General features: G+C 42.8%; 2 protein-coding genes and 1 long non-coding RNA gene across 4 annotated transcripts; 1 reads left to right on the plus strand and 2 right to left on the minus strand.

Annotated features, from left to right (window-relative positions):
- Nucleotides 1-7421: 7421 nt before the first annotated feature.
- Exoc1 (exocyst complex component 1) lies at nucleotides 7422-51260 on the minus strand. Of its 2 annotated transcripts, XM_052198496.1 has the most exons (19): nucleotides 51116-51260; nucleotides 49156-49289; nucleotides 45934-46064; nucleotides 42347-42506; nucleotides 37707-37894; nucleotides 36440-36667; nucleotides 36106-36238; nucleotides 34771-34880; nucleotides 30387-30536; nucleotides 24422-24527; nucleotides 20833-20877; nucleotides 19512-19675; nucleotides 18859-18966; nucleotides 18445-18521; nucleotides 17168-17396; nucleotides 14525-14708; nucleotides 11035-11234; nucleotides 9615-9809; nucleotides 7422-8084 (listed from the first exon to the last, which is right to left on the minus strand). In XM_052198496.1, the coding sequence occupies exons 2-19, from the start codon at nucleotides 49277-49279 to the stop codon at nucleotides 7932-7934; spliced, it is 2685 nt and encodes an 894-aa protein (XP_052054456.1). In that variant the 5' UTR covers nucleotides 49280-49289; nucleotides 51116-51260; the 3' UTR covers nucleotides 7422-7931. The 2 variants fall into 2 exon arrangements, with proteins under 2 accessions (XP_052054456.1, XP_052054457.1); XM_052198497.1 differs by lacking the exon at nucleotides 20833-20877 and having other exon boundaries at nucleotides 51116-51259.
- Nucleotides 51261-56864: 5604 nt separating this feature from the next.
- LOC127696105 (uncharacterized) lies at nucleotides 56865-73034 on the plus strand. Its single transcript, XR_007980169.1, has 5 exons — nucleotides 56865-57083; nucleotides 67387-67505; nucleotides 68013-68045; nucleotides 68998-69048; nucleotides 71913-73034. It is a non-coding gene; the product is annotated as an uncharacterized LOC127696105 (long non-coding RNA).
- On the minus strand, nucleotides 64553-84934 carry Exoc1l (exocyst complex component 1 like). Its single transcript, XM_052198602.1, has 3 exons — nucleotides 84814-84934; nucleotides 70047-70177; nucleotides 64553-64819 (listed from the first exon to the last, which is right to left on the minus strand). The coding sequence occupies exons 1-3, from the start codon at nucleotides 84932-84934 to the stop codon at nucleotides 64553-64555; spliced, it is 519 nt and encodes a 172-aa protein (XP_052054562.1).
- Nucleotides 84935-144179: the final 59245 nt, after the last annotated feature.

Below are 144179 nucleotides of genomic sequence, written 5' to 3' on the forward strand. Positions count from 1 at the left end.
GACATAGCAACTTCATTTTTTGTCCACAAAGTCATAGGGCATTTTCATTTCAAGTGCCAGTGTGAAGAATCAGCCTTTCTTCACCTTTTGGACTGAGAAGAAATAGAGGTAGGTGTGGAGGATCTGAGGGAGTGAAAAACTCAATAAATACTACTGAATTTAAAACCCGAGCATACAGCAGGCCTTCTCCATGTCACACATTCCATGCCAATGACAGCGAACAAGCAGAAAAATATTTACAACTAACACCAGAAACCTAAAAATATTTCATTTTTGCAAATTGATAGTAAAATGAATGACAGCAGAATTCAGTAGAAAAATAAATTTAATATAAATTTAATATAGGCAAGAGTATGGAAATATATTCAACCCCTAAAAATGATAGGCATGCATGTCTGTCACTTTTCACCAGTGTGACAGATTCTTGAGAGGAACAATTTGGGGGAGGGGTGCAGAGATGGGTTTTTGACTTGAAGTTTCAGAAGTCTCAGACTGGATGGCAGTAGACACATGCACAGAAGAGGATGCTCACACGTGGCATCCAGAAACCAAATGAGGAGCCCAGGACAAGCAGGAGCCCCCAAGAAACAGCTCAGGAGCCAGCTTCCTCCAGCAAAGCTCTGTTGGGGAAGGTTCCCATCTCATCTCGGTGATGCCATCACATTCTGAGTCCATAGGGACTAGTTCAGCACCCTCACGACACCATAACCTCCTGAGAGCCCATCACCTGGACAGTAAACCTTTAAGAACTGAGCTTCTGAAGGGATGCTTCATGTCTAAATCAGATCAGCACACAAATGAAACCTAGGTGTGGAGGACGGGCAGCCACCCGGAGAAAGACATATGAGACAACTTGCTACAAGGCCAACAAAGCAACTGTAGTTGCTGTAGTGTGCTAATGCATGTGAGGTTCTGTCTGAGTGCTGGCTTACACAGCTGCATGCTTAGCAAGGGCAGCCCCATCAACATTTTACACCAGACTTCATGACTTGCCAGAAGTCATTAAACACACACCAACACCTTGAACTCCAAGGATTAAAGCAGCTGTGAATTGGGAAGACCACCATGAAAGTGAGCCCTGGAGCACAAGGGCACACAGATGCTATTCAGAGAAAGATCAACTCAACTGCATGAGGAAAGAAATTCTAGGGTCCTTAAAGGTCAATTAGATCAACCTTCTAAATAGGGTACAGATGTCCTCTCTCCCATCATGCCCATGGTAGTTGCCATAGGAATATATCCATGGCAACAACTCTGCTTTGCACTGCGGATCGTCTTTGGTCAAGTGAGTTTCCTTTGTGTGGCTGATGTAGGCTTTCCCCTAAGCATGTGGAATTTGTTCTGAGCACTCGTGAGAAAGTAAAGCATTTCCCTCACGAGCATGATGGCCTGTCAGAATAATATCCTAATCCTTGGGGTTTTTTTTCCTCACAGACTCTAAAACTATTATTTGTCTGACTATATCCTCTAGAGATACTCCAGTTTCTTAGTCTTCTTATTCAAATGATTTGAGCTGAAGACCTGGATATATTTATTTCCTTTGATACATCTTCACAGTGTTCTCCGTGTGTATAACACAGACTAGTATTAGACTGCTCCGGTCCTCTTTCTGTGTCTCACAGGCTATCTACAGTTGTTGCCATCATGCCTGACACCAGAGATCTGAGTGTGGCAGGACTTTTCATGGCCCAGCTGTGCATGACCCAAAGGCCTAGGGTGCTAAACAGTCATGGCCACCAAAGATCACTCTAAGACAGTGGCTCTAGGTTTGCAATCTGATTGTGAAGATTGTGTGATATGGACTCTCAAGGACATATTCAAAGCAGAAACAAGCTTTATTAAGAATTATAGAAATGTGAAAAATTAAAGAAAAAACAGAAATAAAGAAAACAAGACTGGAAGGGATGGAACCTCCTTGTCTAAGATTTCGTGGGATTTTGGCAGACATGGGACAAAAATTGATGTAACTACAATGTGATTGGTTGGCTCTCTGGCCTATTGTGGCCAAGCCAACAAGGACTCTCTTTTTCTTATCACAGGTGTAGACACCATGACTAAAGCAACTCTTACGAAGAACAGTTAATTGGGGCTAATTTACAGGTTCAAAGGTTCAGTGGATTATCAAGGCAGGAACATGGCAGCGTTTGGCAGGCCTAGTGCAGGAGGAGCTGAGAGTTCTATGTCTTTATCTGGAGGCTGCTAGCAGAATACTAACTTCCAGGCAGCTAGGATGAGAGTCTTAAAGCTCATACCCACAATTAAATACTTACTCCAACAGGGCCACACCTTCTAATAGTGCCACTTTCTGGGCCAAGCATATACAATACAAAACAAAGCAAAACATTCCACTCCCTGGGCCCCATAGGCTTGTTCAAACATGAGTCTATGGGGGACATACCCAAACATAGCATAATAAAAGATACATTCAGTCCAACTTCCAAAGTCCCCATAGTCTATAGCAGTGTCAACAATGTTGAAAGTCCAAAGTTCAAAGTCTCTTCTGAGATTCATCCTATCACTTAACTGTAATCCCTAAAGCAAGCCAGTAAGAAACATCCCTCCACGGCCTCTGTATCAGCTCCTGCTTCCTGACCTGCTTGAGTTCCAGTCCTGACTTCCTTTGGTGATGAACAGCAATGTAGAAGTGTAAGCTGAATAAACCCTTTCCTCCCCAACTTGCTTCATGGTCATGATGTTTTGTGCAGGGATAGGAATCCTGACTAAGACAACAGGTTGCAAGGACTCTATGTAAATATTGGTCAAAATGTGTTTGCGTCTCACAAAGGCATAGTCATTAGTTAAGTAACAAAAGCACTTCATGCCCCATCTCCAGCACACACCTTACAAAATACCCCACAGCCACAGGCCTTAAATTGAGTAGTTCATGGTTCAATCAAGGACACTTGTCATTCTCTTTCTTCAATGAAGAAACTTTATCTTTGGGCCCTTTGTCTCATGGTCCCAGAATGGTCATCACAGCCCTCAAGAAGCTGGTTTGCATGCAAGGCTACCCAAAAATGGAGTGATGAAGAGACAGCGATCACTTGACAAAAACAAAAAACAAAAACAAAAAAACAAAAACAAACACATATTATAGACCACTCCATTCTCAGCAGGGAGGAAGACATCTCTCAGCATACTCTGGCTGAGTTCTCTTTATTGGCCAGAACAACATGGAATTTATTTTTAAAGCAATCACTGGCAAAGAAACTAGGTTCTCCTAAGGTTTACTACTAGACACAATTAGGTGTGTATAAGCAAGTATGACAAAATATTATAATCGGCGTGTTTGAGAAAGTTCCCTTCTTCATCTCAAATCAAAGGAGAAGGGAGTTGAGGAATATCACTCAATAAATATTCCTTGAGTGGGGGGAAGTCTTAGCTGAGAACACTCATTCAGGGCTTGTCAGAATAAAATGTATTTTTTTCCCTTAACCACATGCCATGACAGCTGGTTTTGGTCAGGGAGCTTCAGTGGCTCCCAGGAACAGCAGGCATGGTCTGCAACTTTTGGGAGCTGTTTCTAGGAGTGTCTACCTAGAGTCTAATCTACTAGCCTTTCCCAACCATTTTGTAAGCTCCTTTCAATCTAGTCGGAAGACTCATTCTAAAAGGTCTTGAGTGTCTACTGTCTGCTGCTGGATCCTGATAGAAAAAGATCTGGAAAGGTCTCCAGGGAAGATGAGGTGATTTTCTGCTTAGAGAAGTGGAGACTCTGCCAGTTCCAGGGGCTAAGGAATCAGTAATGGGACCAATGAGAATAAAGAGGCATTTACCCCCAGGGAGGGGCTGCAGGAAGAGACTGTCAGGGGAGATGGTTCTCCACAGAACACACTACAAAAAAAGAGTAAGGACAGGTTTAAACACTTGGCAGAGGGCAGAGTGCTGAGGTCACATTTCGGTCAGTACAGTGCAAGCATGAGGGCCTCAGTTTGGGTCCCCAGTACCCATGTGATGGTTTACAAACACCCATAACTCTAGTTCTGGGAGGCCGGACACCCTCTTCTAATCTCCATAAACATCAGGCATACATCCTGGCATGAAAAACACTCATACACATGAAATAATTAAAACTTATTTAAATTTAAAAATAAGATAAAATAATTCTAAGCACCTAGCAGAGCCGCCTAGAGTAGCCAGCCCATCTGAGAGTGCGAACACAAGGTAACTATCAAATCGGGGCTTACAACACCTAGCAGAATAGACTAGGGAAGTCCCACTGAGGCAACCAGCTGGAGCTCAGGACCAAGTGTCCCAGGAGGAGCAGTATCTCCTCTCAAAATGAGGCTGTCAGGGAAGAGAACAAGAATAAGAAAGCATCTTCAAGTGCTTACATCATCCCAGAGAAACGGACATGGGGAGACGCTGCTCAGTCATGCTGGAGTCCAGAGTCACAGCTCTGGGCAGAGCACCGCACTGAGCAGGGCTGAGCTCCTGGCTTCCTGATTCCGATTCCACTGTAGGCATCTTCCTATCACAGCCACTGTGCTGTGCTGAAGAGCGTAGGGCTTGAACTATCCATAGCTGCTTGCTGCTTTTCCTGTTCCTGTCCCATTCCTTGGGGGTTAGGGGGATACTTAAAAATGGGTGAGTTTCTGCTTGTCAGGGCTTGAACAAGAAACAACCTAAGAATTGTTGGCCCCAGGAAAACCTTTAAAAGAAAGCAAATATCAGGTATGCCATGTCCTAAAGAAGCCAAACAAAATTTTTTGCCCAAACTCCTTAAACCCTCCTGCACATTGTAGACACAATGTTATTGCACCTGGTGTGAAGATTATCCTTGTATTACTCAAATGCTGATTTCTGTGCCCGTCCCCACCCCCCATATCTGGTTGCGGTCCTTATACTAAGATTCTCCAGTCTCAATGTTGTGAAAACACTGATCCCTAATTATTCTGAATGGTTAGTAAAGCTAGCTGATCAGCCAGTGACTGAGCAGGGATGGACTTCCTCCCAGCTAGGGGAGGGGAGAGAGAGGAAGTGGGGATTAGCCAAGGGGACACCTTGAGAAAGCACCTGGAGCCCAGAGAGCCAGACCAGTGCTAAAGTGTAAGTACCACTGGGATTCTGAATGGGAGGCGGCCAGATTATTTTAGAAGATTAAAATGGAGTAATGCTGCTCAGTTATTGTGCCCTTAAAACTTGTTAAATAAATATAATAATCAAGTCTCAAGTATCTGGGAGCTAACTGGGTTAAGAGGAAAACTTATAAATTGCCACTAACAGCAAGTCTTAAATCATGTATCAACAAGGAACAAAAGGACTGATCACGTGTCACAGAACCCTAAACTGGATCTTTTCACCTCTTCTCTCCTATTCCATGTTTCTTCTTGTTGGAAAAAATTTGATATTCAGGTTGTAATTTCAGGTTGTACTTACCTTTTGTAAGGTAGTTTAGGGGAGAACTTTTAGAATATTAACTCTTCATTTAATAAAACAAAGAAGTCAATTCACTCAGATTACCCAGCAACAAAGATGAAGGTTTAGGCAAGATAGACAAAGGGATTGATGAACAGAACACTACCAGTTCCACCATAACTAGGAAAAGGATCTATATGCACATTATGGAAAAGCCAATGCCCTCTGGGGGAAACAGTAAAGACTATGGATAGTCTCCCACGAGAGGCAAGGCTAGGCAGACTTGTGCCCTGACCCTCAGGCTCTTCACGAGCAGAGCTGCCACAGCTCTGACTAGATCCCCATCCCTCCACATCGAAAAAGGAAAAGCAGGCAAGGCTAAAGGTCTCACATGCCCTAAGGACCTCCACTTTCTTTTCAGAGTGGTCTCTTTTCTAGCACCTCCTATTCTCTTGCATTTCAAGGATTCATACAATGCACAAACACAGAGAAAGGGAGAGCTGGGTTGCTATGGCTGGTTCAGGCTGCCCAATAGAGCCACCCATGGAATCTGTGAACCATCTGAGTTCCTTCCATCTTCAGACATTATTTTGTTGGTTGGGCTCTGGTTCATAAATCAGTATGTTTAATATTTGCCCATGATTTTAACATATAACAGGTTGAAAAGTCAATGGCTTGTGCCAATTGTGCTTGTTAGACTTGTTGGGCCTTTCTCTCTCAGCCAAAGGAGAGGTCTGTTAGTGAGGAGGCTGAGCAGCCCCACACCACTCTATACACAGACAGCCCTTCCCCTGAAGAGCACATATCTGAATTTTATAGGAGACATGATTCACCTGGGAGGTTCCTCCATGAATTCAATTCATCCCACAGGCTTTGAGGAAACCGAACCTGCACTGGTTGCTCAATAGGGTGAGAACTATGTCCACATTTCTTCTTCCTTGAGGGTCAATGTCTAAGAATTCCCAGTCCTATAGTTCTCAGCCTTCCTCATGCTGTGACCCTCTGAATCAGTTCCTTAACTGTAAGATTGTAATTTTGCTACTGTTATGAATTGTAATGCCAGTATTTTTCAGAGATAGAGGTTTGCCAAAGGGGTGGCAACTCCCAGGTTCAGAACCTCTGCGTGTGCCACCGGCCACAATGCTCAGAGCACACGTAGAGTGCTGGATTTTCGGCAGGGCAGGCTGGCCTCCAGCCACCTGGAACCTTGGCCTGGTTTGTGTCTGACACCGCAGGCACGCTAAGCTTCCCTCCTGTGAACTAGCCTGTTTCTACTGTGTAAGTCAGGACTTACTTAATAAACAGTTGAGTGCGATGGACAATGAGTTAACAGGCAGCCTTGACCTTAGCTGCCAAGCTGATTGCAGAGACAACAGGTAAACCAAGCAAAAGCCCCAAATCAGCAATCCTCCTGCCTTAGCCTCTTAAGTGCTGGAATGACACCACATGACTTTTTAATCCTCTATGCTCCTGCCTTATTTTACCAGAATTTTGCAATTAACTCCCACTTTTCCACTTGTAACCCTAAGCCACAATGGCTTAATTTGTTTTTAAAGTTTTATATTCAAAGAAACCCAGCACATACATGTGTTCCCTGGCACTCATCTCCATTTCCATTCTGATGTCATTCTTGATGGGATGAACAGTTGTATTCATCCATTCCACTGCTGATGGACATTTAGGTTGTTCAGTCTAGAGTACAAGTTTCAGTATAGTCCTAATATTAAAATTTTTTTTCGTTTTTTTTGAGACAGGGTTTCTCTGTGTAGCCCTGGCTGTCCTGGAACTCACTCTGTAGACCAGGCTGGCCTCGAACTCAGAAATCCACCTGCCTCTGCCTCCCAAGTGCTAGGATTAAAGGCGTGCACCACCACTGCCCGGCAATATATTAAATATTTTTGATGCTGTTATATCTTAATCTTAATATTCTATTATCTTTCTTATCGTTAAAATTCTAAGTGTTCTGTGGTATGAGGCCTAACAATTAATTCAGATATACAGATTCTGTAAGAATTTGCTTTTATATATAAGATTTATAAAACCTAACAATATTATCAAATATCAACTTTTAATGATGTCCTTTATTTAATATACAGAGTCACATAATCCTTAAAATCCAGGCTGGTAGCTGATTCCCACATCAGCTCCCTTACCCAAATGCACACTTGTTAGACACGGGGACAAAGCAATCCTGTGCAGTGTTTTCAGAGTTCCATGATTTGTGAGTAACCGGCCGATAGTGAGGGCTGACGAACTCCCACTGTTCCGCCGGGGACAGCCACTCGCAAACACAAGAAGCTGGCAGTAAAGCAAAGTGTCCTGCCCCGTCACTGGAAAGTGCTGAAGGCTTTTCATGATGAGATAAATGCTTAAGTGCATCACTTGGAGGTCAAATAAAAACCGAGTCGCAGGCTGCTGCTTTGCACTTAAATATCTGGAGCAGAGCACCACACAGTTATCTGACATTTGTAACAGAAACGTTTGAGTCTGGCTTCTCAAAGCGCTCGCTCACTTTTAACATAGTGTTTGTGGACGAGGACGCATGCTCACTTCTGTGTTCCCTTTCCTAAGGCTTAGTGGGACTGTGCGATGCTGGAGCAGTAATCCAGAATGTCCTGAATAGTGAATTCCATTGTAACTCCAGATCCAGGGTAACAGCGCGCTATCAACCCCTCGAAGTGCTTGTACTGGCGAATAAATTCATCTTGCATGGAGTGCCACACCACCTATTGCAAAACAAAGTGAAAGCAGACGGTGAGGGGATGATTGCATAATCACACACGGAGAAGAAGAGGTTTTGAGACAGACTCTAAGACTGTCTGTCGTGGCAGTTAGGAACATGCGCTCCGACGCCACGCCCTCGTCCCTCCACTTGTCATCTCTGTATGTGCCATCGGTCCTGTGGGCCACAGATTCCTCTCTGTAAACACGGTGTGGACAGTAACACTCCTCCCTCCTGAGTTCTGCAAGCGGGTAATCCAGAGCACGGTGAGGCCAGGGCTGGCATGAGCAAGCGCGTACTGTGCTCTCGCTGTTACCACATAAACTCTACCATCCACACCAGAGGCAGCTCTGCAGTTACGTGTGGGAGCAGGACCATCATTCAGGAAGTGTAACACTTAACATTTAAGTTCCATTTTAGTCATGGTTCAACTGTTTATCTAGAATTGATGGCATAGGGCGTGGCTTGGTACTGTGGAGGGAGCCAAGATGATCCAGGGTCTCCACCTGCAACTATGATAATACACCTAGCCATGCGACAGACATGTGGATGATTTCAAGACAGAATTCCATCCACAACGATGTCAGGGCTTAAATTCACTGAGCTTTGCCCTGTGTCGGCACAGTGTAATTTAGTCTCCTGAGGGCCTGGGGAAGGGGGTGTCTATGATCGCACCCCAGAATGCACTCTTCCAGGGCTTTTCAACTGAACCTTCCCAGTCCTCCATTCCTGTCAATGTAACACAGTCACTTCCCCACACCTTCTGCTTTGTGTCACCATTTCAGCTCATGCCATTTCTTCCCCTGAGCATCACACCTGCCACTCGTGAGCAGGGCTTTTCTCTGGGAAGGGAACACTAACATAGCACCGTGGGTGAGCGCTTCTACAAGGCGGAAATCACAAATTATTCTCCATCTCTGGGCCAAGTTTATAAAGAACACAGCTTTGTTCTGTCAAATCTGCCCCACTGCACACGAGTCAGGCCTGCTGCCATGTTAGGTCCACCTCTCTAAAGTCACTTCTCTAATCTAAGAACCGAAGCAACAGTACTGCCCACCAGGGGCTTCAACTTGAAGCTCAGAACTCAAGAAACTTGGCCCAAATCACACAGCTGAATGTGACCCTGGACCCAGGTCCATTTCTAGCCCCACCCCTGCCCAGAGCCCTCCATACTAGCAACACTGAGCTTACTCAAAAAAAAAAAAAAAAAAAGGCACAAAACCGCAGCCACCAGAGCAGCCACGCCGCACCCTAGGGAAATACAACCATCAAAGCAGGGACTCACAGTTACATACGGAATCCCTTCCTACATCCGGCCCGTCTGTGCTAACGGCATGCTCATCTCTTCATTTTACTTTTGTTTGGCTTCTCTGTATGTAGCCCAGGTTGGCCGTGAGCTCACTACGTAGCCTAGGATGATCTGATCCTGGGCCTCAGCCTCTCAGGGCTTTTCTCAGGCACCACGACTGGGGCACGTGTGGGGTCTGTGACAGCAGCGGCAGCCTGCAGGGCCAGGAGCCCTGGGGACGCCCACCTGAAGTAAGTTCTCCTCTTCACATAAATGCTTGTCAACCTTCTTGTAGAGGTTGTCCAGACCCTTCTTCACTTCCTTGCCAGGATACTCTTTAATGACTTTGCGAAGCTCTTGCTTGTTGAATGCTAGCTGGTAGCTCACCTCCTCCTCCCGAATGCCCTGGGCTACTCGGGCTTCAACACCTTCAAAGAAATGCTTCAAGGGAACAGAAAGGAAGAATGGATAAGAACCACTTTATTGTCACCTGAACTTCTGAAAAGCCACTTTCAATGCATGTAAGCACATGAACGTTAGTCATGTATCTCCATGCTACAAGTGACAACTGCTGCGAACATTTGGACTACCTTCTGTTTCTTTAATGTGGGCACACAAAACTATAATCTCATATGCTACACTTGCTATTTAATGTTAAAGACTCAGGGTTTCTCTCTATCTCAGCCTCCTGTGTGTTGGAATTACAAACACAGACCCTTATACCAGCAAAACCATCATTTCTTAATTTTGTAATTTATCATTTACACAGGGAGATGACCCAAGACATGAAAGAAAATGTGCAACACACACACACACACACACACACACACGCACACACACGCACACTAGTATATATGTTTGTGTGTGTGTGTGTGTGTAATGTGGGTGGGCAGGTGTGGAGGCCAGAGGTTGACAGGAAACCTTCCTCAATTGTTTCTCTACCTTATTTACTGAAGCAAGCTCTCACCGAGCCTGGGACTCACTTTTCAGACTACACTTGCTGCCAGCGAGCACTTGAGATCTGCCTAGCTACACCCCTGCCTTGCTACACCCTTGCCTAGCTACACCCCTGCCTAGCTACACCCCTGAACTAGGGTTAGGGCGTGCTTTTCTGAGGGCATTAGAAACTCAGCAAGCACCTTACCCCCAAACCATTTCCAGTCCTCTTCTTTTATCTTTACAAAGCTTTTAAAATTGTCCCATCAACTACATAAAAGTGGGCCATTTATGAGGAAAAAATTGGGAAGATCTCAGTCAAAGTTCACCCTCAAGTTTCTGTATTTGTAAAATGGAATAATAGTATCTTAGTTCTTAACATTGTTCAATTGTAAATTATTTATTTACTTTGAGACAAAGAGTTCTCCTAAGCTGCCCACACAGGCACTGAACATAGGTTATAATCCTCTTGCTTCAGCCTTCCAGGCAGTGAGGATTATAGGAGTGTCTGCTGCAAATTTACAAATTAAAAGGAACTACGTAATGTCATCTATCTACTAAATATATCTAGTTACAAATCAGGTTTTGGATTTGTAAGGCCTGGATGCTGGCAGCTTCCCCAGCCACGTCCTTCAGTGCTCATTCCTGTGTCAGTACACAGAAGATTTATTCTGCTGTAAACTGATGCAGGATTCAAAATCAGGAAAACATGGAATAAAAATATATTTACGTTCAGTTTTTCCAGGGGCTGCCCTAAAGAGTAAATGACGTAAGACTGAAGGTGATCTGTGTACTTCTGCTTGGCTTCCTTTTTCTCAGCTTCAAGACATGAGATTTTCAGACGAGAAAGCGTTGCGAAAATATGGTGGAAGTTCTCCATCATGACCACGTCCCTGGGCGTCTTCTGGCTGTCGTTTGCTACTTTCTCCACTGAAATCAGTGCAGAAAAGGAAGAAAATGTCTCTGAGGCGAGCTAAATAACTCAGGATAAACACAGCATTTTGCATTACAAGGTCCTCACAGCCTCCTGAAACAGTGGGCCATCTTCAAACAATACCATGCACATATGGAAATTCAGGGTGGAGTAAAGGTGACTTTTCAAGTCAGTGGAGGAACTGTGAATTCTAACTCTATGTTAGGACAGATGATTCACGTCATGGGTAGATTCTAAAGTGCTCAGGTACTTAAATAAGAAGCATCAACAGGATCATAAACATCCAGAAAAATATATCTAGTTACAAATCAGGTTTTGTGAAAGCATGGCATTCTAAAGAATAACTCAAACACAGGGGTTGAGGCAAAGTGACACAAACCCTGAAAACTCCTACAAGGACACCGTGAACAAGCCACGAAGCGCAATGAACAGAGCGAGTGCATCGAGACTGTGCTGGCCGGCAAGGGGCACAAAGACCCCTGGTAGCAATATCCAGCACTGCAGAGACACAGAGCAATTCAACCTCCACCCAATGCTCAAAGCACTAAACTGGCACGAGCTCTCTACACTAGCACCGTAATTTATAAAGCCTTGATATATACATCAACCTTTGAACAACCAATTGTATTTCTGTCTGGAAACAAACTAAACCATTCTAATGGCATATTCAGAAAGAAAACAGTGATATACAGAAACCTCATGGTCATTAAAATGATCACAGGCACCGTGATGGTCAGTATTGTCAGCTTGGCAGAATCTAGAATGATGTGAGATGGGCCTCGGAGCACTGCGGCGAGTGGGTGATCACATTAACAGAGGCGGGCAGAGCTGCCCACTGTAGGTGGTGCCATCCCCTAGGCAGGGGCTCTATATAAGCATCGAGAAGGGGAACTGAACACTAACACCTCGCATTCAGTGTTACCTTCTTCCGACTGTAGAGGTACTGTGACAGCCCTTTCCAGCTTCTCATGATCTAACTTCCCCGCCATGACAGTACCTTGAACTGTGAGCTAAAATTAAATCTTTCTCTCTTAAGTTGCTTTTTTATCTGACTAGTTTAACAAAGCAACGGGGAAAAGGGGGAAAAAAACAAAGACAGCATCTGTGTCAACTGACAAAAATGAATCGATTATGGCGTTTAGCAGTTCTAGTGTATGGAAAATTACACTAAAAAATTTAGATTACAAAACCATACACATAAAATGTGACTATATATGAGAGGGACATGGAAAAAATATTTAAGTAGAAACATTAAGTGTTACAAATAATCTTTCTCCCTTAACTTAAAAAGGCCTGTTTTCTGTGAGTGTATATTAGCATATTTTATTTTTAGAACCAAATAAGACAATTAAAATTATTTTTCCTAGGCATATGTATGTGTCTGTTGCATAGTTTTCTATGGGTATGTGTAGTACCTATATAGGCCAGAAGAGGGCAGATCCCGAGTCAGAGCTACAAGCAGTTGTAAGCCACCTGATGTGGGTTCTGGAAACTGCAAGGCAGTAGATGCTCTGACTCTGCTGCGCAGTCTTGCCACTCCCCCAACTAAACTATTTAACACGTAAACACCAAGCACCCAATCCTAAGATTTAGGCTTGCTTTCACAAAAAAAAGTTATGTGCGATATGACATGATTCAACTTCCTGTTCATTTTTGCTATTGAAATCATTAAGTGTAATCAGATAGTTTCAAATTAAAGAACGTCTTTCTGTCCCAATACCATGCCGTTTTTATCATATTGCTCTGTAGTACAGCTGGAGGCCAGGGATGGCAACTCGTCCCCAAGTTCTTCTATTGTTCAGGATTATTTTGGCTATCTGGTGTTTTCCATATAAAGTTGAGAATTGTTCTTTCAAGATCTATAAAAAATTGTGATGGAATTTTAATGGTGATTGTATTGAATCTGTAGATTGTCTTTGGTACGATGGCCACTTTCACTATGTTAATCCCATTGATCCAAGAGCATGGGAGGTCTTTCCATCGTCTGAGATCTGATTCAATTTCAGGGACTTGAAGTTCTTGTCATACAGATCTTTTACTTGTTTGGTTAGAGTTATACCAAGATATTTTATATTATTCATGGCTATTTTGAAGGGTGTTGTTTCCCTAATTATTTTCTTGGCCTGTTTATTATTTGTATAAAGGAGGGCTACTGATTTCTTTGAGTTAATTTTGTATCCCACTACTTTGCTGAAGGTGTTTATTAGCTGTAGGAGTTCTCTGGCAAAATTTTTGGGGTTACTTACGAATACTATTATAACATCCACAAATAGTGATACTTTAACTTATTTTCCAGTTTGTATCCCCTTGATCTCCTTTCAAAATGTTCCTGAGTAGACTCTCACACAGTTCTGTCCATAGTACTAATCACCCTGTGGAACCTAACAGATAAAAACCTGAGGCTTAAGTGAACTGACCTCTACGGAATGCCGACATCCCTATCACCTTCAGAAGATCCTTGTTAAAATGCATATGTATCCCAGGAGGTCATTTTGTCCATTTAAAAAATGGTCTTCAATTCTGCATAGTAATAAGGCCCTAATATGTCAGTCAGGGTAGGAGCTGCATAGTTTTCACATTTAAGAGATGCTCAATTTCATACAGCCTAAAAAGATACAATGTTGGGGGCTGATTCTGGTGCTGCTATGTATTCAAATGCTAAATACCGGTCCCCAAGATCCGGCTGGAGATCCTCAATTATACCAAGTGATGCTAAGTAAACCTTGCTCCCCAATTTAAAGCTATTGGTTAAATAAAAATAGCTACAGCCAATTACTGGGGAAAACAGAAAGAGGTGCAGTTTCAGTTACTGGACTGGGCATCCCAGGTGGGGACCAGGAGGAGAGAGGGGGAAGGAGAGGGGGGAAGAAGGAGAGAAGAGGAAGAAGAAGGGAGAGAACAAGAGGTTTCCATTAGACTTGATAGACCAGGAGCACATGCCCGAGTGAAACGCCCCAGGACAGACTGATGGAGCAGAAATAATCCCAGCAAGACCCAAGCAGCGTGTACTCAGGGAGCAAAGCCCGGGAATTAACAGTCTAGCGTTAGAATGATAAATCAGGGGGACTTCCCAATAATTGTGCTAAAGCCAATTAAATGAATCCATAGGACTCTGCCTTGATTACTGGGGCTGGCTAGGTTACTATTAATAACTAATAGAGTTTATTAAGATCCATCTGCACTACAGACTCCTGAAAATAGTTAGCATGTCTATACCCAGCTTCAGTTGTCCAGAAACAATGAAAAGAGACACAACATTCCTTAGAACAAAACCATAAAAACTCACCATTAATAAACACTCCTCTGATTAATTTGGTGTATGCTTTGTCCAGATCACCACGGCGTTCAGCATTTTTGAAAATTGATTCTGCTAGTCCAGCAAATTCTTCAAATTCAGCAACAAATGGAAGAATTCCTACTTTACTTTTCTTTGAGATCTTTACTTCTTCCATTTGTCTTATTTGGTTACTCTAAAGTTAGGCAGAGAGCAAGGGGAGAGAAAAAAGCCAAGCAACTTAGAAAACAGATGGGACCACATGCACACACCAGTGCCCAGGGCATTCTAGAGGCCTGCTCAGAACTGTAACTGGCGAGGATCCTGAAGCAAACCAATCCTCCAGAATAGAAACACTCGGGAGTATTTTATTTAGAAAAGAAAAGGAGAAAAATTAAATTTATTTAAAATATGATTCAATCAAGGATTTTAAACTTCAAGTCTGTGTTCCGACAAGAAGCAGTTTATATCCCTATCATTCGTGAAAGGCAGGGACAGGGCAGGTGTGCACTAAGGCTGGAGCAGAGCCAAGGCCTGGGCCCCGCGGAGGACGTCCCTAGTTTATCTTTTTGGTGGCCCTGTGGTTAAGTTGGGAAAGTGTAACCATTTCCAATTCCTGCTCATCTAGAACTCTGAGTAAGACAACAAATTTTCTATGGGGTGTGGTGTGGTGTGGTGGGTGTGTACCAAGACCAGGAGGAGGACACAGATTTCTATTATAGAGTTGTGTTTCATCATTCTGAGACTCCAGCCATCAGGGTCCAGAAAGATCTACAGAATCAAGTTACAATTCTATGTACTTCTCAAGGGAGTCTAGGTCCTCTCACATAATTACTTGGTCAAATCACTTCCGATCCTACCTAAAATTTCAGTTTTGAGGTTTGGGAAAAATAAGCAGAAAAGCCACATGCTGTCTGGACCAAAGGATCAGACAGTAATTTCTAGATAGCATGTGTTGGGGTAAAAAGCTCTGTGAGCTCTGTCAATGACCCTGGCTTCTCCTAAATGCTCCATCTCATCAGTATAACCAAGCATGCAATGTTAGGTCAGACTGAGGAGGCGTAGGGGGCTGCAGTGTTGCCACCGGGCCTCGTGGTCTGCCTGGCAGCTTGGCCACTTTCTAACTGCTGACTCGGCAAAGTAACTTTGCCTCTTCCACATGCCCCGCCCCAGGTGTGTGGCTCAGAAGGACAGTACAAACTGCTCAGGCCTGGGCCAGACTGCTGTGAATTACACAGGCTAACAGCACAAAGCACTTATCCTCAGCCAGGCTGACAGAGATGGACAGTCCGTAATGACTTTCAACTGTGTTGCTCACTCTGTCATCCAACCTTTCTTTTTTAAAAGATTTTATTTATTTATTATATATAAGCACACTGTAGCTGTCTTCAGGCACACCAGAAGAGGGCATCAGATCTCATGTAGATGGTTGTGAGCCACCGTGTGGTTACTGGGATTTGAACTCAGGACCTCTGGAAGAGCAGTCAGTGAGTGCTCTTAACCGCTGAGCCATCTCTCCAGTCCCATCCAACCTTTCTTAGCTCTTCTTTCTCCTTCAAATAGCTTCCTAGAGTAAGAAGCTCCCAGTTACCAAGAGGGTGTGTGGAGGGGTGCTGGGGTGTTGCCCAGAGCCTCACACATGCTAGGCAAGCTATTACTACTGAAATACACTCCCAATTCAGAGAGTGCTATTTTCTTTTTTATTTTCTTCTTAAAAAGTATTATTTATTTTATGCATGTGAGTACACTAGACCTGTCTTCAGACACACCAGAAGAGGGCATCTGACTCCATTACAGATGGTTGCGAGCCACCATGTGGTTGCTGGGAATTGAACTCAGAACCTCTGGAAGAGCAGTCAGCGTTCTTAACCACTGAGCCATCTTTCCAGCCCTGAGTGCTACTTTCTTAAGTGTAAAAAAATGGCATAGGTTTTGATTGCCCTTAATATTTCACCTGCCATTATACTATGAATATTTAAGAGTAGATATAACTTATAGGCTATATGAGAGAAACAGTCAAATGATAAAAATCCAAATATACATGAATAAAATGAAAGTGTTTTAAAGAGCTGGGCTTAGCCCAATTAATTCCTATAACTGCCAAAGTCTAACAGGAACAAGAAAGCTTTTTATGCTGTTTCTTATGAGGAGAAGACCCCATGACTGGAAGAAGTTATTAGCAACGTGTCTCTCTGTGTAGTTCTGGCTGTCCTGGAACTCTACAGGTAGACTAGGCTGACATGAACTCAGGAGATGCGCCTGCCTCGGCCTTGGGGTGCTGGGACTGAAGCCATGCACCATCATGCACAGCAACTGGCTTTTAGAAGAAAGAAGTATGATTATTGGACCTTGTATACTATTAAATAAAATTAAAATAATGTAAAGTCATCATTTAAAATAAGTTAATTTTAATTTTACTAGAACGTATTAAAATAGAAATAAATCCAAATGTCTTTCAACTGCTTCATTAGATCACAAGTCACAGATGAGTATCCTGTGTCATGAGGAGCCCAGAGGGTCACTCAGGCAGCAGCTGTCATCAGACTCTGAGTCTTAGTCTGTTCCAGCGGGCAAGTGCCAACTCCCAGGTTCACAGCTCTGCGGTCATAAACATTAGCCATTTTGCATTACTTATTTTTAATTTTTTTAACTTACGATGCATTTGTCAAAGTTCCTCTTCACAGTCACCAAAACATTTCCTAATGTAGTACTTAGAAAAGATGCTGGGTCCACGTTCTGTGCAGTCCACACGTGGTGACTCATTTTGACCAGCATGTACAGGGAATTGAAGCTATCTACTTTGTCTCCTAATGCAATTAGGTTGTTCAGTTCTGGTTCAATGCAACGGAATATTTTGATCATCATCTGGCGAATCATATCTTTCCTGTTCAGAAAGCATGAAAAAACATGTAGTTAGTATAAACTTTGGATGAGTTCACCTTTAACTGTGACTGTAATGTACTATATAAAAACACAGCTAAACATTGGTACTGCAAGTAAAAGTATCAAACTGTAACAAACCATTCTATAGCAGTTTTGAATATCATTCTGATTAGCTTTGCTTCAATTTGCAAAGCTGGGCACTGAACCAGGCTTTTCTACGGCTAAGAAGTCCACTACAGTGTGAAGGCTTCTTTCTGGCAGCAAACACTAGCACTGGCTAATCCACCTATGATGACCAGACACAGTGCAGGACCAATATCATTTCCTAATAAGACAGTGAGCGCATGTGGTGATTAGTGCTCATTGTCGGTTTTTTGTTTGTTTGTTTGTTTGTTTGTTTTCGAGACAGGGTTTCTCTGTGTAGCCCTGGCTGTCCTGGAACTCACTCTGTAGACCAAGCTGGCCTCAAACTCAGAAATTCGCCTGCCTCTGCCTCCCAAGTGCTGGGATTAAAGGCGTGCCGCCACCACTGCCGGCCATTAGTGCTCATTGTCAACCCTACAAGATCTAGAATCACCCAGGAGACAAGCCTCCAAGTCTATCTGTGAAAGATTATCTATGCTACATCACTTCTGGACTGCCTGGGGGTAGGGGTGGGGGTGGGGGTGGGCGTTATCTTGATTCTGTTAGTTGAGGTAGGAAGATCTGCCTACTAAGGGTGGCACCATTGCCTGGGCTAGATGTTGGACTATACAAAGGAGAAAGTGAGCTAAACACAGGCATTCATTGCTCTGCTCTTCCTGACAAGTGATGGAATACGACCACATGCTTCAAGTTCCTGCCACCTTGATTTCCCCACCTGAGCTGCAGGCCAAAATAAACTCTTGGCTTCCCTCAGGGATTTCCCTCAGCATAGCAACAGAGGCATAACCAGTATAGCACACAGGTCTGTGTAGGTCAGCAGGCTACTGAGAGTCAATGAGACATACTTCCTTATGCCTCAATTTAAGTCTATGTTTTCCAGAATATACACAGTAATAAATACATACTCAGAGGACACAGGCAGCAGGGTGCCAGAGCTGTGCTGGCGAGACAATGAGCCCCCATCCAGGTCTTCTGCTTCAGTCTGAAAAAATATTTGCATGCAATGAAAGACCAACATAGTAACACATCCTGATTAAAATTGCCTTTTGAATGATGTTCTCTACAGAAGAAATGCAGACATTTTCTATCTTATTAATTTAGAGGCTGTCAGCTTTAGAATTCTGGAATACTAGAAATCTAACATCAACTACTTTCCTGTTTTCCATATTTTGTGAATAACAAAATACTTCAAGATTGATTCACTGCAAATCCTTCCCTTTTCTGTTAGGATACTGGAATTGTGAACCAAGACCACAAAAGTAACTAACTAGGTTAATTACATTACAGACTAGATACTGTCCAAAGAAAGTAAGGCATACCACTGATGCAGACATGTTTTGATGTTGCTGGAGTTTGAAAAATTTACTTATGAAGTCCTGTTCTGCCAGACACAGTGGCTCCAGCTCACTCAGCACCTGTTCAAAGATCTGCAGGAAACCAAGCAACCAAAGATGATAGAACTGTATGGACTCTTGAACAACACTCCACATTTAGTTCACTCTTCGGCAAGGACACAGGTCATTGAATAAATAATCTCCTAGGTCTAGGATCCCACAATGTGCCAAAGACAAACTCTCCCAAGACTGACAGAGTAATAAATATCAGAGTGGAACAGACCAGAAGGAAACTCAGTCATTCACTTCACATCTGGAAGGAGGAAGACACACTGAAACTTACTTGAGGCTTGGCAGCTGGCAGCGAAGCTGTTTCTTCAAATTCTGGATTCTGTCATTCCTCAAACAACTTAGTTGTGATTTTATTTGCACATCATATTTCTAACAAGCACATGCCAATGAATCTTTTATGTTACTGAATTGATATTCATATTTAGTTGCTCTTTTGACTGGGATTTTTATTTTCACATTCAAATCAGAATCGGAAGGACACTTATAAAGTGTCTCAGAGCCTGCATCTCTGAAAACACACTTGAGGCACTCACAATCTTAATGTGCACAATTGCCTGTTATTTCACCTTATCAAACTTGGTTCTGTCAGCCACGTCGAGGTCTGAGGCGGACATGTTCCCCATGTCCAGCAGGGAGGACGACTGTGACCTGCGACTGCCCGAGCTCTGAACGCTGAGTTTATTCAGACTAGAAGTTGATCCAGTGAGTTTCCCAGAGCTTCCATGGAGACCTAAGAAACAATATTACTTTGAAAGCTGTGTTTCATGAATAAAGACCTACAACCGCCCCAGGGCCACCTTCTAGTCTTGGTCTTCCAGGGCTCAGAGTCTACTACACGTTTTGCAGTGTACTGCAGTACACTGGTTCCTACTGTAGGGAATACTGTAAATGGAAGGAAAACTACAAGTAGCTATGGACTAGGATGGGAAGGACCTGACTGACTGCACAGTCTACACCCATCCCATCCTAAAGGAAGAGCTATGGTGCTAAGCTAAAGCAGATGGGGCAGGAACACAGATGAGGGTCACTGAGTGCTGTGCTAACACTAAGGCTGACACAACCCTGTGATAGTCCTAAAGAAAACCTATAGCTAAGTATCAATCATCTCTATCCTAAATGCCAAGGTTAAGGGGAGCCACATATTACTCCTTGAAAAATTTCCTCAAGAAGTCCATCATTTATGATTAAATTTACTATGATCCTTACTCTAGAAACCCACACTATGGAATTAATTAATGGCTCATTCTTAGAAGAACATATAATGTTTAGATTCAGAATCAAGGAAACACCTGAAAAACCCCACAGTTCTTGACTACTGCTCAGTTAATTTGTACTAGTTACTAATGGGCAGAATGGAAAAATAGTTATAATAGGGGCAATTCAAGCTTTGGTCTCAGTATACAAACCACTGCCAGACTGCTAAGATTTTTTTTCAAGAATATAGCTATATTATTACTTTGAATTGTGTGTGTGTGTGTGTGTGTGTGCGCGCGCGCGCGCGCGCGCCAGCGGTATGGGATCCCATGGAGCTAGAGTTACAGGTGGCTAGGAGCCACCTGAGGTGAGTGCTCTCAGAGAGCAGTGAGTGCTCCTAACTGCTGAGCCCTCCCTCCAGTGCCCCTAGAGTAACTTACAGTTCTTCTAAACATAGCCTGTAACACAAATGCTTTTCTGACAGCAACGCTTTCCCTCCTTGCTATGTAACTGTAACCACGCCACTTATTTCTTGGATGTACAGACAACCACCATGCTGGGTTTCTTTTCTCCAATACCTGGCCATTCGGTGCAATCAACATATCTGCTATTAATGTTTTTCAAGACAAAGAGCTACCAGCTAGACAGTAACCACATGCACTGAGTGCCTACTAGCCCAGTAAGCATACTCACTCTCTGTTTCCTGTTTGACAGCACTTTCTTTTCGAGGCAGTGTAGCTGTGATGGATTAGGTTGCAAGCATCAAAGACAAAGACAAGTTAATAAACTGCAGTTTGCACAAATCATGCACAAGAGGCAGTTAAAGCTCTAGTTTAAAAGACACATGCAAAGAACTGTGAGCACCAACTAAGGACAAGTGCACACACGTGTAGTCACTCAGCAACTATCGAGAACATACAACAAGTTTACAGACTTTTAATGTAGGACTTCTACTCACGTTACTTAAGAATATCAATGTTTAAACCCTCTCCCCCAACCTTTTATATGTATGGGATTATTGTTTTAGTTGGTACACTTATGTTTAAAAGAATAAGGTCATAAGGCTGTGTTTCCAGAGAAAAATGAAGCTCAAGTAATTTAATACAGTAAGGAATAACGGGGTAGCTTTAGATACTGGGAATCTTACTGTGAAAGCCCCTGAAAGGAACCTTCAGCACACTAAGCTTTTACTTTATTTACTAAAGATTATATAAGTAGGGCTTTAAAACTAAAATCAAATATACACTGAATTTCCTGGTAAGCAGCCTGTACACAGAAGACTGAAAGGTGGGAACACAGGCATCAGGAGCTGTGTACAAGAGTGAGGCTGAGGACAGAAGCGCTAGGGAAGCTGGGACTCCATTATGGTCATCTGGCATTACTTTTATTCTCAAACTATTCTGCACAGTATCTATAGATCAACTTCAGAGCTTATGCTGTGAAATGTTCTGAACTCACTCAGAAGATAAGGTGAAAGGTGAGAAATAAATCACATAATATGATTAAAGAATAAACCGTCACCTAAGACCATCTTAAACAGAGCCCGGTGTGTCAGCTGGCAGGGGCCAGGCCACAGGAGGCAAAAGCCCTGAGATGGCTTTATTCCCACCTTCCTTCCCTGCAGCCGAGACATTAGCATGGCACACCACAGTGCCGCTGGCATCCACTGAAGTGAGTGCCACTGCCCGCGCCCTCTTGTGTCTCTGTATGCTCGCCTGCACACGGCAGACTAATGGTTTTTGTTTCCAAGCAGACGATCATGACTAGTTACCAGTACTGCTTATTAGTTACAACATTCTAGACTCTTCCTGAGCATCATATGCTCCTGTCATGTCCTAAGTATCGTTAAGTCATCTCCAGTAGGTGACAAACACAGTAGCAGCAGTGGGTGGGGCCTGCGCTCACTGCTGCAGTTTCAGTACAGAATCCAGTCTTGCATTCAACTACGTTGGGAATCAAAAGCTCACTTAGCTAGAGTGAGGAGCAGTGATAAGATGATTTTAGGCACTTCTTTAAAGATTTTACAATATTAAATGGGAACATTATAATTATGTAATTATATATACAAGGGAACTAAAGCCTCCTGTATCTTTACAGATAACTCAGTTGTTTTGTTATAGTTAAGATATATACGCCAAACCAAGGCTGGAGACCAAGTATAAGCACTTGCTACCCCAGTGATACATCTGTCTTTAAGGTACCCATCTTAAGTGAGGAAAAAACAAACACACCAGTAAAAGTAGTAATTGTAAAAATAATCACTCAGTTTCCTTTGCCTCCATCACGTTGAGTGCATTTGGAGAAGAGGACAGGAGATTCCATCAAAGTACCAACCCAGGAGGAAAAGCCTAGCCCTTGAATATATCAAGGTGAAACTATTAATCAAAAGAGGGAATAACTTATATAGAGATCCTTCACAAAGAAGAGATAGCCTCTTGGCATCTTTAACCTATTTTGACTTTCTTGAAGTAAGTGATGTTAAAGATAAAATCAAGTTTTCAAAAAGCAAGAGCCCCCCTGCCCCTGATGATGTCCATTACATCATGTTTGTCCTTTTGTGGGATTTCCAGAGCAAGTTCAAAGCAGACGCTTATATTTAGAATCATTAACTCTGAGTCACTGAAAAGCTAACTTTCCAAATGTGTGGGTTTCAGTTTTAATTATAATTACTATTCAAATTCATTTAAGCAATCTGGATCATTGAAAAAGAACTCTTGGGAAAAATCTCCAGCCTCCTAAATTCAGAATTTCTGAAGTCACATGTGTTTAATCTGAATGTAACTTTAAAATGTTAATGAGTCAGATCTCAAGAGACGAACAGTCTGCTGTTGCTCTCTGTAATTTTTCTTCTCTTGTATTTGATAACAAAATAACTGATACTATAATTTTATGATGAAATATCAAAATTACTCTTATCCAACAATATTTAATAGAATATTGAAAATTTATCATTTTGTTATAACATTGTTTTAAAATTATAAAATGCATTCTAAACCTTATTATGTAAATTAAAATATTTTAACAAGATAATTTAAGAATTTAGGGTAGGAAAAGAAAAGGCTTAGCTCTAAGATAACATGATGATAATATAAAGATACTGTTGTAGTTTTAGTTCATTTATCTTTATGTGTATCCAACTTGTTTTCACATACAGAAGAGATTTGTCAGCATTAAATGGCACACTAACAAGTGATGACAAATATACTTCATGAAAACATTAAACATGTAACTGCATTATATTATGTATGCTCTTTCTCCCGAACGGCACAGCATATCCACAGTGAAACATCAACAAGGATATGAACACACTGCTGTCTAAGAACAGTTAGCCTTTAGGGTGAGTTAGCATTTCTGTTTTCAAAAGCCTGCTGTCCAAGACAGTGTTTTACAAAGGATAGCACGTTAACAGAGAAACCCAAACCACTTCAATGTCTAGGTCACAATAATTAATACAGTGAGTCCCAAATGAGGACATCTAAGGACAGCAATGCTCAGCGCGGCTGCCTGCTTCCCGCAGGTGCTTAGGGCACAGGCTCCTTTCAACAGTCAATGCTAAACTCAGTGTTCTAAAGGGAGTCTGCAGACACACCGAGGAGTGCACGATGGAGCCCGTAAAGGCCAGGTTTGGACTTGACTAGGCACAGAACTCCATCCAAAGAGAACTCCAGAGATGCGTACATGCAAGAGCAGAACGTGGCCTCAGCACGTCCTTTCCTAGCCTGATACTCTCACTGGCTCCTCTCTCAAATACTGCTCTTAGCCCTTTAAGTGTTAGGGAATAGAAAGCAAGAGGCCCCAAATATTTTGCTTTAGAAAAATCAGGCACAATTACAAGGGAGAATTTTTTTTTGATATTTTTACACACCCTTGGCAGAGAGAGAGAGAGAGAAAAAAAAACACTTTTCTAAAATTCAGAGCAGCCAGTGAGAAGCAGGAAGGCAGGAATGACCTAGTTCTTTCTCTGTAGAGAGCAATGACTGGTACCACCTGCAACAGGCTTCTGGCTCAGAAGCCACACCCTCAGCAGTCTCTGGTCTAACCCTTGTCTAACCCTCTCTACCAGGCTGCCTGCGCGGAGTCACCTCTGCTTTCCCTATGCACAGTGGTCAAGTCACAGCATGTGCCCAGCTCCTGCTACAGAATCGTAGCTCGTGAAGAACACACGGACGGGTGCCCGCCTAGTCAGCTCTACGTGTTTTCCCCACCTTGTTTAAAAGCCCCAGAGTTACATCTCAGTAAGATGACTCTCAATAGGAGATACTGAGCCCAAGGCCAGGCTTACCAAACTTCTTGCTTTCTTTAGAGGTTCCAGTCATCTTCATCTTTGCAACTTCAAAAAAATCTTTGATTTCTCTTTCATAGAGTCGGGATAAATAATCCATGTAATTCTGAAAATAAATGGAACAAGCAATTACCGGCAAACTACTTTTAACAATTTTCTTTATAGTGTTCACCTTAAATCCGTCATGCTTATAAAACCTTCGTGTATTTCAGAGAATATAAAAAGTTAGACTATTTTCTCTTTGAAAAGAAGCAAAGCAAAACAAATAGGCAGCATGTCATCACAATGTACATCACCATCAAGTCAAACAGTCACACTTAGGTGTTGCCTCGGTACATTCTAACTATGGTTACAAGCACAATCGCTAGGCTGTGTGAGCCACAGCGGCAGCATGGTGTTCTAGTGTGGGGCGTAGCAGAATCCATTGACCGACTTCCCTATTAAAGGACACTCAGGTCGTTCCAGTGTTTTGTCATGACAGTATCACAGATTTCAGGTTCCTCGGGAATTTCCCATGGGCAGACTCCTGGGCTGAAGAGTATGGGAATCTTGATGAGGCGTGAGGGCCACCGGGCATCTTTACACCTCTTCTGTCACTGTGCCTGACAGTGCCCATGGTAATGAAGGAGATCTTCTGATTTCACTGAACCTTTGCCAGTCTCCAGTGTAACACCGCGAAGGTCAGAATGTTCAAAATAATTTTTCTTAAAACAGATTTGATTTATTAAGCCTTAAAAGCAAACATCTATTATTTAGCATAAAGACTTTTTTTAATCACCTTACATGAAGTACTCTGCCCTGGTAAGAACTCTTCAGCAGTAGGGATCATGTGTCTTTCCAGGTCCTAAGTTACATAGTTCATTTTCTTTTTCAAACTTAGGGCAGAACCTTAGCTTCAAGATTTTTTTTTTATATCTCACATTAGTCTGTCACTTTATAGAGCAGGTTCTATCAAATATACAATGTATAGAGCATATCTGTGAGAAGAGTTACTCAACTGAGCAGTTATTTTCTATGGTTCTTGTATAAATTCAAGAGCTCATAAAATTAAAATACACCACAAAATTAATTCCTTTTAACATCTGACTTGGAATCTATCTTGTGTTTAAATACTGCTGACCCAGGCAGCCTTTTCAATTTTGCTTCGTGCTGGCTGTTAGATGTCTTCCAGAGATCTCTTATGCTTTTGTATTTTTTATGCAGTCAGGAACATTCCTCAGTATGGAGCTAAGAATGGTACTTTCATAGTGTTAATTCTGCCTATCCATGAATATGGGGGGATTTTCCAACATCAAAATATGGAACCTTGCGAATGCACAGTACTTCCTAGTCTGTGTGTGGTCCCAATCTTAGTGTATGTGCTGCTGAACTGGGCCCTGGAATAAAGGGGGGAAATGCTTGAGAACTCTTCAAGACTGTCGGCCTTAGACTGTGAGAACAAGGGGAAGTTCAGAGTTTTCTACTCTGAGTGAAGCACCTTTTCTATTCTGAGTGAAGCCACACCCAGAAGCACAGACGGATGCAGAATCCGAGTCTGGAAGAGACGGGCTCTGAGCAGACATAGGACCCAACCAAACCCCTGTCCTCTGAGGGCTCGGATTATGTAAACAAAATAAGAACTTTGCCAAGATTCTGCCTCAGTGCGAATAAATTCTCAGCCCACAAGACCCTGAATAAGCTTTTACTGCTCATTCAACAAGTGTGAGCTGTGCAGACAGCCAAGTGCTTAGAGAGACATGGTTTTGCTTGTGTTTATTAGGGTTCTTTTTGTTGATGTTAGGTCATTTTTTTTTCCTTCCTTTTTAAACAAAATTCCTGACTTTTACAATAAATATTTTAGCAACTAATTTGGTCATATCAGGAGAATGTGTGTGTGAGAGTACACCAGTATACCAAAGCTCAAAACAAGGGATAACATAACATCCCTGGGAAATACGTCAATTTCATTTAAAAAGTTCATTAGTAGTGTCATTAAAAATTACCCTCTTTCATTTAAAACAAACAGCAAACAAACAAGAAGACAAAACGAAGAACTCTTAGAGCAGAGAGCACGTGGGCACGCGGCTGGCGCTCACCTACTTCCCCACTTTGAACCACATTCATGAACACTGCACAGTGTACAAAGACAAGATGATGACACTCTGAGAACACAATTGGGCCAAAAGCTTACTGATTACTTATTTGAATAGTCACTAGGGGACAAAGCACTCGTTGGCATGAAACTCTTAAGAAGACGTATTTAATTATTTAAAGTATTGATGTCCTAAAACTTCAAAAAGGAAAGAATATGAGTACTATAAATATTTTTACTTAACATACCTCCAAATCAGAATTCCGTTGGATGAAATAAAACAGAACAGCACAACAGAAGAACTGCACTAACACTCAGTAGCCCCACCTGAGGAGCAAAACTAATCTTCCCTACACTACCAAGCCAGACAGAAGCGCACAGACAAGTGAGGGATAACGGTTTGCTGTGAAGGCCATTTTAATTCTGTGTGTGCTCTCACACCGAGGGCTGGAGAAGAGGCTGAGGGTGACGGCGGAAGAGGTCAGCAGACAGCTGGTCAGAGTTGGTTTTCTCCTTCTGCCCGAGGGCCCTAGGGACCAAGTCAAGCTGTGGGACTGGCAACAGTCGCCTCTACTGCATGAACTGCCTCACCAGCCCTCAAAAGGCATTTTAAATTATGGTTTGAAAACATTTTACCAGACCTATCTTCCCTTTTCTAAAATCTCAGTTTACAAAGGTGAGGCCCTGCTGCTGAAGGACTTACATCTCCTTGAGCACGGGTAAGTCAGGCCGGAGCCTAACTAGACCTTCACCAACTGACCAGGGCTCATGGAACTAGAAGACACCCTGCACACTACCAGAGGGCAAGGGTCAACGCCAGCCCTGCTACAATCCCTGCCGTCTACAACAGTGACTTGCCTGCGTGATGTACCAGTTTAACAGCAGCACACACGTTGTGAGAGCAACCAACAATGTTCTACTTGGAGGTCAGGCCCGCTCACTCACAAGATGGAACCCGTGCCTGACAGACACTGCTCGGGTAGCCGAGAAGCTGAGACTATACACTGTGGGCCTGGGGGAAAACAAAACACTACTGCTCTGCCAGAGGACCGGAGCAAGGACATGGCTCCTGATGCCTCCTGCCTTGCTCAGCCCTTATCAGTAAAGCTTCCTCTCACAGTAGCGCAGAGCTGACACAGACCTACAACAACTGAACCAGGCACAGAGAGTAACAGACCTACATGGGATGTCTTCATCAAGCCCCTCCCCTAGGGAGAAGGGGAACATGGAGAAAAGGAAGAGGGAAGACTGTTGAGAGGCAGAGATGATGGATAACACCAAGAAAACAAAACCTCCCAGACACAGCAGGACTGATGCACACATGAACTCGCAGACTGGCAGCATGCACAGGGCCTGCAGAGGTCTGAGCCAGATGGCCCAGCACCTAAGTGGGAAAGGGTGCATGGGCTCCTAACCCTGACCCAGGAGTTAACTCAAAGGGACATCTACTTGCAAAAGAAAACGTAGTTTATTCCAATTGAGTCTGAATGAGTATCTTAACCACACTTAAGGGCAGGCTATGCCTAACATCAAATGAACTCAATGGCATGTGTGTAGATTTTTTGTCTCCTATTGTTTTGTCTGAGCATTTTTTATCCTACTGGTCTTTTGCTTGTATATTATGGTTTCCAATTTTCTGTTCTTACGAGTTTTGTGTGTGTGTGTGTGTGTGTGTGTGTGTGTGTGTGTATTCATGTAGGTCTGTTTCTTTTGGTTTTCTTTTTCTTTTTTTGTTTTTTAATTCTGAATTTTTATTTTTGTTTTCTAAAGAGAAAAAGAATAGAGTGTGGAATTGGAGGAATGGGAAGGTGGGGAGAATCTAAAAGGAGTTGGAAAAAGGGAAACTATGACCAAATATATTGTATGAAAACCAAATTTTTTTCAATTAACAAAAAGGGTGCTCGCTTCAGCAGCACATATACTAAAAAACAAAAAGGAAGAAGGTTGAGTTGCAGGCCAAATTTTAAATGGTCACAAACAAGTGGAAAAATACACACACACACACACACACACACTTATTTATTTTAAGAAAAAGATGAACTGGCTTCCAGATAATGGGAACAAGAAGTGTAAGCAGACTGTTTAACCATGTGCCTCTCCTCCAGCAAACCTACCCAGTTGTACTCACTGCAAAAGAACCTAAAACTGAGATAACAGAAAACCAGAGGAGGAGGAAGGGGTATGATGAGGGCATGACTGTGTGTGTGTTGGGGGGAGGGGGTATCGGATGAGAGCGTGAGGGGGTACTTTGCTACTTAGTGACAGGTAGGTCACAATTCTTTCTCTGCCTTTTTAATGGCCACTGATGTCCACTTTCTAAAGGTGGCGCATCAACGCCAGGACTGGCTGCACTGGCTTCCTGATGCATTATCTAAGCCCGAGGAGGATCCCTCACTCTTTCCCTTAACACCCACTGCTCTCCCTCCCCAGTGCTGCATAGTGAGACCACTCCCTTCTGAAGCTCTACAACCTCCGCATCTGCCGGCCCACACAGGCTCTATCCAGGTCACAGTGCTGCAGCCACTGTGGCCTCCTGGCTCCTTCTGGAGAACACTGGCACGTGCTGCTTCAGGGGTTTGCACTGCAACACAATACTCAATGTTCAGTCCCCTCTGACTGCTATAACCAGCACTCAAACACCACCCCATCTTCTCCTAATTCTGTCTCTGACCACTGTACTGAAAACCGGGCCCTTCTGCAAACACTGGCATCTCCTAAATTCTCTCCAGAGTACTCAGTACTTCTTTCATATATGTAGTTAACTTCTTTTGTCTTTCTGCTCAGGATATGTACTCTGACAGGGCAAGTGCTTGCCTGTTTCCTTCACTGCCAAACCTCTGACCCTCAACAATGTTAGCACAGAAGAGACTGAATATGGAGAATCAATGATTCGGACACCTGGGAGCTCACGAGAATGTTCTAATGACCAATCCTGGCAAGTTCAGTATCACCCTAGTTCTTCTGACTTTGGAGTCACTCGTGCACTTTATATTCCCACTACCATCCATTCTTCAGACCAAACAAAGAAAAACCCCCAACAAGTTTTACATTCTGAAGAGGTTAGTAATTCCCTTATGCACGTTTATACATCCAAGTGTCTATATTGCACACAATGATCACCCAGAAGAGGTTAAGGAGATGGGTCAGTGGGTAAAAGGGCTTTGCTATGTAAATGTAAGGACCTGGGTCAGATGCAAAAACTGGGTGTGGGGTTGGAGAGATTTCTCAACAGTCCAGAGCATGTTCTGCTCTGTCAGAGACGCTGGGGTTGGTTCCCAGCACACACGTCAGGAGGCTCACAACCACTTGTAACTACACCTCCATGACGCTCCAACATTTCTGACCTCTGGACACTGGCACTCATGTGCACATATTCAGACACATACCCAGAACTAAAAAGAAATCTTTACATAAAAAAAAAAAAAAGCTGGCTGTGGCTGTGTAACACAGTAGTAGGGGCAAGCAGACACAGGAAGATCTTTGGGATCTGTTGGCCGGCCAGCCTAGTTGAAAATGAGTCCCAGGTTCAGTGAGAGGCTCCATCTAAACAGAATAAGGCAGATGACAACAGAGGAAGATAACCACCTGACTCCTGCACAGGTGGACACACAGATGCATACACAGACCAACACAAAAGAAACAGAAAAAAAGCCCTGCTCATGACAACTGGACCAAATAGACAAATATTTCAGGTTATGATATGGCTTAATCCTATTTTACAGTGAAGTTCAAACTTTGGCTCTTTTTATTCAAGTAAATATATGAGCACTCAGAAATCCAATTTCTTTTGCTTTGTCAAAAACATTCTTTAGTATTTCAAACGTAAAAAACTAAACATAGAACCTGAGACTCTGTTGCAGCCCCACCCGGGGAGGACCGCCCTCAAGCCCTCACCTTGGTGAGGCCCTCGTATTTCCCATAGTCTGTGCTCTTCAGCCACTCCATCAGCTTGGCGTAGCGGAGCAAGTCTCTATGAAATGGATGGTGATTGGGCAGAGTCAGCTCGACAGAGTGCTGGGCAAGAGTTGAACTCTGATCATGACCCTAGGGAAACAAGCAAATAAGTGTGACAGAACGGCAAGCACCACTGTTAGGACAGCAAATTCTAGATGACCGAATGTAGTCGTGATACCAAGTGAGTACAGACAAAAACTGAGCACTTGCTTGTCTACTTTTATCATCATGTGTATCCACGGAACCCTAGCACCATTAATATTCACAAACTCGCCTGCTTGGCACTGTGATAAAGCATCGTTAACTTCCTCTTTCAGGAGAAGAGATAGAGCTTATCTCTCTATATCACTTTACAACTTACTAAGCAATAAACTAAGCAATCTCAATACAGATTGTGTTAGGAAACATACCAAAGGGAAATCTTTCCAAAACAGCCTAATGAAATTCTCATTAGAAGCTAGACTTTTTTGTTTGTTTGTTTGTTTTTTAGATTTGTTTTTTGTTTTGTTTTTTTTTTCGAGACAGGGTTTCTCTGTATAGCCCTGGCTATCCAGGAACTCACTCTGTAGACCAGGCTGGCCTTGAACTCAGAAATTCGCCTTCCTCTGCCTCCCAGAGTGCTGGGATTACAGGCGTGGGCCACCACCGCCCAGCAAAGCTAGACTTTTCAACAGATAAAAAATATGCAAGATGTGAAATTTAAAGTATGTAAGGACTACAGATCTTGGACTTTCTATGATAATCCCTAATAACAATGTAATTCTATTTTTTTCCATCAAAGTGATATACTAGTCAAACTACTACATAAGACTATTTCAAGCCTTGACAATTTTATGTATATAAATAATAAATAGTCTTAGATCATGTCTTGACTTCTGCTTTAGAAAAATAGAGACTGCTAGATTATTGCCTATTAACCCTATTTTCTAAAAGAACCCAAGGCTCAGGGTGTCAAATGACACGGTCAGGTCACATTGAAGGAAAGCCATAATTGAAATCTTATTCAACCAAGCCTAACTTCTGTCTTCCTTTAAAATCCTTCAAACAAAAGCACTGAGCCAGAATCAAAAACTGCAACTGCCAACTAGCTCGAGTTCCTGCGCATACAGCGATGGGTGTGTGAGCATCTCTCTATAAAGGTGACATCTCGGGCCCCTGCTGAACCCCCTAGCTCTTTCTTGCTCTTTAGTGAGCACGTGCAATGGTGCAATGGACCTTGAAGTCAGCGAGCACCCAGAGATGAGGAGGTGCAAGAGCAGAGTCTACAACGCCCCTCCCCCAAGCAAGCAGAGGCCAACGCAAGCCGCACTGACATTAGTTCGTCTGAGTGCCCTAGGAGAGGCTGTTTCCGTATTTTATGGAAACTATTAAATTTACAAAGGCTACTGAATCAGAGAGAGGAGCTGGATAATTAATTTCTTGGTAAAGTCACGTAAATGTACATAATACTAGTTGAAATACAATAGTTTGATAAGCATCCTGAGTTTAAGGAATTAAAATTATTTTAATTTGAAAGATTTATCACTTGTAATTTACAGCTTTGTTATGTATCACTGGTCTGTCCCCACCCCTACACCTGTCACAGTACAGAAGGGCTCTAAGAACCGCACATTAAGACGCAGGTGTTCAAAAACTCGACCCTTGCAGGTTCGGGGATGTGTCCTGGCGTCTCTTACCTAGTGTGCTGAGGGAGAGGAGAGTCCCCTGCTTCGCAATGTTCCAAACACTATGCTACTGAGCAATGTTGCCAATGCTCTCATCGCCCAAAATATTCTTCTCCATAACTTTTCTCAATGACTCAAGACACAAAGTTACATTTTGTATAACGATTTACTCAGTCTACTATATGTTAAGTTACATTATTTCAAGTTGGGAAAGCTTTTAAATTATGGAAAAAACTCTCTCCAGGGAAGTGAAAGAATTAATTATTAGCAATTGTGTGGAGGACCTTTCAGTTTACAAAGCTCTTTGCATATGTTACTGTGCTAAATTTTCTCAGCATTTCCATGTCACAAACGCCTGAGAAACTGGCGTTTCACATGTTATCATTGCCTTTAATTATTACTGTCAAGACAGACTGAATGTTATTAAAATATAATTTTAGATAAAATGTTCAAGAATAAGGATAGGAAATTATAAAATTGTTGAAGTTGCTTAATTCAATCAATATTACAAAAATTATCACATGCAAGCCACTAAGTATAAAGAATTTTGTTCTACATATGCTTAAAGACATTGAACATTTTAAAGGTTTCTATTATATATAATAATAGATTACCAACAACAGTTATAGGATTACTGAGTGCCCACTGCCTAGGTATGTTTTATATCTAAAGTCAAATCCATACAATACTCTTGTAATGTACTGCTCATCTAAAAGAATGACAACCTTATGGTTAACATAATTCACAGGTCATTCAAATGAAAATACATAAAAACTTGGTTAGCTATAAGATTTTACCAGCATATATACAATTTTTGCTTGTTTTCAAAATAGGGTCTCAGAAATCTGTCTGCCTCTGCTTCCCAAGTACTGGGATTGAAGGCATGTGCCACTATATCCAGTCAGATGCTAGAACTTTTAATAAAAGTTACCATGAGCAATCTACTATAGCCAAATATTAGTCTAAGTGGAGTAGATTCTTTTATTATCTCTGTTACTAAACGAGGCAACTAAGGTGGGAGCTGAGAGGCGCCCCACCAGGCGCTAGTCAAGACCTCCCAGCCACTGCCCTTCGCCTGGAATGGAATCTCCATGTCCTTTAGTTCTTTTGCTAGTGACCTGGTGATTCTAAGTAACAGAGACGATCCATCTCTCTCTTGCATGTGAGACATCTTTCCCATCTTTGACGAGGCTGCTGCAACACTCTCAGTCTTAACATGCACCACTCACATGTTAACATACATATTAGAGTTTCAGAAATGAGAAGCATTCACTTTAAACAAAGCCGTTAGTTTAAAAGGCAAAGAAGCAAACGGAATGAATAACTGCACATTATAACCAATAGTTAAGGATGCAAAAAGACCACTGTCGACTGACATTTTTGATGTCATTACACATGTGGACAACATCACTGCCAACAGCATTAAGAATAATAAGCTAAGAAAAATGGGAGTTGCCCATGTGGCTTTTCAGTTTTCAAGTCCAGTGAAATGTTGAGGGCATCTGCCCTGATCTCCCCCCAACCCCCATGCTTAATAAACCAGTTACAGCTGCATCCCCAGGTGTGTCTGTCTCCCTGTCCTTGACTGTGGGCCTCTCATGGACAGGCTCAGTAGCAGGATCCCAAAGCAGTGTCCACTCTGCACCTCAACCACTGACAAGGAATTACTAAAAAAAAAAAAAAAATCAAGGAGACGAGAAACAGGGAGAAAGGCAAGCAGAATGAGGTTAAATGCCTTTTTGGACAAATAGGACATTTAAAAACTATTACAAATATAGTTAATGGGTAGCTTAAATCAGTAAGTTAAGCTGTAAGCATAAATACTCTGCTGCTAACTTTAGCAAACTTTATAGACATATGAAAAAGAAAATCACAGAAGCTTGAGCCAACTTGATGTACTCACAGGGACCGACAGAAAGTAGGACCTGCTATAGAGCTGAAGGAGGGCCTGAGTAAACTAGTTGGAAATAAAATATAATAAAGACAACTGTTTTAGAATACTTCAAAGAAAATCCAATGTTTTCAGAGAGAAATTAAGATTTTTTTTCTGATTTTTCTGTTCAATAAGTATAATAAAAGGCAAAATCCCCCACAAGAACCTAATTATATTAACTATTAAAATATCTTTTGTTTAGATTTTGTAAGGTCCCTTGGCATTATTAAAATATTCCTACCTTATCCTTAATTATAACATCTCTTTCCAAACAAAGAAGAGGCAAACTTATAACACAGAGACCCAATTCACAGCTGAACCAGTTGTTTCTGTACCCGAACACACTGTATTTGACTATACAGAACCCATGAAACATTGAAGACATTGAGTCAGGTCTGATTCTCACCTTGAAACACTGAAAACTACAAAGGCTCAAAAGTTAGCATATGCCTGCCAATTGTTTATGTAACTAATGAATATAGCTATCTGATTCCTAGAATGCACTTCAGTTCACAGGAGCCTGACGTCTGGGTAAAGGAACCTGAAGTCCAAGGCATTTCAATGAGGAACTATGCACAGATTTCCAAATCCTCAAACCATAGAAACGTGTGAAAGAATACACTACAGCCCCAAATGCATACATTCAATATTTTGAGGAATTTAAGTTTAGGGCAACATATAAATGACCCACGGAAACATGTCAGTTCTAAACGTAACTTAAAATTACCTGTTGGACAAAAACATTGTTGAGGTGACTGGCCAGTCTCCGGGCGAAGTGCTCCCTCAGCTCACTGAAGCGTTGTTGCTGCTGCGTGACGGCCAGGAGCATGTCATGGCCTGCATCACAACGACAGTCCTCACCGACTCGGCCAGGGCATGGGTCCCTGTGTCTGAACCAGAGATGCCTCTCCACAGTGTGTGTGGGGCCAAGGACAACTCCGTGGGGTCCTTGCTCAGCCTTCACCCTTATGTGAGGTCAGTGATTCGCCTTGGGTGGCGCCAGCTATCCCGCAAGCCGCTCTTGGTGAGGACCACCCTGCCGGCCTCCCCTCCCCTCCAGGCCTAAGAAGCTCGTCCTCCCGACCCCCGGGGCACCCAGGGCCTTGTGGGGTAGGCAAATAGTCGCCCACTGAGCTGTAGCTCAGATCTATACTATGCTAATGGTACCCAGACTTGACCTTTGAAGAATCCAAAGCTATGGTGGCTTATTTATTTGGTTTGTAAAATTTTAAAAGGAAAAAAAGTAATTTAACACACTGGTTTTTCTTCAGTATCACCTGGCAACCACTAAAAATAGGAATTTTAGGACTTCAGCCCAGACCTACCAAATGTGAGGCTATCCTGATTATGTTTCAGTGAGCCCTCTAGTGAGCTGACTGCGCATTCGGGTTTTGGAACCATTGCCTAGAAACCCCTATCTTCCCTGGCCTGTCCTAACGTCTACTTGTGTTGGCTGGTGTTTACTAAAGAAGCATGGAGAGACTGTGACAGGGCAGTGAGCTGGCTCTGGAGGTGAAGGTGCTTGCACACACACCTGGGAACCTGAGGTCAACCCCAAGAGCCCCCAGCAAAGGCGGAAGAGCACTGAATCTACAAAGATGTCCTCTGGCCTCAACAGGTACACGGTCACACACTGTGTATGCATGGACACATATGTCCACACACATACAATAACAAAGTTATACTTTTAGACAAGATCATGGTAAGAGTGTGACATGGTGGTGCATGCCGGTACACTTAGCACTAGAGAAGCAGGGGGATTGTAGGTGTAAGGCTAGCCTTGGCTATGTAGTGAGATGCCAACCCCTAACTAAACAAAATAAAAACGAGATAGAGCACAATAGTGCATCTGTGAATGTAAAGATGGCCCATGAGAAGGGGCTGAAGTGAAGATGTTTAGTGTTAACAGAAAGTTATTGGGGAATCTGTGAAGCTCATTTGTATAACTAATAAAGTAACACTAAATCACTTAGCCGAAGTTACTTCTTATCAAAATATATCTACCAAGTCCCAGTGTTAGTCTCGGTTCTCGGTCAGATGTTGTCATGGCTACGGCACACACCTGGGTGAAGAGCGACATTCATGCACTGTAGAAGGGCGTCAGCAGCGTTGGTGCAGGCCTCAATGCCTCTGGAAGAAGCAAGGTCTCCTTCCTGAAGGGCCTTTACATGACCTCTGGCCAAGTCCATGTGGTTCTGGAACACATTTAAACACACCACTTGCACATGTAATTGTGGGGAAAACAGGCGGGGCAAGGGCGCTACTCAGCCTATCACTCGGGCTCTGTGATCACTTTAGACCCTGATCTCACAAGGAAGCTGGTTTATAAGTGAGCTTTGCACAGCGCCCCGAGGCCTCCAGCTTGTGCTCTGCTGGGAGCCTATGCGAACGCTCACCACAAGGAACTCGATCTCGGACAGGAGCTTCACGTTATTCGTGTTGCTGAGGTGGATCAGGTGGTTGCTTTCCGAGATCTGATCCATTTGCTCTTTGACACTCTGCAGCATTTCCTCGTAACTGCTGAGTTTCTGCTCGATCTGGTCCACTTCCTTCAGGGCCTCGTCCAGCAGCTGCATCAGGATGTTCACCTGTTTCTCAGAGGCCATGATGGACTGGATGTTGGCCTACAAAGTGAAAGAAAATGTAACAAATTCTTGCTGTTTAAATGTGTGTGAAGTGCGGCGGTAGAGCTGCCGGAGCCCTTTGCATCTAGTCAGCTAGTTTCCGGTTCACTTCTCCACAGGCCTGTGGAAGGCTTGCTCGCCTCCATACTGAGGTTTGAGACCATGCTTCAGAAACTCTGCAGAGATAGCAGAGGCTCTGTTACAAAACCTCTTTAGTGGAAGCTCTAGATCCTTCTCCCTCTCCCCACAGGACCCTGCTCCCCTTATTTATTTCAGCTACATTTCTCTTGTGTTAATTTTTCCTTAGCTTCTGAAGAAGAAGAAGAAGAAGAAGAAGAAGAAGAAGAAGAAGAAGAAGAAGAAGAAGAACAACAACAACAACAACAACAACAACAACAACCCCCACTTCTTCTCTGGTACTGTACTATTCAGAGCCGAGGGGAACTAAGGTGGTATCTGGTTATCTACCTTTTTCTTCACTGCACATTAAGAACACTCCAAAATCTAAAACCTTAGCCTTAGCCAAATGTCTTCATTGGAAATGGCTTTTAGTGAGTGAGTGTGTGTGTGTGTGTGTGTGTGTCTGCGTGTGCGTGGTGTGAATATTCACTGGCATCTGTGTAAGTAAGCATGGGCAGCAAAGGCAGGGTGTCTTCCTTAATCGCCCTGCTCTTTGTTACTGAGATAGGATCTCTCGCCTGAGCCCAGAGCCCCCTGACCTGTCTGGTCTGGTCAGCTTGCCCCAGGAACCTGCTCTGAGTCACAAGCATTGGGACTACAGAAGAGCTGCTATGCCCCAAGTGTTTATTTGGGTTCTGGGGGGTCTGAACTCTGGTCCTCAGCTTGCATGGCAAATGTTTTAGCCACTGGGCCATCTCCTAGCACCTGGTTCATCTTGTAAACAGCTGCTAACAAGCTTACAAGGACACAGTAACCCTGCGTAGAAACGCTCATGTGCCGAGGCAGAAAGCTGCAGCCCTGGCAGCGCCTGCCCTCCAGCGCAGCCTTCACTGCCAGCAGAGGGAGGGAGATCTCTTACCCCGTCGAGGACCTGCAGCTCTCGAGACAGCTTCTCCGCAAAGGCCTCAGCATTAGAAATGGCGCACTCGCAGCCTTCCATCATGATTTCGATGTCCTGTTCTTCCCGTGCATTTAACTCCTGGTACTCATCCACCGCCTCTTCATCCCCTCCTGCTACACTCTGATTCTCGCCGCTCGGAACAGATTCTTAACATAAAAAGGTATGGAAAGACAGTCATCAAAAAATGCGAATAACTCCAGCACGGACGTTAAAGTGATAGCTAGTTAGGACTGATTACAAGCACAGGACACACTTAGTAGATGAAGGACAGGAAAGAATGGTTCAGGATGTATGAAAAAAGTCTCAAACTTCACTGCCACACAGAGCTACAATGACACTGAAGCTAGATCGTAAGAGCGACAGGAAGCATGCAGTCTAGTATGCTCGCTGACTCTCAAGTGTTAAAACGGCTTTAGTCACAATCTCTCAAAACAACTCTACACAGCGGAAAGCATGAATGAACCTAATCTCTTGTTCTCCCTGGTGTCTGTTGCTTTAACAAAACACTGATGAACTGTGAACATGGTTAGCAAGTCTCTCCTCGTATCATTTCCCCTTTTTATTTTTGCTATTTTCATCTTTTGTTTTAAATCTGTCTGTCTCTCTTTCTTATAAACACACACACACACACACACACACACACACACACACACACCTTTCAAATAACTTTGAAATAAGAACTGTATTATCCACAAGAAATTATGAATACTGAAAATATTGACTGCATTTTCTAATTTTTGTTGTTTAAAAATTTCACATGCATAGATAAAACAGCTATAGATAAACTACAGGAATTTCCTTATTCATTTGAGAACAACATGGTGATATGAAATTATAAAATCGTAGAGTTTCCAGCTTCCTAACATATCTAAGAGGTCAGTGTGACGGTTTCATCTAGATCCACTTTGGAGAAAGGACCTCGCAGTGTGCGAGCCTTCCACACAAACTCAGAGCTTGGAGGAGGTGCGATGGGCGTCACTGTAACCCTGATTATAGGTCTAGAAAGCCTTGGCTTCTCTGGACTGAAGGACACAGGAATGACACTGCACAGTCTGGCTGCTCTTAGTGTTTGCTATCTTACTTGAAAATGAGTATTTTCACTCAGCATGACTTGAAATACATTTGTTTGTCTCAGAACAAAACCTGGGAATTCTAAGTGAGACAGTGTTTACTCTGAAGAAGATAATTAGGCAGATTTTGTTACCTCCCAAGGGAGAAAAGGAGATTAAAATTTCTGACATAAGCAATTTACAGATTACGCTCTAGAAATATTTCTAGAGAAACAGTGCTCTATCTTTTTTGTCTTTTCATTGAGACCATTCTGTTCCTTGTGGAGATGCTCAACTATCAGCTGAGCATCCATATTAACCACTAGAGGGCAGGTACTGCCAAATAACCCACCACAGTGTTACACTAAACACTGGAAATGAACAAGTGTTTTAAGTCATCAAAACTATGTGAGTAGTATTTTCTTTCCCTGAAACAGTCTTCTGGAAGCTAATAATGAATATTACTATTGGTTTTATTACTATATGAATTTTATAATAAATTTATCCTTGTACACAACTCCATGAAATAAACAACCCATGGATAACAGAGCAAGTGATACATACATGGAATAGAATAGGAAGGAAAGGTGTTACGCACCTTCTGCAACTTTAGGCAGTTCTGGAGTGAAAGGTGAAGAAAGCGGAGGAAAGGAAGCACAGAGTATTAGCTGGGTAGGAAGTACACAGGTTTAAAACTTTCAACTACTACCCATGTCCTGTTTGAACTTCATGCTAAGCGTGGGGTCTCGGGGCACCGTCAAGACCACCTGCACAGTGGAAGCCCCGGGACGCCATGCTTGCTTGTTTACTGTCTCAAAGCGTGCTCCCTGTGTGCTCCCATCTTGCAGTCCTCGAAGAAGGAAGCTGGGAAGCGAGCCGTTTCCTGGACTATTTTCAGGTCAGCTGACTCATGCATTTAGTGAAGCCTTTTTCACTCCAGGCCCAGAGCTTTGCCAGGTCACTCCCTCACAAAGGATTAGTCACAAACACTGCTTCAAAGAATAAGACCGAGGCAAGAAACAAACACAGGAGACTGCGGTGCAAGCAGACATTCAAGGATTCCAGTGGAAGATTGTTTAAAAATCTGGCTGTGAGTCAAAGGATAAAAAAGAAAAGGCTAAGACAAAAAGAACTTCCCTCTCTGTCTCTACAGCCCCAGCTCCCATTGTCACTTATAACTACCGACGCTGCTGCTGCTGCTGCTGCTGCTGCTGCTGCTGCAACAGTTATAGCACTGACTTACTTGGCTGATCACTTAGCTCTTCAAAAGAGGCTGCAACTAGGGTTTCCAAAGCCTAGAGACATTTATTTTTTAAAAACTGGAATTAATGGCTGTGATTTTAGGGCCCATTAGGACTAGTTTTAGACATTTATAAAGCTTTCCCAGAACACTAAGCCAAAACAATGGTTACTAATCAACAAAAAATGCTTCCCAAAATGACATCCTGAAGGACTTTTAGCATCCTTAAAACCAATCTCAACTGGAGCTCATCTTTATAAACATCAACATTTTGGTTGATCCTAAAAAATTAAGCACCTTTAAAAAGAAGTTCAATTTTATCCTTAAGATCAGCAATAGTTTTTGTATTCTTTTGGTAATGTTTTTTAGTGATAGAGTATACATTTTTCAATATCATTGTACTAATGAAATACATCAGCTTAAAATATATATTAGGAAAACATGACATTGGAAACACATAATATTTGAATCAGAATAGCAAGCTTTTCAATGAATGATTAGCAAATCAGAATATTCTCGCTTCAATTGGTAAAACAAAACAAAAGTCCTCAAAGTCATTCACAGCACATGAATCTGTGGTTGGAGGCAAGGAAAGTGACCACATACTTCAACACCCCCACAGCCAAGGCACCAGCGACATGGCAGCCCCTTGACACTCCTACCCCAGGCCAGTGTCTCACCGGGGAGGGTCTGGGGGCTGCTCAGGCCTGACATGTTATCTGCCAGCTTTCTGCCAGTTCTAAGCACCAAGGCTAGAGAGAGCAGAACTGCTGAGAATCATCATCTATTTGAAAGGAGAAACGTCCATAGCCAAATAAAAATAGGGCTAATAAAGAGGCAAGTAGCTAGATAAATGGTTTGCTTCAAACTATATCTTAAATTATTGACTCCTGGGCCAGAGAGTGCCTCAGTGGGTATAGGTGCTTGCCTGGTGACCTGAGTGCAACCCCTGGAAGCCATATAAAGGTGGAAGGAAAACCGACCTCACAGCACTTTCCTCTGACCTCTACACAGTGCCATGGGTCACAAGTGTCCTCCTTCCAATAAACACATGGATAAAGTTGTACGGCAGATGAGGTGGCTCACTCGGAAGGAGGCCTGCAGAGGCCTGCTGTGAATTCAAAGTCAGCCTAGGCTACCCAGTGAATTCCAAGCTAGCCTGGGCTTCAAGGGGGAGGGGGGAACCCTGTCTCAGAACAATACTCAGGCTGGTTTCTTCTGTGGGATAAAGAGTGATATGCACATGCGCCCCTGGGGCATTCAGAACTACTGTCACAGGAAGCTTACACTCTTAGCAAAGACCGCAGAGAATGAGACCTTACTGAATATGTTACTATTCCACAGTAACATTTGCAAAGGCAGACAAATCACAGATGCCCTCATCAACCTCCTGTCCAAGGTTCTGTTGCCAAAAAGAGATGAGATTTATTGAGCATTTACTGTACACCTGAGACCTTTCTCATCATGCTAAGAAATGTATTATTTATAATAACTGTGAGTCAGATACTATCATCATCTCTATTTTACAAATAGGGGAAACTGAGGCTTCCATTAACTATGTAAAGCCAGGAAATAGCTGGCAAAGGCAGAATTTAAACTCAGGTAGTATAACATCAGAATTGTGTTAGTCTACTGCTGGGCATAAAAACACTGCTGGGGGGTCATTGACCCCGAAGCTGTTTAAAATAAATTTTAGGGTAAGTATTCAGTAACGCACAAAAAATTTTGTGCTGAATTCATTCTATGAAGAAGAATGTTAAGAAACAAAAGTGTAAACTTCTCTATTTAGGTATTCATAGAAAAAAAAAAGCCTTAAAGAATATATATGTCAAAGGGTTAACAGCAGTCTTCTCTCCAAGGAGCACGTTTAAAGGTAAGTACTTTTTAGGAACTAAGACAGAGCCCAGTGTTCCTGCAATCCAGGCAAGCGTTCCACCAATGAGCCGTCTCTAGCCGATCACTCCTGGTTTTTAGACAGCGTCTCACTAAGGTGCCCAAAAGACTCACTCTGGCTTTGCAACAACTCTGGAACTGAGGCCAGTCTTGAACTTGTGATCCTTCTGCCTTAGCCTCCCAAGCAGGGAGGGACTGCTGCCTATGCCACCAAGCCCAGGATGAGTGATTCTACTTCTTAATATACCAATATCCTACAATGTATGTGTATAATGTTTTCAGTAAGAAAAATGATTTTGACATGTTTTATGACATTGCGAGGCAAACTCAATACCCTAGTTACTTTGAATAGTGCCAAATTACATAGTCCTTTAAGGAGGCATGTGATCCCGCTTAGACATTCTCATTGACTTTACCTTCCAAAAGCTGTGAGCTAACATTAACAAAGTCAATTTTCTTGCGGAGATAGCGCTGGTTCAGCTTCCAAATACAGGAGATGAAGGCGTTCTTCTCAGCTGTGCTGCTGGCCACCCACTTATAGACTTTCTCAAAATGTAAATCAAATTCAGGGTTTTCCTAGAATAAAGAATGTAGAAATAGGTTTGATCCTATCACTTTTCACTGTTACTATAAAATCTACTTAAAAATTAAGAATGGAAGCTATTCTTGGGAGGCAAAAAAAACAAAACAAAAACAACAAACCACTCGAGACGGTGAAATGGCTAGGGATACACTTGTCTCCTATGAACAAGGGCCAGGCCCGGCTCCTTCATAAACACATCAACCAAATGACTTAAAGTCCTTGCGGAATATAATTTATAGCAAAAACTGGACAAGCCGCAACATCCTACAGTGGCCACTTTTTCTCTGTGCCCTCAAAGCCTAGGAGTGAAAGGCCAGGTTACACACACTTAGTGGCTTTGTGCTTGGTTTCCCTGTAGTAACACGGCAATGCGGTCTAGCTTTAAGATGGGCATCTTCTTCTATAAGTTGCATATGAAATTTTGGTTAATTTCCTTGATAATGTGTGCTTCGATATGAGCTCCCAATTAAAGAATATACCTGATTAAAACATAAGAGAAAATGTAATAATCTAAACCCTTGTGTATTTTCTAAGACTGAAGGTGAGGAACAAGAGCTGCACTTACTGTTTTGAAAATAATGACAGGCATCTCAGAAGGAAACAGTGTCAGTGCACCTTAGAGTTGTTTAGGGAACCGAGACAATCTGAGTCACATTACACTCTCTCCAGGATGGGTCAGTGCTCAGTCTGCTCCTCTGCTGCTGTGATAAAACCCTGACCAAACCAACCCGGGGAAGGAAGATTTATTTCCTCTTACACTTCCAGGTAACTGGTCCTCACAGAGGGCAAGCGGGGCAGGAACCACGGGGAAGCTGCTGACCAGCTGCTCCCATGCTCTCCTGTAGCTCTGAGGACCACCTGCCCAGGATGGCTCCACCCATAGAAGCTGGGCTGTTCCACCTCAATCAACAATTGAGAACATGCCCACAGATATGCCTGGAGGACAGGCTGACAGAGGCACTTCCTCAGCTGAAGCTCCTTCCTTCCAGGTGGCTCTAGTTTGTGTCAGGTTGACAACAACTAACCAGGACAGCCACTGTACAGCAATGTTTCTTTCTTGACTAAAAGACTACTTGACTCTTCTGTGGAAATCAATCATGACTGTGTATTATTGTTCACTTCCAAAGAACTGCAACGTAGACTCAAATGCACTACACTATAGGACAGTAATAAATTCTAACATATCAATGTTCTATAGGCTAAAAGATGATTCTATTCATTTACAGCAGTAGTTTAGGAGAAAAATGTCAATAGACCTTCAAGGCAAGAAAAGTTAGATGAGACCAGTACTTTGAAGAGGAGGGTATTTTAAGGAATAGGATTTGACTTTTAGCATCATAATCATATAACAATAGGACAAAATTAGTAATTTATTCAACTTACATCTGAATAAACAGAGCTTAAGCATCCAAGAAACTGAAACCTGAGCCGGTGAGCTGGCTCAGTAGGTAGAGGCACCTACTGCCGAGGCTAACAACCTGCTACTCGTGGTGGAAGGGTAGAACTCTCTCACCAATTGTCCGCTCACCTCCACACGCATGCTAAGGCACATGCGCACTCCCCCCAATGTAATAAATTAATTCTATCTGGAAACTTGTATTTATGACTAAAAGTCATCACTTTACTATGCATAAAGCTATCTAAGAGTACTGGCAACTTCCCATCCGTCAATAATGAGGCCACGTGATCCAGAGGCAGCATCTGCGAGAATCAATGTATGATCCTGAGCGGCTGCGCCCAGGCCAAGTATAACGATTTCACATTTCATATCCATCTACGGTAAACACACACCAGGGTGCTTACATAAATGAAACACATGCGAACCCATGAGGAAAGCCAGCAGAGAGGAGACTGTCTGAGTACTGCGTAGTGCCGAGTAAACTTCACGAGGCTATGGAATTTCTGAAAAGCTGCGACATACTTCTTAAAACTTTCCAAAAGGGTTCCTCCTGCCACCCCAGGGTCAGAAATTATTTACTGAAGTTTAAAAAAAAAAAAAAACAAAACAAAAAAAACAAAATTTTTTTCTTTCCAAAAACTCCTCTCTCCCTCTCTCCACACTTGTCAAACCACTTTATACATTTCCCTAGGAAAAGACTTCTTAGGAAAAGACTAGCTTACTAAAATACAGAACCCCCCGCCCCCATGTTTGTGTGTGTGTTCAAGAGAGAGGGAGAGAGTTGGTTGATCTGGGAGAAATCTGGCATAGATTGGCAAGGATCTCCTAAAACCGTTTTTATTTCTAGCCACTTGACTCAATTACCTTTCATTTTACTCAGCTTTTTAATGCCTAGATCTATGCCACAGTAAGAGTAAACCCATAGTTTCAGGCAGGCGCAGTGGCGCATGCCTGTTATCCCAACATTTGGGAGATAGAGGCACAGTGCACATGAGCCCAGAGACAGCCTCAGCTACACAGTAAGGCTGAGGCCAGCGTGGGTTGCATGAGACTTTGTCTCAAACTCACAAACACACAGAACCCTGGAATTTTATCTCACCAACCACTTCACAAATGCCTCTACCACTCTTTTCCTCTTTGCACTTTCTGGCAAGCAGGCATGACTTCTGGAGCTCCAGCAGAGGTCTGTCAGTCACACTGCTACGAGCCCTGCTCTGCGTCCCACCAACACACAGTGGGTGTGCTGCAGTGCCCACTGTGCTCCCAAGTCACACAGCAGCAACTGGGTCAGAGCTAGCCAGGAGGGAAGGCGGAGGGAGGACCCCACTATCTGAGAGAGGGACCTCTAGTGACTTTCACAGGGGACTGCTGAGAGCTGCGCTGAGCCTTTGAATGTGGTTACTAAATTATGCTGTTGTCAAAGTTTGAGCACAAAGAAAGGCATAAAATTTATGTCCTTATAATTTTACTTAATCACCTCAAAATAAGGTGTGTAACCCCGTGTCACTTCCTTTATGTGAACCACAAACGTCCAATGTCCAGACTGGCTCCATCAGCTGCCGAGTCCTCATTCCACCTTGGAGGGAAAAGGAAGCCTCTCTCATGTGCGACACATGCTTTTGAATCAAGTGTTACCAAAACAATGACTACTTTAGAGTTAACTCACACAAAATATTACTTTGAAATGCATACTAATTTATAGAATTTTATATTAAGTATATATAATTTAAATAAAGAAATACATAGCATTAAGGTTATTTTGCTCTAGTTTATGTAGTTTGAACACAAATACAACTGTAGCTTTAACAAAGTAAAATACTGAACCAAGCACATGTATGTAGTTTTATTATTATGAAGTGGGAATAGCGGGTCTGAAGAAGTAGAGATGAGTGTATTCCGACTAGCAGAGGGCAGACCTGCAGCCTGCTTAGAGCAAGCTTAGATCATCTCAGGACACACACTGCTGTCTGTAACAGGAAAGACACTTCCTGAGCACAGGTGAAAGACTTCAGAAAACATACTTTGATGGCATCTTTGGCGTCGACCACAGCAAGGTCTCGCAGGGCCCAAGCAATCTGCCTTTTGTAGAAATCTCCCTTGTCGGATTTCTTGACTTTGACCACTTTCACCTGCACGGGGCGTTCAGTTGTCACTGTTGAGCAGAGCACACAGACACGATTGTTAGCACATCGGTCACCTACTCAGTCTTCATGCACACACGGTGAATGTGGCTCTCGGGGCCTGGACGGTGACACTGAAGTAAGCGAAATGCTTTGTAAACTGTCCACTGAGGAGGTCGCAAAGTCCTAAAGGAAGCATCTAAATCATTCTAGAGGCCTGGAGACAGAGAGATGCCTGAGAGGTAAGGCTTCAGGCCTCATATGCAGAGTGTAGGAAGAGAGATCTAGTGACTGACACATCTAAGTCCAAAGAGCCTAACGCCTTCAGGAAGAGCAACAGTAAGCACTCAGCACAGACAGCACAGTGTAATACGAGGTGCATGGAAGGAAGGTGCTAGAAAAGCTGGCACCCAGGGTTCCAGCTGAGGGAACCAGGGATGCTATTAGAAGTTACATGCTCTAGGTTCTACTTTTAAAGCACGACCCTGGCATAAGAATGGAGTTTGGACTTGAAAGGAATGCTGATACATTTGGAAAGCAAATGGCTTTCCAGACAACAACAACGAACAAACAAACAACAAACCCCCAAATACTCTCTTAAAAATCTTAATACACCTGAATGGACTAAAGCAGAGGTCCACAACCTGGGGGATGGACGGCCCTTTCACAGGAGCCACCTAAGACTATCTGAAGAAGTAGAGATGAATGTATTTCCCACTAGCAGGGGGCAGACCATATATTACAGAAAACAAAATTACAGTTACAAAGTAGCAACAAAAATGTTATGGTTGGGATCACCACACGAGGAACTGTGTTAAAGGGTAGAAATACTAGGAAGGTTGAGAGCCACTGAGCTAAAGAATATTTGGAAAAGATACCCACTAAACTGCACTTGCTGTGCAAAACTGTGCCATCACCCCCAACCTCCTCACACTACTCCAGCACTGCTACCTGCTTCTCCTGCCAAGTTTGCAAGAAGAGAATAACTCCAAACATACAACTATTCTAGTGAGAAACCCTGGGGCAGGCACTGGCTTATTTAATAACTATGGCTAACCACATGTACTGGCTGGTTTTGTGTGTCAACTTGACACAGGCTGGAGTTATCACAGAGAAAGGAGCCTCAGTTGGGGAAGTGCCTCCATGAGATCCAGCTGTAAGGCATTTTCTCAATTAGTGATCAAGGGAGGAGGGCCCCTTGTGGGTGGTGCCATCCCTGGGCTGTTAGTCTTGGGTTCTATAAGAGAGCAAGTTGAGCAAGCCAGGGGAAGCAAGCCAGTAAGGAACATCCCTCCATGGCCTCTGCATCAGCTCCTGCTTCCTGACCTGCTTGAGTTCCAGTCCTGACTTCCTTTGGTGATGAACAGCTGTGTGGAAGTGTAAGCTGAATAAACCCTTTCCTCCCCAACTTGTTTCTTGGTCATGATGTTCGCACAGGAATGGAAACCCTTCGACACCAGCTGAAGGTAGCAAGAGGAAAACTACACATAAATGAAGAACATGGATGCAAAATCTTAAGCCAGGATACTGGCAAACAGGGCATTTATAAAACTGTTTTGTTTCATCAGATCTTATGCAGACCTAAGGAAAAATACCTCTTAACAAATATAAGAACATGTAAAATTTAAGAAAATAGCAAGACTTATAAAAATAGAAAATAAACATGTTCATGGACATCAACATCATAAAAAAAAAAATGCAAGTTCCCCACAACTTGAAAACAATCCCGATCAAAACACAACAAAATCTGGAGCTTAAGAAGTTGATTCTAAAATTAAGATGAACAAGTAAAGAACAAACTAAACCAAAAATGAGATATAAAAAAAAATCCTGAAATACAATATGTGCTTATTCACACAGACAGACAGACAGACAGATCAAATATACCACACTCTCTAAGACGCAAGTGAATCAAAACCTTTACAAAATAATGCAGTAAAAGCCATAAAGCATCAAAGTAATTTTATTTAATGACAATTAAATTTCACTAAGAGGAACCACAAAAAGCATAAAGATAAGCCACAAAACAGATAGTATACAACCACCTAATAGAAATATCTTTGCAGCTAATAGATCTATAATACCTATCCAGATAATCATAATAATTAGAAACGACTATAAACAACTATACAAATCTGTATAATGACAACCAATCCGATAGGAAAATGAGCAAAGGGTAAATGACCTAAGTAAATGGCCAATAACTTCAGGAGAGGATGCTCACCCTCATTGTTAATTTGGAAAATGTATTTTGAAACCACAGAGATACTATGTCATTCTGTCGTCCTGACAATTAGTCTGTCAGAAGCAACTGTTGATTAGGGTGTAGAGCACACAAGAGAACCACACTGCCCTGGGAGTGAAAAGGTTCCCTTGTCAAAATAACTATATATTAGAGCAGAATCCACATCCAAGTATCAGCCTTAAAATAATTTTGGTGTGTACAGCCCAAGACAAGCACAAACACATTCACAGATGAGCTGTTTAAACAGCAAGGCCCAGGCACCCTGCCGTTTGTCCTGGTAGGATGGGTATGGGGACCACAGGACACTCACAGCGGATCGTGCCGTAGCAGTGACTATGACAGGGTTAGAGCCTTGTATAAGAACAGGATTCTAACTCATGGACAGCTGTGCTAGCAGACTGCACAGGCAGGCCGAACAATATGAGCTCCAGGCCAGCCAGGAATACAGAGTAAAATCCTGTCTCAAAGCAAAACAATAAAAACTCCAAGATGAAACAAAGTTCTCATGAATCTACTGTTGAATGGGAAGGGTCACAAGGAATTATAATTTAATTCATTAAAAGTTTCGAGACATGTAAATGTGAAAAACAGAGTTTGAAATTACACATGGGGAATGTGGTAAGATGCAGGATCCCAGACACTGGCCACACTACAGAGATACCAGAGCGGTCACCTTGCACGGCATGCCAGGAGTTCTCCCTTTCGCGTATCCGCCGCCTTAGACGCACACTATAAAAATCCTCTTGCATCATTCAGCAGTCAGTTAAAACAATTAAAATTAATTTGTCAGCCCAATAATTCTCCCAGTTATAGAGACAATGAGAATGCCCCCCTAAGGAATGGGGATCGAGTTATCTCCTTGCTCGCTACGCGCCTACCCGTGGCACACAGGAAACAGTTCTTTTTCTTTTTGCCTGCTTTGCAGACATTCACGATGCTTAGCAGACGCTCGTCGTTCGGCGTGAAGATGTCTCTCTGCAGCGCGTGCTTGATGGCTGTCATCTTGTCTCAGCTGAAAAACATTTACAATAAAACATTTACAATAATTCTCAAAGTCACTGCCCTCCCTCATAAGGTGTTCCATGTATGATGTGAATGACAAATTCTTAATAAATATATAAATATATTAATCATCTATAACATAAAAGCATGGGGCTTCAAGTTTGGAAATGAAATCAGAGAAACCAGTACGTACGTACACACACACACACACACACCCCGATACTACCCATATATACATATATGCAAGCATACACACATACAGGGACACATACAAATGGCCAATAAATATAAAAAAAAAAATGTTCAGCATAGAGCTGGGGCAACAGCTCTGTTGGCAAACTGTTTCCTAGTATACGGGAGGACACAAGTCCAATCTTGTTTAACTTCTAGAGCTCTAGTGCATGGTGGAGCCTGTTTTTAACCTGTGCTGGGGAGGCAGAGACAAGCAGCTCCCCGAAGTTCCCTGACACAGCAACCAAGACTTATTACCTTTAAGTAACAGCACCTGTTATTAGCATTATTATTATTTTAGGCTTCTACAACCCTGAAAAACTAGCAAAAAAACAAACAAACTTTAAACCAGTTCTCATTATGCCACACACCTGGTCAACGGTAGCCCAGCATTCTCAAGTCACGTGTTGCATTCAGAGTACTCTGTTCTTTTTGGCTTGAAATCTTTGCTTAATAACTTTCCCATGCAGGACATACTACCATCTTCTCCCTAGTCAAACCTACATTTCTCCATTTGTATGAAGTTGATTCCATAAAAGTCTTAATCCACATGGATCTTTTCATGTAAATGTCCAGAGCACTTATTCACTGTATTCACTAGACAAGTGCTTGCTATCTAATGGGGACATGAGTGTCATCTCCTACATCTCCGCAGCCATTTCTTGAGAGGAGGAGGAGGGGTGTTCTATCACAGGTTTGTTTGTTGGGTGCTTATTAAAAACGTCTTAGTGTAACCTGTTTTATTGCAAAAGTAAACGCTGGTAAAAAGAACAATTAACAATGGCCAATATTCACCATACTACACGGTAAATGGTAAAACAGCAGAGGGCTGGGCATAACTCATAAAGGAATTAGATGTAATTCAACAAATATTGCTATTTACTAAGTGCCAGGCAGCACTCTGGGGTCGAGTGGAGAATCTTTAAGACATGAATGGATGACGTAGCATCGTGACAGTCTTTGGGGCTAGTGATGAATTCTCCAGTGTTTATACAGAACTTTACATTATGCCAGTATTATTAAAAATTGACTTCACAACTTTTCCCCATGTCTAAAACCCACGTCCATATTCTGGGTTCTCTTTATATCTTTGCCTTCTAAAACCTCAAGGCTGCCCCGTTACAGAGGCAGCCAACCTCCGTTCATCTGTTCAGCTCAAAAGGGCCATCACTACTGTCTGTCAAAGCCAAGTGCCTTAGTGGGTTGGGCCCATTTACTGCAGAGACATCTCAACACGGAGACCTGTCATCCAGAAAAGAAAACTGCTCGGAGGCTGGGCAATGCAATTAGAAGATTTATAAGGACAGGTTATGTTGATTCGGACCAGCAGAAGCTAGGTCACATCCTCCTCTCCCAGGCGTTTGGCAAAAATGAAATCTGTCCCAGATGGGCGGACCAGTGGACTGAGACTCGGCAGCCTCCCGGCTCCGCCTTCTCCGAGCCCAGGACAGCAAGGGGTAAAAGACGCAGCCTGGGTTCTGCAGTCCAGAGGGGAGTAGGGTGGGTGGGCCGGGTCACTTGGGAGTGGCCGACCAGGCGCGGATTTAACACAGCCTCCGCTTAGGCTACCACTCCAGAACCCCGGATCCCCGGCCGGAAGCTTACCGCGAGGCCGGCCGGCCGAGGCTGGTGTTCCAAAACGGGCTCTGGAAGGGCGCCGGCAGCAAGAGCAGCTATACAGCGCTTTTCATTGAGCAGGGAAAAGCAGCAGCCAGAACCCGCCACTTCCCGTATCCGGTCACGTGCCGCTCTGAGCCGGAAGTTGACCCTGTGGAGCCGGAAATAAAGGCAGTGTAGGAAAACAGACTGGCCAATGGACTTCGAGGAGGCGGAACATCACCTTGATGGACGGGGCAGGGCCGGACTGTGGGCCTGGAAAAAGCAGGGGCGGGGCCTACATGCACCTAGGCTAGTGATAATCAACTTGTGGGTCTTTCAGAGTCAAACAACCTCTTCATAGGGGTCATATATCAGATGTCCTACATATCGGATATTTACATTACAATTGATAACAGTAGAAAATTACAGTACTAAATAGAAATGAAATATTTTAATAGTTGGGACACACTGCGATATGAGGAAATGTATTAAAGGGTTCTAGAGCATTAGGAAAGTTGAGAACCACTAGCATAGGCTACTGATATAATCAGTTAGAGGAACTGATAATAGTGGTATTTCCTTTTCCTAGACGTACCCATTTGCCAATATTTGTGGCAAATCGTTTAAAAGCTCATTAGATGTTATCTCCTATGCATATGTAAAACCCTGTTAACTCTAGAGTCTTGGAGGAACACTAGTGAGTTAAGTCAGAATCTCCAGGAGAGGAACCTAGATACCACTAGCATCCTTAATCTCTCCCCACTTAATTCCCACAAACAGCTTTGTCCAGAACCATGTCATTTTCGCACTTTATAGACGCTTTTTAGAAACGGCGCCCTCGCTGGCTCACATCAGATACTGAAGCAGAATCTGTGTTTAAAAGTGATGCTTGTTTTGGTTTGAAAGACACAAATGATACCAAGATTTCGAGCTATAAGACAAGTGATTCATTTAGACCACATGCCTGGCAGGGATTGAGTGCCGGGAACTTTGATTTCCAGGTAAAAAGGCCATTCAAATTTTAATTCTGTACTGAAGGAGTTCACCGCAAGGTAGGACTACAAAAGGTGATTGTGAAGGCAGGATAACATACTCTACCAGGATGATTTTCTTTCTTTCTTTGCTGTTTTTCTCATTCATTTATTCACTTTGTATGTGGATCTCAGCCTGCCCCTCCTTCCATTTCCTGACACCCAAGCCTCTCCCTCATTCTCCCCACCCCTCTTTTCAGAGACAGGGATAGGACCCTCTTGGATACCAACCCACTCTGGGACATCAAGTCACTGTGGGACTAGGCACACAGGATGGATTTCTTAAGAAAATGACAGAGGAGCTGTTCACAGTATTTTGTACCATTTATCTAAAGATAGAATTTTGGCAAAACTACGAGAAACAATAAATAGGGACCTGTTAGTTTCTGAGATTATTATCTTCTAGTCAAAGTTATTTGAGATGACTCTCACAGGATCTAATTCTGTATATTTGGATAGAATTATGAGCTCCAGAATGTTTGCCTTGAATATCGTAGCTGACAATTCCATTTGTGTGATTTTGTCTTTTTATTGGCTTCTTGTTCTTCTTCTTCTTGTTCTTCTTCTTCTTGTTCTTCTTGTTCTTCTTCTTGTTCTTCTTGTTCTTGTTCTTGTTCTTGTTCTTGTTCTTCTTCTTCTTCTTCTTCTTCTTCTTCTTCTTTTGTACCTATTTGTTACAGTTCTCCTCAGAGTTGAGAAGTGAGTGGTATTCTAGAAGGCTAGACTCTTTTCCTGAACTCCAGTTTGCATATCCATTTTTCTGCCTCTGATGTTTCTGTTTGGATAACTGAACAGTTGTACCCTTCCATCAGCATTGAGCAGGCTAATCAGACCTGTTTGCCACAGTTGCCTAGCCCACTTGGGGTGGAGTCTTCTGACCAGATGGAAGTCTCCTGTTTACCACACCCTCAGTATTCCTGCAAAACCAAGATGGCCTGCTGAAGCTTGCTTTGAAACAAGAGCCCAGATGAAACTAAGGATAGGTCCTTACCTATATAAACACAGAACTGAAAAATAAACTTTGAGCCTTGATCAGAACTTTTGTCTTGGCTCCATTCTTCTCTTGCCCCCTACCTTGATTCCAGCCTCCCTTTCAGGTAAACCCAGTTAACTCGTGACTGCTGGATGGTTACAAACAGCAATAATAATAATAATGTTAATAAAATATTTATATTAAATCATATTATATTTATATTTAATTTAATTACATTTTATATAAATATGTTATATGTATATAAAGATAAACTATTTTATATAACATACTTTATATGTTATATGTTTATATGTTATATAAAGTATGTTATATAACATATAACATAAATTATATCATATTTAATAATTATATTATTCTCCTCTTCCCCTGTGGAATTTTCTCTGTTTGGGGATTTGACCCTGAAGGGCAGGAGTGGAAGGATGACCTAAAACATTACAAAAAGATGCAGTCAGTGGAGGAGTTTTGGTTGATCATCACCATATTTGATTATTTTCTGACTCTCTTAGGCCTTTTAAGAAATTTTATGAATCTCTGAACTGTCGTCTACTACAGGCTAGAACAAAAGAAACATTTGTATGTCAGCTCCTTCCTTCGGCCAAATGTCAACAATGCTCTCCAGCTTTGACTACTCCGCATTTTGAAACTGCACAGCTGTGAATCTCAGTGTACACTCACATCAAGGACGTGCCGATGCAGGAATGAGGGAGGAGGGGCTGTGGTGTTGCATTTGCCTAGAGTGCATTAAAACCTGTTCAGAACAGGTGGCTGGAAATGGTAAACATGATGAGGACTTGAAAGGTAACAGCAAGGCACAATGGCTGTGTCTGCTCCAGTCCAGTCTTTTGCACCTTTCTCATCTGCTTATGCCGTCTGTTGGGTTTAAATCTCTACCCAACTCACTTCAAAACGACGACCAGACATGACGGCGATGGACTGAAACTCTGAACCTGTAAGCAAGTCCCAGTTAAATGTTTTCCTTTATAAGAGTTGCTGTGGTCAAGGTGTCTCTTCCCAGCAGTGGGACACTGACTGATCCAGTAGTGTCCGTGGATTTTGCAGTTCTGCCTTTAGCCTGAGGGCGCTGAAAAAAAGATTTGTAGGTTGATATAATAGTGATTGTAATGTGATAGTTCTGGTGATTATGGACATTGGCTGAAAAATTGAGAGAGAAAAAAGTCTTACTTCAGGACACTTCCTCCCTTACATGAAAATGAATAATAAAATGTGTTTATACAAGCTCTGGTGAAAGATTCCCTGGGCATGCTGTGTATTCCTAACAGCTATCCCCGAGGGTGAATAAGGTGCAACAGTCATTCAACGTAACTGACCGGTTAGCGTGATGTGCCAACCCATCTGTGAGGCAGAATCAAATCCTTTATTCTATATTTGGGAGGCATAAAGAACTCCTCTGAGGCCAAGGAAGTGACTTGCAGAAGAGATGTAAGCGTTTTAAAAGTTAACGATGAACCGGGTGGTGTTGGCGCATGCCTGTAATCCCAGCACTCTGGGGGGCAGAGGCAGGCAGATTTCTGAGTTCGAGGCCAACCTGGTCTACAGAGTGAGTTCCAGGACAACTAGGGCTACACAGAGAAACCCTGTCTCGGGGGGGGGGGGGGGAAACAAAACAAAAAAAAACAAAACAAAAAAAAAACAAAAACAACAAAATCCAAAAATCAAAAAAAAAAAAAAAAGTAAATGATGGAGGAATCTGAACTATCCATTCTTGACATTGTGTTTTCTGAACCTGCTCAACTTGATTCTATGCTGTGTTCATACTTCAGCAGGTTGTTTCTAAAACTGTGCACTGAGGAGTTAGTGGAACTAATAATATATCCACCTCATGTGAGATGACCCTTATTTTCCCAGTAGAGATTGTTCCCTGCTTCAGAAAGCATGTCTTGCAGAAGAACAGTGAGGACCTGTGTGGCAACACTGACTGTGGTTAACTGGAGATTTCACACAGTGCCTCTCTCCATCACAGATCCCAAGCCTTCAGATCTGTTAGGGTCAGGTAGAAGGGCAACTTGTATGACATCCCTTCTTGGCAACATAGTGCAAAATTATAATAGTCATCATTTGTCTAAGTTCATTCCACATTCTTCCTTCTGAGAAACGGTTCTTCATTCTTCACAGAGTAAATTCATTCTGATGTTCCCACTTCGCCATCCTCCTGACTCTCAGAACCCATTCAGCACCATCCTAGCATCTTAATCACGTCTGGCATAGGTCACCATCAGGCCCAGGAAGCACAAAGGCTGTGTGTTAGATTTTATTCCACCTGTCCTTGCCAAAACATTGAGTGGCAAATCAGCTGATGTCATGTGCCTCCTCTGTCCAGCCTTACACATGTATGTATTTTTCTGACTTTATTCTTATATACATTCCACGTGTTCCTACTATGTTGGCACATACTAGTGCACTTTTTGTAGTTAGCATAGTTTGGTGATTCTCAGCCTCAGGCGATCTTCAGTCCTTGAGGGATATTTGACAATGTTTTGGGATGTTTTTTTGGTTGTCATTGCTGAAAGAGATCTGCTGACATCTAGTGGATACAAGCTAGAGTTGGTGGTTAACGATCTATTACACTAAAGATAGCCCTTCACAGCAAAGAACTATCCATTCCAAAATGTCCCACTTGTCAGAAGCTTTCTCTAGAGCAAGGGTTGCATTTTCAAAAAGGCTGTGCTGGAGTGGCTTGGCTATGGAATTGAGGCATGGAAGAAGAAATGCGATAGGAACGGGAAGAAGGACATAGAGTTATACTTCGAAGCAAGTTTCTTTGCAACATTTCAAGACATGAGGAGACTGTTCTTCCGTATCAAAAGGAAAGAGACATTGAAGTCGAGAAAACTCTGAGCATTTAAGAGTGTGAAATCTGAAAGAAAAAGTATCGACTGAGGACCCCCAAGACCAAGTTCTCAGCACAAAGGAGATATACATCTCACAGGGACAGAGGACAGGGAATAAAAAACAAAGACAGTAGATAGAGGACAAGGGAGGAAAGGAGAGGACAAAGGAGACTGAGGAGGAGTATTTGCCTCAGAATGGAGGGGAGGCAGGGTGCACAGGAACATAGCAGCTTCTAAAGGTAAAGGGGGGAACCTCATGTTAGGATGAGGTGTTTAATTTTAATCTAGCATGTTAATTAGTTGAGCCAAGAGGGGCTTTTGATGGCTGGACTTCAATATTTTGATAGCTGCATCTTGATTGTCAGCCTTAGGAGGAGGAGGAAGTGGCCAAATAAGGGATTGGACCTTGGTGGCTAGCTGCAGGAATGTAATCTATCAGTTTGGCAAGGCAGAGGGAAAGGGGGAGAAGGGCAAGGCCAACCAGAGTCACGCTCGACACCCTGGAGCTGGACACCCAGCGTCCCTTTAGAGTCTACACAATGTCTCCACTCTAGATTTCAAAAACTCATTACTTTTCTATGAGGCTTCAATGTAAATGGAATTTCCAGGCTATGGATTTTGCTTGGAGTGTCTTTAGCGCTTGGGCTTCTGTTTCTTTTATGGTTAAACACTAGGGCAGGAGCTCAGCACTGTCTGCTGTGTGGCTCCACTGCCCCAGAGGCCTTTGGCTTTCACAGGGAGCCGTGATTGTTAGGGAACTTTCTGAGAATCTCAGAGATCATCTTACAATTCTACAGAATTGAAAAAAGAGAAGTGTTGATCTGTTGTTTCCCCTGCCACAAGTCACTATTTCACCACATACTTCAGTGTTCACATGACTGCAGGGCTGAATCATGCAGATATTCCCAGCTGTGGCATTGTCTGCAATATGGCATACCAGGGAGTAAGAGAGGCAAGTTGTTGTCATATCATCCCTGAGAGATGCCAGCTGATGCCTGTGACTGGTCACTGCAGCAGGTACCTAGACTAAGAGATGAAGCCTGAAGGCTTAGTGCCCCTCACGGAAACAGATACTGCTGGTCCCTCAGTGTCTCTTTGAGGTAATGGTTTCCCCATGCTTTTAGCTGCCCGAATTGGTTCTTGACTTCTAATCTCTCACACTCTACATCTGGTGCCTCTAGACATCTTGTTCTACCACCAAGATGTATGACAAATCTAACCCCTCCCCAGCCTTACCCAATCCTTCCTGGATTTCCCTGTGACACGTCCCTCTAGACTTTCGCTCTTCACTCACACTTGGGACAAACGCAGGGTTCAGCATTTGATCTAAGCTGCACCCGGGAAACTTGGTAATGATGTCACTGGCAAGCCCAGACTAACTCCCTAGAAATGTAAGCAAGCCAACATATTAATTTTTATTGGAAATCAGATTTCATGGTTTTTTTTAAAGATTTTATGTTAAATATGCTAAATGTGTGGATCTTATAGTCCTCCATCATCCCAGGAGGTATTAAATTATGATTTGTTTGTATATTATTCAACTGGAGAATGTGGTCTCCCATAAACTCAGTAACCCACATTTAAACAATACAAAGTACCTTTCTGGTATGTGGCATTTAAACTACACAAAGAAAGGTCTGTCCTTAATTAGGAATTAGCTTTTACCTTTAATGAGGGCCTTTAGCCTTCCTAGGAGAGAGACGAGATGCACCCTAAGGAGTTGTATATAAATCTACTAGTTCTGTAAGAGCTTGCAATCTTTATCCCACAGACTCTTGAGTCTTTCAGGAAAAAATACTGAAAGTCTGTAGTGAGCCAATGAGGAGAACTAAACACTGAGATGGACCAGCACATAGCTGGGAGAAAATCAGAGCCTGGCCTAGACAACAAACCCTCCCAGCAAGGATGGTTAAATGAGACCTGAACGCAATCTCATTATCTGAACAAAACATCCATGAGAAGTTAATTATCTAGAAAGAATCCAAGAGTGTGCTGGAAATAAGCCATTTCTGGTCATTATGAATTTTTCTGCATATTTTACTTTAAAATGTAAAACTTTTTTTAAAAAAGTGTAATATGAGTGGGAACACCAAAACAAGACCAAAAATGAGTAGAATTCCCGTGGTGTGGGTTCAGATTTGGTTTCAGTCTTTACTGAGGCAGCAGCCACAGGGAAAGTTACTTGACCTTTCTGGTCCTCATTTTCCTCATCTGGAAGCTGAAAATTATAGGCTCCATTTGTGTATCAGTATTCACTCTGGTGGGGAGTTATGTGTTATGTGTTTTTACTGCCTTAATACTCTCAGCAATGTTAATGTTTTGGGGAACTTATAGTTTTTCTGTTAACTGATCTTTTGGTTAAGGGTAGAAAAAAATTGAAAACACAATACATTGTTTTATTTGCTGTGTTTTCTTTTTCAATTTTTTTTAGTGTGTTAGAATTTATGTAACATAAGACCATTTTAATCTCACCATTTTAATCACTTAAAAAACAATATTTTTTGGAGATGGGGGTCTTACTTCAAAGCCATGATGGTTGGGAACTCTCTGTGTAGATGAGACTGGCCTTGTTCTTACAGAGATCTACCTGCCTGCCTCTGCCTCCAGAGTCTGGGATTAAGGTATGCATAACTACACCTGGCCTCACTTAGTCGCCTTTATACATAGAGTGTGGTGGTAGGTTTGAGTACATTCAGTGTGCAGGAGGCACCTATGGCAATCCCAGCCCTCAGGAGCCTGAGGCAGGCATATCTCTGTGAGTTCAAGGCCAGGCTGAGATATAGAGTGAGACCCTGTCTCAAGAAAAAAAAATGATATAATTTGTAATATTATGTTATGTTACCACCACCCACTTCAGAAGAGTCCTTATGTTGCAAAAACAGAAACTCTGTATCCAAACTGAAACTCTGTATCCAAGAATCAACTTCCCTTATTTTCCTTAGTCGAAGCTGACAGCTACATTTTCAGTATCTCCTTCCTTCTCCTCTCAGTTCTCTATTTATATATGATATTTCCTTTCAATAGGATTTTTGGGACAGAGAATTTTATAACTATTGTTGTAATAGGAACATTTATTTCTGCAGCCCTCTAATATCTGGGAAGTAATTGTGCCAATGAATAATCTATTGGCCCACATTTTGCCCAAGAAAGCAAAGGTGTCTGCTCACAGTCTTGGTTCCACCCCTGATGGGTGGAGGGTCCCTCCCACTTTCAGACTTTGGGCTTGACTTGCTTGCCTTGACCTAAGGCTTACTAGTGGATCTGACATGAACAGAAAATTTAAAGTTCCTTGAAAAACAGGCTTCTCCTTTATGTCTTTGGCCACACGTGAGTCCTTGGATCTTATAACACTAAAAAATCTATTTGCCATCGTTGTGATCGTTAGACATGGATGAGTAGAGGAAATGTGGCAGGAAATGTTGTGCTTCTCATTCCTGAGAGAGCTGTGCTCAGAGGACAGCAGAGAAGGGAGCGTCTTCAGGAAGAAAACAATCCCAAATAATAAGTGAAGTAGGTGTGGCAGAGCCAGAAAAGAGAACCAAGGTGGGGATCATGTGACTCATCTGTCTCTTATAAAGAGATATGGAGCATCTGGGAACAGCTGGATTAGAGAACGATGGTATGAGCAACAATGACAAATACTGAACAGTGAGGAACTGCTCCACAACGATACCCAGATGTATAAATATCAGTAGGAATTAACATTGTAAATACTTTGGCTTTGTTAGGGGAGGATGGTGGATACATCATATGACAAATATTATCGTCATTAAGAGCCAAGGATAAGAGAATATAAGCTCATAAAATCATGAAGAGGAAACCTTAAGCTGCTACATTTTAGTTGCAAATATTATTATAAATTCATTACCATGAGCCTCCGTTTTCAAAAGCTGCTTGCATTCCCTGGATCTGTTGACCTTTAAGCAAAGTGTGTGTGATAATGTGTGTGTGATAAGTAGCTAGGTGGTCATGAGTTTCTCCAACAGAACAGCATGCAGTGGTATCTACACTCCACTCCATGTGCTAAGAGGCATGTTCAGCATTATTAATTGACCTGTAGCTGAGAGTTTACACCCCATCTGTAAGATAGTGGAAGAGAGAGAGAGAGAGAGAGAGAGAGAGAGAGAGAGAGAGAGAGAGAGAGAGAGAGAGAGAGAGAGAGAGAGATTTGGCACAGTGTGTGCTTTTGAAACCTAATCTACCCTCTGGTGACATACCTCCTCTAACAAGGCCATGCCTCCTCCAACAAGGCCATACCTCCTAATATTTCCCAAACAGTTCAACTTCCTAGAAACAAACATCCAAATACATGAGCTTAAGGGAATTCTCATTCAAACTACCACAATCTCTTAGGTTTGCTGGATTTTGACAAATATACATAGGTGTAACTACCACCACAATTAAGATATTTCAGAGTGTTCTGACAATGACCAGATGATAGACAGAAACACAACTCTGCCTTACAGACTGCAGCAAGAAGCCCAGGAACCAACATGCTAATCAACTAGTCCACGCAGTTATCTAGCATGGATAGGATGTACTGGAGACAACTGACCAAGGAACTCTGAAGCAATAGGACCCAAGACGCCAGAACTTAATAATTAATGGCTTCTCTAATTCTTGATTCCTCTTTAAAACTTAAGACCAAACTGAAAAACCCACATATGTATTCCTAAGTAATCACATAATATTCCCTGCTTCTGGGTGGGAGGATACCCAAGGGGCTCCTACCTGCTGAGAGGGGGATGGAGGACAGATTGTGGGAGGGGGTGGCCAGGAGGGAGGCAGTGAGTAGAATGTAAAGTGAATAACTTAAAATAATAATAACGATAAGTAAAAATAATTAGTGTACAAATTATAAAAAATATGTAAGAAGCAATGGAAATGGTAACTATCTTTCAAATGATCAACAGCTATATTTTTAGTCTTAGTAATAAAAATGTTTATTTTATCCGGGCAGTGGTGGCACACGTCTTTAATCCCAGCACTCGGGAGGCAGAGGCAGATTTCTGAGTTCGAGGCTAGCCCGGTCTACGGAATGAGTTCCAGGACAGCCAGGGCTACACAGAGAAACCCAGGCTCTAAAAACCCAAAATAAATAAATAAACAAATAAACAAATAAATATAAAAATTAAAAGTCTATTTTAAAAATAAACAATAATTTGAAATAAGAAGAAAACGATTTTCTGCTTCTAATTATCTACCCCAGCTCCTATTTTCTCCTGCACACTATCATATTTTATATGTAATAGTTTTTATTCTATTAATCTTCCAATGTTGGATGCTTGAGCTCATGTAAACATTTTGCTAAAAACATATGGCTGCATATATGTCATTTTGTAGTTGCTCCAATAAATCTTTGGGATCAAGATCACCACATTGAAGAGCAATCACATACACAGTTTGAAAAGCAATGTAGACTTTTTCTCTGCAGTAATAAATACGAGAAAAACTCAATGAAACCCTATCACTATTTGGGGATTTTTCATATAAGACAAGAAGTGAGCTCACCCCACAGGTATGATGTCAGTTTCTCTGCTGGATAAGATCAAGCACCTTTTAAAGCTTCCCAGTGTCATTTGCAATTCATTTCCCGTGAACTGTCTGCTCATACATTTTCCAATTTGCTGCTGGGCTTTTAAAAAGTTCTTCAACTTTAGGAGTACATATATACATGCTTATTCAAGTTGCAATTTGTTTTGACTTTAATATATATATATATTTAATATTTTTTAATTTTATATAGTTAATATTATTTACCCTGTTTCTGGATTTTGAGTAATACCAAGGAAGGTTTCCCCAACTCTTTTGTTTGTTTGTTTGTTTGTTTGTTTTGTTGTTGTTGTTGTTGTTTCAAGGCAGGGTTTCTCTGTGTAGCCCTGGCTGTCCTGGAACTCACTCTGTAGACCAGGCTGGCCTTGAACTCAGAAATCCACTTGCCTCTGCCTCCCAAGTGCTAGGATAAAAGGTGTGCACAACCACCACATCTGTGCAGAGTTTACATATTTTCCTTCTAGTAGGCTCAAAGATATCCTTTTTTCCTTTTATATATCTTTATTATTGTTTTTTAAATTAGGTATATTCTTTATTTACATTTCAAATGTTGTCCCCTTTCCTTGTTTCCCCCTCCCCCGAAAATCCCATAAGCCATCCCTCCTTCCCCACTCAACCCTCCCCCGACTCCCTGTCCTGGTATTCCTCTACACTACAGCATCAAGTCTTGTCCAGCTCATTTATCACATAACCTAACCATTTAAAGTATGTAGTATATACTGTTTATTCATCAGTTATTTTAGCTATGTTCAATATATAGCATTATACAGATCAGTTTAACCATTTTCAATGTATAAGAAGGTGGCAGGAGAAGGTGGCAGTATTAGTCACATTTGCTGTGTTACACAACCATTTTTAAAACTTTTTTCATCACAGAAGCTGTATAACAATTAAGAAACATCTCCATTTTTTTCTACTCTAGTCTGTTAGCATTTGCTCTAGTCTGAATTCATCTACTCCAAATATTTCATAGAGTTAAATCATGCAATAATTGTCCATTCATCCATTGATTATTTAACTTAGCACAATGCTTTCAAAGTTTATCTACATTGCAGCATGCATCAAAACTTTTATCCCTTGAGATGCTGAATAATACTCTATTATTTGGCTATACCATATTTTTTGTTAATTCATTCATCTTTTGATGGACACATGACATTTTCTTCATTTTATATTACAAAGAATGCCGGAACAAAGAATGCCGGAAACACAATTATGAGTCAACTTACAATATCATGTTGGTCTACAACTTATAATATTTTGTTGGAATACAACTACTCATTTAAGTCACTGTTTTGAATTCACTTGGGTCTGCACCTAGGAGCAAACTGTGGAGTCATTTAGTAATGGCTCTTAAGGAAATGCCTGCATGGAACGAGCCATCCTGAATTGTACACTCCATGACTGCCCTTGAAGAGCACTGCCCTGTTCTCTCTTTGCTTCCCAGAAAGTATAAATAAACAAGTCACTAGAGCAATAATGTGTGTTTTATGACTAAATTCAGAATGATGAGGCCATTAATACCAATACTTTAAGGGCACTTTAGTACTGAGTGTGACTTAATAAGATACATTCCAGTTTAATTGAATTCACTTTTGTCCTCACCCAAATGGCAGGGATCAGAATGGTACCCTGGCCATTAAGACTTACAATTATCTCAGTAAGTCCTCAGTAGGCTGCATTCTGCAATCCTGGATAAATCTACATCTTTTCTTTGGTCCCATGACTCCCTAGGGCTGGCTCTCATACATTGGGAACAGCTTGCTCCAGTGTACCATCAAAGCCATTTCTTACATGACAGTAGTATATACATCCCACCAGCAATGGAACTCACTAACTCATATCTCCCACGTTTGTTTCTTAAAGACATAGTCATCCTAGTAGATTCAAATCAGAACTGACTTGACACTTGGGTTTTGATTAGCATTCCCTAATGATCTAGTGGTGCTAAGCATCTTTCTCGTGCTCATTGGTTATTTGTGTATTTGTAGAAATAGCTGTCAACATCCTTTGCCCATTTTAAAACAGGGTTGTTTTGTGTCACTGAGTCCTCTCTGTGTATGGGAAGGCATTAAGTCTTTTTCAGACAGATGATTTGAAGGTATGTTTCTTTTTTCCTCCAAGGCTTGTTTTCAATTTCTTGATAACACCCTTTGGTGCAAAGATAACTTTTCGTGAAATCTGGTTTAGTTATTTTTCTCTCTTCTTTTTTAGTTATGATTCTTAGGATTATAAGAATCCATTATCAATCCCAAAGTCCTCAAGGTTTACCTTATATGTCATTCTAATAATGTATGGCTGTAGTTACTATGTGTAGGTTATTGATTCATTTAAATTTTTATAGTGGGTATGAGTTGGTATACCTGTTCAGCTCAATTCTTTTGTATGGATTTCCAGTTATCACAGCCTCATCAGTTGAAGAGATTATTCCTTCTCCCATTGATGAACTTGATAGCTTTGTGCTCTGGGACTATACTTATGCTAATACCATGCTGTTTTGATTATAGTAGTTTTGGAGTGAGTTTCAAAAGCATGAATCTTCCAACTTTATACTTATTTTTAAGTTTTTTGTTTGCTTGTTTCCATATTTTGATCTGCTTGCAATTCTGAATGAGTTTTGAAGATTAGATTTTCCAGTTTTACAACACGGACCCTTAAAAGAATTTTTAAAGGAATTCTCTTGTATCTGAAAAATGTTTTTGGACAGAACTGATATCTTGAAAAGATGAAATCTTCTTATTTATGAACCCAGGATCTCTTTCAAAGTTTTTCTTGATTCTAATTTAACTCAAACCATGCAACACCTTCCAAAGTTAGTAAAGAACACAGTGAACCAATAGTCTCAACTGTGGAACAGCTGCACTAAAGCACGTTTTCATTTCAATTCTCAAAGCCTGGTTTTATTTTAGTATAAATAATACACATTGGTAAAGAGGCAAAACAAACTTTTGACTATCTGTATTTAGTTGGCAAGCCATTTTCTTCAGAGGCAGATGACAAACTCTGGGTTAGGTCTTCAAAGTGGCAGGGGACACAAGGACAAGCACACAAGATTGAACGCATAAAAGCATATTCTCATGAGGACCAGGCAGTCCTTGTTGTTAGAGGACCAAATGGAGTCATCGTTGATGTACGTAGAATCGAAGTTCACCATGTGTAAGTCCTTCTTAAGGTACACGTGGTTCAGCCTGCTCACTGTCCGAGCAAAGGAGTACTTAGAGGCACAGCTATAGGCCTCCAGGCTGTATACTTTCTTGAAGTGCAGATCAAAAAATGGATTGTCCTAGAAGAGAAAGAAAGAGGGACCTGATTTACTTTTATTCAAGGCCATTGTCTGGATTCCCATATTCTGTTGGCCGTGCCTATCAATTTTATCACTAGAAGACATAGTTCTAAAATCTACGGATCAGCTTTCCAAAGCTAGGACTACCGAGTAGACTTACTTCTTAAAGTCAACAGCACGATCATGGCTTGACCCTAGCTCCCCAGCTCCAGATTGCATCCCCTGGGAACCCACAGGCCACTCCAGCCAGAGAAGCAGGTAGGCCAACTATAGATCTTCACCTCCATTCTTCTGAATCCAGCCCCCAGTCTTATCAACAGCTCTGTAGCACACCTAATGTAGCGTTGCTTCTGGCCTCCTGCCATCTCCAATGCATCAGATCTTCCACTTCACCCCAACCCCCCATACACACACTCATTACTCTATCCTAACCCCCAACTACAGCAGGCATTCCCTGGGAATCTGCAGGCCACTCTGGCCAGAAAAGCAGGTAGCCTAACCTCAGATTTCCACCACTTCCTCCTCTGCTCCAAATCCGATCCCCCCAGTCTCACCCCATCTCTGTAGAAGACCACCTGCAGCCCCAGCCCCATCTCCAGTGGAGCAAGCGATCTCCCTCAACTTTCTTTCCCACTTATCCTATGATCCCAGCCCACGACTCCAGCAGGCGTCCCCTGGGAACCTGCCAGCCAAGCCTGTCAGAGAGGCAAGTAGGCCAGCCCAGCAGGTAGGGGAGCTTCAGATCTTCACTAATCCTCCTCTCCTCCATATCCAGTTCCCCAGTCTCATCCTCAGCTCTGTAGCACACTAAGCTGTTGTGGTCTCTCCTCACACTCTGCCTCTCTATAGACACTAGAGCAACACTGTTGGTGGCTATCCCAACGGCAAGAAGGCAGTTCAGTAGAACGTGGCTTAGTAGCCAGTGTTGGTTCAAATATTGAGAGACTGGCCTCCAGTAGTTTATTTTAGCACATATGTAAGCACAACACAATTTGGTAAACTGTTTCTAGGTTATAATTAACTCAATCCCATGTGTACAACAAAGCTTAAGACGTGACTATATTGAAACATTTTGTAAAGTACAAATGGCATCTTTCATAAAGTTAGGTCCTATAGATTGGCTGAGGAAACAAATGCAAGATAATTGTCTAGGGGAGGATCTGGTGTGGTCTTGGGCCACACAGAAAGTGCAAAAGTTACCAGGCTATTAATCATATCCACTCCCAGCTTCCTGGTCAGGTATACATTTTTCCCTTTGAAAAGATACCTCTGAGTGTTTAATGTCTCTAGTTCCCCTGGTGCTTTATCTGTGAGCACAAGGACCTATGAGCCTCCTACAGAACACCTTGCTTTCCTCCCTCCCCATCAACCCTCCCTAATTTTAGGAATTATACATCAATAGAGGGCTAATATCCAAAATATATAAAGAATTAAAGATAGTAGATATTGAAAAACAACCCAAAACAAATAACACAATTAAAAAATGGGGTACAGATCCAAACAGAGAATTCTTAAAAGTAAAAATTCAAATGGCTGAGAAACACTTAAAGAAACATTGCGTACCCTTAGTTATCAGGGAAATGCAAGTCAAAACTACCTTGAGATTTCATTTTATACCCGACATAGTGGCTAAGATCAAAAACGCAAGTGCCAGCTCATGCTGGTGAGTAAGGGGAGCAGGGGGAGCACTCATTTGTTGCTAGTGGGAGTGCAAAAGTGTACAAGTTACGTGGAAATCAGTGTGGCAGACCCTCAGGATGATGGGAATGGAACTATCCCAATATCCAGCAATAGAACTTTTAGGTGTCCGCCTAAATGATACTTCATCCTACCACAGAGACACGTGCTCTACCATGTTCATTGCTGCTCTATTCTTAACAGCCAGAAACTGGAGATGATGTAGGTGTCTTTCAACAGAAGGATAAAGAAAATGTGATACATTTACACAATGGAGTATTAAAAAGCAAAATCACGAAGCTGCAGGTAAATGGATGAATTAAGAAAACAAAAACAAAAACAAAAACAAAAACCACCCTGAGTGAGGTAACCCAGATCCTGAAAATAGTTATGGTGTGTATTCACTCATATGTTCATGTTAGCTTTTAAGTCAATGATAACCAAACTACAATCCACAGAACCACAGAGGTCTGATAAAGAGTAAGAGACTAGGGTGGTGAGGAGATGGTGGACAGAGATGCCAAGGAAACAGGGCCCTGGATCAACATTGTGGTCACAGACATTAGACAGCACGTGTGGCTCAGCACCAGAGCTGAAAGGAGAATCTCCCATCAGTAACCGTGCTATTGAAAATTCAGCTTCCTCCAAGGGAGTCTCATTGGGGAAGAAGCTACTCTTAAGGGTAGGTTGCATGCCCAGCAGTAGGCGGCCAACAGAAGACAAACTCAAGGGCATCTTTGGAGGTTCCTTGTCTCATATTGTGTCAGGGCTCTTCCTGTTGTTGTTGTTTTTTTTTAATTCTTACTATATTAAAAAATTCTATATTAGTTATATAATTAATGATAAGATAATAATATATTAATTATAAAATTATTTATGTTTCTTCTTAGTGTTTTCATGGAATTCCTGAGTGGGCAAATGAGTGGAATACTACTCAGCTATTAGGAATGAGGACATCCTGAGTTTTGCAGGCAAATGAATGGAACTAGAAAATATCATCATGAGTGAGGTAACTCAGACCCAAAAGGACATGTATGGCATGTATTCACTAATAAGAGGATGTTAACTCCCCCCAAAACCCTCAAAAAGTACAGAGATACTTTTACAGAGTACCCAAGATACAGTCCACAGAACTCAAAAAGTCAACAACCTGAAGTGCCCAAGTGAGGACACCTCAGTCCCACTTGGGAGGGAGAAGAAAGCAACCACAAGTCGGGAGGGAGGGAGGAACCTTGGAGGGAAAGTGGATAGGGGGATGGGAGTGGGGGGAGAGTGGAACCTGATCTGGTATTGGGTGAGGGAAAAGGACTAAAGCCCTGAGGGCCAGCAGAAAGGCAGAAACGATGAGCTTTCCTCTCTATCTGCTTCACTATCAAAGACCGGATCTTCAGATGAAAAGGGGAGAATCAATAACTTTGTAATGAAATTGGAGGCCAAGAGAAGTAGGGAAGAATTAGAACACAGCCAACAGCTTCCAATGGATCAAAGTTGACAGGTTTCGTTTATATATTCCCAGGTGCTGGCCAAGCTCGGCAGAAATAATGATACCGTAAGTAGTGTTTGAGAATGGGAGAGGGAAAAGACAAAAGAAAATCAGGCTGACGATGGATGAGGATGGCTAATTTCTACCCCACAGATTGGCAAACATGAATGGCAAGCAGAATGAGATAGATAAGATAAACATCACTCCATGCAATATAAACATCTGGTAAATGCAGAAAAGTATAATGAAGAAAAAATTGTACCACAATCACCCAGGAAATTATTGTTAAAGTTTGTTTCATATTTAAATGCACAGACACATGGCCATGCTTACATGTAAAATAGAAGGTTTAACATTTTGTATTGGGTGCACACTAATCTAACTTGTAGACATGCCATAATATACTTAGTCAGTTTTTAAGTCTTCAACATTTAGGTAAAATATATTTTCAGAGAATATTTGAGCACTTAGGGCACAAGCCAATGGCGTATCCCAATTCTTTGGCCAAGCATCTTGTCAAATACACTCAGTTTTAAAAGTGGGATTTCTAGGTGAGCACAAAGGTAATAACAGAAGATGATAGTCTAGAAAATGACAAAGTTCAGACATCTTGACTGGAGCAATCAATCAGTTAATGGCAGTATCAAATGCTCACAGCTGTCTGAGTACTCACTGTCGCCTCAGAGCCTGGTAGGTCCTGATAGTCTGTAAATCCTAAAGAAGTGACTGAAGAATGAAAAGCATATGAATTCCTGCAGCTAAAACAGCTGATCTAAAGAAGATGAATTAATAGATTCCTGAGAGTCTAGATTTTCCACTTAAAAGCTGTGTGACATACGACAAGTCAATTCGTCTCTTAAATGTTATTTTCTATTAAATTATAGCAGTAATAGAATTTAATTCATGGGATTAATGATGAGTTAAAATTATATATTATAACAATACAGTTGTGTATTATATATTATATAATACTTAGCTTGGCTCCTTTCTCTCTTGTTTACTACATGTACGGTGACAGCTGATGACAGATTTAACAGCAGTAGCAACAATAACCACCTATTCCTTACAGGTGAGTACTTGGTCTTATCTGCTTTACCAGTTTGTCATTGACTTGGACCAAGTCTTTAAGGTTGTATTAAGTCTGCATTACATCATAGTGATGAGAAAATATCAAGATATGAGGACACTCAATAGGTTGGGAACAATGGATGCGCTAAGAATATGCTATTATTAAACAATAACAAATTACTTTAGGTTTTCATTTGTTCAACCATAACACCACAGATATTTACTGAGTCCTTTATTAGGCAGGAGGCATGACCAAGAATGAAGTCATGGTCCCAGAATTTTAGGAGCTTTCTATCCAAAGGGGAAAGGGGTAGCCCATCAACTATGCATTTACGATTGTAATGGATGTGTACTGGGTTGGGCAATTGTGAGTAGGATTTATTCAGTGGGAAATCTGGGACTGGGGTAAAAGCTGGGAATGACTGGACCTAAACAGTAAGATAGTAAGCTCTGTGGACACACAGAGGTCAGTGGTGAGGAATGACCTCTCAATCAAAAGACAATGGGGAGGAGATGGGGACAGGTGCTCAGTCCCCTGTCAACTCTAAGTCTGTAGGTTTTCAATGAAATCCTCTGGAAGATGAAGTGGGCTTGCTGACTGTATACTTGATTCCAGAAGGAAGGAATCCCCCAAACTTAACAAATATTAAAGCAAACAAAACAACAAGCTGGGTTTGAGAAAGTGGAATCGGAAATGTCATTTTGAGAAAGTTTCATCTAAAGTTGCAGGATTGACTGGTAGATTGCATTTAGCCTGTCAAGAACAACTTAGGAAAGATGGCTTTTAAATTTAATAGGCAAAATTCAGATTCCAACTCATAAAAGCAAATCATAAAAGCTGATATAGATCACCCCAGGAAATTCATCCATACCACTTAAGAACAACAAAATGTCATCTTCACACTTTGTACATGCCAAGAATCTATAAAGTAGAATATCGAACATAACGATCTCCAGTGTATTGATCCTGTGCTGCCTTTCTAAGATGCCAACACTTACGGTATCTGCTTCTTTTCCGTCAATCATCCGCAGATCACTCAAGGACCATCTTTTTGTTACCTCGTACTTCTCATCCAGCCCTACTCTGTAGTGCTTCACCATGGTGATTTTTACTTCGTCAGTTTTGGTTACTGTAGGGCAGAAAAAAAACACTTAGAAAATACAAACTCTTACTTTATAAAATCCTCCAAGTCACATGTCAGTATTTATTTATCTCCCTCATCATTGACTTGGACCAAATCTTTAAGGTTGTATTCAGTCTGCATTACATCATAGAGATGATGTAATATCAAGATATGTGGACACTCAATAGTTTGGGAACAATGGATGTGCTAAGAATATGCTATTATTAAACAATAACAAATTACTTTAGAATTTGATTCGCTCAACCATAACAGATATTTACTGAGTCCTTTATTAGGCAGGAGGCATGATCAAGAATGAAGTCAAGTTTTCTTTAGTGACCTTGAACCCAAATTATAAATACATTCCTCATATGAGTCCTGGTGTGACTGAGCATGCCCCAGATTTGCTCAAGAATTAACTTTATTTTGTGACAATTGTCTGTCCAAGCAATGCAGTTTGAATTCTGAGCTTTGTGGGGAAGGGTGTCCAACTTGGACAGAAAAGGAAAGGCTGAGCCTTAGCGGAAGACAAAATGCCCACTAAAAGTCAGACTTTTAGCTGAGATGATATGAGATGATGGTACAAATATGGTACCATGATGGTATGATGATATGAGAAAATATGGTACAAATAGCAAAAGGCTCTGCTGGAGCAACAATTTAGTGTCGAAGAGCAACCAAACCAAGCAAGCTGCGACATTCCTTCTAAACCTGCCAGGAGACCTTGAACGCAGAAGTTCCTGTGACCCAACTTCCAGTGATTTGGGTGGTGATGTTTGAGACTGTCAACCCTCTCTCATGTGCCTCTCCAAGTCCAGTGTTCAGGAGATGCCCCCAGAGCAGGCTGGTCTAATATTCTACTTTGAAAGGCCTGGAGGAGATCTCTCCCTACTTAATGTGAACAAAATGAGAACAATAATTGTCTGTTCCTAAAATCACTTGTCTCTGCCTTTGTTGGAATATTGAGTTCTTCTATTAAAAGTATCAATGAGGGCTGGACAGATGGCTCAGCAGTTAATAGCACCAACTGCTCTTCCAGAGGTCCTGAGTTCAGTTTCCAGCAATCACATGGTGGCTCACAACCATCTGTAATGGGACCTGATGCCCTCTTCTGGTGTGTGTGAAGACAGTGACAGTATACTCACATCTATAAAATAAATAAATTTTTAAAAATATTATCAATGAGTCAGTAGCTAGTCAGTATCTACTGAGTACTTTCCATTTCTGAATAGATTATAAATGCTACAGAAAGACATGTAAGAAACCTGGCTTCTGCCCTGAAGATGCTCAGGATTTTAGTAAGAAGACAAGACTATCCCTGGGGTCATATCTACTGGATTATTATAAAGACAGGGCCATTGGAATACAATGCTTAAAGTTTCCTTTGTCAGGTTGTTAGTGTTGCCTGGTGAGTGGTAAGCTGATTGTAACTTCAAGTGAGACTGGAATTTGCTTTGAGAAAAAATTCCTTCTGGTTCTGGAAGGTTTCCTTTGGCATGATGCTGTGATTTGAATGGGATCTCCAAGTTCTTGTGCTGGATATTTCATCTGCATTGAAATGATGTTAAGAGGTGAGGCCTTTACAATTGGGTCAGGGTGGTCAGGGGCCTCGTGAGAGGATCAGTGGTAGCTTTTGTGGGAGTGTGCTCCTAATGAAAGGATACTTGCTGTAATGCCTGCATCTCTTTCTTTGTCTTCCATTCTCACCGTCACACTGCTAAACATCTGACTTCCTCTACAGATGATGCAACAAGAGGACCCTCATCAGATGCGAGCTCCTCAGTCCTGGAATCCTCATCCTCCCTCTGTTCTTTATAAATTACTAAATCACAAGTAGTTTGCCATAGTAGCACAAAACACTCTAAGACATGTGAGCTTCTAGTTATGCAGATATAAAGTAATCACAATATAATTACAGGCATAGATGCAGTCTATTTGAACTGGAAATAGAGCATCACCATCTGGGCTTCCCCCTAGGGGGAGGCCAGCATTAGGAAATGAACAGTGAGGGGGGGGGCTACATTTTACCAGATAAAAGAGAGAAGATGGACTATATAAATTGGCCAGTATTAAGATATGGTAGACAATAGGATTAACTAGGTTTGGAAAGTTGTTAAATGTTTTGATAGACTTTGGACTTCAAAGGAGGCAGAAACCACTCTGGAATTGTGATGTTTAAGATCCATCTGCTGGAGAATCCAAAACTAGGAATCCCAAAGTGACCAGCTGAACGCAGAGTTGATAACGAGTGGGTTCAGCCCTAGAGAAGGGCTATTCTGCTCCAGGTGACACATGCATCATCGGGGTGTTGTGTCAGGTGCTCTGGGCAAGCTCACATGGTGACACCTAGTCAATAGTCACCCTTCCGATTGTGAGCCAGGAGTCAATAAAATGGTGTCCCACGCAAGAAGTTTTGTGGTAGCACAATAAGTAGCTCTCATTAGAGAGGGAAGACAAGGTGAAGGACCTTGGGAGAGACGATACTCTGTGAGCTTTGGTGTGCGATGCTCTAGAGTCAAATCCCGACACCACTGCATGCATGTACTGGATGGTTTTGTGTGTCAACTTGACACAGGCTGGAGTTATCATAGAGAAAGCAGCTTCAGTTGGGGAAGTGCCTCCATGAGATCCAGACATGAGATACAAGGCCCCTTGTGGGTGGTGCCATCCCTGGGCTGGTGCTCTTGGGTTCTATAAGAGAGCAAGCTGAACAAGCCAGGGGAAGCAAGCCAGTAAGAAACATCCCTCCATGGCCTCTGCATCAGCTCCTGCTTCCTGACCTGCTTGAGTTCCAGTCCTGACTTCCTTTGGTGATGAACAGCAATGTGCAAGCATAAGCTGAAATAAACCCTTTCCTCCCCAACTTGCTTCTTGGTCATGATGTTTGTGCAGGAATAGAAACCCTGACTAAGATACCATGCAGTGTGGTCTACAAGAGCTAATTACCCTCTAAAGAAGAAATATCACTCACTGGTGTTATAAAGGGAACTTAAGAGCAAATCTGACTCATAAGGAAAAATTAAAGCATGCATGTGACTTGGGAAAGTGCCCAGTAGAAATTCATGGCTGGAGAGTTTTCTTTTGTTTGCAGAGGATGTTGGTAGCCTCGGAGTGAATGGTATGTGGTTGGTAAACGGAAATCAATAAACTGAGGTAAAGTTTCAGGTGAGGTTTTGATGACGTTGGCTTAGGATGCTACAGAAAGGAAACTAAACAATGATATCGAATGCAAATGGAAAGGGGGAGGGGATAAGCCTGAGGGCGGGATAAGGAGCTTGATGTACACAGAAGCATCTGCAAGGCGCCTCAGAAGGGGCTGAGATGGAGGTTCCATGGTTTGCGATGGTTTGAGAGTTGGATGTGTTTGTGGAATGGCTTTCAAGGTTAGATTAGTGGGGATGTTTATGGAGGAAAAAAGTGAGGTAGTGCAGAGTAAAGATGGCGGCTGAGAGGCTAAAGGAGAGAGGGTGAGGCAGGCCCAATGGCGGGATGCCCTGGAAACCGCATCATGAGATAGGTGGAAGTTTGAGAACAATCCAGTGAATGCATGGAGGTAAGACAGAGAGGCATGGGTTTGAATCTCGCCTGAGACCAGGGGCGATCATTGGCTCCTGTCCTGAAGAGGGTTCCTCTACAGTGACTGGAGAAAGTGGCTTCCAGAGGACTCCATGCATCAATACAAGTTGCATATACATTGTGTGCTGGGCCCTGGGCCAGGCAAGGCTTTAAGACCTAGGAAAAGGGGGTCTAAAGGGTATGATGCAAACTACATGTTTTAGGGATTTAGAAGAGAAGAGATGACAAATTTGGGGTACAGAGGAAGTCATTGAAGGGCATGTCTGGAAAAGACATCAGTTATAAGTCTTAACTTGGGGTCAATGGAGGCTGAGACTCTAGAGTCTTCCTGGCATTGTGAAGAAGTCGGTGGGTTTCTGCATTTCTGTATTTCTCTAGCCCTAAAGAAGAGCTATGCACATGGACCTAGATGTTAGCTTTGGGGAAAAGCGAAAACAAGAGGGCGAGCAGCAGACTGATGGGCTGAAGCGGAGGCATCGAAGGTTTCATAGCTTCTAGTCAGAGGCAACTGTGTCTGTCAAGTTAGAACCCCTTTGACAAATCTCTGTCTCCAAAAATATGTACGTTAAAATTCACAACAGTAGCAGACTTACGGTTATGAAGTAGCAATGAAAACACTTTCATGTTTGGTGTCTTAATTAGGGTTTCTTCGGCTGTAAAAAAAATACCACGACCAAAGAGCAAGTTGGAGAGGAAAGGGCTTATTTGGCTTACACTTCCACCTTGCAGTTCATCACCAAAGGAAGTCAGGACACGTCTTAGTTAGACTTTTACTGCTGTGAACAGACACCATGTCCAAGGCAACTTGTAGACAATATTTAATTGGGGCTGGCTTACAGGTTCAGAGGTTCAGTCCATCATCATCAAGGTGGGAGCATGGCAGCATCCAGGCAGGCATGGTGCAGGCAGAGCTGAGAGTTCTACATCTTCATCTGAAGGCCACTAGAAGACTGATTTCCAGGCAGCTAGGATGAAGGTCTTAAGCCCATGCCTAGAGTGACACACCTACTCCAACAAGGCCACACCTCCTAATAGTGCCATTCCCTGGGTCAAGCTTATACAAACTACCACAGTACAGAAACTCAAATAGGGCAGGATCCTGGAGGCAGAAACTGATGCAGAGGCCATGGAGGGGTGCTGCATACTGGCTTGCTTCCCCTGGATTACTCAGTCTGCTTTCTTAAAGAACCCATGGATGGTACCACACCCAAAGGGCTGGGTCCTCCCCCACTGTTCACTAATGGAGAAAATGCCTTACATCTGAATCTCATGGAGGCATTTCCTCAACTGAGGCTCCATCCTCTCTGATGTCAGGACGACACACAAAACCAGGCAGTACAGTTGGGGGTGACCACATGCGGAGCTGTGTTAGAGCGTCACAGCATTAGGACAGTTGAGAACCACTGAGTCAGACGATCCAGGACTCTTGTGTTGTGCCAGCTTGCTGTCTCACTAGCAAGAATGGGCTGAGAGACGACAGGGGTAAAGAGACTTGGAGAAATAATTGGACACTGTACGAAAGCATGGTTTCAAGGAGCAAATCCCACGGCATAGTCTACAAGTTATGAAAGCCAGAGGATTGGCTGCGGAGCCTCTCGGCCACTCATTCACTTCATTAAGCTGATAAATATTTAAATGTCCCTTGTGAACCAAGCACTGTGCTAGGAATTGGAAGAAAAAAAAAAAAAACCCATGAATTCCAGCTCTCACTGAGACTGCAGGGAACAGAGACTTCAGCAGAAAACATGCGAAGGGTGCTGTCTACTGTGCTGTGAACAACCCCCCTCCTGTCCCCTGCACAAGGAAGAAGGGTGTGGCCAGGACAATAGAGGAAGGGCGTGGCTATCTCTCCACCGCTGGAGGAAAGGCTCCAGACGGAGTAATTGGAGTTGTGAAAGGCATCAGAACTTAACAGTATGAAGAAAGGGATAAAGGCAATGTTAGGACTGCGTGGGTTCACAGGCATGAAATACCCGGCACTTTCCAGTCATGGCAAGTATTTGGTATTGCTGGCGTGAAGCAAGAATGTAGACAGGTTGGTAGGAAGGTTAGGGAGGAGTTAGTTGCTGAAAGGACTAGAGTAGATGCAGATGTTACTTATTCTGAAAATTGTGGAAGTATGGAGGGGTGTCCCTGAAAGTTGTTTAAAAAGTGGAGAGGCTATGGTTTAAATTTTAGAACATTCTCTTTTTTCGAATGAAGAAAAGTTATTTATTCTCTAGACTTTATTTGGAAGATGTAATTTATTAATGTATTATTTATTAATTAAATTTTTATCAATTTATTAATTAAAATTTATTAATTAATTTTATTTATTAAATAACTTATTAATTAAAATGAAATCTATTTAACTTATGACATCTCATAGTCTGTGTATTTATTTAATTTTTGTCAGTTTCATACACATGTACAAATGTATGTGTCGTATTTATTCCCATGACCCTGTCTTATCCCCTTTCCACTCCTGCTGACTTCCTCTCTCTGACTAGTGCCACCTTCTCCTTTTATATGTGGGTATGTGCATGTGTGCTTGTGAGAGTGTGTGTGTATTTAAGCGTGGGCGTGCATGTGTGAGTGCCCACATGCATGTGTGTGTGTGTATGCAAGTGTGGGCGTGCGCGTGTGAGTGCCCACGCACATGTGTGTTGGCGTGTGTGTGTGTGTGTGTGTGTGTGTGTGTTGGTGGTGTGTGTGTGTTGTGCAGGTAGCCACAGCTGTGGTATGCTGGTGAATGCAGCCCCCATGTGCTATTCAGAAGATCATATTCCACGGCACACCCACCCATCTTCTGGCTCCTACGATCTTTCCTCCCGTTCTTCCTGCTGTTTCCCAGCCCTTGCAAGTTGTGTGTCCATGCCCTGGTCTAGGGCAGCACATCCAACAGTCACGTCTTCTCAGCACTTTAAGCAGACAGGAAAACATTACGGCTTCCTTTTGGGAGATCCCATAAAGGATGGGTTGGAGGTAGGGAAAAGAGAAGAGATGCCTAGAAAATAAGTCCTACCTATCATCGATAACGGCCATTCTCCCCTTCACCTAGGTTCACAAAACACAGGGCCTGTCTAAAAGTTAGGCTTCTGTAAGATGATGGAGGACCAAGAGAGCGCTGCCTCCTTAATTTGACAAAATAACCTGCTTTAGCGTTTAGGATGTTCTGAGGGTTCTCTTTAGCCGCTCGCTCGCTTGCTCGCTGGCTTGAGCCAAAGGAGCGGCTGAGGCTGGAGGTGACCCAATCCCTAATCTCCACACTTGAGCTTTGCTGCCAGCTGGAATTAAGTGGCCATCTCCACATTAACGCAGTTGCCGAATGGGAACGTATCAGTGTCTTAAAAACCCAAATGTGTTTATAAAGTGTAAACGTTGGAGAGTTGTTTTCTCTTCCTTAGAGGATCTGCTTTGTAACTATGGTTCAGAGAGAGAGATCTTCAGTCCTGGGAAATTTCAGAAGCAACCTGTTCTGTGCTTAAGATTTCATTCTGTCCCCCACCACCACCACCACCCTGCCCTCAGGTTTTAAATTTTAGTAGATAGTTTCAGAATTCCAATCTTTGTAGCCATCACTACTTTAATTTTAATGTAGGCTTTGTCATTAATAAATTCTTCCATCACCTTTAAAAGAGCTACCAGTATTTAAGAGACTAATGGGAAAAAGGACTGGCCAATTGATTTAAAATAATTAGTCAGAATCGAGGAAATGTGAAACTCACAATTAAGTCCCACAGAAATGCATTAAATAAGTAGATGCCTCTTTTGTTTCCAGTGTTATGTAATGGTTTTCATCATTTAAATTAAATAATAGCAGAAGTTATTGTGAAATACTTTTTAAAAGCCTCAGTGAAATGCCACACTGCATTGCTAATGCCTTGCGGTTGTTGAGAAGGCTATGTTTGATTTCACCAAAATCATATTTTCAAATAAAAATTTCCAGAAACATCTATAAATCCATTTCAGGCTATACTGTGAGTCTTTAAAATATTAAAACGATTGACTCTAAGCAACCAAGGGCCTGTATGATTGGTGAACTCACAGACAAACAGAACATGTGGACGAGAAAGAAACTGATTTTGTAGGAACAAAAGTGCCAAAGAAACAAAATAGCCATCCAGTGAGGTTTATACCCAGTTTGTTTAATTGGCTCCATTCTAGAATATTCTCAGTGTGCTTACTGAAAGCAACATGGCAGGGCTGTAGAGCATAGATGGAACTGGCTCTGGCATCTGTCATCTACCGGTTGGTGATCTTGGACAATCATAATTTGACTTCTATAAGAAGTGACAAATGAGTTAACATATTTGAAGGTCTTGACATGTCTGCGCATGCGCTAAGAAATGCGGGTTTTTCTTACCAGAGAGAAGAGGTAGGGAAGCAGAAAGAACCTCAGGTTCAGAATTAGAATGATTCTAATCCTAAGGACTCTGATCGTAAAGTTAGCCTGGAACCTTAGGCTAATTACTAAGTTCTTGTGACCATGGTTTCCTTGTCAGCAACACGTCTCATCTGCATGGAGCTGAAAAAGAATACGTCATAGAAATGGCCTTCTGTGAACCCTGACTCTGCGTGGGTACGCCCACACCTCTCCCTTTTGTCTCATGCTGCTTCATCTTAATAATGAAAAAGATTGAGTATTCGTTCCTTCTTCAAAACTTTAAGGTTTCTATGCATGCTGCAAATGAGGTGACTTGGGCTGGTGGGTCATTCTGATCCTGACATCTCCAAAGTGCAAAATTAACTACGGGAAAATCTGTCTCAGGTAACTAATTGATGAGGATACATTCTGTGTTGTTGATTTTATTTATTTGTTTAGTGTGTGTGTGTGTACTATGTTTACAGTTATAAATCTCTCTCTCTCTCTCTCTCTGTGTGTCTGTGTGTGTGTGTGTGTATGAGAGAGAGACAGACAGAAAGAGAATTTACTTTGATAGTCAAGATTTCATATGTCACAATTTTTATTGTAACAAAGTTATGTGATAACTTGTGTTTTATGCAACTTTAGTAAGATGCACATTTGTTTCTTGAACTAACTGTATTAATCCCCCTTTTTAACAATAGACAAGGGAAGAGTAGTCCAAGGATAATGTGTTCTCTTTGAGGACACAGATATCAATACTGTGCAGTGTGTTCATGGCTATATTATGGAATGAAAACAGATTCGCACACTGGCTGTGCTCTGTTCTGTGTCTGGGATATATATGTGGCAGTTTGGATACACTACGGCCCAAGTGTTGCTTTACTGATATGATGATAGCATTTTTTATGTATATAACAACTTTTCAAAATAGTATTCCATACTTTATTCTCCCACATAATTCTCCATCACAAGTTAGTGTTCTCAAGTTAGTGTTGAAAAGCTTAAGCTATTTGGTGAAACTGCAAGTTTTAAACTCTTTTTAGATTTGTGTTCTCTGCGAATAAGCTCCTGGGCAGTCATGAATTTACCCGCAGAGCTTCTGAACGAATCTCTGGAAAATGCAGCAGCTTCCTCTGTGTATTACTTTATTCAACACTCCTTTATAGGCGATGGGGCTCAATTGTTCTTTTCTTTGGGTCACAGAGAAAAAAGTTCTGGGTGGCATCAAAACTGAATGTGTAGAAAAATTTTCCTTAGTCAGTGGTGATGGCTCACACCTTTATTCCCAGCACTTGGGAGACAGAAGCAGGTACTTCTGTGAGTTCAAGGGCAGCCTGGTCTATAGAGTAAATTCCAGGACACTACATATAGAAGAAACTCTTCTTGAAAAAATGAAAGGAAAAAGAAAAGGCTGTGCTCCTTGTCTTAATTCTGACAAGTGTCACTTGTTTTGAATTTACATTCATACATTGTGAGTGCCTGCATTACAGGCTAGGATCAGCATGAGGGAGAACACACTGTTTTCGTCTCCTTGAGATTGGGTTACCTCACTTAACAGTATACATTCTAAGTCCATCTAAGTAAACAGCTGCACACGTAGGTACAGTACAACATTTAGAAGAGAGACTAAGAAAGGGTAACATTAGGTCACCATGTGGGCAAAAAGACACCCGAGACAGGAAAGAGGCTATGAAGCTAAACGCTTTTCTTGTTTCAACTGTCATGGTTTTCTTTTCTTCTTTTCTTGTGGGTAAGTGCGTAAAAACGTAGTTGGCAGTGAAAATGGAAAACCCTGAGTGAAGCCCCGTGGCTTCAGGATGGCCACTCTGACTGTACGGAAGTTCACATCTGTTCACAGAGACAGGCAGCAGCGCTGGACCTACACAGGTTCAAGACAGATGGGGACTCAGCACTCGGGGGAAATAGACACAGGTTGCTCCCCCTAATGAAGCAGCAATCTGCAATCGATACCTGCTGTCAAGGGGGAAATCCGTTTTCTCCTGTGGAGTCACACTGATACAGCAACCACACTCCAGGACAAGCCCAGGAATAGTCAGCAAAGCTAAGATGCACTCAGTGAGATAGATCTCTGTGGACTTTCTCCCTGCTCCGGTTCAGCATTTTTGGTTTTACCTGTCTTTTGCTTATTTGTTTGGATTTAATATTTTGTGTCTTATCTGCTTTTGTTTTTTTTTTTTTGTTTTTTTGTTTGTTTTTAAGGCACTGAGAAAGGGGAGGAAGAGAGCAGGGGAAGGAGAGAGGTGGTGGAGGAGGACATAAAGCCAAGTGGTTAGGGAGGTGGAGAGGATCCGGGAGGAGTTAGGGTAGGGTAAACCATGATCGAAAGAAAATATATTGTATGCAATAAATATTTTTTAGTTTATAAAAAGAAATGTTAAAAAAAATCCAGTCGCAAAATCTTCCACTCACAATTTGTCCTGCCTACAAGATGTGTAAAGATAAAGATGGAAAAGAAATAGAAGAAAGGGCCAACCAATGATTGGCTCAACTTGAGACCCTTGCTAGGAGAGAGAGCCCACCCCTGACACTATTAATGTTATACTTTCGTATAACACTATTCTGCTACACTTGCAGACAGGAGCCCAGATTAACTGTCATCAGAGAGGTTTCATCCAGCAACTGATGGAAACAGATACAGAGACTCACAGCCAAATATTAGGCAGAGCTTGGGGAATCTTATGGAAGAGAGGAAAGACAGAGACAAGAGATACCAAGGACACCACAAGGATCAACTAACCTGGGCCCACAGGGCCTCAAGGGGCAGAAGCACCAACCAGAGAGCAGGCATGGGACTGTCCTAGGCCCTCTGCACAGATGTAACAGATGCGCAGCTTGGTCTCCATGTGGGACTCCTGACAGCAGGACCAGGAGCTGCCTCTGACTCTGTTGCCTGCCTTTGGATTCCTTTCCCCTTGGAAAAAAGGGATCTGCCTTGTATGCCTCAATAGGAGAAGATGTGCCTAGTCCTACTGCAACTGATATGTCAAGGCAAGTTAATTTCCATGGGAGGCCTCCCCTTCTCTGAGGAGAAAGCGGAGAGAGAGGAGAAGGTGAGGTGAGGGGGGGGGGGGAGACTGGGAGGAGAGGATGGGGGTGGGGGGTGGGGGGAAGAAGGTGCAATTGGAATGTAAAGTGAATATACAAATTAACCAAATATATAGCATTGAAACTAGCCATGTGGCTGACTACGCATGTCAGTCTAGCTGCGTAATACTTGTATTTGTGAGTTCATTCCAATAAAGTGATTTTTATTGAAACAAAAACAGGATTGAAAAATATTTTCTTGAAAAGCATAAGAACACTTAAAATAATCTATATATGAATACGTGTATAATTTAGAAGGTAACAGTATATATTTTGCTATTTTAAACTATGAATATAAACTTATACATAATCCAATATATATATACACACACATATATATTATACATATTTATATATACATTGACATTAAATATTTTCTATATTTTTAAAACTTTAAGATACCTCTTTTAAGGCTCTACATTTTTTACCTAGAATATAAATTATCATTAATAAGAATTAAGGGAGAATTGTAGAGGAGTATACTTCATAGGTGTTTAAATTTTTTACTAGTCTTTTTTTGAGAATGTCATACATTGCATTTTGATCAATTTGCCCTTCTCCCAACTCTTCCGGGATTCATCACCTACCTTACCTACACACTCAACTCTGTGTCACCCCTCCCCCTTTTAAACGAGTAAGTCTAGTTTGGGCTTCCCATAGGCTCTTGGTTGGGTGGCCATCCGCCTGAGCATGCTCAGCCCACCAAGGGCCACACCCTTGAAGAGAACTGAGATTCCCCTTCTTCCAGTAGCCATCAGCTGCCAATCGCTCCCCAGCTAGGGAAGGAAGCCATGGCCACCGCCCCTTTCTACGTGGGGTTTTATCTGGCTTGAGCATATGCAGGTGGTGTGCATGCTGTCACAACCGCTCTGAGTTCATATGCGCAGCTGTCAGCAGGGAGCCCATAACGGATCTTTATCTTATCCTCAGTTTCACAGCCGACAGGCAACAAATAGGTTTCACAATGAGCTCTGATGTCAAGAGTTTCCTGGCCTGTCCCACCTTGCTCCTTTCCTTCCCACTTAGTGTTAGCTAATGCTACAGCACAGGTTTCCATTCCTCTCATTACACAGGTGACTTATTCTTTCCTCCCACCTGCAGGCAACAGACCTCCTTCCCTCAGCAGAAGATACTGCCTTTATTTGCCAGAAAAGAGTGGTGTTTTAAGTGGGAAAAAGTCTGAGATGCAAAGGATGTAGGTCTCTGAGAATGCCCAGTGTACTTTGTAGCCAACTACTGAGAGGGACATTGGATTTATAATGTATTATTATTATTATTTTGGCTTTTTGAGACAGCGTTTCTCTGTATAGCCCTGGCTGTCCTGGAACCAGGCTGGCCTCGAACTCAGAAATCCACCTGCCTCTGCCTCCCAAGTCCTAGAATTAAAGGCATGCGCCATCACTGCACGACTATAATGTCTTATTTTGATATCAGTCATAGAATCACTAAGATTTAATAGGAAGCAATCCTTGTTTTGAAATCGTTGCAAAAGATGGACCCTATACAGATGAGAAGGCGGTTCAACCGTGTTTAAATACATTCTCCTTAATCAGAGAAATGCACGATGGAATGTAAGTACTCTGGACCAATAGGTCTCATAAGGAAGACCCCCTGGATTAAAGAGCATGACAAGACAGTCACGCGACTCTCCTCCCTGAGACAGACAGTGCTCGAAGCATGGAGTGCCAGCTTCAACAAATACCCGGCGACTTGCTTGATTCATGTTTTCCAGGTAACACATGGTCACGCTCTTAGGAGGGTCAAGCATCACTCAAAGTGCTGTTCTGTCGGAATGTTTTGTAACGGTCACTTTAAAACCGTGTTCCAGTTTTGGAATGTGCTCCCAGATTGATGGGCCTGACATATAGCTATGAAATCGAGGGAGCTAACAAAACTTAGTGTGTTAACTTTATGTTGAAAATCATGAAATCATTTCTTCCTCATCTCAGAGAAGAGTTTAATTTCCTTAGTATACATCAGAATCACTGAATACCCTCTAAATGTGTAAATGTAGGATATATCCTACATTTACATACATACTATATACATATATGTATGTATATACATATATATACCCATAAATATATATGTATATACACATATATATGTATATAGTATATGCATAATATACATGTGTATATTATGTATATATGTACATGTATATTTAAACTTAGAACAAATTTAGTTCGTTACATAATTTTTGAAGGGAGTCCCTAAGATATGTTTGGTAAATTAGATCCATAACATATTCTGGCTTTTTTATTTTAAATTTGATTCTTTTAAAACACTGCCAATGCCACCCAATGAGAACTTACTGTGACAAAGCAGGACTCCTAAGAGGTAAAAATTCCTATACTTTATGTTAGAATGCACATACTCTCTAGCATAGTGGATAAAAATACCTTTTGATTCAGTGATTTGGTGGTGAAGACCCAATGTGGTCTACTACGTAATTTTAATTTACTTTTTTACATAATTCCTTATTATGAGCTGATTAAGCCCCTTCTGTTTGTTGATACTTCAAATCCCCATATCTCATATGTGTAGCAAAATATGCTTATTTTACTACAATTAGGTATTAGGTATTATTACTATTCTTATTGTTGGATACATATTTTTACATGTATTAGAAATTATAAACTTTTAAAGACTTTTTAGAACTTCCTTTAAAGATGCTTGGCTTCCTCTTAGCATCTTATAAAGCTTTTCTAAACCAGTTATCAGGTAGATAGAGATAATAATTGTCTGAAACTATATGCTTGCCTTAAAGAGGAACACCTCAACGATCACTCAGAGATTCTGAGCTCTTTTTTTCAAGCCCCTGAAGGGTACTGAGAGGCATGGGCCAGGAAAAGGGAGACCTACATCTCAAACTCAGTAATGACACCAACATTTCCATCTAAATTCATAAAAGGTTTAGAAAATCAAAATTAATGAAAAAGCCAGTACATGGACAATTTTCACATATTTTAAAAACAGGAAGGAATAATTTATTCTTAAATACTGTATACATCAGATATCTACATTAGGGACTGTCCCCTTGTCTGTAAAGTTCTGTCTTCATGGACTAATTTCTACTATTAAAGTATTAGTATTGTTTTTCTGTAGGAGAATCTTTACAAAAAAAAAAAAAGAATTTCTTTCTTCAAAATAAACTACCATGAAGTCTCAATAGGTCCCCGGAAAAGAAGCCCAAGGTTCTGTTTATGTTCCAGGACAGAAAGTCATTGGGAATGACTGTATAATTTGGTTCTGCAATGCATTTAATCATATTCTGAATGCTATTGAATTTTTAAAAGTAAGCCTTTGTACATCAAAACCTTATGCTGTGAAGCAAATCAGATAAACGTTTGGAGGGAAAAAAAACCGATCAAACCAAGAGAAGGATAGACCCAGTTTTGCATCTGAACGATTCATGCAAACACACTTTTTAGGTTCACTTTGGTGCTTTAAAAAGTCCGTAGACTATAGATTCCGTTACTTGGCTAATTAAACTCTCCAGAAGATCCAGGCATGTCTGAGTTGGATAGGGAGGCATATACGATTCCCCTCTACCCCTTACGCTCCGTTGAGCTCTTTGCATTTTGAAATGATATCAGAAAGTGATGCTCACCTGACACACAGAGGTAATACCTGTCCTGGACAGAGACCTCGATCTCAATAAACTCGCAGAGTTTCTGCGCCAGCGGCTTAAATAGTCTTTTCTGCAAGTCTTCCTTCACCAGCGATGACATCTCCCGTTCCACCTGGCTCCTGTTTTGGTTCAAGCTCACGCCTCCCTTGCTGCTGAGGGCTGCTGCTTGCTGCAGCTTAGATGTCTCCTTTGGGTGGGCAAGCCTCCGGGTTCCCACTCTCTTTACCTTCTTACTCCTAGCAAAACGCCAGGCTCCTGCCAGTGGGTGCCTGCTCACTGGCAGCCCCACCTCAGCAGCCCAAATCCGGTTTTAACCCCCTCGTCATCTTCATTCAGCATCCGGTCTGCCTGCAGCAGGCTGCTCTCTGGGAGCCCGCCTGTGGGTCGCTGATGGGGGATCATATCGATGAACACTGACAGATGGCCACAGATCTACTTGGGGAGTCCCCCGGGTCAGCAACCTTTCCCCTTTCACAGGAGCGCTATGCAGAGAAAGACCGCTACTTCAGCGTGAGGCCATTATATAAATCAGCTGTCTGGCGCTATTGATTGGCATCATCTTCCATTAAGAACTTCGCTTTCACTGCCCAGAAAAAAAAAAAAAAAAGACATCTGTGCTTGCACCCAACGCTTCCAACAAGTCTCCTCTCTGTTTTCCTCTGCCCTCTTGCAATGCACTCTATCTAGCCTTTGTGTCCAAGAGTTTGCACCAATCCCTGGGTCTCAATTATTTTTAAAATGGACATTTAGATGGAACCACTTTAATTCTATTTGTGCCTCCACTCAAACAAAAATATATTTAGGCACCTGCTAGAGTGAAGCATTCATTACATTTGTTTCTCTGGAGGATGAATTTCCCGTTCTCCAGGAGCTTATGATCCAGAAGAGGAGAGCTACGCCAAGAAAGTGTTTGAACCATGAAAGTGAGAACACGGCCCAAAAGAGGAGACAGGGAGGGTGTCTGCACGAAGCCTGGTCATCACTGCCCTATTGCTGTGAAGAGACACCATGATCAATGCCGGTTATAGAAGAAGGTATTTGATTGGGGGCTTACCTACAGTTTCAGGGGATGAGTTCCTGACTGTCAAGGCAGGGAGTATGGCAGCAGGCAGGCAGGCAGGAGAGCAGGCAGGCAGTAGGCAGGCAGCAGGCAAGCAGGCAGGCAGGCAGCAGGCAAGCAGGCAGGCAGCAGGCAGCAGATAGCAGGCAGGCAGCAGGCATGCAGGCAGCAGGCAGGCAGGCAGGCATGCATGCATGCAGGCAGGCAGCAGGCATGCAGGCAGGCAGGCAGGCATGAAGGCAGCAGGAAGGCAGGCAGGCAGGCAGGCAGACAGAAGGCAGGCAGGCATGCAGCAGGCAGGCAGGCAGGCAGCAGGCATGCAGGCAGCAGGAAGGCAGGCAGGCAGGCAGACAGAAGGCAGGCAGGCAGGCATGCAGCAGGCAGGCAGGCAGGCAGCAGGCAGGCAGGCAGGCAGGAGAGCAGGCAGGCAGGCAGGAGAGCAGGCAGGCAGGCAGCAGGCATGCAGGCAGCAGGCAGGCAGCAGGCAGGCAGCAGGCAGGCATGGCATTGGAGCAGTAGCTGGGAGCTTACATCCTGATCCTCAGGCAGGAAGGGGGCAGGGGGGTGGGAAAGAGAGAGAGAGAGACAGAGACAGAGACAGAGAGAAACAGAGAGAGACAGAGAAACGGAGACAAGCAAGAGAGAGACAGGGACAGAGAGAGACAGAAACAGACAGGGAGACAGAAAGACAAAGAGAGGGACAGAGAGAGAAAGAGACAGAGAGAGGAGGCAGAGTGAGTGTGTGTTAGTCTAGCGAGGACTTTTGAAACCTCAAAGCCCATCTCCAGTGACCCACCTTCTCCAATAAGGCCACATCCCCTAATGCTTCCCAAATAGTTTCATCCACTAAGGAACAAGCATTCAAATATATGTGCCCACAGGGGTCATTCTCATTCAAACCACCTCAGGATCTGAGGAAGTGGCATGTGAGAGGAGGTCTGGGGCAAGGCTGGCAGAAGAACACAGAGCTGGAGGAGGAGCCAAAGTCTCCCATCAGTAGAACCCAGGAGGTGTGTCTCCTCTCCACAGGTGGGGAGGGCTGGGTTTAGCACTGACTGTTCTTCTGCATGACACAGTCTGTCCCAGCATCTCCCCAGTGGGCTTCATTCCCAGCACCTATATGTTGGCTTGCCACATTTCTAACTTTGGTTCCAAGAAGACCCGAAGCCCTCTGGCATCCACAGGCACAAGTCACACCTGCAGTACTCAGTCATACATGAAGGCAAACATCAATTCACACAAGATAAATATAATCTGCCTCTATATCTATATCATCTATATCTATATCTATATCTATATCTATATCTATATCTATATCTATATCTATATCTATATCTATATCTATCTATCTATATCTATCTATCTCTCTATCTATCATCTATCTATCTATATGCCTGGACAAACAACTTCAGGAAGCAGAGCATGCTGACTGCCTGCTGTGTAACCCCCTGAAGCTGTACTTAACTTCTCTCCCCAAGCCCCCAACATAATCTTCAAGGCAGGCACCCCCTTTTCTGCTGTGTGTGTCCTTCATTGTTTGAAATGAACAGCCCTGTCTGCTGAGCTCAGACCAGTCTCTTTCTGCCTTCTGGCTCTAGATGCTGCCTTAGGAATCTAACAGGTGGGACCTTTAAGAATAGCTTTCAGGGCTTCTCCCTTATAAATGAGATCATATTCTTAGAATAGAAGCTTCCCATGGCCTTTCCCTGACCTGCAGCCTACTGAAGACAGTGTTTTTCTCTCCCAAGACATGTCCTCCACCACCCCTGCCCCTCCCCCCTTTGGGGCATTCCTCCTTCACCAGACACCTGAATCTCAGGGCACCTTGACTGTGGACTAGTTTCCAGAACTGTGAGAAATACATTCTGTTCCCTAAAAATTACCCACCGTTTGGTATTTTGTTAAAACAGCACAGCTAATCAGGGCATCAGAGCAAATGGGAAATAATCATAATCTCCAAAGTCACAGAGACCATGAATATAGAAGATAAGGGAAGACAGAACCAAGCCAAAGGCTGTTTGGTCAAACGTTGGGTCAACCCTTCAGATTTTCCTTCCTGTATCAGAGATCTGATGGAGATGTTTAGATTGTCCAGTTATTCAACTGACTATGTCATAGTGTCACAACCTCTGGTCTAAGAATTAGAGAAAATGCCGGGGAACCTGGGCTAGATTTTGCAAGCTGTAGCTCCGCGGTGTGGATGGAAGGTCAGAAGGTGAACTGGCAGCTAGCATATTCAGAGCAACTCAGTGTCAGGTGGCAGAAAGTGCGACTCATGATTCGATAATCTCTCAGGATAAGAGGTCCTCAGGTAGATGGCCCAAAGGTGAGCGCAAGCCCACAGCCTGGTGCTATCCAGTCCTCAGATCCAGTCATAGAAGCTGGCCTTTCATTTGATCTCTAGGCTGCTATGGCAGAGAGGAAGAAATATCTCTTTCTGGTTCTTCTTCTCTTTAACGAGGTCAATGTTTCTCAGCAGATGCTCTTTACATCTTGGTGCCTGGAGCTGGATGGACATTTAATAATGCCTTTGCATAAATGGCTTTGTAGTGACACATTCCAACAGATGAGTAGACAGTCTTACCAATCAAATATCAATATCATTTTTTTTTGCTATGAAGATATGATCTTTAGCTGTGAGAGTCAAACACATTTATGGAGTAAATATGCCTTCCCATATTTTCCTTTACATTTTTATTTTTTATTACATTTCATTAATTTTTGGGTGTTTTGGGGGGAAGGGATTTCTCCCCCCCCCCCACTTTTTCTTTATGTCTTCCATGTGGGTCCCAGGGGGTGGAATTTGGGAGTGGAACTCAGATCATTAGGCCTGGCAGCAAACTCTTTACCAGCTAAGCCATCTTGCCTGCCCTCTTTTTCTTTTTAAACCAGGGTCTAGACATGTAGCCCAGGGTGGCAGAGAATTTGTAGTAATCTTTTTGACTCAGTCTTCTGAATGCTGGGATTATAAGTGTGCGCTGCTACACCCTGCTCACATATCATTTCAAAAAGAAATGGGGTCTTAGTTAGGGTTTTATTGTTATGAACAGACACCATGACCAAGGCAAGTCTAATAAAGAACATTTAATTGGGGCTGGCTTCCAGGTTCAGTCCATTGTCATGGAGCATGCAGCATCTATTCAGGCATGGTGCAGGCAGAGCAGAGAGTTCTGCATCTTCATCTGACTTCTAGGTAGCTAGGACTAGAATATTATAGCCCATGCCCACTGTGACACACCTACTTTAACAAGGCCACACCTCCTAATAGTGCCACTCCCTGGTCCAAGCATATTCAAACCATCACAAATGGTTACTATCAACAGTGTCTAGAAGTAAATTCTCATTGTGTTGAATATTCTTATGTAAATGCATAGTGTCAGTTGTTCTGCAAACTCAAGGGAAAGATTATGAATGTATATTAAATGTTATTAAACATGTTGATATCCTGAATAATTCTGAAAGAAAACTCTATGAGAACGTCATCTCAGTTAAATCATTTAAAATCTGAAACTTTAGAAGTTGGCACTTGCAAGTGACAACCGATGAAAACTAGAAATAGAGAAAAATTAAGACCTTAATTTTGTTGTTAATTAATTCAGAGAAATAAGATACTAGACATTTGGAATTTAAAATTAAAAAGACCACAGAAAACTAAAGAGATATGTAAACGGACTCACTAGTGTTAGCAATATTTAATAGAGGTTCTTAGCACTATTCCCACACAGATGAATACTATTCTGGTCTGAAGACTTATTTTCTGAAACGCTGTGGAACTGTCAGTGTGGGTAAGGGGAAAACAGAGAAAAGTGGCAGTTAAAAGTCTCCAAAGTCGTTGCCCTAGTGAGGACCAGCCAGCCCATCTCTGTGGGTAAAGAAGCAAAGCACGTGGCTTTGGGGACACAGCCCAGCTGGTGCAGAGGGCATCAGGTTGCTCAAGACAGTAGCTCTCCTAGCAAGTAGCCTCTGGAGATTAACTCTAGTGTCGACGGTGGGAGTGAATGCTCAATTCCAAAAGACAGCTAGAGGAGTCCACAATGAACTCAGAATCTGAAGACAGTCCAGGTTACTTCCCCCTTCCTACTGCCTCTTGGCGTCCAGGAGTCACTCCACAAACCACAGGATCTCAGTCAGACAGGGATGGGTAATGAACACACACCGACAGACAGATGGACCAGGGCAACAGCTGAACGCGGCATGCTGGACGTTCCTCAGGGCCAGCGTAGAAAGGCTAAAACTGTGAAAGCCGGAAATGGGCTCATACGCACAGGCTGGAAGTGCTGCCCAGCGGTCGGCTCGGACTCAAGCCATTATAGACGTGACAGTTCGTCTTGACCATTTATTTGATGGGTCCTATGTGAAGCATATAGCTGTGAAATTTCTTAAGATGAACAAACCTCCTAACACACAGAACATAGCAGGGTGTGTGGTTAGCATGACCCTGCTCTGAGTCAAGTTATTTTTCTGCATCAATGACTGGCAGGCACATCGCTGCAATGACAGGAAATAGCTGGCGGGCGTGGATCAAAATGGCTACGGCTGTGCTGTGGGGGAGGCCTCAATGCTGCCATTTCCACAGACTACAAAATGGGTTTTCTTTTCTCTTTCCTTGGTAGATCTTGGTGCGTCCCAATCTAGTTTTAAATTTTTGATATTGTTTTGCAAGCACAAAATTATTTATTTGCTTAAGAAGTCTGAAAATAAATGCCCTTGATGGATTAGCAACCAGAAGTCAGGGGTCTTTTTTTTTTTTTTTCTCTCAGACAGAAATTGTGGAGAGTTATTTTAACTGTCAGCTTGACACATTCCATATCTGGGAAGAGAGTCTCGGTGAGGGGTTGCCTAGATTAAGTGGCTCTGTGGCTGTGCCTGAGGGGGTCTGCATTGTTTACTATACTGGTGTTAGCAGATCCAGCCTAAGAGCGGGCCATACCATTCTGAGGGCTTGAATCCTGACTGCATAGAAAAGAAGAGAGTGAATTGGGTGCAGGCGTGTGCATGTTCAGATGCTGTCTGCTATTGACTGGATGTTAGTTACTAGCTTCTTCAAGTTTCCATCTTGACTTTCCCTGCAATAGTAGACTATGACTTCAAATTGTAAGCTGACCATGAGTGATCTTTTGAGATTGGGTTACCTCACTCAGGATGATATTCTCCAGTTCCATCCACTTGTCTAAGAATTTCATTAATTGTTTTTAATGTCTGAATAGTACTGATAAGTGGATATTAGCCTAGAAGCTTGGAATACTCAAGACACAATTCACATATCAAATGATGCCCAAGAAGGAAGAACAAAGGATGGATACTCTGGTCCTTCTTAGAAGGAGGAACAAAATACCCACAGAAGGAGAGACAGAGACAAAGTGTGGAGCAGAGTCTGAAGGAAAGACCCCTCCTGGGGATCCATCCCATATACAGTTACAAAACTCAGACACTATTGTGGAAGCCCACAACTGCTTACTGACAGGAGACAGATATAGCTGTCACCTGGGAGATTCTGCTAGTGCATGACAAATACAGAGGGGGATGCGCTCAGCCAGCCATTGAATTGAGCACAGGATCCCCAATGGATGAGATAGAGAAAGGACCCAAGGAGCTGAAGGGGTTTGCAGCACCATAGGAGGAACAACAATATGAGTCACCAAGTACTCCCAGAACTCCCAGGGACAAAACCATCAACCAAAGAGTACACATGGAGTTACCCATGGCCCCAGACACATCAGCAGCAGAGGATGGTCTTGTTGGACACCAAATGGGGGAGAGGCCCTTGGTCCTGGAAAGACTTGATACCATAGTGTAGAGGAATACCAGGACAGGGAAGTGGGAGTGGGGGGATTGAGGGGTGGGGGTTGGGGGGTGGGAGGGTGGGTTGATTGGGGAAGGGGAGATGGCTTACAGGATTTTCGGGGGTGGGAGGAACCAGGAAAGGGGACAACATTTGAAGTGTAAATAAAGAATATACCTAATGAAAAAGAATTGTAAGCTGAGTAAACCCTTTCTCCCTCTAAGCTGCTTCTGCAGGGATATTTCATGGCGGCATCAGGAAACAACGGCAAGGCAGAAGGCAAGGAGAAGTTCACCCAGGGCCAGGGCTAGCCTTTGGCAGCTTTTGCATCTCTCCTCAAGAGCCGGCACTGAAGAGCAAGAGCAGTAGACAGGCAAGAGGAGCAGCAGGCGGAGTCCCCTGGCGTGAGGACCCTCAGCTACCAGGCCTGTAAGTGTTAACTGCGATCTCATGCTTGAAGCCCTGCTGGGAAAGTAAGAATCCTGAAGAGAGGCGCAGCACACCTCCCTCCCTTCCAATATCAGACTGATGCCCACTTCCACTGCAGTGTTAATGTGTCTCAAAAGCTTACAGAAAGTCAAGCACCACGATGCTTTCCTATGCAGAGATACAACAGGCTCCCACTCTGACTCAGTCAAACAAATAGACCCAGGAGGACAGAGCGCTGCCAGGCTTGGCTCAGGGAAGGCTCTTACGTGTATCACTCCACCAAACTCCCAAGGCTCTTTTCTCTTTCAAAAATGAAAAATCTTTAAGGCTTAAGGTTTGTCCCAGTTTCCTTAGATTAGAGTTGAATGAATGAATGAATATAATAATAATAATAATAATACAATAATGTGTCTCTGTAACAGAGAACAGTGACATGAAGGCAGCCAGGAGTATGGGTCCTATAATCTCAGGACAGGGCTAGTTTGCATGTCTTGGAGCTAACTTTCCTTGCATTCTGACCTCTGTCTCATAGGGCTTTATTTCAATTGTAAGATGGCTACAGGTACCAGGCAGGGTGGGAAGGAATGAGAATTCCTTCTCTTCTTAATTTGGCCAAAATCCAACCGAGTACATTTTACTCTACTTGTTTTTGTTATATTATTATTCTTATTTAATAATTAATCTTAATTCCTTTAAGAAGGCAGGGAAATGGGGGCAGCTGGTTCACAGTGCCAAGTGCCCAGAAGCATCAGCCCTAGGCAGCAGGTAATTCAGCTGTCGTAGCGGCCTGGAATGTTGGGACCCGTGGCCCTACAATAATTCACGCTCCCGTGTGGACCTAGGAGGCTGGGATTCCTCAGCCCGTGACAGCAACTGGTGCTGCAGTATCTGCGTCCAGGTATGGGCGTCCTGCTGTCACCAGTGCCAGCTGCTCTCTGCCCTCTCTTCACTTGTGGTGAAGCAAAGGGCTACTGGTGCTGTAGCACTTTCTTCACATTGGTGGCTCAACCCACGGATTAAAGGCACAGGTGGGGGGCAGACCACTTGAGAATCTTTTTAAGATTTATTTTTTTAAGTTTGTGTGTGTGTGTGTGTGTGTTTCTCTGTGTGTGTTTGTGTGTCTCTCTGTGTGTGTGTGTGTGTCTGTGTGTGTGTGTGTTTCTGCGTGTGTGTCTGTGTGTTCATAAGTGAAGATGACCACAGAGGCCAGAAGAAAGGTGTAGAATTTCCTAGACCTGGAGTTGAATGTAATAGATGCCCTATAGATGCTGGGAATAGAACTCAGGTCCTCTAGAAGAGCAGCCAATGTTTTTAACCACTGAGCCATCTCTCCAGCCCTGAGAGAGGTCTTACTGGGGGACTGGAGGAAACAGTACAGGGAAAGTATTTTCCAGCCAGGTCACCAAGTGAGGCCGTCTGCTTGTTCAGCTAGAAAAGGGCTGTTTAAACTGATATGGTAATGCTTTAGTTCGGTGGAGGTTGGAATTTTCACTCATTGTGGCAGGATCCCTTTTTGCAGCAGTCATAACTGACCCACTAGGCCACCAGGGGAGGTGACCTCTGTCTGACCCCACCTGGACAGAAATGGCTGCAAGCAGAATGGTAAGCCACCCCTGTATTTCTAGATTTATTCATTTATTCATTTGTAGATATATAGAGGATGTATTCACATATATTCACTTTACATATATATTACTTTAAATTAGTACATATTTTTAAACAGGCAGAGAATTTGAGAGGATGCTTGGCAGGACTTGATTGAGTGTTCCATAAGGGAACAGCATGGAGAGGTAGCTGCCCCCCTGGTTCTGCCCCTCTGTTGTTCCATGGCAGTGAGGGCCTTGCGGCTATCTGGTGGGAGCTCCCCGTGCAGCCTCTGTAGGCTCTAGGGTCAGGAAGATGAAATCAGCTAACCTCTGTACGGCTCTTCGTGCCTGCCAGATGGCTCTGTCTGATGACAGCTGTCACTGTGAGTTCCTTAGAGTTGGGTGGATGTCATATCATGTGACTCACTCCATCAGTATTCTTCCCCATAGACTTCGACGGGCTGGAATCTCTGGCAACGATCGCTGCTTCTATAGACTCCGTGAAGCCCTTCCTGCCTATGCCCTCCCAGGATAGCAAGCTGCCTTTCTTTATAGGAAGACCACTCTTTGTGTCCTGTGGCAAATTTCCTTACCAACAGCAGCATCTGCTTCCTATTTGGCCACACCCTCTTTTCTATGTAGTTGCGCCATTTTGAAGGCTCTCCAGCTCATTATTCAACCTTGGTCTTTTTTTGGGGTGGGGGGCTTTATACCTTAGGAACTTTAAATTATTATTATTATTATTATTGTTGTTGTTGTTGTTGTTGTTATTAACTTAGATTGTCAAGTAATAGGTTTTTACCTTTGATTTCTTTTCCTCTTTCATTTTGGTTGATTTTCTACCTCCCATGCCTACCAGTGGGAGGAATGGTCCTTGGTCAGGTAAAGGCTCAACAGAGGCCCCAACAAAAGGAAACCGGGGTGGGGGTGGGGGTGGGGGGGTGGGACTGTGTCGGGTGGAGGGGCGTATACGTGGAGGCAGGGGGAAGGAGGAGGGAGGAGGTTGGGGGTCTTTGGGGAGGGGGGAAATTGGGAAAGGTTTTACCATGGCAATGTAAACGAAGATGATATTCAATTTTAAAAAAAGAAAATATGGAAGAAAAAACATATTCTAAAGAAAAGTAAAGTCAGCCTTTCTCATCTTTCTTCCTACTGTATCAGGAGCTTAAAGCATACAGTAAGCAGGAACCGCCTGCGGCCACTGTCCCTGACGACCGAGAGGCTATTTTCAGTGTAAAATAAAGAGAAGATGAGCTCATGCACAGAGAGAAAAGTAGACGAGAGACAGATGAAGATGGAGAGGCTCCTGTGGGCATCACTGGGTACAGCCATGTCGGAAGCCACCACTCCGTCCTGTGAACTGTGCTGTCTTCCGCCTTCTTAACTATGAATGTATTGTCTTGAAACTGTAAGAATGCCAAATATAAAATAAAATAGATTTATGCTTCAGAAGGAAATTTTCAGGTTTTACATATTGAATTTATTTTTAAAGTTCATAGATGTGTACCGTGTTTATACCATGCCCCCCCCCAATCCTCATCAACTCCTCCCAAACTCCCTCTAAAATCCATGGCCTCTTAAAAATTATATATATATACATATATATATATGGATATATTATATTATATATAATATATATGAATAATTTATACATATAGCCTATTGTATTTATTTAATGTTGCTCATATATGTATATTTAGGGATGGTATTGATAGCTAGTTAGGGAAGACTAATTTTCTCTCTCTCAGATTTCTCCTATCTGTTTCAGGATGTCAACTGGTGTTCTCATTGTTTATACTGAGAGAGAAAGAAATAGAGATAGAGGGAGATAGAGAGATAGGGAGAGAGAGATAGGAAGAAAGATATAGATAGATGATAGATAGACAGACAGACAGACCAATAGACACACTGCCCATTGCCCCTGTTGAGTGGCTCCCTTAAAAGTCATCCTGAGCATGACATTGCAAACAGCTTCTCTTTGCTGTTTTGCTCTCTGTGGCTGTGCCTCAGTGTACCTAATAAGCTTCTGCTTCTTCTCTCTTAGATGAATTTATTCACAGCAGACATTCTAGTCCTCTGGTTCTTACAATCTTTCTAATACCTGTTAGGTCTCAAACCCAGGACCCAGTGACTAACTGAGGTGCCTATATCAAAGCCAATGCTGGTCTCCATGTTCTCCCAGCATCCCTCAGTCCTACCTGCTACAGGCCTCTCCTGGCTGCCACACCCTGCCCCCTACTTTCCCTTCCTCTAGCCCTTCTGATTCCTGTATAACTCAGCCATTTTGGTTACACAGACCTTTTTGCCCTCTTGGCCAGTGCTCCTGGGTCCCCTCTTCCCCACCCCCACGTCCATTCTGGACTCTCCCAGATGTCTCTGCATCTTTCTGTTTTCTTCCTTTTACCTATAATAAAACCCACAACCCCTTGGGAGCAGGTATATCCTTTTCCTTCCTTTTTATTCATTTGGCACTTTAAATTTCTTTTGAAAGATTACAAGTTTTTCTAATCATCTAGAAAAAGCAATCTCTGTTGGCTGTCTGCTGTCAGCCTGCCTTCGTTAAAGGGGGTTCAGGCCATGCATTGAGATGTCCGCATACATTTGAGGAAGTAGATCAGACCTCCCTGAGAAAGTGACCATCTGCAGGTTACTGAAGGAAGCCGAGACTTATTCTTCTCTCTTAGGTATGTGCCCAGAAGGGGCTACAACCTTCTGAGCATCCCGCAGACACTGGGATTCCACTACTTATTACGTACACATCGCTGTGACAGATATTAGGAATTCAAAGCTGGATGCTTGCCCCGTTTTAAAGAAATATTATTGACCATTTATTTAATTTTCTATAATCTAACACTTTGACATCTGGAGCTTCAACAACCCTGCAGGGCTAACTCCTTCAAAGAACCATCTTCTTCACGGGAGCTGACTTCTGGTCTGGGGGCTTTACTGAACATGAAGCCTTCTGTTAGAATATTGTATTTAAAAAGGCAGTCCTGAGGAAATGTCAAGTGTTTTTCCTAGTCACTACAGTTTAGCTTGAAATTAGACTGCGTGCACTCGCCGTAGGTCCAGCCTCACTAGTGACCTGTATTCACAATCACAACCTCGCACAAGAGTTCCCAAGCCCCTCTCACTCGTACGCACACCTCACTCTGATTTTGTAGCTCCCCTCCCCTCCAGGCAGCTGTGAACTTCCTGGTCTCCTTGGCTTCTACGAGTGCTGTTCTCAAGCAGACGGCTCGTGAGGGTTCACGTTGGCTGTCCACTTAACACAATGTTAGAGTCTCCTGGAAAGGAGTCTCAATGAGGAATTACCTAGCGTAGGTTAGCCTGTTGGCGATGTTCTCACTTGGGTTAAAGGAGGAGGGAAGATCTTCCCTGAATGTGGGCTGCCTTATGTGATGGACTCTGTCCTGGGCTAAAGGAAGAGATGTGCACTGGTGCACAGGCATCAGTTCTCTTTGCTCTTGACTGGATGGGATGTGACCAGTTGCTTCAAGTTCTTACCACCTCTGATCCCACATCATGGCGGACTATAAACTGGCACTGTAAGCAGATAAACCCTTCCTCCTGTAAGTGACTTCAGTCAGGCTATCTCATCAATGCCATAGGAAATGAAACTAAGACACCAAGCATGATTGAGTCTAGGAGGGAGGTAAAGGTCTTGGGAGATTTCCAACCAGGCAGAATCTTGCTCTCTACTATATGTGTGTTTGAAGGCCTCTCCATTTTCATAATGTTAGAGATGTATTATGGCATGGCCTTTATTGACAGAAGATACTTGGATGTGTCTCTGGTATTGATGTCATAAAGATTGAACTGAAGTTGAGAAATCTGCAGGTGCCAGGAACTTAGCACTGTTTCCCCAAGAGTGGCACACAGGAAGTGGACCCTCTTTGTTTGTATAGACCTTTTAATGCCTTTAATGACTCCATACAGACGGGTCCCCAACCTTGGCAATATCTCTTGAGCTACTAATTAATTATTAAACTCTGATGTAATCCAAAGTGCTGGTACTGAACCTAAAAATTCAGTGTTCATCAGAGAGGTCTGTCAAAAGACAGAAACACATAAAGGTTATCTAGAAAAAAGTTTGACTGGGCACAAAGGGCCTTTCATTAAAAAGACAAAAATACTCTTGCTTCATGAATGAAGCCACTGAGGGGAACGAGAACCGCCCTGCCTGGGTGGGAGTAGGGGTGCGCTAAAGGTTAAGGGATTAAATCAGTGAGGAGCACAGATGTTTGGGTTAGCTGCTTCTGATCCCTCTTACCCTCCCCCCCAAAAAGCCTGGGGCTGGGACAAGGGCCCCTCAACTCAGTCATGTGCAGGTGAGCTCATCCTGAGGAAGCTATGGCTGAAGAAATTTCCAATTTTGCAATCTCTGGGAAAGCTATAAACAGGTCTTAGTGATGCTATGGGAAGGTACTGCCCTTACTGGGATGAGACTGGGGCAGGAAAGCCTCCGGGAAAGAAACCCACCAACTTCAGCCAGGTCTCGCCTTCCTCTCCTAGTCCCCCAAGGCTCCAGGGAGACCCTGATTGGCAAGGGGAGTAAAGATCATAGTGCAGGTGCAAAACCCAGGTTTGTACCATCCTAGAGCCAGTATGCCACACCAGCTATCCAAGAATGGGTTAGAAGCAGAGTCCGAAGCCAGAGTTTGATATTGACTGCAGGTGAAGATTTGGTTCTGTTTTTTTCCTTTGGCCTGGAATTCCTGACAGTATCACCAAGTGTTGATGTTATCAAGTACAACCTGGAGTCAGTTTGATTGGACTTATTTATATATCTGATCTGAAATTATTTGCCCTGAAACTTTGGAGAGGGGAGGAAGACTGTATGTAGGAAGTGAACTGAAATAAAACTAGCAACCGTTGATTAGTGTTGACAACTGTTAAACTTGGTTGGGGTGTGTTATACTTCTCTTCATTACTTTGGTGTATTTTGAAATTTTCCATCATGAAAACTTAATCAGCAGTATAAAAGAAAGTGAGGGGAGAAACGGACCTTTTAATGACTTTAATGATTCCATATAAACCTGTGCAGAACAGAAATTTAGAGTATACCAGACATAGTGGTCTTTTTTAGCTATGAAGCAGAAGTTGGGGAAAACAGCCCTGTGCCTGTCTCTGTTCTAGGTCTTTTCTTAGCTGATGTCTTGGATCCATCTCTTCATCTCGCTGAATCTTTATTTCCTTACTTCAGACATGTGAGAGCCAAAGCTGTTCAGTCTCCAGGCCTAGCCAGGGTCTCACAGCCCTTGTGTTGCCCAGTCTGGTGACTGCCTGGAACTTCACCTGACTGTGCCACCCCCAACTTTCAGCATTTGCCCAGATTTGTGCAGCTAAGAGGCCAAACCTACTCCATCTTGGGACTGGTCTCTGTCTTTAAAAAGGCCTGAGAACTTGAACCCAAGTGTCACTCGAGAACCAGGAAGGCTACCCATGGCTTGGCCTTGGCCAGAGTCACTCCCTAGCTACTTCCTCGAAACAGTTAATCAAAGATGAGTCTGATCGTCTCAGATGTACTTTCAGACCATTTGTGATTGAATACGGTCTTGCTTCGGAGTGCCCTCCTGTCGGCTTACAGTAGTCGTTCAGGTAGGTGCTCACCAGGATGGACACCCCTCAGTTGCGTCCATTTTCTATAAAACCTTGTCCCGATGAGAGTTCGGGGCTCCTTCACCAAACTGTCCTGTGGGTCACCGTTGAGTAAGCCCAAACTCTAGTTTGTAGTAAAGAGACCCTAATATGATTACATTGGAGACGGCTCTTTGGTGGTCTATAGGGTTCACAAATGCTTCCTGGCACAACACAACTCATAAGCTTGCTTAGCCCAAGACTCTGGCCCACCTACATCATCCTCGTCTCTGCCAGGCAGAGCTGGGGCTGTGCAGTTTGCATGCCAGCTACTTGCTCTACTTGCCTGCTTGCTTGCCTCCCACCGAATTGGAATCCCCCCTATTCCTCTAATTTGAAATTAGCACTGAGAATATGGAAGAGGAGCCCACCAATGCCTAGTATCAGACTCGACACCGACCAACCTTGGATGACAAGAGAAAATAAAATCTGGTTTCAGCTTTAGCATTCCAAGACCACATTCTGATTCATTCCTTTTTACAAATGCTTCTCACGTAAGTGGTCCTTGGGAAATGCATGGTCTGGCTGAGACAGTGACATCAGATGAGGAGCCGCGCACAGTGCTCAACACTGCTGTAATAATCAGTGGTGCCTTAAAAGCATAGGGGATTTTATTTAGTGTTCTAAGATGGATGACTGACTGAGCACTGTTCTGGGAAAAAGCACTTCGTCAGTGTTGGAGGATATGCTGATGATCGGCCCTGATGGTTCTTTTAAAATTATTTTATGGCCTCCCATTAATATACGTTCAGCTGCTAACTAATGGGGTATTGTTGGAAGCACTGTGACTGTGAAGATTTTATTCTAAAGACTGAAGCATGGTAAATTATATATTATTGCTCAGTCTAACAGCTCTCTATAAATGATATCATATTTCTACTGGAAAATATTAACATTAAGATTAATATTTAACTGGTGGCTGAGTTGAGTTGAAATGGAGAGGCTCCCTACAGCCAGATGACAGGTGGCCACGGGACTCGTTAATTTAATCGACTCCACTTTAGAAAAGGTATATCTAATCCTTTAAACACAAAGTCTCTCCAATCAGTGGGGAAGCAACCCCAAATGTAGGACCTGAAACTTCAGTTTTGATTTGATTATGAAGATAGTGGAGACAACCAGGAAAACTACGTTAGTTCAAAAGTGTGGTTGGGGTGTCGTTAACTAGCCACCCTAAGCAAAATGGGAAAATCAGCAGTGTTCTTCGGCATTTAATAAAACATGAAGAAAAGTAATTTAAGAAGGCTCCAAGCAGAACTTGCAGCAATGTTTATTTTAGGACATGCAAGAAGAGGCTATTATGAGAGCCAAGGCGAAGGATGCTGACCTCTGACCTCACTCTTTTAAGTTAACCTTCTCTTCTCTGTGATAAGATTGGCTGCCTAAATAATCCCTAACTTATTATTCATGTTACTTGTTTGTAGTAATATGGAATTCTGTGTATGTAGTTTTAAAAGATCACTTACAAAACTTCTTTGGAAAGCAGTAGTCCTTGCCAGGTGTGCTGTTGGAGACCTGCCATTCCATTATTTGGCAGAAAAGAGGCAGGTGATCTCTATGAGTTCAAGGCCAGCCTTGCTATTTAACTTTGCTTGCTTCTTGTAAATTGCATATTTCACTTGTTAGTTTTTCTTATGGGAAAACATACACAAGATTCATTGTTTAAGGAGCACTGTTCATTATGTGACTGTAACCATTATTCATTTCACCTTTCCATCCTCTCAAAAGGAAACTCCATATCCACTGGCCAGCTGCCCTGCCCCGGACCCCAGCTGTTAGCATTCTTTGGGGTTCTATGTATTTAACTATGTGGAATATCTCATAGAGTGAAATTGTGCAGCATTTGTTCTTTATGACTGGGTTGTTTTATTTAGCACAGTGTATTAAAGGCTTGCCCGCGCTGTAGCATGGATCTGCAATCCCCCCTGAATAGCATTCCATTATACTCCACACAGTGTTTGACATTCTGTCAGTAGGCTAGGAAGTTATTTCTAGCTTTTGACTATTGTGAACAAAGCTTCACTGGACGTGTTTGTGCAAATACCCACTTATGTCTTTGCTTTTGAAGAGATACTCAGAGAATAAATTATTACACAATATGGTATTTACACTTCTCTCTCCAGTGCAGAAGACTTTTAGTTTCCACCCCTTCTCACCAACACTTGCTAGCTTCTGTTTTCTTTAAATGTAGACAATGTCATGACTTTGTGATGCATTTACTCAGAAGCAGAGTTGTTCAATCAAAACTGGAATTGAGCAAAATGTCTGGGGGTAATTATGTGAACTTTTATGTATATTAACTTGGATTTTTCATCTTTGTTAATCTTCTGTTCCTCTCTGTGTTGAAATATACAGGGACATCATCTTAAAAGAGGAAGGTTTATTTTAACTCTGGCTTACAGAGGGGTTAGCCTGTGGTCAGCTGGCGCTTTTCGTTTGGACAGAAGATTCCGTGGAGTTTTTACTTTTTACGATTATATGCATACTTGCTAAGAAGTTTGGTTTCCTGAAATTTTTTTTACAGGCATCTTTGACTCTAGAAAGATGTCTCAGACACTAAAAAGCATGTGCTGACAAGATTGGTTACGTGAATTCCAGCCTCCAGATTCACAATGGAAAGGAGAGAACCAATTCCTAAAAGTTGTCCTCTGACCTCCAAGGTATACCAAGGCACGATCAGGAGTAAGCATGCTCAGGTGTATACACAGACACACACAGATACACACACATGCACACATGCACACATACACACATACAGACACTCACAGAAAGACACACTTGCATACAGACACAAAATACAGATATGCATATAGACACACACAGATATACACACATGCACACACAGACACACACAGAAAGACACTACAGAAAGACAGGCACACACATACAAATACACATACAGACACACACACACCTGCACACACTGACAGACAGACACTCACAGGAAGACAGACACATTCACATATAGACACACAATACAGATACACACAGAGATACATGCAGATACATATATGCACACAGATACACACATATACAGACTCATATACATGCAGATACATACATAGACACATACAGACACATACATACATAGACACGTATAGACACAGATACAGAGACATATGCAGACCCACATATACACACAGACACATACAGACACATATAGACACATACAGGCATATACAGACATTTATAGACACACAAACACACACACACAGACATATGTAACAATTAATAAAAAGGAGGCCATTAATTTGAAACTGAGATTTTATGTATGTACATGAAAGGGTTTAGACTGAGAGAAGGGGGAAATGATATCTCAACAAACAAAAATTATTAAAAAGAATGAGGTGGAGAGACATTAAGGAAAACATCCAACAATCAACCTCTGACATCCACATGTCCCTGCACACATGTGCACTCACAAATACACACACATACACACACACAGAGGGGAGGGATGCTATATTTTATGAATAAAACACCATTTTCTACACAAGTACATTAATTGCCTTTACCTAAGACATACAGTGAACTCTGTTTTTTGGAGTTGCTCTCTGGCCTGGTCCTCTCTGTTAGTCTCTCTTTATATTTTTTCCCCTAGGAGTCTGATGATGCTTAGCCATTACTTCATATTTAAGAGTTCTGAGCTATCTGGAAACCATGGCCTTGCTGATAATGGGACTCAGTGGAGTGTGATTTCCAGGGACAGTCTGTGGACATTGTCACATATTCCAGTTTAGACTGTTCTTGTTACCTAGGGACAGATCTTCTAATTATCTACTTGAAGGAAACAACCCCACGTGCATGCTTAGAAAATATCTCATCAAGGAAAGGGATTAGGGATTTTTGTCAACATGCAGTAGGTAATGTTGTGTTCATGATTCTGGCTACAGCATAGTAGCCCAGCTACAGCATAGTAGCCCCGCTACTGTGCCTAACATAAAAGGACAACATTTAATTGGGGCTGGCTTGCAGGGTCAAAGGTTCAGTGCATTATCATCAAGGTGGGTGCATGGCAGCATCCAGGCAGGCATGGCACAGAAGCTGAGTTCTACATCTTCCTCTGAAGTCCACTAGGAGAAGACTGAGTTCCAGGTAGCTAGGAGGAGGGCTCTCAAAGCCCACCCCCACAATGACACACTTCCTCCAACAAGGCCACACCCCCTAATCACGCCACTCCCTGGGCCAAGTATATTCAAGCCACCACATTGCCTAATCCTTCAGTTGACCTAGTTTTGCTTCTTTCAGAAGTATCTAGTGTGGCCCATTCCAGAGACTTCCAGGATCCTCAGTAGAAAACCAGGATGCTTCTTCTTAGCTGTCTCCTTGCAATTTTAGGATTGAGATTTAAGTCAGCCACTGACCGAAAAGAATAGAAACTTTCAGTGGGGCAGGGGTAGGGAGAAGACATTCTGATGACCTCTGCACAGTGTGATGATGATAGTACAATATATTGTATATTCTAAAAGAAATGATGTAAATGTCCTCACTACAAAAAATTATAAATAGCCATGTTAATTTCCTAACCTGATCGTTCCACAAATATATGCTTGTGTAGAAATGTCATGTTGCAGTCCATACATAAAACTATTATCAACAACAACAAAAAGAAAAGAAAAATTTCATATAGGAGTCAAGTATTGCTTGTTCACTATTTTTAATTTATTACATTTTGCAATGTTCTTTCTCCAATTCTTACCTTGTATGCTTTATGATAATCATTTTTATCATTTTATTTTTTGAGAAAGTACATCTACATGCTCAGTCTTCTTTTCTCTGGAACTCTAGATATTTTCTAGCTCTAGTGGTCTAAGCACCTAAAATTTTGACAGTATAAATGTGACAAAAACCCCTAAGTCCGATCCTTTAAGGCTATGTTGTACAAAATATAAATTCCCCAGAATTACCAGCACACGAGACACACACATATATATATGTATACATACATACATACACACACACACACACACACACACACACACACATATTCAGGGGGAGGAGAGAGTGGTGAGATGTCTAATAACTTATTTGACAGTCTACCCTTTCTGGTGAAAGAATACAGAAGGGAATGTTAAGGATCTTGGCTAAAAATGAGGATTAACTGTGACAAATTATTAATGTTCTTCCAGCCTTCAGTTAGTTTCACATATTTATATTTTATTTACTTAATATTATGTGTGTGTGCATGCATGCGCGTGCCATGGGGTGCATGTGGGGGTCAGAAGGCAAATTTCAGGAGTTGGTTCTTTCCTGGGGAGGAACACAGCTCGCCAGACTTGCGGAATGGGTGTCCTTACCTGCTGAGCCATCTTGCCAGCCCAGCTTCACACACATTTAGAATCACATCTTTCAACAATGAGGGAATGACCACATCACTTCAGTGTGGTATGCCTGTTCAAAATGTTTCCACGAGTACCGTAATTACACAAGGTTCAGGTAAAGAAACAGAGGCATCGGAGAGGCCAGATAACCCCCCTTCCCTGAGTAACAAGTGACAAGGACTTCTCTGAGGCTGGGAAAACTATGGTTTCTGTCTCCTTCTGAATCTGCTTGGTACAATAAGAACCATCTAGTGTCTTGAGAGGAATCTAGGCCAAGAGGAGATTTGAGGTAGTTATTTGTGACAACTAGTTCCTAAGTGCCTGGAAATGTGCAAGATACTTAACACACAGTGCAGGATTGGTCTTCACTACAATCCTCTTCCTTTACAGACCGGAACTGAGCAGCAGAGAGGCGGAGAAACTTGCTGACCTGCGCAGTTGGTAAATGCCAACTGCGCATGCTGGGAGCCCTGGTCCCTCTGACATGAGTGTTTCCCAAGTTCAGCTTCCATCTGCACACAGGTGGGCTGGGTAGTTGGGGTAAGGGTGAAATAAAGGAAACTAGATAATGCCATGCACTAGAGCAGCGGGCCTCAGCCTTCCTAATGCTCCGACCCTTTAATACGGTTCCTCACGAAGTGACCTCCAACTGTAAGATCATTTTTGTTGCTACGTCATAACTTCAATTTTGCTACTCTTACAAAGTATAATGTAAGCATACAGTTTTCTGATGGTCTTAGGCATGCCAAGGGGTCGCGACCCCCAGGTTGAGAAGCACTGTTCTAGAAGGCTGTGGCAGGTTAAAAGGTGGGGGTTTGGGACACTGTAGGAGGTGGTCTGAGAAACCCGGCTACAGGAAGAAAGAACTGCTAAGGGATCAAAGGCTAAGGGATCAAAGAGACATGCTTGAGCCTTGGGGAAATCAGGGTAATTTAACCAATGCCACTGGAGACAAGAGACTGGAAGGACGTAGTAGGGAGGGTGAGGTGCAGAGGCAAAGAAAGGCTCATTAATTTCAATCGAGGTAGACTCTCCTCAGCTGGTGTAGAACCATTTAGGAAATTTAGTGGAAGAGAGCCATATGTACAAACGTGCATTTCACAGGGGCCATTCTGCTGGTTTGGAGTATGGCCCCAGCTCCAGCTTCCTGCAGGAACAGGAATACAGAGGGAGGACCTGGTTACCAGGCTGTCCAATCTAAGGGGTGTGGCCCCACAAAGCTCCCCTCTTCTGGCCCTTCTCACGAGGGCTCAATCCTTTTGTGCCAGGCATGGCGCTTGTGGAACAATCTCTGAGGTGGTGAGGTGACCACCTCCAGACACAGAGTGTCCCCTCCCATTGCCCCTCCCCCATCTCATGCAGGGCCTGGGGCAGTGGAGAACTGCGACAGCCACTTATATCTTGGTAACCTCTGCCTAGTGCTACTTTGCCCAGGGTCTAGTTATCAATCCACCAGCTCTGAGGAAGCAGGTGACCCAGCCATCACTGTGAGGTCTGAACCCCACCCCCCGAACGTGTGGGCTTTCTTTTTGTAGGAAAAGAGCTTCTTCCATTTATCCACAGAAACCTTACCTACTCCCTAGTGACCCACTCCACCTTCTCTAGTTGTGTCGGATCCCCAATTGCATCCTCTCCTCAACTCCCTGTAGGAGACAGAATTGGAGCAGAGCATGGTCTGCCTTGTTGGCTTTGGAAAGGTGCGAGAATCCAAGAACAGGCCCTCTAGCGTTTTGATTTTACATAGTTTTTCTTGCCGCGCGTCACATGGGGAATCACCTACCTATTGAGGACTTCCACAAAACTGATCTGGTGTTGAGACAGTGCCTGCCATTGTCTGGCCCAAATGTAGTTATTTATTTCCCAGCAGTAGGTGCCACCTACCTACCTGAGTTGTTTTGTTTGTTTGGTTGGTTTGGTTTTTTTGTTTTGCTTTTTTATTGGATATTTTCTTTTTTTAAAAAACATTTCAATTGTTATCCCCTTTCCCAGTTCCCCCCTCCTAGAAACCCCCTATCCCATCCTCCCTCCCCCTGCTTCTATGAGGGTGTTTCTGCACCCATCCCACTCCCACCTCCCCGCCCTCAATTCCCTTACACTGGGGCATCTATCAAGCCTTCATAGGACCAAGGACCTCTCCTCCCATTGGTGCCTGACAAGGCCATCATCTGCTACATATGCAGCTGGAGCCAAGTGTACTCCTTGGTTGATGGTTTAGTCCCTGGGAGCTCGGTGGCAGGGGTGGAGGGGTCTGGTTGGTTGATACTGTTGTTCTTCCTATGAGGTTGCAAACCCCTTCAGCTCCTTCAGTCCTTCTTCTAACTCCTCCATCGGAGAACCCGAGTTCAGTCCAATGGTTCAGCTGTTTGACTTCAGGCTTCCAATGGGACACAGCTGTAGCTTCTATCACAAATTGCCCTTGGCTTTAGAAGCTGCCTTGTCAGGGAATATCTATGGGGTTAGCCTCAAGACTCTCCAGTGTGATCATAGCTAAAGGATGTTACAGTCTATACAGCAAATCTCACCACAGTTAGCAGGGAACACTCTGTAAATATAGAGTTGACTTAAAAGCCCCTGAGGATACAGGCTTAATCTGAGGCAAGTGGCTCTCCTGGGAGGTCTTGGAGCTTTTAAAAGAGATCTAGTAGGATCTAGTGAGATCTAGTAGGAAGAAACTCAGGCTATTGGGGTAGAATCTAGAAGGGAGTATTGATCCTCTGGCTACCTCCCTGCCTGCACTAGGTGAACAGGCCTTCTACACTGGAGCATCTGCTATATAGCACTGGACCAACCTAGAGAAACAGGGTCAAGTGACCATGAAATCCTGAGCCACAAGGAGATTGTTACTTAAGATGTTCAAAGACGTCTGTCCCTCAGGTCCATGCTCCATGTGATAGCTGAGTTTGTCAAATTGACACATTCGAGGAGAGGGAGTGTCAGCTGAAGAATTGCCTCCATCAGAAAGGCCTGTCTGTGCGCATGTCTGTGGGACAATGTCTTGATTGCTGATTGGTGTAGGAAGGTCCAGCCCACTGTGGATGGTACCATCCTTAGCACATGGGCCTTGGCTTTACAAGAATGGTAGTTGAATGTAGGTTTGAAAGCAATCCAGTAAGTAGTGTTTCACAGTGGTCTCTGCTTCAGTTCCTGCCTCCAGGTTTCTAGCTTAGGTTCCTGCTCTGGTTCCATCAGTGATGGAGGGAGACACGTAAGATGTAGAAATCCTTTTCTTCCCAAGTTGCTCTTGGCCATGGTATTTACCACAGCAACAGAAAGCAAACTGAGATAGTCCCTTAGTCCTATTGGTCATTGCTGGATGTAAGACACCCTTCTCATTTTACCCTAGCCTATAACTCAAGATTTTACCTTGCTGTAGCATTCAGGTAGGGACAGAGTCTTTGGAGCTGCTATGCCAGAGCATCAGAGCAATGCCATCCTCGGATCTGGGCAACCTGGTTTGAGGGCAGATAACCTGGCTTTGTGTATTTCCTCGACTTCTTCTCATGCGAAGGCCCTCCTCACCAAAAACACACTTCAGTTTTCTCTGGAACCTGCTAGTGCTCCTTTCTGGAAGATGCCTAGGACATCCAGGTAGATGATTCATAATCCAAGGCTGATCTTACTGATCTAGGCCATTACTGTCTAATAGAGACACAAGTTAAGCCACAAATATAATCTTAATGTTCTGAGTAGCCACATATAAAAAAAGTGGGGGAAGGAAGACAGAAGTTGGTCATGATAGCACACGTCTGTCATCCCAGCAGTCAGGAGGTGGAGGCAGGAGGATGAGAAATGAGACCAGCCAGGGCTACATACTGAGTCTGAGGCTAACCTGGGATATATAGCAAGGCTTTGTCTGAAAATATATATACAGGAGGAACCTGAAAGCATCCACCGTGTGTAGGAGAGCGAGAGCTCTGCTGAGTGGCACATGCATTTGTTAGTGTGTGTGTGTGCACATGCAAGTACCCACGCATGTCCATATGTGGATATGTGGAGGCTAGAGGTCTGTATCAGACGTCATTCCATGATTGCTCTTTTGTGGAACCCCAAACTCATCAGTTGTGCTGAGTTGGCTGAGCTTTAGAGATCCCATTTGAACCCACACAGCTCTGCGCTATAGACATGAACTATCATACCTGGCTTTTTATGTTGTTTTGGTGATCCAAAGTTTGGTCCGCATGCTTGCATGACAGACGTTTTATTGACTGAGCAACCTTCTCCGTCCAAATTACTTCTAATATACAGATTTCAATCAGTGCTTTAAAAACTATAATAATTTCAACAACATGCATGTCTTAAATATTATTTTAAATTATTTATTTACTTACTGACTTATTTATTTAGTGTATGAATGCTTTTCTCATTTCTATGTAGGCCAGAAGAGAGCGTTGGATCCCATAGAGCTGGAGTCACAGATGCTTACAGCTGCTACGTGGGTTCTGGGAGCCCCACTTAGATCCTCCGCAAGAACAGCAAGTGCTCCTAACCTCTAAGCCATCAATGGCCACCGTGCCTTTATCCCCCAGCTTCATTTTCTTCCACTTTTAACTTACCCACGGTCAACTGAGGTCTCCAATTATTAATGTTTGCCTTGACTCTCTCAACAGAAGACCCTATATTCACATAGCTTTCATGCTGCAGAGGGGGAACAATTGTTCTGATTTTACCATTTTTAACACATTATAATGCTCTTTTATAAATTAAGTGTTATCATCAGTATATATGGCTGTTGAGAAAGAGGCCGGTATGTCTAGGGTGTTATCTGCAGTTGCTGATAATCACCCGGGTCTTGGAACACGCCGAGTAAGCTGAGGTAAGCGTGGCTCCTGGTGACTCACAGCCATTAACTACAGCAAAACTGCTCTCAACATGCTGTCACAGTTCAGTTGTCCTGGAGATAGCCAAACTCACCCAACTGCACATGGCCGATGAGTTCCACGCTGGGTGCTTCAGTTGTTAGGGAACTTACCTCCTCAAGTTATTTCAACAAAGTTTGTACGCAGAGTCAAAGGTCAGTATTCCAATACATGACACTTATCTCTTCCAGGCTAGAGCATCTTCCCAGATCTCTAGAGAAGTCATGGCCATGGGAGCAATAAGGGTGCAGTGGTAACAGTGTAAACAGAACAAAGATCTTGAAATGCTGAAGACTTCCTACACATTCAACCCAAGCAATGGAGGCAAGGAAATCTGAGAGGTAAAGAAAGAAAATGTTTGAGTTTCTGTGACACAGAAAGCATGATTCTGTGCCATTTTGCTTCTCTGCCCATGTGAGCAAGAACCACCTAACACAAAATACAGCATTGTGTTACTGTTTTCCTCGCATCTCTATGGATTCTATTTGATCCTCGATGTGATTTTTAAGATTTATTATTTATTATTTTGTTATAAACATATTGAGGTAAATATACTTTTTGATTTAGTGAAGCAATATTTTTCCTTCATTAATTCTAAACATTGATTAAAAAATATTACTCCTTGCCAGGCATGGTGATTACACCTTTAATCCCAGCACTCGGGAGGCAGAGGCAGGCAGATCTGTGAGTGTGAGACCAGCCTGGTCTACTAAAAATTTAAAAAAAAAAAATAAAGTTGATGAACTGTTGATTCTTGAGTTCTTGTTTTGTGTTCCCAGTTTTTCAGTCATTTGAGGTATGTGTTTGAGAGAAATTTGATTGTGGAGCTACATGGCTGGGTTTAGCCTGTTAAGAATTTTGTAATGTTTAACTTACTAATCTTTGTGAGCCATTTTGTAGACATGGATTTCTGTTCCTAAGAGATCAGTTAGACCTATTCTGTTTCTGTTAAAATTTTAATATGCTTAGGCATACTGAATTTATATTTGTTGTTTTTTAGCCTTTAAAAGAGGTTATATGTTTTATAAGCTGGCAATATGGTAAGAGGCAGTATTGATTTTTGAACATTTTAAGATAAAAAACATTTTGGAGTATTCTGAGAAATAAAGTGTTATATTACAAATATCCATCATTCTTTTGGCATCAGGCCAAAAAGTTAGTTTTTTTTTTTTTTCCGTTTGCTCACAAAATTGTTGACTCTACCAACATCATTTTTGCCTGGGTGGTGACAAAGTTAATTTCTTGTTGCTATGGGCTTAAATTTTTGCCTGAGTATGAGCAGTCCTGAATTAAACAATGAACTTACAATTTGAACAAAGAAATGGGATTAGTCATGACCTCAATTAAATTCATATAGAACTATTTATATCACATAAACCTTTAAGTTTATTAAGTCCTGATGGCTGGAGTGGTTAGGTCCCATTGAGGACTAGTAAACTTCACCTCTGAAGGGAGTATATTGAAGAACTTGTAGACACCTGTTGGAACCACCACAGGTATTTAATCAATATCAGTGAGCGATTGTCTGAGGCCAGGTGAAAGCCTTACTCGGTGATTTTAGTACTTCTCAGTAACTCTTGACTACTGTGGTAATCTATTGTTTGCAGTCTTTGTCTACTACTATTCAAGTTTCTTGTTAGGAAGAGTCATCCCCCTGTCCCCCTTCCATCTCTCCCTCTATTGTATCCTTTTTCCTTCCATTGTTCATACAGTCCAATTTCATGAACATGCCCATGAGCATTTGTTTAGGATAGATATTTTATGGTTTGAGTTATAGTACACTTCTGTTACTGTTTAGTGAATATCTCAAGTTATTCTGGCTCTGGCCATTGAAGCTCTCACATCTCTCTGGTTTTAAAAATTTCCCCAACACTAACTTTCATCCATTAATGAGTCTCACCTTATATTTCCCATGCCCAGAGTTGTAGAGTCCACCAATCATGTAATAAATGCTTTTTGTCATTAGAGAATAGTATTTAGAAGCACAAACTTGGCCTCTGTCAGTCCCTGTTATAAATAGGAAGCATTTGACTTTAGGCCCCCTTACCACAAAGAGTTTGAAAATGTTTGTGTGCCAATGATAGACCTGAGTCATGATGAGTGTCTGGTTTGATGTTGTGTTGAATCCAGTTTGCTAATATTTTATCAAAATTGAACTGTATCTGCTCGCTTTTCGTTCCTATTTGGTGTCTTTATCTGGCTTGGGTATCAAAGTGCTGCTGGCTTAATAAGGTGTATTTGGTAGTATTCTCTCTAGGATTTAAAAAGTCTTGGTATTAACACAACCATGTGTATTTGGTACACTTTGGCTGTGATGGATTCAGGTCCTGTGCTTTTATTGGTAGGGAGAATCTATGCTTGTTTTTGCCGTGTTCTCTTGAGTTGATCCCTTTAATGTTGTGTAGTGATCTTTGTTTCCCATAGCAGGTTTTTTTTTTTGTTTGTTTGTTTGTTTGTTTGATGCCCATTGTATCAGATACTGCAGAACCGCCCTGCTCCCCTCTGGTTACCATGTGTATCTGTCAGCCTGCACGCGTCCTGCAGCTCAGCTGGGACAGTGACAAGCAGTGTGCAATTGGCTCTTTGTTCCCTCCAATTTGTTTTGCTCCTCTGTCTTCTTGACTGTTGAATTTAACCCATTTCACTCGAGTCACCATAGATAGGCAAAGGCTTATGCCAGACTTCCATGGGCTCTTTGAGCATTTCCTTTGATGTGAATTGACCCCTTTACTATTTTAAATTCTCCTTTTGTCTTTGACTTTCAGCAGCTTAAGTATTCTTGTGACTGAGGGTGACCCTCTTTGTTAAATCTACCTGTGGCCCTTTGACCTTCACACACCCAGATGTTCATCTCTCTGAAGACCTCCATGTTGTCAGAAATGACCTCCTTAAAGGCGCCATCTGTCACTTTTTCTTTCCCAAACCTTTTTCCTTTTTATGCTCCCACATTATATTTATTTGCTTAATCGCATCCTACTGTAGCAACAGACGGATGCTCCGGCTGCCTTGGGAAGGCTGTAGCTCAGCCCTCAGGAGCCCGGGAGCTGCTCAGACCCCTCTGTCCAGGTGGAGGCAGCCGAGCTCTTCCAAGGTTCCCAGTCCCTGGATTGAAAGGACCTTGTCTGTATAGGCCCAGAAAGAGCATCTGCTCGACTCGGGATTCCTAGGACAAGCTAGTACCAGGGCAACCATGGTGCTGGGAGGTAGAGTTGCTCTAGTGTACCCGAGGGTTGGCACTTTCAGAAGGACGTGTTCGTTCACCTGTGTTTGGGGGGTGAAAGGGTGGGAGATGATCAACACACAAGGTCTCAGGTCCCCAACACATGAAGTACTGCCTTAGCTATGCTTTCAGGGTATGGCTCCTCCAGTAATGAAAATTCTGGGTTCCTGGGCACAGTGTACCACATCAGGTCACCCCTAACGAAAGGCTACACTAGAGGCTGGGCTGGGATGGGATGGGATGGGTAAGGGGTGAAGTGGCCCTAAAGCCCAGGCGACAGAAACAGCTGTGCTGAGAGGACATGGTGAAGCTGTGAGATGGGTGAGGCACAGAGATGGATGGGGGTCGTGCTATGGGTTCGTGCCCCAGGAACAATCCTCGGTCTCGCTATGGTTATGATCCCCATGGCTTAGCGCAGCGACGGCACAGGCAGCTCCCAGCATGCGCTCCTTTTCTGGGTTGAGGCCAACATGTAGACTCTGGAAAGCCCCCTCAGTCGGGCTCAGCGCCTGGGAAGCCTTCTTTCCATAGCTAAGGCTACAGAAATCTAGTGGTGATGGGGTCTCCCGGAGTCCTCTTGCTTACCATTTTCCCATTCTGGTTCTGAGCTCCTCCCACCTGGAAGATGTGGTACCCGAGTAAGGCTTTCCCTATGTTCCGAGTGCAGCCGCCCAGAGGGTCCATGCTCACCAGGATTTCTGCTTCATTTCAGAGTATTCTCTATTTGTTTTGCTGAGGCGGGGTGGTGGGCGAGCCAGAAGTTTCTAACTGACCCTCTTGCTGACGCCTGAAGATGGAGTTAATCTTTGTGCACGGTAAAAGTTAAAGGTCCTGAGCTGTCCTTTTAGACTCTTAAAAATGCAAACGTTTTAAAGATTTAGTAGCCGCACACGGTTTATTCTCAAAAATAGCAGTCGGATGCAATATTAATGCCTATCAGAACGTAGTGCTTTAAAGAAAAGAGAAGACCTATTTGAACTTCTTGTTCCTAGCCCTCCATGAAATGACCACTGGGTCCCAGCAGATTTCATTTTTCTGTCATTTGGTTTGTCCTGTTTCTTGGGCGTGTGTGGTAGTTAATACTGATTATCAACTTGACAAGATCTAGAACTACCTTGATAACAAAACTCTAGGCACACATGTGTGAGGGATTCTCCAGGTGAGGTCAGTGGAGACACAAACCCCTTCCTGAGCTCCATAGTGCCAGTCTGGAGGCTGGAGCTCTGGGCTACAGGAGAAGGAGCCAGCAAGGAGAGCATTGGTGGTCACCTCTCTGCTTTCTGACCGTAGATGCTGTGTGACCAGCTGCTTTAAGCTCCGGCCATCTTTACTTTCCCACCATGATGGGGAAGGGCTGTGTCCTCTCACCGTGAGCTAAGAAAGCCTTCCTCCTTTAAATGACCCTTTTCAGGTATTTTGTCCCATCAATGTGTAAATAAATACACATGGGGCACGCTATGTTAGGAATGATTGTTTACGAGTTTCTTCACTGCGGTTGGCTGCCTGGCACTGTGGAAACTCATGACAGGACCATATTGCTTGCTATATGTTACATCGCTTTCCTTTCCACGGTGTGTGTGTGTGATTTTTGCTTTATTAGGATCATGCCAAATTCTCAAGATTCTGCATAGGCAATATTGTACTTCCCAGAATCCCTCATGCTGAGAAAGTTAGCATTTGGGGAACATATAAAAGCCCCTCTTATTTTGGTTATCAAAATGAGTTTCGTAATGTTCCTCTGCCAATTTCTAAGCTTTATTTATTTCCTTCCTTCCTCCTCTTCCTCCCTCTCCTCCCCTTTCTTTCTCTTCCCTCCTTCTTCTCCTCTTCTTCCTCTTTTTCCTCTTCTTCTTCCTCTTCTTCTTCTCCTCCTCCTCTTCCTTCTCCTCCTTTTTCAACCCAACTATACCTAAATATGGACAGGCCATCTTTAAAATTTGCCAGATGAAAACACAGCTCCAATTTTACCAGACTGTGGTCTACCAGGAGTAAATGATACAAAAATATTCCCCTGGTCATGGCAGTTCCCCATGAAGAGAGGTGACAGATGGAGAATAGGGGGGACAAAAGCAAACCAGTCAACCAAGCAACCAAATAAAATTTATAAAAGACTTTACACATTTCATATTGACCAAATAAAATTTGTGTTGTAAAGTCAGTAATTTAATGATGAGCTTTTCAGACCTACCTGAAGGAAAGTAGAAATTGAAAAATAACATGAAGATCATATAAGCAAAGGAGAAAAACAGCTTTTAAACTGGCTAAGTGATTCTCTCCTTCACTTGAACAAGACACCCAAAGGAAAGAAAGCCAATGGAAAAAGATGGCCCTGCACCTTCCATTCTGAAGAAACAGTAGGCCAAAGAGATGGTCAGATCTTTGCCTGAGAAAAAGCCCAAGAACTTTGGCATTGGACAGAATGTCCAGCCCCAAAGAGATGTAACGCGCTTAGTCAAATGGCCCTGCTACATCAGGCTGCAGCCGCAAAGAGCCATCCTCTAAAGGAGTCTCAAAGTCCCTCCTGCCATTAACCAGTTCACCCAGGCCCTGGACAGGCAAACAGCTACTCAGCTGCTTAAGCTTGCCAGAGACAAAGCAGGAGAAGCAAAGGCTCCTGGCCTGTGCTGAGAAGAAAGCTGCTGGCAAAGGGGGCGTCCCAACTAAGAGACCACCCGTCCTCCTAGCAGGAGTCAGTACAGTCACTACCTTGGTGGAGAACAAGAAGGCTCAGCTGGTGGTGATTGCCCATGACATAGACCCCACTGAGCTGGTGAGTTTTGTGTTGAAAGACGGGGATTGGGGGCAGGGGATACTATATCAACAAGGGAAAGCCCAGGCTGGGGTGCCTGGTCCACAGGAAGATGTACATCTTCCTTCCACTGTTCCCTTCACGCAGGTTAACTCAGAAAACATGGGCGTTCTCGCTAAGCTGGTGGAAGCTGTTAGGGACCAATTACAACACCAGATATGATGAGATTTGCCACCTTTGGGGAGGTGTGTTAGGTTAGGATTTCAATTGCTATGAAAAATCATCATGACCAAGGCATCTCTTATAAAGGAAGCATTTAACTGGGACTGGCTTACAGTTTCAGAGATTCAGTCTGTTATCACAGTGGGAAAGGAAACATGACAGCAGACAGACAAACATGGTGCTGGAGCAGCCGAGAATTCTACATCTTGATCGGAAGGTAGCCAGGAGAGAGGCTCTCAAAACCCACCCCCACAGCCACACATGTCTTCCAAAAAGGCCATACCTATTCCAACAAGGCCATGCCTTCTAAAAATACCACGTCCCATGGGCCAAGCAGATTCTAACCACCACAGCGGGGAATGTCCTGGGTCCTAAATCTGTGGCCAAGCTGGAAAAGGCAAAGGCTAAAGAACTTACCACGAAACTGGGATAAATGTACGCTGCTAAGTTTTCTGTACATAAATATAATAACAACATAAGACAAAAAAGTTTGGGTAAGTGCTGGCACAAGCTATATATGTGTATGCAGCAAGGAAACCATGCAGAATATCGTAGGCAAAGTACCCCAAACTTTCGGGGTGCATTGCCATTTAGTTCGGCCTGGGCACCTGCTGATATTTCTTTTTCATAGCATAAGCCTAAGTAGCTAAGGACTGCAGGGTGACGTTTCCTGGCGGTTCTTTCTTTTAGACTATAAGAGGGGCGAGGACCTCAGTACTCCTCGCACAGACCTGGGCGATGGCCACTTGATCTTCTGCTCAGCTGTGTGGGCTTCTGCTTCCTAGATGGACCGTGTGTTTCCAGAGTTGTTGCTGGAAGTTTGAAGTAGAGAAAGTTCCCAAGCCTTTTGAAATCTACCTACTACCTATAATTAAGAAACCTTTCTTTCTTAAACCATCCTGAGTGGATTCTGTTCTGTACCAGCCAGAATTGTCTCAGATTCCTTTCGTGTGTGCTTCATTCTTAGAAACAGTTTACTAGTATTGCCTCACTTAAAAAACGATGGATATTTATAAATTTCAGTGGGGAATTGTTCTCCTTAAGCAACATTTCATTCAATGAAGACTGACACCAGTGTTCACTCGAATTTACCCTCTTAAGTTGAGATGAGAAACTGAAAATAAATCAATATGCTCATGAATAATTAATGGTGTTCATAGGCTCCTAGAGTACATTATAATCTTATCTATCTAGACATATGTATAATTATGAAGGTATTTAATTTCTGAAATGAAGATACTAAATTGTTATATTCTGAAAAATACTCTAACTTCTTTCTAACTGAGATATATTGGAATAGCTGAGTCTAGAGGATTGATAAGAAAAGGAATAAGGAAATTCCATTCACAATTGCTTCCAATGTGCCAGAAGCACATAGTAAATGTTTAAATCTGAGTAATATATGGTGTATTGGTGTTTCTTCACATTGCTAAGTAGGCCGTGGAAGACTGTTCAGGAGCTGCAATGTAAAGTGGAGCACAGTCCATGTGAATATTTTATGGCTTATTGTATAGAGGATGGAGTCTTAAATTTTAATGCTGCAGAAGCAAGGGGCAGCTCTGCCATCCTTGTGTCGGTGAGATGTAGAGGAGGCCACTGATCCAATTAGTGTTAATGGGCATCTGGCTCCCAAATGGTGGTGCACTTCAAAACCTGGCTGAGAGCGACTGGCCCTCTTCCACACGTTCCCAATATGAAGGAGAGACAACAGGATGCAGAGTAATCCTCCTGTGTTCCGTGTGATGCTTTTAGGCCAACCAAATCCAGAAACCCAGACTCTTCCATGGAGTCCTGCCATCCCTGGATTAGGCCTTCCTCCCGGGTCCACCTTGCCACGCCCACCCTCGCCTTTTAAACCTTCTCTCATTCTTGGCATGTTCGCCTGATTCCACAGTGGGCCCATTGACTCTTTTAAGTCATAAAACCAACCATTATTTTGAGGCTCATTCTCTAAGGCAGAAGCTACTTCTGCAACTTAAAAATATTTATGTTCAACCAGGCAATGGTGGAGCACGCCTTTAATCCCAGCACTTGGGAGGCAGAGAGAAGCAGATTTCTAAGTTCAAGGGCAGCCTGGTCTACAGCAGAGTGAGTTCCAGGACAGCCAGGGCTACACAGAGAAACCCTGTCTCAAAAAAAAAAAAAAAAAAAAAAAAAGGCTCTGCATCTTACCACAAAATACCTACACATAAAAAGTCTTGTTTATTGGTTCTATATTCACAGTAACAAGGAAGGGCAGTCAGCGCAGATGCCTGTCCGGTCGTGAGCAGGCAAATGCATCAGGAAAACTTGGTGCATACACAAAACACTAATTTTACTCATCTGTGGAAAAAAGCAGTTTATGAAAAGTGCAGGAAAGTCTATAGATCTGGGAAATACTATGTTAAGCAGAGTGACTCAAACTAAAAGACAAAAACTGCCTGTTCTCTCTCAAGTACAAATGCTGGCTTGATACATATGTATATATGTCTAAATGTGGGCAAAGCTGTGGATGCTCGCAGCCAACCCTCTGACTGAGCACAGGAACCCCAATGGCAGAGTTCGGGGGAGGACTGAAGGAGCTGAAGGGACCTTATCTGGCATCATGGGAGGGGGGCCCTTGGTCCTGTGAAGGCTTGATGCCCCAGTGTAGAGGAATGTTAGGGCGTTGAGGCAGGAGTGGGTGAGTGGGTGGGTGGTTGAACACCCTCATAGAAGCAGCAGGAGAGAGGATGGGATGGGGGGTTGTAGAGGGGAAACCTGGAAAGGGTTTAACATTTGAAATGTAAATAAAATATCCAATTTAAAGAAAGAGAGAGATGGTAAAAGAAAAAAATAGAGGTGTTGATGGGTTGGGGCAAAGGGAGGCATTAATGCGGTACCGGAAAGGAGAGCAGTGGGGAGAGCTGGGGGGGGATGGAGAGAGGATGGGGGGGCAGGGGGGATGGAGAGAGGATGGAGAGAGGATGGGCGAGGTGGGAGGAGAAGCAACTGAAACAAGCTGGCTAAACTGCTCCAGTGACACCTAACCCTCTGTGTACATAGTAACGTCTAAAACATTTGACACTGAGAAGCCAGGTCTTCATATTTTATTCCTGGCATTTTTCTGGGCAAAGTCAGTGAAAATGACACTGTAACCTTTTTATCTTACATGTTCTCCTTTGAAATGAGCCATGTAGCATGATTCTACCCACTCAGCCCATTCGTTTGCACTGTTATGCCATGCATGCTGAAGTACACTCTTAGGTCTCCTGGGGGTCTCCTGTGCGCCTATACGTTTTGCTACATGTGCCAAAAGTCCCAGGAAATTGGCCATTCCTTTACCTGGGCCACATGCATGTGATAAACCAGAGATGACAGTGCATTGTCATGTTTTCACTGCAGCTGGGCTCCTTCCAGTAAACACCCTTGCTTACTGCTTGCTATCAAAGCAACAGACTCCTGAGCCCGGAGATTACCCCTCACTGCACGTGCTCCACTGGCCCTCCCCGTGGCCTCATGGGACACGGAACCAATGCAATCATGTTGTGCTCACACACCCACTCTTCCCGTGGCTGATACAGTCTTTTGTTTCTCATTTAGAAGCCCAGTGCTTTCTACCTTCATACACAGAGCAGTGGCGACTCACTTCTTGGCTTCTATAGCTATTTTGGTGGAGTTTGCCTGTTGTTAACGATCCTTCACAGTGTCAACTGTATCGAATTGGAATTTAAAAAAAATATTCGTAACACCTTATATTTGTTTCAACAACATGAGCCATTGGTAGATGTTTTGTATCCGACCTCCCACCATTGCAGTAATGTTTGTAAATGCAGTTTATTCCCATGTTATAAATGGAGACTTTGACATAGAGGTTGTCTTCCCAGCGTCATTTCACTAGGTCACACAGACTGGGGGCCAGCATTCACGGGTGGCGCAGGGATGGATGTATCTGGCCATGTTCTGTTGATGCCTCCTGGTTTCACTCATTCACTGGACGCTATGGCTATGTATTTACGTAGGGATATGGAAATTATAATTGCATCTCTTTTAAGAAAGAAATATTCTGGGTAACATAGTTACTAACTACTAACTGATAACTCTTGAGATTTTTCAGGTAACCTTGCCCTCCAGTAGAACGTGTGTTTTGTTCCAGACTTCACCAGAAATAAAACTTAAGTGAGAAAAATAAAATCAGAGATAACCGTTTTTCAAGCACCCAAAGCAGTATTTCTTGAGGGCGGACACATCAAAATAATCTGGAGCATCTTAAGAAGAAAAATTCCTGATTCAAACTTAGCTACTTAATCAGAGCTTTCAGGATAGAAAGGAATGCTTTATTTCTGATTGAATGTACCAGATGATATTTTGTATCTCTTAAAACTTGCATGCTCTATGGTCTGGGACACACTGTTCATAAACCACAAATGGACTAGCCAGCATCCTCTGCCTAAACACCTCCAAACAGAAGTGGCAGACTTAGAAAGCTGTCCTTAAAGAAATTCACATGCATACATACATACATGCATGTATATATACATATATACATACACACATAGTACATACATACAGCATATGTACACACACATACCAGTACCATATTTACCCAAAGACCTTGCCTTAAGCCATAAATGGAGCAGTAGTGGTTTAAATCTTGCCTGCATTTATGAAATAACAAGACTCACATAGAAAGTCACCTCTCTTGTGTAACACCTCCTTCTGTGCACACTGAGAGCGACTTGGGGCCTGTACCATTCCTTACCCTGATACTCCAGCACAGAATCAATGTCTGCTGCCCTGCCCATAGGATCTGCACAGAACACTGTTAACTGCTTCTTAGCAAAAGTGAATTTCTGGAAAGACTCAGTGAAACAGTACTCAGCAAAACCAGAACGGGGAAGTGGGAAGGGGTGGGTGGGAGGACAGGGGAAGAGAAGGGGGCTTACGGGACTTTCGGGGAGTGGGGGGGGGGCTAGAAAAGGGGAAGTCATTTGAAATGTAAATAAATTATATTGAATAAAAAAAAGTGAATTTCTTTACATAAAAAAGTAACGGGCTTGAGTTTTCGTCTATCACCAGTGACTTTTACTAGTCTCTTTCTTTCAAGAGAAATGTTTTTGAATTCCTTCTCTCCAGGTTAGACATTGAAAGCATGGTTCTAAGATAAGGATATATTCCACTTGAATGCTACTTGGTCCTTGAAGGACATTTAAAGATCATATGTGGTAATATAAGCATGAACAAACATTTCAACTCTTTTTGATATCTTAAATGGGTTTGAAGGTGGCTTTGTAGGGGAAAACATTGTCTTATTTTCCCAGTCTCTTATCATTTTGTAAAAGGTTTATTTTAAGTTATGTGTCTCTGTGTGTGCTTCTGTGTGTGTGCATGTGTGTATGTGTGTCCTATGTGTGGGTGCCCTGGGAGGCCAAATGAGGGTGCCAGTTCTTCTGGAGCAGAAGTTACAGATGGTAGTGTGCTGCCGGGTGTGGGTGCTAGGCACTGAACTCGGCCCCCGGAAGCACAGCAAGCACTCTTAATTGATAAGTCATCGCTACCACCCCTCCTTATAATTTTTATTTTTTAAAAAAATTAGACATAATGTAGTAGATCTGGGAGGATCTCTTTTTGATTCTTTAGAGAAATTCTACATTTCCAAGACATATTTTTTTTGTCTTGAATAAATTTTAGGCTAAGAAAGTAGCTTGTATTCGAGCTTTAACTGATTTCTATTTTGAGCCAAACCCAGATTGAATTTGGAGATCCTTGAATCCAGATGTCCTTACTTGGGAAGTGGGAGGAAGTGTTTGCTGAGATTGGTTATGAAATACAGTAGAATCTTCTGAAAAAATATGAAATAAATATAAATAATGGGGAGACTAAGCCCAATTAGACATCTGTTGCCACCGAATGAAACCTCCAATGCCGGCAACGGGTTACATTTCAACAAGTTGTTGGCCCCATGGACACCCCTGAACAACCCAGGCTATCACCAAAGCTGTTGGTTGTTCTCCACAAACTCATAGTAAAGCCCTGTTGCTGATGAAAGTACCTACACAACTCACTGAACATGGAGAAACTGAGGTGGTGCCCACCCAGAACCATCACTCCTACTGACTACTGTTCATGGTACTGGAAGGTATTCTGCACAGTGGGTTGGTAAACACCAACCCAGCTACAAACCCTGTGATCTACAGTGGTGAGCTGCCTGCAAGATGTGCTAGCGTAATAGTAGCACAATTTCAGGAGTAACTATTATCTGGTTTTAATTAAGGTCCACACCATGGAATAGAACCCATGCCTGACACTGCCAGGGGGTGAAGAACCTGAGATCAGTTAGACCATGGACTTAGGGGAAAACCAAATACTACTGATCGGCTAAAGAAACATAGTAAGTAGATGGAAACAAATACAGAGACCCACAACTGGACAATGTGCAATGAGAGCCCTTGGAACACTCAGTCCTAAAGGGGATTTTTTCCAACAAAACCCTCCACTCTGGCAACTCTGCAGAAGAGGAGGGGGAGAAAGGATTGTAAGAGTCAGAGGGACTGGAAGACACCCAGAAAATAAGGCCTTCTAACCACAGCAGTGCAGCTTTGTTTCAAGGTCTACTTTTTATGACGGTTCTTAAACACTTTAACCTCCCTTTTAGGCCACCACCCACCAAAGGCAGTGGGAAAGAAAGGATAGGAGGGGAGTAGACCTGTTTAGAAATGTTTTGTTGGAGCAATGTTTGTTTGTGTGTCGTTGGAAAATCGGCAGTTCGGTTCATGGGTCAGCAGCAGCAGCTCGATCCACTTGGCAAACCTCTCACAAATAGACCAGCAGCCCAGTTCAGTGGAGTCTGGTCAGCACCAGCAGTGACACGACCTAGCAGGAACAGCCAGGCCTCAGCCTCTGCACAAGTCTGCAGGAGGGACCAGGAGGAACGCCAGGAGACCTTCTCAGCTGTGCCTCTCTTTGCAAAGCAAAGATCAGCAAAGTCTCAAGACCAACAAGCATTGTGCAGGTAGTTCTGGAAGCAAGCCAGGCTCTGCCTCCGTCACTGTCCGTCAAGTCCTTTGTATTCTCTCTCCAATCGTCACATGTCCTCCATGGGTCTTGCTTCAGCATGTGTCTGGCCTGGCCTTAGCCGACATCACTTTGCCTGAGACCACAGAAGCGGCAAGAAGTCACAGTATGCCACCAGAAGTTTTTGGTTTCGTTTTGTTTTGGTGCATTTCTCTCTATGGAGTCCCAACAGATGTAGCTCAACTAAGCAATGTAAGGCAGACCCATACAGGTATGTCAGCGAATAATCTTCCAGCACAGTCCTTTTAAATGCTTGCTTTAGCACAACATCCTTTCACCTGTGTCTGCTTCCGCCAAATGTTCCTTGACAAGTCTGCCTTAGCTTTTCACCTGTGTCCACTTCAGGTAAATGTTCCTTCATGTGTTTGCCCCAGCAAAACACCATCCAACTAGCTTTCCAAAGAATCTTTGTTTCCACTTCACAGCAGAACTGATACACATGTAAGTTCACAGAGACTGTGGCAGCATGCACAGGGCCTACTGGGTGTCTTAGTCAGGGTTTTACTGCTGTGAACAGAAACCATGACCAAGGAAACTCTTGTAAGGATGACATTTAATTGGGGTTGGCTTACAGGTTCAGAGAGGTTCTGTCCAGTATCATCAAGGCAGGAGCATGACTGCATCCAGACAGACATGGGGCTGGAGGAGCTGAGAGTTCCACCTCTTGTTCTGAAGGCATCTAGGAGAAGGCTCACTTCTAGGCAGCTAGGAAGAGGGTCTTAGAGCCCATGGCCATCATGACACAATTCCTCCAAAAAGGTCACACTTCCTAATAGTGCCACTCCCTGGGCTGAGCCTACTCAAACCGTCACATTCCACTCCCTGACCCCCATAGGCTTTGTCCAAACATATGAGTCCATGGGTCCATACCTGGCCATAGCATAATAAAAATGTACATTTAGTCCAACTTCCAAAGTCCCCATACTCTATACCAGTCTCAACAACATTAAAAGTCCAAAGTTCAAGGTCTCTTGTGAGATTCATCCAGTCACATAATTGTAATTCCCCCCAAAAAAGTCAGGAAACCAGCTGGGCAAAGTCCAAACTCTGCATCTCCATGCCTGATGTCAAAGCGGTCTTCAGATCTTCAGCTCCTTCTTCATCTTTGTTGACTGCAACAAACTTCCTTCTCCTGGGCTGGTAACTTGAGTCTGCACCTTCACCAATGGCCTTCCATGGCCTCTCACAGTGCCAAGCCCCAGCTGCTCTTCATGACCCCTTCATGCCTTCAAAATCAGTACCACCTGGGTGACACACAGTACCAAGTCCGCCTGCCACATGAGGTACAACCTCGGCTATCTCTGGAATACAGCTTCTTTGTCCTACCAGAAAATACTTCAATTGTCCCGCTGGTCCCGTCTATTCTGGACTCTAAAGCCAGAGCCACACAGCTAAAGCTGCCATGTTGTGCTGCTTGCTGTGGCTGGAACATGATCCCTCTTATTATCTTACTAGTTTTCTGTTTTCCAACTCCCTCACTGCCTAAACTTGGCTGTCCTGGAACTTGCTCTGTAGACTGACCTTGAACTCAGAGATCTGCATAGCTCTGTCTCCTTGGATTAAAGGCATGTACTCCTGGACTTAAGCTTTTCTTCACTTAGAACTTGCTCTGTCCCAGGCTGGCCTTGAACTAAGAGATCTGCTTGGCTTTGTCTCCTGGAATGAAAAGTGTGTAGCACCATGCCTGGACCATGCCTGGGTGGGATCTTGCCCCAAAGTCCTACTCCCTTAATTTGTTGTCTACTAGAACATAGAATTCAGCTCCATTCTACATCCAGGTCCCTCTTTAATACTCCAATCACACATTTTATATTTTTCCTTTCTAAGCTTGACTACACTTGTTCAATACACTCTTCATGAGACTTAACCAGAGAACAAAGTCTCTGTTGGGCCTTTTTCATACTTCTTTTGTCAATGCAATTAATGTGAATCTCTTTACCTTAGCCTCAAGTAGACTCTTCAGAAAAGGGCAAAAAGCAGACACATTCTTCACCAAAATATCACAGGAGCAGACTCTTGGCCATCTATTAAAATCTTCTCCTCTGAAACCTCTAGAGCTAGGTTTCCACAGTTTAAGTCACCCTCAGCAACAAAATCATCTATATTCCTACTACGATGGCCCACTAAGCCCCATTCAAATCATTCCACTGCTTTCCAAAGTCCCCAAATCCACATTCCTCCAAACAAAAGTATGGTCAGGCTTATCACAGCAATACACCCGTCTCTGGTACTGACTTCTAAATCAAGTTTTTACTGCTGTGAACAGAAACCATGGCCAAGGCAACTCTTAGAAGGATGACATTTAATTGGGGTTGGCGTACAGGTTCAGAGTTTCAGTCCAGTATCATCAAGGCAGGAACACGACTGCATCTAGACAGACCTGGAGCTGGAGGAGCTGAGAGTTCCACCTCTTGTTCTGAAGACTCACTTCCAGGCAGCTGGGAAGAGGGTCATAAAGCCCATGGCCACCGTGACACAATTCCTCCACAAAGGTCACATTTCTTAATAGTGCCACTTCCTGAGCCAAGCATATACAAACCATCACAAAGGGTCTGAGACTGATGGGGTCCTACCTAGTGCTGAGAGAAGAAACAGATATAAAACCATCCCTTAAACAGAGGCTGTCTCCAAAAGGTAAGTGCTCACAAAGAAAAAATGAGTATTCTCCAAAGGAGCCTGACACTTCAGGGCAGGCCCATGTCCAGCAGTAGATGACCATATTGCTTTGTCTGTGTATTATTTTTCTTTTACAGATTTTTTTTGCTTAAGTATTAGTTTCCAATTTTGTTTTCATGAGTTTTCTGTGTGTGCCAATACATGTGCTTTTTCTTTGGCTCTTTTAAAATTCTGTTTGTTTTGTCTATTTCTGGCTTGTTTTCATATTTTAACTACTATTATTATCACTAATTTTAGATGCCTGTTTGTATTCTAATGAGAGTCAGAAAGATTTGGCATGTGTTGGGGTGGGGAAGTGAGGAGAACCTGGGAATAGTTGATGGAGGGGAAATCATAATCAGAAGGTATTGTATGAAAAACTATTTCCATAAAAATAGATAAATAAATAAATTATTAAGTAAATAATCTTAAAACAACAACAAAAGAAATGTCCGTTGAGGTGAGATGTATTAATCAGATGCTACAATGATGCCTGGACTTATCTTAAATCCAAAAATGCATTAAGAATGAATACTGTGAAATTTCTGCCCACAGGATAAATAATGTTACCTCTTCATGCTGTGTGCTGATAGACAGTACAGCCTTAATTGGGCAACACACTGTTACCACCCACAAGACATTGTTAAGGACTAAATGACATCTGCAAGTTAGACCACACACTAGTCTACTAACAAAAGAAAAGGGAATTGGCTTTTTCCCTTGGTTTTGTTGGTTGTTGTTGCTGATTATATAAAAATAATTACTTGCTGTTTGTGGCAAACATATGCCCTTTAAATAAACAATTACTATGCATTCACTATTTATTAATTTAGTAACCATCCTAATTTTTAAAATTTTATTATTCGATATATTTTTTATTTACATTTCAAATGATTTCCCCTTTTCTGGCCCCCACTCCCCGAAAGTCCCATAAGCCCTCTTCCTTCCCCCTGTTCTCCCATCCACCCCTTCCCACTTCCCTGTTCTGGTTTTACCCTATCCTGCTAGTCTTTACAGAACCAGGCCACTCCTCTGTTCTTCTTGGACATCATTTGATGTGTGGATTATGTTTTGGGTATTCCAATTTACTAGGCTAATATTAGTGAGTGCATACCATGATTAATCTTTTGAGACTGGGTTATCTCACTTAGTATGATGTTCTCCAGCTCCATCCATTTGTCTAAGAATTTCATGAATTCATTGTTTCTAATGGCTGAATAGTACTCCATTGTGTATATATACCACATTTTTTGCATCCATTCTTCCGTTGAGGAATACCTGGGTTCTTTCCAGGTTCTGGCTATTATAAATAGGGCTGCTATGAACATAGTGGAGCATGTGTCCTTATTGCATTCTGGGGAATCCTCTGGATATATGCCCAGGAGTGGGATAGCAGGATCCTATGGAAGTGATGTGCCCAGTTTTCAGAGGAACCGCCAGACTGATTTCCAGAGTGGTTGTACCAATTTGCAACCCCACCAGCAGTGGAGGAGTGTTCCTCTTTCTCCACATCCTCGCCGACACCTGCTGTCTCCTGAGTTTTTAATCTTAGCCATTCTGACTGGTGTAAGGTGAAATCTCAGGGTTGTTTTGATTTGCATTTCCCTAATGACTAATGAAGTTGAGCATTTTTTACAATGCTTCTCAGCCATCCGAAGTTCTTCGGGTGAAAATTCTTTGTTTAGCTCTGTACCCCATGTTTTAATAGGGTTATTTGGCTTTCTGGGGTCTAACTTCTTGAGTTCTTTGTATATATTAGATATTAGCCCTCTATCTGATGTAGGGTTGGTGAAGATCTTTTCCCAATTTGTTGGTTGCCGATTTGTCCTTTTGACGGTGTCCTTTGCCTTACAGAAACTTTGTAATTTTATGAGGTCCCATTTGTCAATTCTTGATCTTAGAGCATAAGCTATTGGTGTTCTGTTCAGGAACTTTCCCCTTGTGCCCATGTCCTCAAGGGTCAAGTGAGTATAAAAGCCATGTCACTTAGGAAACCAGTGACTGGTTCATTGCTGTCTGTGACATCAGGTTAAAATTCCTGTTTCCTGGCCTCACTGAGAGACTCCTGAGACTCGGTGACTGGGCAAGGGCTGTGAGCCAGCTGGTGTGTGGCAGCGACCGTGCACCAAACAGAAAGAAGGGTTCATTTGCCTTATTCGGGAGAGCGATTAGAAGCATTTAATGGCATGGAGATGTACTATAATCCTCTTTTTATTTAAAAATACATCTTCTAAATCTCATGGGGCACAGGCTCAATCGTGAGGATCTCACCGATATAACGAGAGCTACTGTGAGCTGGTTGTTTTGGTTTTGTTGTTTATTACTGATGACAAATGGTTTTCTGGCGCTATTTAGGCATTCTTATTCTGTCTTATAAACCCTTATGTGCTAGCTGTGGAGGGATTGCTTAGCTGATCCCGTGAGAAGGCTGAAGTGAAAGCATTGATTAGACCGTTTTGGGCTGAGAGCCCTGCTCAGCTATTTAGCTGCCAGGAAATTCTGCTCCTTCATTAGGGTGACTAGGGGCTGCAGAACTTTACCTGGTGATAGTTATTAGCAGCGGTTGGGCCGGAAGTTCCACCTGCCGGGTCTTCCCAGGGACCGCTGCTGAGCTGTTCTGGAAGCGAAGAAGTGCGTCGGAATCTATATTTGATTTAGAAGATTTTAAGTGGATGTGTTCGTCAATACTTATTGAGTAAAGCGTGTGAGGTTTTCTGTACATGAATCATCTCGTGACAGGCTCCTCAAATGTGGAGCAGGATAATCTGATTTGAAAACGTCAGTTCTGGACTGCTTCAGTATTGATGGGCATCAGCCTGGCAGTCGTGTGCCAAGTGTTCCCTCACTAAGCCAGCACCATGGCAACCTGATGGGCTTAAGGGCCACCATTCGAAGGTCCCACGAAGAAAGCATCAGAAGCACAGTGACGTATAGGATGTGGTTTTCATTTTAAATATTATATTTTATTCATTATTAATGGACTAAAAATGAAGGTGAGCTCCATTAACCCAGTGACCTTGATTCCTCGCTCCTTCCCCTCCCCCACCCCGAAAGATAATTGCATTCTAATGGAAACAGAGCCTGTAAGTATTACAAACACAACACCCTGAGCACACAAGGTGGTTCGCTCCGGTCTCTGAAAGCATCCAATGCATTTAGCACAAATGTACAAGAAGTGTAAAATTCTTTACAAAAGAGAAAAGTGTCAGTTGTGGGTCAGACAAGAAAATGCTCTCTCACTGTGTAGCCTTGGCTGGCCTGGAACTCTCTATGAACACCAGGCTGGCCATGAACTCATAGATTATATTTGTTTCTGCCTCCCAAGTGCCCAGATGGAAGGTGTGTACCACCAATCCCAGGCACACACCACGTTCTTAGGTAGCAGTCACCAGTTTGTCCAGACTAAGAACGCCAGCTCCGAAGTGTCACTGGGAGATCTTCATCACTGCAGTGCTGATATCTGTGAGCATTGTGGACAGTAAGGTGAAGCCATGGGTTCACACTCACACCCAGGATTCACACTCACACTCTGGGTTCACACTCACACCCCTCTTCATAGCTTCTGAGTCCTATGGCCGGATTACATCATCTGGTTCCTAGGACATTAATTTTATAAACTTGCTGCAATCCAGTAGGACAAGCATGAGGTATCAGGTGGCTTACTAGAGTGTGGGTGTTCTGAGGTCACAGAGAAAACACAAGGGGGGGGCTACCAGTGGTCCACTCGTGGGAGTCCCTCCTGCATCACTGGCGCCCTTCGCCAGCAGGAGCCAAAAGAGAATAGGAATAGCATCCCTTACACAAGGCCGTATCTATCCTCATTCAGAAAGGAGTATGTCCTTTCTACTCTGTATGTGCGGCCATTTGTTTCATGAAACGATGTTGGAATCCTCTGGTGATTATTATTGTTTTAATGTTTTTAATGCATGCCAGCAAAAAGGGTGTTGTCATTCGTGAGCCCTATACCTCTGTATCTATTGACTGGTTCTTTGTTTGCTTTCTTCTTTCTTCTTTACCCTTCCCTCCCCCTCCCCCTCCCCCTCCCCTTCTCTCCATCATCCTCATCCTTGTCCTCCTCCTCCTCGTCCTGCTCCTCCTGCTCCTCCTCCTACTGCTCCTCTTCCTCTTCCTGCTCCTCCTCCTCCTTGCCCTCCTCCTCCTCCTCCTCCTCCTCCTCCTCCTCCTCCTCCTCTTCCTCTTCTTCTTCTTCTTCTTCTTCTTCTTCTTCTTCTTCTTCTTCTTCTTCTTCTTCTTCTTCTTCTTCTTCTTCTTCACTGGTTTAAAAAACGCCAATAGCTTGGTGGTAAGTGTGTTCTGCCAAAATGGTTTATCTTTGTAAAGACTCGGTGTTAGGAAATGGCTGGCCTGTCATTCATCTATGCAGCCTTGTCTATCAAAACAGTGTTACTCTACCCTTAAGAGCGTGGGCTGTGAACCCAGGTGACCAGGGCTCAGATCTTAGTGCTGCCAAGTAACTAGAATGGGATACTTATTAGCCCTTTGGCACCCCACTTTCTTGTTCATCTAAGCAGCGACAGCAGCAGTACCAGTTAACAGAGGAGGAGCTAACAGCAACCATCAAATAAATCAATACAGACAAAATGCTAGTAATAGTGCCTGGCACACATGGATGCTATAATTAGTCATTTGCTCTTTTAACCCATTGCTAATCAGACATTTATAACCCAATTTACCTGTATGTACGTATCCATCCCAAGGTTGCCTGGAACATGATTTAATAAAATTATACCAGTAAGGATTTCTACTTCCCTCTCTGTGTTCTATTGTATGTCTTAAAACACAGTCACACACCTGTTTAAAATCCCATAAATATCTATGATTTAGGAAAGACATAAATCAACTTTTTGAAAGTTTTGGATCCTGCCACAACAAACCCTGACATATGGGGTTTTAAGTATCATACCCAAGCGGCTTCTCCACCACTCCATCATGGCAGCGTTGATTATACAACTCAACATCACCACCCACAGACTCAGAATGTTAGAACAGGGAGTCTAAGTGAGGAGGTTATGAGACACAGTGGGCCCCAAGGGGACCGGCTTCCGGTTAGAAGGCTGGGAGTGGGAGGTCACAGGAACTCATGGCCATGACTCACAGCATGACACACTTGTGATTTAGTGAAGACTTTAAAATGAAAAGTGACCGTGCTAAGGCTGAGGGTTTTACTTGCGTTTTATAATCTAGTTCTTGCAATACCCCTTTAGATAGCTCCCTGGCACAAATGAATGGAGAACAGACTGGGAGATGTGATTTAAGTTGTTCAAGGTCCTAAGACCAATAACCTATACAACTGGGATTCACCCCTATAGCACTGAATGCAAACCACACTTGTCTGTGGTTTCCAGCCCGCTGGGCTATTTCCTGGGTAATTCCATGAACATCTCCCCACAAAGTTCCAACATCTCATACGACAAGCTTGATGTCACTAGCAGGATAACTGTGAAACTTCCAGACTTTCAGGTGTGCCAAGACTGTGTATGGAGTGGCCCAACTGGAATATGGCACTGGGGTATTTGGGCAGACCTCTCTGTAGGCTGACTCACAGTCTTAGTCACCGACTTGTATGCTCTGTACTTGAGTCTGGTTCAAGCACAGGCAGAGATGTTTACTTACCATTGTATGTACTTGAAAGGTTTCCGAAATGAAAGGCAGGGTTGGCTACTGAGGAGAAAGCCGTTGGCACTCCCATGTCACCTGGGACTTGGCAGCCAAACTCCTCTCTTAAGCAGTGAGGGAAGTTAGTCAGAGGCTATCAGCAAGCCTCAGATGTCAACAGCACTCTGTGTCTTGCAAAGTAGTTTCATGTAGGTGTGTCTATTGTGGCAGGTGCGCTGTGCCAGCCAGGCCACAGAGGCGTTTCAGCCATGTTTGCCTTTAGTGGGTACCAAGGACTGTGGTAGAGCTGGAGTATAGCCACAGAGTACTTGAAATCCCACTTCTGCGTTTTGAACACCTATTTACAGGTTATTCCTAAGACTGAGTGGGCACCCATCCGCAGTCCTAGTGAAAGATGGGGGGCAGTGTCCAGTGTTCACTTTCTGGCTTGTTTTGTTGTTTGCTTAGAAACTTGAAAATTGAAAATATTTCAGCGTTGTTTTTTTTCTTTTTAAAGCTGGATTCCTGGAAAAGAGCATGCTGAGTCCTGTGAAGGAAATGGGCCTCTGAGAACAGCCAGTAAGTCTCAGTAGCACATTGCCTGTTATTAATCTGACCTACACGTTTTGTGAAAACTTGTCACCAAAATGCAGAGGAGGAATGATCTGGGGATGGGTGAGGCTCGTTGGTTCATGGTCTCCTGGTGGTCTAAAGCCTGTTCTTCTTTAAAAAAATGTTGGGTTGTAACACTTCATTTCATCCACGTAGTTAATCCAAACTGTGAATTATATTATGTAAGTATAGTATATAAATACAGTATTATATAAATATGCTATATTTATGTATAATATACACATAATATATGATATGTATAGTGTATAAATATAGCCTATAAATATAGTATTATATAAATATGCTATATAATATGATATGATATAATATATAAATAGAGTATATAAATAGAATATATTATAGTGAAAGGTTTGCAGAGCATTAGATTCAATTCCAGCTCCACTTACTCCCTCCATGTGCCTCACTGGGGTAGTGACTTAGCTCTCCTAGTCTCAGCTGGTTCACTGTGAGTGGGAAGGATACAGCTTGTTAGAAACAATAGGCTCCAGTCAATCTGTGGTGGCTCCGGCCTTAGTCCCAGTAACTGGCAGGCAGAGGAAAGGAAGATCTCTGAGTTGGAGGCCAGCCTGATCTACACAGTGTCTAGACAGAGTGAGTTCCAGGACAACCAGAGCTACACAGAGAAACTCCGTCTTGAACAACCAATCAATGGCAACAACAACAACAACAACAGGCCCCATTTGAATTGAAGGAAGCAACTGGAGGAGGGTTTTGGTTCTTTCTCTGTGCCAGGTGTTGTGGTATGCCATACAGAAGGCCAAAACTAACCAGTACCTAACAGAATAAGGTGCAGATCCAGATGGGAAGAAATGTGAGGGGCCTCTGGTGTTGAAGTATGAAATAAAGAACTCAGGCACTGCAGCAATCCCCTGGTCAGTGACTGTTAATTAGAACTTCCTGAAGATTTTAAGGCAAAAATAAACAAACAAAACCCAAAACAAAAATATTTTGGTCTTTACACACACAAGTTCAGTCAGATTTTTAAAAACATGATTTTTAATATGGAACAAATCTCTGTGTGTGTGTCATTCTCTCCCTCTTACTCTCTGTGATCTCTCTGTGTCTGTCTGTCTCTCTGTGTATACACTCTCTGTGTGCATTTGTCTGTCTGTCTGTCTCTATCTATATCTGTGTGTGTGAGAGATCTCTCTGTATCTGTCTCTCTGTGTGTGCACTCTCCCTGTGTGTGTGTGTGTCTGTCTGTCTCTCTCTCTGTGTGATCTCTCTGTGCCTGTTTCTCTGTGTATGCACTTTCTCTCTGTGTGTATCTGTCTGTCTGTCTCTGTCTATATCTCTCTCTGTGTGTGCATGCGCGCAAGTGTGTGTGCATGTATGTGTGCATGTATAGGTATGTCTCCCCTCTCCCCTCTTTCCCCCACTTTTCTATTTGTGTGTAAATTTAAAGTGGAACACAGCAATTGGGCAGGGAGCTGCAGAAGGAGGCAGATGAGCTAAAACATCTGGATCAGAATCTTGGTTTTTATTCCAAAGCAATGGCATGCAAATCTGGCAGCACACAGAGTATTTCAGAGAATGACAATAATTGCCCTCAGCAAAAGACACCTGAGTTCTTAACACCAGTGAGGCCAGGAAGTTGGACCTTTCTATATCCCGAACAAAGGAGCACGGCCTCTTAGAGCACTGTAATCCAGCAGCCCACTGAACAGAGGATGATGTGTTGGGTTGCTGGTCTCACCACTGAATGTCTCTCATAGTCCAGTGAGTGAGGTGTTCCTCACTAGATGGTGTTTATTGTAGTAAATCACATGGTCATTTTAACTGTTTTAAGGGTGTGATTAAGAACATTCATGTTGTTGCTCAGTCCCCATCCCGTTCATCTCTAGAAAAGATGCCTACTACCTTAACAGAAGTCTCTACCTATTAAACAATCACTCCACTCTATCCTCTCCCTGCAGTGCTCACCTCTCTTCTGCCTTCTATCTCTCTGCATTTGACTCCCCCAGCTACCTCATGTAGTAAACACATCAGTATTTGACTATCTGTGACTGGTGTCTTTCATTAGCATAAAGTCCTCACTAGAGTTTATTTCTTTCTGAGACTTCACAGAGTGACTTATAGCAATACTAGATTAGCTTAGATATTTGGAACCCTACTCTCTGGCATTGTAACATGTAACAAGAGCTTATGTCAGGAGACTCAGTATGTTAGTATACCACCATATAAAGTGACCCATCCAGACAAAAATCCCAGCATAGATGGGGAAGGTGGACACCAAATCCACCACTAGCAGAAGGGACACGGCATTGATAGGAGAGATAAGGGTCAGTTTTCTTTAATGATATAGATTTATCAAACACTGGGGCAGCCTCCATTCCCAAGATGAGGTGGGCAGCACAACTTGAACTTAGAAAAGAATATATGGAGAAGACTGATAAGAAGAAGATGGAGGAGGAGAAGGAGGAGAAGGAGGAGGGGAAGGAGGAGAAAGGAAGAAGAGGAAAGGAAGAGGAGGATGAGGAGGAACAGGAAGAGGAAAAGGAGAAGAAAAGAAGAGAAGGAAGAAGAAAAAGAAGAGGAAGAGGAAGAAGAGGAAGAAGAAGAAGAAGAAGAAGAAGAAGAAGAAGAAGAAGAAGAAGAAGAAGAAGTCAAAGTTAATTAGAAAAGGATGAGAAGGTGAAGATGGTGGTTGGGGAGTGTGTGTGTGTGTGTGTGTGTGTGAGAGAGAGAGAGAGAGAGAGAGAGAGAGAAAGAGAGATTTTAATCCAACAACATGACTATTCTGGCTAGAATACAGACATGCCCTTAGCACACACCTTTAATCCCTCCAGCTGGAATACAGACTTGCCCTTAGTACTCACCTTTAATTAGTTAGTTTGTAGAAGAAAGCACCCGTGTTTGAAAGTGATGACTAACTAAGTGACAGAAAAAGCGATAAATCAGAGAACACAGAGGCAGTGAGCCTCCAAGAAGACAAATCAGGGTAACAAAAGTTACACACACACCAGCAACCTCTACATTGTGTGGGAAAGGCTTGCTGAGTCTTCATGTTGTCTACTATCCACCATAGGTTCCCTTATGACCCACCCTTCTCCCTCCCCAGCACAGGTTTGGTAGAAGCATTGGTTTCTGGATGCATATCCCTGAGTGACAAATACTGTGGACTTTGATATGCCTCTCTTTTTCAAGTAGAATAATAAATGCACAGGAATCATTTTAAGATAATCTCAATCTATACTTATATTAAAGCTGTGCTGATCTTAGATCTGTCATGTTCTTTATTGGCTCCCGTTAAAGGGTTAGTTTCCAACTTGGTGCTGTTGGAAGTGGGTGGAAACTAAGACATGGAACCTACAGGGAGAGTGTCTCGTCACTGAGAGCCTGCCCTTGAGAGTACTGTGAGATTCTAACTTCCTCCTCCTCTTTTTCACACCTTGACCATAAGAAAAGGAACCTTGCCCTCAACATACCTCCTCTATGAAGTGCTGCCTCAGAACATGGGCCGAAAGCTCCCAAACTATGAACTCCATACACCTTTTCTCTTTATACATTATTTATGTCAGGTATTTTGTTGCTGTAACAGAAAGTTGACTAATACAGAAGCAGCTCACATCATAATGGTTTTGTATTACAATGAATGGTCCATCCTCCAAAAAAAAAAAAAAAAAAAAAAAAAAAAACTTTTATGAGTAGCTCCAGATGTATAGAAACCACTTGATACAATGGTCTTATTAAAAACTTCACTTCTCATCAGTACTTTAATTTCCTGGAGAGATGTTGGCTTTAAATCTTTTTTACCCTTCCTTAAAGTTGAAATGCATGAGCCATTAAGAACACTTCTGGCTCTTTGTAGAGGACCCAGGTTCAATTCCCATCACCTACATGGTGCCTCACCCCCATCCACATCTCCAGCTCCAGGGGATCCAATGCTCTCTTCTGACCTCCATTAGCACTAGGCATGCTTGTGGTACACATACGTACGTTGAGGCAGAACACTCATACACATAAATATTTAAATAAAAGAAACAAACACAAATATTAACGGACTGTTTCTCTTCTTTTTTAACTTTTTACTTTCTTAAAATCTGCTAGATATTATGTTGGTGCCCACAGAAAACAAAAGAGATATGTGGCCTGCTCTTGTAATATCTAAGGAGTTTAATATTAATATTGGATTTTGACAAGCAGGGCTCCTTTCAGGTTCAAATAATCATCTAGTGATACATTCACAGAACAATAAGAAAAACATGTATTCTTAATCTTTTTTTTTTTTTGACACAAGGATACCCAAGGGGGTTAGCTAGCTGGTTGTCTTGCTGACTGACTGGATAATGGAATTCCTATTGTCTGGTCTGCTTTTAGATTTGCAGTTCCGGAAGATTCTGTGCCAATACCCCATGGGACACTTCCTGAGAATAAGATAGACTCATATTAACTTATGAGAGAATAGTGGATAAATATGCTTGTTGGTTTATTAATTTTAATGGGACATTTCTTCCCAGTCACTAAAATATTCATTTTTATCACCTAATGAGTCCTTCCAGTACTAGGGTGCTTGAGAGACTGAATTCACAGTCACAAAGCTGCTAAGTGAAGAGAAGATTGAAGTGAGTTTATGTAAATGGTTCCAAGGACTTTCTTAATCTGACCTTGGGGACGGTGAGGTACATTTGAGCCCTGAAGGCACCTCTAAGAGAAGTGATCCTGTTGTGTATGACAATGCTGGTCTTTACCACTAACTTTTCTGAGTGCCCATTTCCGGTTGGGCTGTTACTCCACTGTGTGACACATTTCTCATCAGCTATAATAATATCAAGGTCAAGTTGAAGTGAGGTCATACTGCCTCTTCAAAGTGGCATTACTTCTCACGTAATCTGGGATGACTTATGGCCACTGGCCATTCTCAAGGTTATTATAGACCGCCTGATCACTCTGTTCTCTTGGCCTCCACTTATCTGTCATTGCATCCAAAAGGGCGGGAGGGAGCTAATATGCCTCAGGAACAGAGCTCTTACTTAGTCACCGAGGAGCCCTGGATTCCACACTTAGCACTGAAAAAAATAAAAATAAAACAAGAAAAGCATTCTATTTCCTTAAGAGCAAAATATTATCCATTAGTAATCTGTGGGCTTTTCTTCTTTCTTTAATTAAGTTTCTAATTCCTTCATTTATTAAACCCATCTCTGCCATAATTTTCTATGGACTATGTTCTTGAGAGGTGCTTGGAACTAAAATCAATTGGGAATTTAGCTTTAAGCAACCAGAGAAAGAAAGTCTAGTTCTTAATCATGGCCTGGCCTCCACAGGTTTATTTAAAATAAAGGACTATCATTTACTGCCCCCCTCCCCAGTTTTTACTTTTATCCCTGTCTCGGTGGCCCTTCGGAGTTCTGACTGGGTCTGTCTCCTTGGGTCTGGGTGTTACTCTCTTCCCATGTCTACCCCAGAGAGCCAACATCTCGTGGGACATATGTGAGTTCTATCCATCTCGGGGTAATGTTAGTTTTTGCACAGCTACATGGAGTTAAGATTCTTTTGAACATGAACTTCTCACTGTGACTCTCACTTATTGTCATTTTGCTCACCTGCATGCAGACTAGAAGCACTCCATATTTCCTTCCCAAGAACCAGGCCTTTTGGGGCCGCCCTGGTCATCACTATTGATGCTGCTTAGATGGCGGAAATGAACATGCTGGTGAGGGGTGTTTTCACTTCCCATTTAAGACTTCTGGGTGGTGTGTGTGTGTGTGTTTTACAAAACCTATATCTAGTAGATTTTAAATGGACAAGATACATCTTTGATGATTACAATCTCGGGATCCAGAAGAACAAATGCTACAGAGTGGAATTTATATCTTGGAAAGGGAACAGATGCTATAATGAATTTTTAAGTTAGCAATTTGTTTAGTCTCCAGAGGCTCTGGCAATGTGCTAAGGTTATGGGAGATTAAAAAAAAAAAAAAAAGTACCTGCAGAAAGGAATTTCTCAGTCAGAACCAATGTTTAAAGTAGCGATGTGTTAATGCTTAAAAAGGAACCCTGTGTGCATTTTTTATCAGCTCCAGTGTTTGCAGCTGGATCTGATGAATGAGATTGTACCAGCCTGCCATTTCCCAGCCTCTAGCTTTCATTATTCATACACTTCCCAGCTGAGTCCATGGCACATTCTTAAGTCAAAGACTTAGTTTTGCTAGAAGTTCAGTCTGAAGTCTGAATGAAGGCATGTGTCGAATGTGGCCAGGCTCCATTTTATTTATGAATTATTAGCTATCTAGCTTAAAATCAAGAACAAATACAGTGATTTCCAGTGATTTCTGGGGTTTGTTCCTTGAGAGTGAGCCCTTTGGTGGCCAGTGTTTGATTAAACATCCAGAGAAGGCAGACTTCTTTTTTGCAATGTCAAATGAAGATATGTCACTGAAAAGATGATTAAAAACTCAAAGGTAAATTGAATAGTTCATGGATTTCTGTGATCTTATCACAGAGAAATTCGAGTTTGAAAGATAACCTCAGTATTCTGACAGGCTCCACCAAGAGGCTAATGAAGCCCTGACCTAAATTCAAATGGAGTTGCTATGGTCTGAACCATAATTTCTTGTGGAAATTCAACTCTCCAATTGATGATATTTGGAGAGGACCTTTGAGTGACAGATAGATTGTGGGTGGGGGCAAGCACGATGAGACGATAGCTTTAGAGGAAGAGGAAGAATGTTTCTCTCATTCTTGCTCCGTACACCGTCTGCCACGCGATTCACAGCACACAGATCCAGCCCCTTGATATTGGACTTCTAAGGCTCTAGAAATATAAAACATAAACTCATTACTTAGCACCAGATATTCTGTTATAACAACACCAAAGAGACTTAGACCACAGTCCTATGGACATAGTAAAGCACGGTTTGCCAAGAACCAAGAAGAGGTGTGGCTTCCTGCTCTCGGACAGGCTGAAGAACTGACACCACATTAGAAAGACTATATGAAGGCCTCATGTGGCCCGGCTCAGGCCTTTAGTGACAAAGCAACTTTACTCATAGTAGTGTCTAAACTCTAGATAGTTCTTAGTGACCAATTGAGTTTTGTTGTTGTTGTTTGTTTGTTTGTTTGTTTGTTTTATTCAAGACAGGGTTTCTATGTACAGCCAAGGCTCTGTAGACCAGGCTAGCCTCAAACTCACAGAGATCTGCTCCTTCCTTCCAAGTGCTGGGGATTAAAGGCTCATACTACTACTACTACTGCCTGCCTGGCATGACTGATTTCATTTGTTCTCTGGGGTCTTCCTCATCACCCGGATATCCTAAGGAGTTACCTGTGGTCAGAAACACATCCACTCATTTTTCCCACCCCTTCGTGCCACCTAGGTCTTGTGGCCTCCCTGAGGATGCTTCTCGGCAGTGCCAATTCCACACTGTGGTATTTTAATCTGCTGTGGGATAGGTTGGTCTTCTCCAGGCCCTCTAGTTCCATGGTTGAGGTCTAGGTTTTTAATTGCTAAGACAAAAGGAATTTAAGGGATAATGGGTTCTGATCTGGCTCGCATGCTCAGGAGAGACTGTCCCTCGTGGCAGAGTTCAGTGAGGGCAGGACGCTTTGACGCCTCACATCTGGGAAGACCAGGAAGTGGAGAGCCTGAAATGGTGGTGCTCAGCTGCCTGCTGTGCTCCATTCTGCTCTTTATGCATGAGTACACAGAGACCAAAACTCAACCTCAGATTTTGTTCCTTTGTCTTGGTTATTATATGTTTCTTTCTTTTTTTTTTTCCAGAAACAAATTTGAGAAAATTTCTCACTGGGATCTGGGCTTTGCCTAAAATGCTAGGCTGACTGTTCTGTGAGTCCCAAACAGCTGCTGATCTCTGCTTCTCCACCCCTGGTAGCATGTGACTGACAATGTCACCGTGCCTAGCTGTTTATGTGGGTCATTATACTTAAACCCAGGCCCAAAGCAAGCACTTTACCAACTGAATCATCTCCCCCAGCCCCAAAATTCTGGTCTTCGATCACGACTGAGAGAAGATACGATGATTCACGTCAATGGGCAAGTTGACTGAACTTAGAATCTCCTAGAGTTCTCTGGGTCTTTGAGGGAGTTTCTAAAGAAATCTGAGAGGAATATGGGTGATTGCATAAAGAGCAGAACCATGAAAAATACGAACCTTCTTGTCTCTGATTCTCTTGAGTTACAGTTGAATACTATGAAAGAAAGGCCAAAGAAACTTTAAAGTAGGACATGCAGAATTTAATCCCCCAGAAATGACCCCAGAAGCATCATCTATCTGTGTCTACCTAGTAGTTATCTATGTTTGTATCACCTACTCATCTATCATATTTGTAACTATATAAATGTCTATCATCTATATATCTATGTATCTATGTATTTATGTTTCTATCTTGACTGCCCTTGAAGAGGCAGTCTTCTGTTCCTAAACTCTATTCTGTTCCTAAACTCTATTATCTACCTAGTATCTATATTCTATCTATCTATCTCTCTATATCTATCTATCCATCAACCATCTATCTACTATTTATTTACCATCTATTATCTATCATCTATCTATATCCATCGACTATCCCTATCTATCTATCTATCTATCTATCATCTATCATTCTATTTATTTATGTTTCTATTTATTCATTTTCACATCTACTTTCAAGTTCTATTACTTGACTTAATATTATCTTATAGGCACATGTGCATATATGTGAGTCATTTTAAGCAGGCACATTATATGGTACGCTATATATAATGTTAGCAACTAGTCATCCACTCATAGTCATTTCGATAATGCAGTATTACTTTTAAAAGTAGCACTGTATAAGAAGATTATATTAGAATAACAACTGCACACTCACAAAACCACATCGTGGTAGTCAGCAGATTCAGCTCTGACTCGTTCTGCTCTGCTGACTCCATTCAATGGTGAAGGTAAGAAAGGACCTTTAAAAGAGGTCCTGCTTATGCCTCTTCTCTCCCTGTGGATCATTTGTGTGTTTTAATTCTAGATTCATTCAAGTTATCAATATTCAAATGTAGTCTAGAGCCCAAGTTTAGTTCCAAAGCATGCTTGGAGTTTTGCACCTTTGTAATTCACAGAAAGAACAAGAAGGATGCAAATCCTTGCTAATAGATAACACCCTGAATGTCTGTCCTACTTGAGGGAGTCTTGGCTTATCCTTTATGATACAGTTGAAGCAGAATTGGGGTAAATTAACTTTCCAGTTTTTCCTCCCTGTGATGTCTTCACTGCTGTCCTTCCTAAGAGCAGATAGAGGAAGGAGTCACACTCCCTCTTTTGCCCTGAGGTCCTCATGAGAGAATTAATATCCAGTGGTCTCACGCTGTTCAGCCTGACCCAGACACCCACCCCCTCCCAAAGGCTTCTAAGAATTAATGACATCATTCTTCACAACCCACCTGCAGGCCACACCCACCCACCCCAGACCGGCATATTGTTTGCATCTCTCTGTCCTTCTGTGGTTCCTCTCATCTGACCCAGTTTCATATTCTTCTTAATTTCCTCAGCGCCCCCCCCCCCACCCATCTTGCATAGTCTCAGCCACTGCCCTGATGGTTCTTGCCTTCTGATGATCTCCCTGAAGCCTGGATGCTTCTACTGTTGGCCCATCCCTATAGCCATCTCCTGTGGAGCTGTTTGATCACCATAAAGACCCCATCTCCCAAAGCTATGGGGGTTGTGCTTTCTCTGCTGCATGAAGCCTTCTCTTCTCTTCTAAGACACAACATTGCCCTGTTGTCCTCTTGTCTCAAGGTCCTCTTCTCACTATCTCTTGTGACAGCACCGCTGCTTCATGTCCCCATGCGGAGGGCCCTAGGCATCTCTGTCTGTGGGGCTCTCCTTACACGGCCTCATCGAGTCTCATCATTTTAACTGTCATTAGCGTCTCAGCTTAAGCCCCTTCCTCACAACTGTGTCTCCTCCTTCCCGTAGCTTTCCTGAGCTCCATATACCCAACCCGAACAGTTTGTCCTTCAACAATCGATGGTTCAAAGAAGAAATCAATGGGGAAACTAGAAAAATAACCGGAGATGAACTCATGTACTCACCTGGTGTCTCTGCATTAAGGACTAATAGGACTAATGGCTTGATGAAGAGTCTCAAGTCATAGACATAGAAGTATGAGATGGGTTCTTATTTATTTTATTTCTTTACCTAGTTGGAAATGCCCTTAACATGATCTTAGCCCAATTCCATAATTACTCAATCGTTTTCAGTTGTTAAAACTTAAGTCTTGGGGCTGGAGAGATGGCTCAGCGGTTAAGAGCACTGACTGCTCTTCCAGAGGTCCTGAGTTCAAATCCCAGCAACCACATGGTGGCTCACCACCATCCCTAATGAGATCTGACTGTTCTTCTGGAGTATCTGAAGACAGCTACAGTATATTTACATATAATAAATAATAAAAATAAATAAATCTTTAAAAAAAAAACAAACTTAAGTCTTTTCTGCCTAATGCTTCAGTCCTTAAATTTGTCTTCTCCCTGTGTGCCAGTAAATTCTAGAGCTATGACCCAATGGCTGCTTGGGTAGAGAGGTGTTGTGATCTGTCTCAAAATTCCAATTCCCACTCAAATTTAGAGAGGCAGAGATGAGGTATAGGAGGGTTGATGGTCTCTTTAAGAGAAAACCTGTGACAGAAACTCACATCTTCTGATGCTTTATGGATACTTTCCCTCGACAGTGCTGACTTTTACCTTCTCGACGGTCTCTCCAGAAGCTGACTACCTCTGGCCTATTAGGTAACCCCTACGCCCCACCTTTCTGTTGAGGTACATGTTTCTCCACCACATCTGAAGCGGATTCTACGATCTCCCTCCATAAGCTCTGAGCATTGTAGAGAACAGAGAAGCCACGGGGTCCTCAGTCATCTCTTTTCCTACTGGCTTGTGCCAGTAGAGTATCTGGCTTAAGAACATTCTAGATCGGAAGGGATTCTATAGTTTCTACAACCCCACACAAGTTTGGAAGCAACTGCCACGCCCTCCCAAGAAGCTTTGCTTCTCCATTCAGAGCCTCCATGGGGGCCCAGGGTGAACACTTAGTCCATGAACAAGAAATTGGTCTCCTTTTCATGAGGACAGCTTGTTGATTCCATTGCAAGTTCTTCTTGGAGCCTTCTGCTAGTCAAAAAAATCCCCCACACCCAGAAGAGCAGTGTCTTATCTTACTGTGATTTCTCTTCAAGGGTGACAGCCTGCTTTTCCTGGTGGTCCTTTGGTTATGGCAGAAAGAAGAAGAAATGGGGCTGGAGGTAGTAGCTGTGGCCCTCCTGGGAAGTCCTGTGAGACGCATCCCTGGTCACAAGGCTCTGTGGCCCTGACTGTCTTCAGAATGTGGGGGTCATGTGAGCCTTTGATTTGACTGCAAGCTTTCTTTCAAGATATACCCTACAAACTCTGGCTGCATACAATTATTTCTCTTGGGGTTGCTTATCTGTTGGGCTCACATAGCTGTTGGGTAGGCAAGGACGGGCTGATGGAGGTTCTGTGCACCAGGTGGCTTTGCTTCGGGGTCAGGCTGCCTTGGGGATGTGCTGTTTTGCAAGACGCTGTTTGGCTCTTGAGATCAGTCATTAATAGGCACGTAGGAACAGCAGGGTAGAGCAGACCTGTGCATTTGAAGACACTGTCAAGTTGTATCTGCTGGCATTCAGACATGTTTGTGAACACTCAAACATGTTCACAAACCCGACATTTATTTTGAGCCTTTCATTTTACTTAAAAAAATAATCTATACTTTTAGATCTGAAAGTCTTTCAGACTCACCATTGAATCAATAAAATGCTTTTACTTTGTCTCAAATACTGTGAAACTTGGCAAAAAGAAGAAAATCTAATTAGTTTTTTTTTCATCTGCTCAATAGGAGCACAGTAAATAGAAACGGATGAGGGGGGAAGCCATTTAGTGGGGCTTTAGAATTTGTGAGTTGAGATAGTTGGAATTAGCTTAGCTTGAGACAGCTTCAGAGTCTAAGACTTGAGATAGCTTAGGTTCTGCGAGAGTGTTCGAATTTAGTAGTCATTTTCTAAGGAGCTTGAAGCCAGTCTTATTTTCCTTTATTTATATTGCTGCGTGGTTGGTGGTCAAATGGGTGTGGATTTGCCTTGTGCAAGGCAGGCATGAGTGGGATAGCCTGTGGTTCTGGAGAACACGGTTGCAAAGATGGAAGGCTCAGATGTATGGAGCTGAAATGGAGAGTGGACCGGAGATCACTTTGTCTCAGACTCGTAAAGGTGACTAGCTGGTGCCAGGGAGTTTAAGCCACTGCCCTTGTTATGAGAAAGAGAGGGGGTAAAGTTAAAGGACTCAGGGAAAATATGCTGCTTCTTTAAGCCACAGAGTTAAGAGATACTCAGTACCACCTTATGGGGACCCCAACCCAGTGGGAGTGGTCCTGTTCTCAGCATGAGTACACCATCACTGTTCATCGCTGTCATCAAGACTGTGACAGTTGTGGTTAACCTGACTGATGGCTTTATGAATTCAGACTCAAAAACAGTTCTACTGCTTACACTCACTGAACACACATAACCACCCAGCACAGCCGGGACAGTCCTCACCATTTCTGTT

The sequence above is a fragment of the Apodemus sylvaticus genome, chromosome 11 (genome assembly GCF_947179515.1).
Source record: "Apodemus sylvaticus chromosome 11, mApoSyl1.1, whole genome shotgun sequence".
Lineage (NCBI taxonomy): Eukaryota > Metazoa > Chordata > Mammalia > Rodentia > Muridae > Apodemus > Apodemus sylvaticus.

Bases quoted from the DNA above. Each gene is read 5' to 3' on its own strand.
- Exoc1 (XM_052198496.1), bottom strand. From the start codon at position 49,279: ATGACAGCCATCAAGCACGCGCTGCAGAGAGACATCTTCACGCCGAAC. The intron at 18,967-19,511 runs GTGAAATAACAG...GGTTTCCTGCAG, and splicing joins ACAGAACCAAGTTTGATAAG to ATCTTTGAACAGGTGCTGAG. The intron at 14,709-17,167 runs GTAAGTTAAAAA...GCCTAACTTTAG, and splicing joins GGAACTTTGACAAATGCATC to AGTAACCAAATAAGACAAAT.
- Exoc1l (XM_052198602.1), bottom strand. From the start codon at position 84,934: ATGTCATCGCTGGTGAAGGAAGACTTGCAGAAAAGACTATTTAAGCCG. The intron at 70,178-84,813 runs GTGAGCATCACT...TCTGCCCTACAG, and splicing joins GTATTACCTCTGTGTGTCAG to TAACCAAAACTGACGAAGTA. The intron at 64,820-70,046 runs GTAAGTGTTGGC...TTTCTCTTCTAG, and splicing joins ACGGAAAAGAAGCAGATACC to GACAATCCATTTTTTGATCT.